This window comes from Crassostrea angulata, chromosome 5 (genome assembly GCF_025612915.1).
Source record: "Crassostrea angulata isolate pt1a10 chromosome 5, ASM2561291v2, whole genome shotgun sequence".
NCBI lineage: Eukaryota > Metazoa > Mollusca > Bivalvia > Ostreida > Ostreidae > Magallana > Magallana angulata.
In genome coordinates this window covers 8,775,673-8,918,553 of record NC_069115.1, presented here as the reverse complement: position 1 = coordinate 8,918,553, position 142,881 = coordinate 8,775,673, and the positions used below count along the sequence as shown (strand labels likewise).

Below are 142,881 nucleotides of genomic sequence, written 5' to 3'. Positions count from 1 at the left end.
GTGTCTTTCAACCCCTTCCAACGTTCAAACTGGACGCCGATATTTACTCGCGCCTTATTATAAGACGCCTGAATGTTTTGCCGATTTCGTTTTCTGACTGAATCTGTGAGAACACGTTTTCGTCCGCGAGTTGACATACCCGTGTCGGCCATGTCTTCTGCTATATAAAGCAATCTACGCATGCGTTATTGAGGCTGTCGAATGAGTTCACAAAAGGTCATATGAATACGAACGGACTTTATTTCAATTTTTGTCTACCAGACAAAAATTCAAGTCACTTGCCTATACTGACCAAGTTCGTCAAAACTATCGATTGGGACATAACAGAAATTGTATTTTGTTACAAAATTTATCATTCTAAAGTATTATTTCGCTGAATAAAAACTTTTAAAAATATTCCAAAATCGTAGCTACTACCCGTTTAAGTTATGATGAATATAATTGTTTCTCTAACGTAATACAAAATATTTCAAAGTTAAAAGTTATCATTTACAGACTTTACAGTCCCCTCAGCCCCTAATTCGAAGGGCTAGCTCCTTTTTCTTCAGTTCAAACACATGTTGTTCAACAAGTGTTTAGAAATTCTGTACCGTTCTCAAGATATCTAGAGAAGGTCTTTTTAGGTACCGACCCTGTAACTCCTTGTTTTTCATAATTTTCCTCCATTTTAAGATAATGAGGATCAAAGTTTCGGAATTCTGGTCCCTTAAACTCCCTTAATACGTGAGACAGTAGTAAAATATTGCCGTGTTTAAGTAAACAATGTTATAATGCATATTATTGACTCTATAACGTATAACAAAATATTTCACAGTTAAAAGTTATCATCAAAGGACTTTAGAGCTCTCTCGGCCCCTAATTTGAAGGGTCAGTCCCTTATTCTTGATGTAAAATGAAAGTTCTTGACTTTATAAAGTTTATTTGTTTTTGATCATGTTATAACAAAATACTACCAAGAAAAGAGATATTGAAATGAAACCACTAAAATTCACGACGCTTTTTTTACCTTAATTTTCAAGCTCCAGTGAGCTTCAGCGCTTTTGTGCACAGGACAGTATAAATAGAACATGTCAGATCTACCACCTTTCGTCTACAATCCCAAAAATTTACAACTCAATATCTTAAATCGTTTAGTTTATCCCTGGACAAGCTGACCCTCTCAAAATCGCTTAATTGTGAATGTCTCCAAACCGGAAGTGACGCCTCCTTTTAAAATAAGGTTCAGATCATTTTCTATCAGATCTAAAAGTTTCATATAAATCGGTCCACTAGTTTTAGAGAAATCGCCCACAAAAATTTGGTTGGAAAATAAAAATAAGAACATTCTTTACGCGATCGCTGTGCGCTTCTTTGGGGGAAGAAGGGTCCCTGATCAGACAATTAGAAAATATCTGGAATCTACTAGTAGTATTTTTAAACATCAGTCCTCTACTCGCCCTTCAACTATCCGAATCTAAACAAAACTTTTGCTCACCGAGTGTTAATAAACCTTTTTTCGACTCAAATATTCTTTTACATTCAATAACAAAACAAAATGTAATTTAATTAAATGAAAGAATGAAATCAGCAATGAGTATGCATTTTAATGAATTGGAAGAGGTTAAACTAATAGTGTTATTTTTTACGGCCTGGATGTAAATAAAACTTGTTCAAAAATTTTAAATTCGAAATGATCGCCGATTTCTTCCATTCCTTTCGTGCTATCGGGCATCGGTTAATTTTATCGTGCCTGCACCTACCGCAAGCATGTAGCATTGTAATACTTAAACTGCCATATCTCGAACGCTTTCTAAATATTTTTTTCAACTCAATTTACTTACTACTCCTTGCTTAGTTCATGCCCCCCTCCCCCTCTCTCTCACAGCTTAAAAAAAAGACGTATAATATTTGTTAAACCTAGATTAATTTTAACAGATTACAGATACATAAGATGTGTGTGTTGGTATAATCATGTTGTTAATATCGCCTAGAAGTGGGTAGTGCAATGCATTAAATTCTCAGTAACAAAATGTAAGAATGTACAGATGTATTTATCTTTCAACTCGTACGGCTGTAAAACGTTTTATTACATTTATTGATGACATTTATATTTATTTTGATACGCGCTATGATTGAAATCAATGCTTAATTAAAGGTTTGATGTACAGTACCTATAACCGATATAATTAAAAAAAAAACAATTTAACAAAGAATAAATGTATATTCAAATGGGTGGTAACGTAGAAACACGAGAAGCCTGTGTCTTAGACTACAGCGAATCGCTTGTCCATTAGCGCGGTATTTCCTCGACCTTGTGCGAGTGATGATGTACACCCAACGTGGTGGGTTTCAAATGTTTGCAGTTTGATAACATAACTGAATTCTATTTCCAAACAATAAATTATGTTCTAACATGGACAAGAAAACATTCATACTAACTATCCTTCATAAAATACGAGACTAAAACACCATAACTCCTTCAATTAAGGTATAATCTTTTTTACTTACTTCTTAATATTGTTAAAATCGGAATTATTTGTGCTTGCAGCTAAATAAGTTAACCAATGTGTGCATTAAAGTAAGACGCAAACCTTGTGTATTAGATAACAGCAGCCTGCTCGCCAGTCCAGTCGCAACCTATTTTTTCGGGCAAGGAATAGGATACGTATTTGTTCACATACAAAGCTCGGAATCCAGTTAGGTTTTAAATGCGTCTCAAATGCATTGCATAGCTGCAGTTCATTTATCCATTGTGTGTTTCACAATAGAAGAGAATGAAAATGCTTATACATTTTCCATATATGTACATTGTAAGCTGGTGCACTGTCTACGGTAGCTTAATGTCAGTTATACGCATAGAGACCTCGTTTAGTTGCCAAATGAAAACAGATATCGCTCATATTGCGCAATACCCGCACAAAATATTATTGTAACGACATTCAAAAGATCAAAATGAATAATTTTTCCGGCGACTGCCATATCGAAATCTAAACCGTTTTCGAGTTATAAAGTAAAAACTTTCAAGTCCTCTGGATCCCTAATTTAAGGAGCCAGCACCTTTTTTCTTTAGTCAAACAAAACAAATTTTAAATTTAAGTTTTTCGTCTTCTACATGTCACAACAAAATATTTGCGAGAAATATATAAACTTAGAAAACCGTTCAAAATTACAACGCTTTTTTATCTCAATTTTCGATACCTACATACCGGTAATTCTTGTGCTAGGCAAATATGAATACTTTTGTACAAATTAACACTCTTTTGTTTATCATCCTTGAAATTTTTAAATTGATATCGTAAGTAGTTTATGAAAACACTCTTGGACAAACCAATCCCCTAAAAATCTTTAAAATGTCATATCTCAAACACGGAAATGATGTCATCAACCCCCCAAAAAATTGGTTTAGGTTCAGAACATCGTTAGTGAGATCTGAAAATGTCATAAAAATCGGTAAAAAAAAACTTTCGGTACTCGGGGCTTGAACATGGGTCGCCTAGGCACATGTCCACGACTCTAATGATTGAGCTATTCCAAGTCTCCTTCAAAATTTTGATGCTAGGTATCTCGGGAATGCGTCGACTGATTTTAAAACAAATTATATATTCTGAATCAGTGAAATGGTCACTATCAACCCCACAGAAAAATATCAAAAAAGAAAAAAGTTAAAAAAAAATGAGTTTTTGTCTTTCTTTCCGGTGACAACTGGAAGTGACGGACGTTAATCATTTGACCTAAGGGCATCCGTCCAAAGGTAGATCTATCATTGCTGAAAATTTGAAATTTCTAGCTTCAACCATTATTTAAATATTTGCTAGACAAATTGGATTTTTGAAAAGTAAATTGAGCGACGCAGACAAACGGAAGTGTCGTCATATTTGAAAAGATGCCTATGCATAGTTTTTAATATTGACTTTTATCTGTGAAATTTTCGTGAAAATCCGTCGAATTTTTTTAAAATATTTGGTTTTGAAATAGTTGGTGCAGGAAAAAACAAGAAAAAAAATAGGTCAAAAGAATAATAATAAATAAGTATAATTCATCGAAAACTGGTTTAAGTTTTTGTTAGACTTCATTTGTATGAAAGTAAGTATAGCTCCCGGTATTTTAATTCTGAAGATATTACATCATCATTATAAATTGTTGGCCTATCTTTCTTTTTGAATGGGTATAAGATTATGAACGAATATGATATCCTTCTAGAAATCACATGACGTCATACAAACCAGATGCAAAATCTAGGAGCGTATTATGCAATTAAAGATCATATTAGAAGAGAACTACAGGAACTGTATAAATATTTAGTTACAAGGTTAGTTAACAAATACTATGTTAATTTATTTTCGTTTGTTATTAAAAAACAGTCATTTGGGACTTTTTAAATAACACGGTGTTTCGAGTTTTCAGAAGTTTAAAGTTTTGCTTTGTAATATTAATTAATATACAAAACATCTACAAATAATTACCTGATCAGTTTTCATTAACAATATATGGTTTCTATATATAACGTGTACAGAAAGTTGTATTTAATGTCATAAGCGTGGATTATAGTAATGATTGCTTGGAGTTTTTAAACTATGGAGATGTGTTATGGTCTTATTCGGTAATAATATTATTTATGTCAGATTGATTTTGCCAGTATAGTTTCTGGTTTAAAATACCAGGAAGTGACTGGCAATAATGTGACGGTATCACAAGTACTCCTGTTAGAGTCACTAATTATGTCATTAAAATATTTTGTGACACATATCTGTTTCAGAAACATTTTTTATTGATACCAAACAACCATTTATAAACTTGCTATTTACATAATTTGATAAGTTGCAAAAGGTAATTCGAAATACCCATAATGATTTTATCAAAACGTGTTATCTATGAACATTATATGGTTGTATGTATTTGTATAAATGGTTAGGACATGTTTTGATGTCCAATGTGCCAAATGTATGAAGAGTAAATTAGTGTTATGTTATTGCATTCAACTGTAAAGAAATGTATCATTAGAAGTATTTTTGTATAAATAATAACATGCAAAAACAATGTTTACGTTAAGGAAACACGTAGTATTGCAATTAACACATGACTCTTTTAAAAGTATAACTACACGTACTTTAAAACATCAGGTATAATAATACACATTAGACAATATTTCTTCTCATACTCAAGTACCTTCTTTTATTTCAAAGAGTTCTGAGTTATGAAAATAACAAAAATCTATAGTCAAACCATCATCAGTAAAATTGGCTACACATAGAATACACATAGAATAAATTTTTACAGCTCAAATTCAAGGGTTAAACCAGTTCAGAGTTCACGATTAACACACATCAAATTTAAGTTCAACATGTAGAAAGGATTGACCCTGGGAGGTGCAGAGGTCAACGCTGTCTAATTTGCTACATCAGCGTGTTAAGCATTACAGCCAAATCTTCTGAGAACGTTGATACCCAGAACAACAGCTGAACTAGAAGAACCCCCCCCCCCCCAAAAAAAAAAAGAATCAATGCTTAAGGGTTGGGGTTGATTTTGTGAGTTTAGATATTTTAAGAATCAAACATTCAAATTGTTCAAAAACCTCATTCAACGAGTCGCTTAGTGAAAAGAAGGCTGAAGTATCAACTCAGGGGGATTAACTACGATTGTTAATTTAGATGCATAAGCAGATTTAACTATTGACATGGAATAAAACTGGGATGACGCTGCACACTTTCTTAGATAAAAACTTCCTATTCAAAGGAAATTGGTTGTAACATTATATTTATATATACTTAGTACCAAGGATATATTACAATGTCAATGTACTTAATAAATTTTCTTTTAAGAAAATGAATAATTGACTTTATTTTGCTGTTGAATTAAATGGACAGTACCGTGGTTTATTGTGTGTTTTTTCACTTATGTCTGTTTTCTCATATTATCTCTACGTTTTAAAATATATATTATCTAAACATTAGGAGTTAAAATATATGATTTAGACTCCAAACAAATCCCAACACCGAGAAATCAAATGACTAGGCATCGGAAGGGAAATAGCAAACAAAAGTATGCGTTGGCTATAATGAATAAATAATCAAACATTGTAAACCAATTGTGTTTGTGGCAAAAAGTCCTGATATATTGGAAATCGAATAAGTGGAACCAAAGATTGTGTCTCTCAGGGAGGTTCACGACAAAGTCATACTTAAAAAATAATAATGACACAGACTTTAAATATTATAATACCCATGAACTTAATAAGGTCAATGGGATACTTTAGAAAGTAGTTGAATTATGAGAACTGAGGCTGAATTGACGAGGATCATCTGTAACTGCCTTAATTCTAAAAATATGTAGGATTTGCTTTCTCAATGCAATAGGACCGATTTCTTTCAGAATGCCCTTGATGAAATAAATATGTGCACCCTTTCGGTTTCTCTCAACACAAACTACCCAAAAATAAGACACATTAAGATTCCTTACAAATTAAAAGATGTAAAAGTCCCTTGCCTGAACGTGAACATACGTTTTTAGTCCTGTTCAGATAAAAATTTCGAGAACTATTTTTTGTGTTTTTTTTAATCGAATGTATTATTCGTTCTTGAGTAATGTATACTTGTATGACACATTGTACATATAAAAAATGAAGCAGACGTTATTACTAACGTGCAGAATCAATCTATTTGAATCCAAAGTCCAAAGTACCATGTTGCAATTTACACAGCAAGAACAATATCGATATAAAACTCTAGATCTCTTCTGATCAATGTCAGCGATGAACAAACTTTTATTCAGAATTATTAAAAAGAAATGATTGTTCTTAAATTGTTTACCATAAAAAATTCATTGAAAAAGTAAATTGAATTGTCCTAACCTCTTTCTTATGGTTGCTTGATTCATTGTACAAGCTAGTTATGCTAAATTTTGTTGTATTCTTAATCCTATAATTTTTCTCTTAATGATAAAGTTACAGATTAAACACTTGTAAATTTTGAAAAAAGTTTAGTTGACATTCGGACGGTTGAAGAATATTGAAAACACGATCGAACATCTTCATATATTTATCGCAGTAGTGTTTGTTTGAAATCCATGCGATGGGTGTGTGGAGATGTTCAATCATCAATTGCATCTTACCTGGCCTTTTAGTCAGACCTTGGAAAAACTCCTGAAATATACATATTACCAAATGAAATCTTTGCTAGGCAACGTTGGTTTTTGTTGTTGTTGTATATGTTATGTAATATAACAAAAAGGGTTATCAAGGAGGCTTTACATTTGAGGTTTTTCTGTTTGTCGAAAAGCAGATAAGTTGCGAGTGTTATATTTTTTTGTACATTTTCTCAAATTTAAAATGCCCCACGGGAAATTTAAGATGCCCCACGGGTGTTACCAAAATGTGCGCCGAAAAATAGAACGTAACGGTAAAACGAAAATTATAATGTATATTATTTTTAATAAATAGATTGACGATCAAGGAGCTACTGCTCCGTACGCGTCAAAAAGTTGCAAGTTACAGTCACAAATATCTGTGCTAGTGTTGGATTTAATAATCTTATTTTCTAACAATTTATATGAAAATATTAATATCATATTTATTTAACTGGAAATGGACATTGGTTGTAACTTAACAACAACAAAACTTTATGATAAACACGATGACTAAAATTTTTCTATAGTCAACTTTTCTTACTTTCTGTAGTCAACTTTTCTTACTTTTTTAGCAAAATAACTTCATCACCTGCATCTAGTATTTTTGTCTCTTAGTTAAGTCGATACACAAAAGCATGTTGATAAAACAGGACTGTCAACGGTCTCGTTTGAAGTCATTTGTTCGTATGTTCTATGGGCGATATAACGACCTTGTCAGCAAATACAATCTTTCACTGGGTCGCATGCTGACTGACGTTTTTCATACTAATTGTTAGACCATAATTAATTGCCTAATTGACTACGGATTTTCCGGTTTTTTTCCAATTCCGACAAAGAGCACAAAGCCTGTGTGACCGGTCAGCAGAGGATGCTTACTCCTCCTAGGAACCTGATCATACCTTTATCTTTTTAGAGGTTCGTGTTGCTATGCTATGGATTTTTGAGATGGTTGAGAGTTTGTTATTGTCATTTTTAATCATTATCATTAAATTTTTCAGACATTTAACTACTGATATCGTCCATGTACTTGCCTCAGACTTTCTCTTAGTCATTCGCTAATCGCAAAATGAAATATGTTGACTTTACGTACGAGATTGAGAGTTTCCATTTTCACATGTAAACAAACTGCACCACTTCATTTTCCAGGGCTTTATGACGGTGTTGAAAAAATAAGATACTATGTAAGAAAAAGCAGAATACCTGCGTTGTTAAGTACATTTGTATTTGCGGATATCTTGCAGCCAATTCATAAAGACATATTTGTAAGAATTTCGTCATCTTTATTTTTTTTTATCTGATCATAAAGTAAGTTTGTTTTCAGAAACGCATTACATGTATTTTTTTTTATCATATCATATGGAGGTATTTGTAACAATTTTGTAATCTTGTATTTTGTATCTGATAGTTACGTCAGTCGGTTTTCAAAAAATCATAAATTGACCCTTCTGTAGTTTAAAGTTCCATGACCATTCAAAATAAAAAAAACTCAAAAGCGCCTTAGTTTTAGATGGTGCTATACGTGACATAGTCTCTTTTAATAGACCTGTAAAGTAGTGTCACATTAGCATTTTGAGCTTCCTTTTGCAGTCAAAATCCTAATGAAAGTCCTATTTTACAGGTACTCCGCTTTCATTATTTGGCGAAACACTCAATTTATGGGGGTGAGGAAAGAGTCGAACGAATATCCTAGCTCCAAGGACCAGGCTTGATGCAGCTGAAATTGATTCTCTTTATTGACCTTTACCACATGTATTACATAAAGAAGATATTTTCTTATGTGATACATGCAGTAAAGGTCAATATAGACATTCAATATCAGCTGTATCAAGTATTATGGCGAGTTTTCTTCCAAATTAAGTTTGGTGAAAGAAAAATATCACGTTTGAAACTAATCAGAAGCAGACTGACTTGAAGTTGTTTTAGCATTTTCCTATAAATGCAACAGTAAGTTCAGAAAGAATTTTAATTGTAAATATCTTGCACTACCTTACAGTAAAACAAAATTACAAGTGATGTGTTTAAATAACACAAAATAAGTAATTCAGGTTAAATACAAACGTCTAGAACTAGATTAGAAATTAGTTTGTTTAAATTTTCAGTTAAATATAGTTTCTTTTTTTAGTTTCTGAGGAAGTAATGTGCATACGCATACATATTTCAGCATAAACGGGTCATTTTTGTTTTATTCGTATAGCATCTTCTTTTATAATATGAGACATCTTAGTAGAAAAGATATTATGAACTAAAGTCTTCATTTGATCTATCTAAATATTTCATTCCTTCATATTATTAAAACATCTTAGCATTCAAGATACTGTGCAGTAAACTTTCCTTTTAATTTAACATAATAACAACCGTAGGCTTGCATTTATTGTTTACCACAAGGAACAATACATTTGTTCAAAGAAGTAATATACCGATGACTTTTGGAAAATACCATTTAAACGAAAAGTAAAGCTGTATTTAAATACATTTATGCTTACACAAGTAATTCTCTTTTTTCAAACATATTGTCTACCATTTAAACGAAAAGTAAAGCTGTATTTAAATACATTTATGCTTACACAAGTAATTCTCTTTTTTCAAACATATTGTCTATCTCTCTTTCATCTTTACGAAAAGAAAGAAACAGCTGTAAAATTAAAATCAATATTAACAATATAAATAGAATCAACACTGTGATCAAACGAGTGGGAGAGAGAGAGAGAGAGAGAGAGAGAGAGAGAGAGAGAGAAAGGATTCAAATATATTAACGGAAATTTCCTAGATAGATTATTTGAAAAAAATGTTGTGACATATTTTTTCAATCTTGGCACTTTATCTTGTGAGCCAAAATTGAAGATCTTTGCTAATGTGGTTCCAAAAGAGAAAAACAACCAAATGTCGGCAATTACATTTTAAAAAGCCTGTTCATTGTCTGTAAGAAACACATGATACAGTCCAGTCAAACGTCTGACATTGCTTTCATAAATATGTTTCTTTCCAGAGATGAAAATCCCGTAATTTGAACGTGGTGTAAAATTGGTTCGTCAGACATTCAGATTATATCTTATATGAGTTTTTGGAGACATACACCAATAACCAGGTTTGGAAATACAGTGAAGAGCTATCTTTTGGACAGATAGCACGAAGTGATAAGCAAATTGCAGGCTGTAGTATTTGGTCGTGAGATCTGTGCGGACCTGCTTTTGTTGCTTCCGAACCTGATTGATATTCCAACGTCGGTCAAGTGTCCTCTGTCTATTTAAAAACTAGCCAAAAAACTACGCGAAATATACCGTTTTATTTACTTAATTGCATGATGTTCTTGAAATTACACATTTTATCTGTGTCTTACAGATGTCTTACTTTGATTCTCGCAAGCAGGTGAAAACGCCATTTTTTGAATTGCATTGTGGGTAGAAATGTACTGACGCCAAGTAACTAATCATGTCATTTATCAAAATTATCAATTTATAAGAAATCCATTGTGACGTAACTCGAAAGGACGGTAACTCCGTTAGTCTTTTATAATGGAATTACGTTGTGTCAGCAAAATATTTACAATGCATGTATATAGTCTTTAATTATGTTTATCTTGTTCTCGTGAGAGTGTGAAATTGGAAACCTATATTAATATCATATTGGTTGACATACGACAACAACTAGGATTGTCCATCAGAGCAGACTACAGATCGCTTGATCCTCAGCTTCGTTACATAATGTATACGGGTCGTTTATGTATACTTATATAAAAATTAATGTCACTAAATAAATCTAAATTATTAAACTTTAAAGCATATGTGTTGAGTTTCTGCTAGGAATAGGAAAACTGTGTAACCACGTAAATGTAACTTCCCCTACTCCTATGTATACACCACAGAGCTTGGGGATTGGGATTAAATAGACATTAGGTATAAAATTCAAAGTGGTTTGAAGAAATACTTGTGTCTTATTTATTTTGGTCTAATAAATTTACATGTATTTTCATAAATAATGCATTTCACCCTACAACAAATCATGTCGCGAGGGGATGCTTCGCTTAGTGGTACCCTTGGGTTTTTTTTATTTATTTTTTCGAAAAAAAATATACTTTATAAAACATTGATTGTTTAACGGTAAATACAATGAACCAAACTTTAAAGTATTAATCAAGCTTTGTTTATAAACTAAATGAAATAAATGATGCAAATCTTTGATTAAAAATTATGATACATATCTTTGTTAGATATTGTATAAAATGCAAATTATTGCCTCATATTACATCTAAGACTTATACACATTCCTTGACCGAACTTTTTTTAATTTCTCCGACCTCTTGTTTGTCTAATCAGAAAATGCATATTAAAGGCCTTGTCACACCAAGTTGCTTTCCCAAAGCGTGTTCAAAGTGTTAACGTTGTAAATTGATAGAATCGCAAGAAAAATTCAGAAAAAATGTACAGTTTTATTTGACAATTTATCAAGTGAAGATGTGACGGCGTCTAGATGGCAAACGAGGCGTTCTTACGGAGCTCCTACAACGTGTAATTGCGTTTCAACAGAGTTCTACTTGGCGATTGACTTCGCTCTTGCTGATTATACACCGAGCGCTAATGACGTGCTACATGTATGAAAGCTATGCGTGGTAACTGCGTGCACGAGACGTTCATTATTTCTTGTTAGGTTAATGTTAATTTGTAAAACTGCATAACAAACAAACAAGCATTTACAATTAGCAAATAAATATTTTAAAAATTGGTATGTTTGGTTGAATAAGGTACATTGTAATTGAAACGTAACTAATTCTAATTAATTTGGGAAAAAATGTTAGTTGTAACGTCTACAAAAAGAACCGTTATTAGTTGTTCGAAAACATAGAAAAAAATGTGAAAATATCAGAAAAAAATGAAAATCCGTCTACGTCCTTGGTCCTGAAATATTCGCAAACGCTACTTTTTACATATTGAACCACATCATGTTTGATAATAACACATCGCTTGCTATTGTACAACAGCCATTGTTCGCGTTTTCGTGGTCTGGGTGACAACGCACTACAAACGCCGTGAAAACGCGGTACAAACGCATAAAAAATGCAGGAGAAATGTCAAGAGAGCGCGATGATCGCAGCAACGACTGTTTGGGGTCGCTGAAACGCAGCCAAAGACAAACGACTTGCAAACGCTGAGGATGAGCAGTTAGAACGCGACAGAGACGGAGTGAATCTCAGAGTACTCCGTGCAAGCGCTAGTGAGTTATCACTGCGTCTACACTGGGATTAGCTGCATTCCTTGTGCGCGCCAACGGAGCTCTGGTGGCGCTGTTGGAGACGTTACGGCGCTGTCAAGGCGATCTTACTCTGCTTCTTCGGCGTATTTATCAGAACACAGAGCCATGTTGCGTACCTTGTACATGTTCAAAGTGCACACCGTCGCATGACGTTCTGAAATGTTCTAGGCGACCCCACCGCGACAAATAGAGATGCCGTTGCGTTGTTACGGCGCTGTAGGAGACTCTACAGCTTTACCTTGGCGTTTTACATTATTTAGGAACGCAGCGGTTTAGCCATGTGGATGCAGCTTTAGTATGACAGAGATTTGAGAGCAGCTATTGATCAATTGGGTGTCAATTAAAATCAATCCTGAAATAACGTTTCTTATTATGACATGCAGACTTTATATTTTTGCCTTGCATCTTAATCATAAAATATGCTGGAATGCAAATTTTACTTATCGACAGTTGAAACTAAGGGATAATAAACCCTTTACCTGTTTTTAAAGTAAAAGTCTTTACATGTACAGTGTATATGCAAAGAATACTTGTTCGAAACTCAGTTTGTAATTAAAGACCTTGTTTTTCTTTTCTATTTCCAAATGCTCTGATTTAAAGTTTTCATTTATAAGTATACGCTTTTTATTCTATCATCAGTTTCCTCCACCACAAATTAAATCCGCTTACATACTAATAAAATTAGTAAGCAGCTTAATGGTGCATTTCATTTATAAAAAAAACATAATATCGCAAACTGGTATATTACTCATGAATAGTAAAATGGTTTGTAATTAAACGTGTGAAAGTGGGGGAGGGGGGTGACGCTGCGAAAGACCTTGTATAGGAGACTGAGATTCCATCAAAAAAGTAAATTACTTGTATTCGTAAATAATTCATTTATTAATCCTTAGATGACTCTATCTAAAATCAACACTTACAAAAACAGCTATAATAATAACCGATGTAGAACGGAGCGTGGGACTGGCATATCTACAACGTATGAACTCGATGCAAATTATCGTATCTAAACCTAGACAGTATTACACATAAACAAGAATACCAGGAAATTATATCTCTTGAGTTAAAAGGAATCGCAGCTTTAGTTTCAGGTCACCTGGCAATCCAGATGACCTATTGCTATACGTAATTGTCCGTTGTCGTGCGTAGTGCGTCGAGTGTTATCATGTAAGCATTCAATTTTGCATTATAAGTAATAGTTATACCTACATATTTAGCTACATGAGATGATTGTAAATTTTGATAGCTGTTCGTAGTATTAGATTTTATGATGCAATGAATTTTCAAGAACCCAAATATTTACAATTAAATCAAACCAAAAATTATTTAAAATTTGATAGCTTACGACTATGATAAATATTCTCGAGTATCATACGTCAGTGAACAAAAAATAGATTTCTTACAATTTGAACAACAGAATTGTTCATAATATTCATGTGAAGCCTGGTTATCAGCATAAATGTAAAAACTTGGGAACTTGCAAATGCAGATTTGTGGTTATGACGATTGCGAGAATAATATGTACGTAATGAATAGCAGAATTAGTGCAATTTTTACTTTCGATATGTTTATCGAAAATTGTATTTAAATGTCGGTTAAGCATGTTTTTGGCAGATGATCAAAAAATACAAAAGAGAAATGCACAAATATTTATGCTAACATTATGAAAGCAATATTACATTTCAGCAAAGATAAACCCGGAAGGTATATGTATTTCACTAGTCATGCAACTAGTTACATAAAATAAATGTATATTTGTTCTTGTTTACCTTTCAGCCTTGTTTATTTTCTTCAAACGGGTGAAAGATGGAAGGGCAAGGAGTTGCTGGTTCCTCTACGGTAAGGCAACCTACATTTTAATCAGTGTAAACATAAATGTTATCACGAGGTTCCATAAAACAGATTTGTTATTTGTAGGATGGCATACGGTATATCGCGTTTATTTTGATATTAAGTTAATCTGACTTTAAACAAATGCGTATGTGACTTTCCAGAGCTACGACAGGATCAATCAACATATTGATTAATATCATCATATTAATGTAGCACTTTAAAATCAAACGTTGGAGATGTATTTAGAATAAATGTCAATTAACACATCACATGTTAATAACTTTTAATGTGTGATAAACTAATGACCAATATATAGTCATTTAAAACCTTAAAAAAATTAATATGCCTTACTCATTTTTCACCTCCGACGACTGCCACAGTTGTTCACGATTTTTCGATTCCTCTCATTGCAACACAACTACTACATAAGGGTAACTGTACATTTATTTCTCCATTCACATAAATGCTTAAAATGGGTCCCTACTTTAGTAGTGGGTTATCACTGACAGTACTGTATACACTGTAATTAAAATATGTATATAAACTGATTAAGCACAGGGTTATTTTATAGACTTCGACTAAAACAATATTGCATTCGAAGCAGAATAATGTTTATTTTTTCTGTATGTTTAGAACGTTGTGAATTTTTACTTAACATACTGTAATTGCACGTTCATGGTAGTATACACCTTTTAATTTTAAGTTTTTACACAAAAATCTATTCTAATTAGAACACTATCACTTAAATGAAATAAATGAGCAGATAAACTCCTCCATGAATAGCGATCAAAACAAAGGGGATAGTGCCCTCCTCTGTATTCAAACAGGTCAGTAGACAGACGGGACTATGGCTGGTGTCTCAGCGATAACCATGGCTTCCTCTGTTTGCTGTTCAGCTGCTGCATTTTGCGATTTCTTCCTAATCGGTGATGACATTCCAGACCTAAAGAGTGATTCCCTCCTGAACTTGCTCTACACTTAGCAATTCATAAATGTGACGAGTAAAGCGTTTTCAAAATCTGGCTTCTCATGGATCTTGGTGCAATCAACTTATTATTCTTGTACAGAAAGCCATCGATGCAGGAAATTGCATCTCTAAAATTCCAGTATTTTTCCGACGTCTTGTGGGACGTTTACTTTGTTTTCTGGCCATCTATTCTGAGTAATGCTTCTACGTTTTTGCAGTTCCGGATCCTCAGATGCATGCTTTTTGAACTGATCATATTATTCAGTAGTTAATGCTTCTGATCTACTGAGATTTCAAGTTCCAAGTCTTCTTTTGTTTCTAGTAAGAAAGCTCTGCTATGTGTGTCTGCCGAAAACATTGTTTTTCCTGCCTTGAAAGTAACATTTAAATCACACTTTTTGAGTGAAAGCAGTTGTCTTTGTAGTCTTGCTAGAGCCTGATGTAAACGAATTTTTTAATATTGAATGTAACGGTTTATGGTCCGTTACTAATCTTCCGAAGATAAATTGATGGAATATTTCACCCCGAATGATCGATTTCTCTATTTATGCATAATATTGTTGACTTTAAGTGTTATGATGTTGTTCATCATGGGCTTAGGCTGCTCCAAGTCCCTTGAAACTTGCATCAACTGTTGAGGTAAAAGGTTTCTTTACATCAAAGTACATAAGGAGGTGTTTGAGTAACTATTTGTTTTAGTTTTGAGAAGCTCTGCTCTTTGTTGTCGTCCGAGTGCCAACAGATATTTTCCTCCAGAAGTTGTCGAAGCGGGGCGCTTACATCAGACACATCCTTTGAGAGATATTGTATGAAACCAAGAAAGGTCTATTGTTTGGTCTATTCATCTCTGTTACTGTTCTTATCGTCTCCTTGTCTGGTTTAACTCTCTATTCAGTCACCCGTGTCCAACGTAGGCTGCTTTTCCTAAATTCGCATTTTCAAGGTTTAAGCTTCAGGTTGTATTTTCCGATTTTCTCCATCACAGTATAATCGTGTTCCTGCATGTAGTTGCCGGAACTTGCCCCAAATCAAAACTGTCACTAATAGACGGTTCACATCCATCAATTCCCTGTACTTTTTGTTAGATTTTTCGTTGATAAACTTCTAATGCTGATTTATTACCAAGTGGAAGGCGGGTAAAGCTGTATCTCCCCTCCTAATGGTGTGTTACTGTAAATGTACACAGCTTGCTACTGACAGCATCTAGACGAGTCGGCCAGAGCCCCGAAGGGGCTATTTCTGCAATTACGTCCTCTATGGATTTGAATGAAAAATCTTCACTTAGGATTGCTGTATTCAAATCCCTTAGATTAATGCAAATGACTACACAATCACGCTCTATACGGTCCAATTCACGTTTGACCTTTTCTGTCAGAGCACTTTTCGTGGCGATGTATGACCGGTTTGATATTTGGATCAACTTTGATAGTGTGTTCTCCTGGCATGCATTCAATACCCTTGAATACATCATTATTTTTTAAAGATATATTCCGTGATGGTTCTGGTGTCTTTCCTTTTGACGGTCATCCTCTTTCAAGGTTCTTCCTGTATATTGTGGACTGGTATTCTCTGTACTAGATTAAGCATGTCACATGCCTTGGCACTGATGATTGGTTTCGTATCCAAATCAACAATAAGGAACTCAATGTTCTGCTTTCTGTTGTTCACTTGACACGTGAGTTTGGTCACACCCTTTGGTATGATTTGATGCCCTGGCTGCGATATGCGTGTATTTCCTGTACTTATGAGTTCGTTTGTTGAGATTTAAGGGCGTGATATTGCACATTGCAAGCGTGTCAAGTTGGCACTGAACGGTTTATCATTTACAAAAATAGTTTCTCTCCATTCCATTGTTCGTGGTCTAGGATGTTCACGTGTAATTCCATCTGAATACTCTTCGCCTTTATCACTGTAATACCTGTTGTCGACAGCATACATAGTGAGTGGTCTTTGTTTTACTACATACCTTTTTGTAAGTTGCAGAGTCCACATATTCTCCCTACTGCTGGACATGAGTCGTTTCCATCTCCATGTTTGTATCATTTTGTAATTTTATTGGAACAAGAGATGTTAGTGAGGCACTTATGCCCCCCCCCCCTCCCATGGAAACATCCACAAAGAAAATGAACGTAAACTGCAAATATTTGGATTATTTCTAAGTCCACGAGGCATAACTCTGCCGAAAATTGCTGTATCATACCTAAAATTAAACTTGACCTAGATAATATCATGATAGACCTCACAGGTATACTAAATTTCATATTAATTATCATATATTTTATATTTCATATTTCAAATCTCATATATGTGGGGTCGGTAAAGTCCATAGAAGGCTCGGCTTCGCCTCGCCTTCTATGGACTTTACCGACCCCACAAATTTCTTTAAACAGTCAGTAACAAACCTAATAAGTAATATTGTTTAGCTATTTCTTTCCATGCAGGCGAAGAGTTCATAACTGGTCTTTCTAGTAAACTGAAAAGTGCTTCAGCATATGATTTTATAAGCCCACTTGTTAGCGGCTGACTTTTAATCGCTTTCCTTTTTGTATCATTATAACCTGTATACTGATCAAATGGCGGTGGGACTGATGTAACATGGTTGTAGCGAAGTGCTGCATCATTTACAGTTTTCTGTTTGTCTGTTATATACCATAAGGCATTACTTATGACCTGAAATAAAAAAAACAATTGTGAGTCTTCTGAGGGAGACTAATACTAATGCAACTGGCATTTACATGTATACTCTGCTTTTGTTTCTATTGAATGAAATATATATATATATATATATATATATATATATATATATATATATATATATATATATATATATATATATATATATATATATATATATATATATTGATGATAATTTTGAAACAGAACAGAAACAGAACATTTTGCGAAGATTCGGTAGCTACATTTTGCTTGATTGGTGTTTCTTTGTGCGAAAAACTGGATTATAATACTATTGGTAATCAAATACCTTACTTTAAATAATAGGATTTATTTTTCCTACATGTTCAGTAATAGTCAACGTTTGCAATTCTAAGTCTGCAAAATAGATCCAAATGAATGACAAACTTGTTTATATTAATCAATTTATAAAGATATTTGTAAGGTTAAAAAAGTAACATTAGATAAACTTGTTAACAATTAGAAAACAGAGCTATATAATATTTCCTGTATTTCTTAAACTTCAGGTAACAGTAATGTTCCTCAGGTATGTTAAGGAAGGTCTAAGAATTCTACCACGTGTGATTTAGAAAAATTTGCATAAGCCCCGCCCCTTATTCATGAGATTTTACGAGATATGGGTATTTCGGTAATTAACAAACATCTACCAAAATGAATATGATTAATTATTGGGTTTGAATGGTTCAAGAAAGGTGTACTGAAATAAAATCATAAACTATTCTTTATATCTCGCGAAATCATGAAATTCCTAAGTCGTCTGATGACGTGTCGAGGTTGACTACGTCACACCGGCGCTTGCAGCTGTGATCAGAATAAACATGTGGACTTCAGTGATATATCTCGGAATTTAACTCGTTTACAACCAGCGTGGACAGAAATCGGCATAGGATTCAACTGAACAAGGTAGGATTTATCTGTACTTCGGCTAGATATTGTTTTATATTACCTAATATTGTTGGATGGAACGGAAACGAAGTGAAATTCCTCGGCTTCGATTTTGTTTACTTGTTTACATTTGTTTTTCATGTGTAATGGGATGAGAGAAATAATGACGGACCAGACCGGGTTTCGAACCCGGGCCCCCTAAATCTCTAGTCAGGTGCTCTACCAACTGAGCTATCTGGCGCCGGTATTCGCAGCGGTCTGACCGTCACATTCCTCCCCCCTTAAATGATCTTCGTCCCCGAAGATCACCCCAGGCTCTTCTCCTGGCAGGAGTTCACCTGTCAGTTCCAGGGGTTGGTCACTGCACCAAATGTAACGGGATGAGAGAAATAATGACGGACCTGACCAGGTTTCGAACCCGGGCCCCCTGAATCTCTAGTCAGGTGCTCTACCAACTGAGCTATCTGGCGCCGGTGTTCGCACCGGTCTGACCGTCACACATGTAATATTGTGTTCAAACATCAGTTTGGTGACTCAGTCAGGCAACGTAATTGTTCTGCGTTTCGCTAGTTTTGTTGATAGAGAGCGTTGAGGCTCATTGTAGCTTTTTACTGGTCTCATATCGCGATAATATTAGATCGCATTTCCTCCATGTTCAAAGTACGCAATAAAAAGTCCATGGCCAAACACTGTTTGTGCTAGCACTACAAAGATTACTGTGAGGATCTGGTCAGCCTTCTTTTATGAAGATCTAATTAATTTTATTTAAGACAAAATCAAAGTGTGTTCAAACTGAATTTCCCCACATTTTAAAAAATAAACATTTGATTATGTAATATCACTGAAATTGAAACCGACATTAATATGCCCAATAATAGGGTAATGTTTCATTTTCATTACGGGCCGCCGGAAGGCGGTCCGTTATTTGATACACATTTAAATATTGTTACTGCGTTTCTGCGGGATAGTTCATTTTTAGTAGAATTAATACTATGCTTATTTTTATGAATTAAAAGTAAATTTGTATGTAGAAATATGTTTTATGCCTTTTAGAAAATATCACATATTTTTTGTCTTACTCGTAAATGAAAAGTAGGTCATACTTAGTAGATTGTCGTATTTGACGCGTTTTTATCGAGACTATAATCTATTCGGAAAATTTCGGAGTTCTTCATTCTTTTCTAAACGGTATGCGGGACATACTAAAGACCTGTAATACTAAAGACCTGAATGTCATTGAATTTTATATAAATGATATATTTTAATTTCTATGTGTCGTGTCAAATAAAATGACTTTTGTATTTATTATATTTCCATGTAAAATGTGGTAGACAATATCATGAAATGACATTATATTAATTATTTACGCAAGAATATGACAGAAATGAAAATTTGAATTCACTGGAAAATTTGAACTAATCCATTTTTATTTTATTATAAGGTCCCTTGAAAACATATATTTAGCTAATGCATTAAGTTTTCATTCAATACAATGCAACAACAAAAAAAACCCAAAATGGTTTGAAATACATAATCTCCAAGAGAAATTTTAAATGATGAGTTGAACTTTGTATTAGAGTAATATACAAATCATTGTGTTCTCCACTACTTCATACTATGGCAATGGTCATACAATTTCCGTTAGAAATGCTTACAGTAACGAAATCGATTCTTTGTGATAATAGTAAAATGTTAAACTTCAAAACAAGTTGCTGAAAGTATATTAAAATTTACCATAAAAATTAGTACAACCAATTCTTATTTTCCTCTATGTGGTGTGTTTTTCTGTAAAGAACCAATGATTCATACAACAATTATATATTTTGCGGCCCATTTGACGCTTGCGTCAATATGATTTCTTGTGTTATCTTTAACACAATAGCTTAATGCTAATTATGACATATTATTCATTTTCAGGGTTACTTAGGCAGTAGATGGTACACTGAAAACATTTCTTGGGATGTTGATAAAAAGTAGGTACTACAAATGTATATAAATATTTCTTTTACTCACTAACTTCAACTTTATGCATAGTTTGTTGTTTTTTAATATCATATTGATAATCATACTAATGTAACCTATTATAATAATTTGCATTGATATCTATTGAAATGAAATTTGAAATTGATATATATTCATCATTTCAGGTATTGGTTTTCTTATCAACTGGACTACCTCCTAATATCAAAAAGACAGAAGAGAAGAACATGTAGTGTGCAAGAAGAATTGTCAATTTACATAAATTACACATTATGACTGAAAAATACTAAAAATCAGAAAAGCAATCTCTATAGTATTTGTAAAGTTGATTATCAAAATAAATTCTTGATAATATTGATAAATTGTTTCTTCTTGCTTTCTTTAATTAGTACTAAAATATCAATTATGATTACAAGTAAACCTGAGTATACATTAAAAGAACTTATTCACCAGCATAGTAACATAAATTATTATGAAACATAAATGTGTAAATTACAAACTCAACACTCAACTCAACTCAACCCCCCCCCCCCCCCCCCATAAAGGCAACTGATGAAGTTATGTTTTTCCAATTTCAACAATTTTATAATGATGATTGGTGTGAACAGAAACAACATTTTAACATGATTTTAGTGAAATTCACAGCGTTAAATTATTTTGAAAATTAAAATCATAATCTTAGTCAGTGTTGCGTTTGAATTTCACGCAAATGACGCTGAAAGTGAAGTGGGTCAGATAAAATGCAGTAGTGCAAGGGCATACACTTGATCAAGTATATTGAAAATTTCCATGTCTTATCATTGTATCCCTATTATATCAAAAAGTGCTGGGAGCTGTATGAAGTCGCTACGCATTTCATATAAATAAGCGTTAATTGCGGGAAATCCCAGTAAATTGCTGTTCATACACTGTTTACATTGAATTTAATTATTGTTCTTACTTGAATATTTTAAGCTCCCAGCACTTTTCAAAATTTTGAAGGTTCATTTTACAAGTTAGAAACAGAAATAACTATATTTGTTTATGTTAAGCCCTTGCACTTTGCATTTTTTAGTATTATTCCTGGTTCATCTATTTTTAGCAGTATCACGTGACAGGGTATTCCCAAGAGACTCAAAAATTGTCCATCCGATAACAAATTATTTAATTTGTATAATCGATAAAATATCACTTTGTTTAACAAATGTTTGGAGTAGAATACCAAGATTGTTCAAAGGCTAACATTTTATGTGATAAATATCGCTATTTTTGTATGGACGCCCTTAACATAGCTGAGTCGGTGTGCCTTGCATCGATTAGGCATTAAGCAAATATGTCGATATATATATATAACACCGAGATAACAACATCTACCATTCTCTTTGTGTCAAGGTGCATTTCTTTATAGCAATACATTTGTTCACGAAATCAAGGTATATCGTAAAGAATGATAAGAACCAATTTTGGATTTGTGACTGTAAGCCCTTACACTGAAAAAAATTTCGTCCGTCTACTGTGCGATACTGGGGTTTTTTTCACACAGCGTTTTCAGGTAAATATCTTTATAATTAAAGTGATATAATCAAATTGATAATAATAATTTAAAAAAATAGTATAAAAGATTACTTTGAATGAAAGACTTGAATAAATATTAAATGTTGATAACACTATTTACATTATAAAATGTAATCCAATATTTTCTGATATACCATAATCCGCTATCAAGTTCCAAGCTGGTAGTGACGTGTACAGAACATATTCCATTTGCCACAAGCTGAATAATTAATGATATTAATATATAGGCGTTTTCAATAAAATCAATTTTACTAAGTGGTTTGAGAGCTTTCTTCGCACACCCATTTTAGTTAAAGGCTTAATTTTAATTTCAAGCGTCTTAGAGAGAGCTTAGAAAGAACTTCGAATATATTTGCATCGTCAGATTTAGCAACTTTTTTGTCACAATAAATCTCGATCTTCACTTCAACAGCTCTTGTAAAGTTGACCACTCAAATGTATGCGAAACTTATCTAATTGAAAACGTTGAATAAACCGTATTTTCTCTGTTGTTCAGTATCAATCCCTTAATTTTTTCAGATTATCTAAGAAGAGGTTGTGTAACAGGATGGAAACGAAGGTATAGTTTAACCAGTAATTAGAAGACATTGTATTGAAAATGTAGATATAGATTAAGAAAATTAATTAAAAGTATGGCATATTATTGGCTTACATGTAGAGAAGTGTGATTGGAGTAGAATTAAATATATTTTTTTTTAATCTTAGACAGTTCCATTAAATTACACAGGCAATTGTGTCTCACGTGAAATTCACGTTAATTTCATGTTAAACATGTGAAAGAGCACTCGCAAGAATTTCACGTAAAAGTTTTCATGTGAATTTTACGTTAAGTTATTTCACGTGAAATTCACATTACAAATTTCACGTAAAAATCACTTCACACGAATTTCACGTGAATTTTGAATAAAAATTCACGTGAATTTCACGTGGAACTCTTTTTACGTGAATTTCACATGAAGCACAATTGGTAGTGTATTTCATTCAACATTTACCACGCCTTTTCCCCTCAATATTCTGGGTTTATTTTTCTAATCAAAAATTAAAGAAAATAGTCTTGGATAAGCCTTTATAATTTATCAATTGGTTCTCTTCGACCTTTATTCAAAATGTTAAGATGGCTCAATATCAATGGTGGTGGCCATTTTAGACTATTTAAATTTTCTAAGAAAAAAAGTTCTCTATTAAGATATCGGAAACTTATAAATTTAAGTTTAAGGCAGATCTGATGATTAATTTGTTGACAATCTAGCTTAAGAACTTTGTGTAAAAAATACACTAAACCTCAGTCCGTTCCTACATGGTGATCACAGATGCACTGTATTTATTGAAACATAAGATTGCTATTGAAGCTTTGCTTACGTAAAGAATAAAATCTTTAATGTGAACTACATGTAAATGCTTTACTTTACCTCATCAACGCTTTTAGAAACATTTTTTTCGTTTATTATCTATTTAAGATATATTGCTACACATTATATTACTTTTCACACAATTGCACAGAAAAAAAGTTTTCTGCCTGATTAGCAATTACACATTACAAAAAATATTAAGAATATCGATATGTATGTAATACGTAGACGAAAACAAAATTTACGTAAAATGATTCTAAAAAACAATTTCCAGAAATGTGAAAAGAAGAATTTATATTCCTAGGCTACCTGCCTTTTTAGTCTTTTTCCCGAAAATATTTTTCATTTTTCGATTGGCATTTTTTTTTTATCAATGAATATTGCTTTTATTGTTACAACAATTATATTACTTTTAATGATTATTGTTTGTTAAGTATGACACAATTTCTTTTGAGAAAGAATGTCAATTATTCATTGTGTATGGATGTGTTTTGTTGTCTTCTCTGTTCTTTTTTTTTTAATTACAAAACGGTTATGCAACACCCGAATAGATTTCTGATTACACCCGTGTAGACTTAGGAGCTTTGTTGCGGATGCAAATGTGAAGGCCCCATAAAATATAGTTCAGAAAGCTGTAAAAATTTTGTAAATCAAAAATCGGTTGTAAAATATAAAGCTCTTGGACATGCTTTAGAGTATTATTTATGGTAAAGTAACAAGTTTCTACGCTAGTGCAGCGTCATTTTACCTGTCATATGTCGACAAGAGAAGAGATCTGTTAACAATCATTTTTGTCAAATAATGTAAGCTAGTGTGTTAGCTACGGATAAGAAAAACTATGCGCAACGATTTCTTGCCAAATGTTAGGTATTTATAAATTAATATTCAACTAAGCAGAGTGAACATTCAAGTATATTCAAATATTTACAGGTCTGCATAATTGTATAGATTTTTTAACCCTATTACCCACCATAGTTAACTTCCTTCAAAGTTGTTTTGAACGTCAACTGCCCATGAATCAAGATAACGGCTCTTTCTTGAACGGAGAGTATGCGTTATACATATCAAAGTTCAATGGTTATCGCAATGACCTTGTGTTGTGGTGTATGTATATGAAACGAAGCGTACGAGTGTTATATTTACGCAGTCCAAGTACCTCTGTGTAGAAGTTTGCCTCTTGTTTTATTGTCAATAATAAATCTGTGTTCACAAATTTTATAAAGCTTGGATCACACTCCTTTCTATAAATCTAATGAAGAAGTCTTAATTTTCTTTCCTGAAGCTGCCTTCACTAATGATATGGGTTAAAAGCATAATGTTACCTTTTACATCATTTATTATTAACAGCGAAGCTTTTCCATTTACCTAAACATTTTATTTTGGTTCATTTCATTTTGATGGCTAAGTTGATTTGCAACTAATTCTTTGAATTTGAAACAAATCTAAACACGTTAGTCAAATTATCAAGGGAAAGTGTTGCAACATAAGCATGATTAATATTCAAATAGGTAGCAGAAGCGGTTATTTCTTCTTTTTGAACATAAGATAGACTTCCTGACAACTTGCATTGATAATATCCAAGGTACCCATGTTTAATTTCTATTATTTATAGCCTTTAGGTAAGTGCGTTGTAAATGCATGCCAATAAAGCGTTGTTGGAACTGACACTATATATATCAATAAAGGGGATACGCCTTAAGCTGATTTGTTTTTTTCAAATGTCATTATTTGCAAAACATTCGTCGTGTCTTAAGCTGATATACAACTGATTTGCTATCAATTGATTACATGGAGTTTAACAGTATTGTTATTTGTTCCCTTTCATATTGCATCAAACCCTTGTCTATACGTAACAGATTATCAATGACCCAATTTGGGGACCTATAGAACTGCATCCGTTGTGCATCAGGATCATCGACACTCCACAGTTTCAACGACTTCGATCCATTAAACAGCTTGGTGGATGCTCCTTTGTCTACCCAGGCGCTTGCCATACTAGATTTGAACACTCTATCGGGTAAACGTAATTAAAAAATGTGTCGTATATTTTGACACTATAAAGATATGCTTCTCAGAAGCAGTTCATTAAATATATTATTCGATTTTTATTAAATCTACAGAACATCATATTTGGCGAGAAGATTAGGCCAAGAACTACAAAAGAAAATAGCTGCAGAACAGTTAAATGAGCTTGAAATAACAGATGAAGAAATTCTTTGTTTGGAAGTAGCAGGGCTTTGCCATGACTTAGGTAGGTATATCATTTTATAATACCGAGTTTACCTGTGATTCTAGATACTAAGTCAAAAATGTGTTGTTTTCGTTAATGTGTAGGCCATGGTCCATTTTCCCACTTGTTTGATCTACAATTCTTTAAGAAGGCAAAACCTGGTGAAACATGGGAAGTAAGTAAAAGCACGTGTGTAGCTTTTATAATGCTTAATTTAAATGTAATGTAATCAAACTCCAATTTCAAATGCAATGTAATTTCTAGCAAAGAAAAAAAAGAGAGTATACAAATATGTATTTTGTGCCATTAATGCCTAATGTTCCGTTGTGTCTACATTAAACTCTTACATCATTAGCACGAGGACGCATCAATTAAAATGATCCAAGGAATTTTTGAAATCATTCAGCAAGATTATGTTAACGATGAGGAAATTAAATTCATCAAAGATCTAGTTAAGGTACTTTTTCTTACGTTTGATACATTTATTGTTTTGAATAAATTTGACTTATTGATTTATTTTACACTGCCAATAACAAAAGAGTTAAATCTCAATATTTATACATTATCTGTAACTATTCACACATGTCGGTGGTCATTCATTTCAAACAGCAAACGGACGAAACTTGCACAGAAAAGCGTGAAACCAAACCTTTCCTTTACGAGGTATAAGTACTCATTCGTTTGCTACATTAAAAAAAATAATGGCCTACTGCATTTTAAACTGTTAAAAGGATTTATTCTAACAATTCAGGGAAGTTTTTTTTTCTTTAAAAAAGATATTTCACGAAATCAATATCTTTGAAAAATAAGTAGATTATTTTTTTTTTTACAAAATATCATGTGAATTTCTACAGATAATTGCCAACGATTTAAACAAGATTGACGTGGACAAATGGGATTATTTTTCAAGAGACTGTCACATGCTGGGACTCCATCACAATTTCCAATGCGAGAGAAGCATCAAAGTTGCCAGATTAGTGAAACATAACGGGAAATACCACATCAGCTTTCCAAAATCGGCACGTCTTGTAATAGTTTTAACAGGTCGAGACCACTATATTTTGTGACGTCGACATAAATTTGCATACTAAATTAGCCATCTGTTTACTTTTATCGACAAACCAATCAGGTGAATGAGTTGCAAGGCATTGTGGGCTACTACAAATTTCAGTGTATACATAGCGTATTGAAAATATATACCATTTTGAATTGTCGTTTGGAAACTCATTTTGAACGATTTTTCAGAATTTATGAACTTCAAGGTAATATGGACAATTATGTCTGAACTTCAATATCTATGCTCACATTTAAATAATATTGCATATGAGGACTTATATCAACCTATTTAAATACCTCATTGTCAATGTTTAAAAGAGAGGTACGTCCTATTGAATTAGAAGCAGTGAGTACCGTTTTTCACGTGATTCCCCATATTTGGGACAACATCAGTAGAATGCGCGTTGATATTTTCTTCAGGGACATTCATCAGAATGCTTAACAGACAAAATACTATATGCTGCGTAGCTTGCGCTTCTGCGTTTGTATATTAGTGCATTTCTACTACCGTGGCTATTCACGTATGTTAAAAATGTACAGTTACCTGTATTTATTTCTAGTGCACAATGATAAAGTCATCAATACACAATTGTGCATTTTTCTCTTATCAAAATCTGATTGTACTTGTATGCGTATGTTTTTCAGTCGTTTGATACTGATCATTTTTTGAAGCAACAATTGATCAACTAAAACAACAGTATTTTTCATTGTGAGCATGGAACAAAGTTAATGGTACGTAATCTTTCCTTTTTTACCTTCTGAAGTAAAAATCAAGAAGTACAAACATTCCGGCAAGCAATAAAACATTGTGAATAAAACAGACAAAAACCATGTGCGTTTGTTGAACCGTAAACACGTTGTAGACCGTCATGCCTTGCAACCCATTCACTGGATTGGAGAATCTGTTTGAAGTAAATACTGTCACGTGTTAAATAATGCTATCCATATAAGGTAGTGTACCCGACCTGTTTAATCTTACAAATACTTTACTTGTAAACGGTATAGATTTCATAATATGGCCTTGTTTGATAAAAAAGGAGGCTGTAAAGATGATTGTATGGTGGGAGTTGTGGCTACATAAAGACTATTTTAATAATCAGTACTTAAAAAGCTCATTATAATGCCTAAGAAAAATATTCCAATTCATATCCTAAAATCATGGTATTTTTCTTATCTGAAAAACATTTCATTGCCAAAGTTATTATATTTAAATTTTAAGGCAGATTTGATAGTTCATATGTTGACCACCTAGTCTCCATAAATACGTACTATTTAGTAAATAAATCAGTAAAGGAATGCAGTAGAACCTTCTTATCTGTGTGGAAGTATAACTTATTTTGTCGTGTTTTTAGGTCACGATAATATTACCAAACATTGCGCACTTTCTTCAAATCCAGAAGATACTTGCATCAATTACATAGGTTAATGCATCATTTACATATGTACACACATAAAATCCACTTATAAAAGTTCATGCACAAAATCTTATAGCACATGTACCTGTGTGCCGAAGCCTATTAATAAGTAGTATTCCGTTTTACATTATATTATCCATATGTATTAACACCAGGACCGCAGTCTCTAGACTTTCTGGATATGCGTCTGCTAAAGTATAACCTGTTTGTTTTTGTAGGAGTATTTTAATCTGTTTGACATGTTTTACACCCGGTTTACTTTGCACCGTCGAGCTTACCAACATTCTGTGACCAAAGCTGTAGAAATGATGTAAGTTTTTTGCAAAGATTTAAATTTAACTTTAACTTTAAATTTAGATGATGTCTGAATAGAAGATAACAGATCAGGAGTGCGTTTTACAAAGGAACCTACGACAAAGTTGTTAACATTTTCAGCATCATGGAATGCTCTTTGACATACAAATTTATATAAAACCATTAGATTTACTCTGATTTTAATTTTTGTAATTGTATTTAATAGCCAATAAATTCAAACATTTATTAGTTTTTGATGATAAGCATTCATTATTTGGTCTTAAATCTTAATATCGTTGTAAAATGCAGCCCTGGGCTAAAATGTCACATTCATTAGGCAAAACGTCTTGTAGCGAAATAAAAACATTTTCTTTTTAATTTAAAGGATAGCAGATGCGTTTTTAAACGCAGACGAAAGCCTGATGTTTCCACCTAATCAAACGGAGTAAGTATTTTGATCAATTCGCATTGACGTTCCTGAATTTGATAATTTTTTTCCCTAAAGCTTAATAAAAAACAGTTGAAATGATTTTTTAGCTACATGTCAATATTATGGAAACACATGATTAATTGAACAAACACCAGTCTTACCATAAACCGATGAAATTATGTCATTATTAACGTAAGTAGGTACGGGCGGTTTTTTTATATATATGTAGATTTCTTCACAAATTGGTTTTTAACTAAGATGTTTACTTTGTACGTCAAAATGTCAATAGCTTAAAGTTTGTCTCAATGTCTTGAACATGTTGTGTTAACACAAACAAAATATATTCGCTTTCAATCTAGTGTTGATTTTTAATTAGGATAAGCCATGGGTAAACGTAATCGTATTTCCCCCCGATTATCAGAGTTGGGCTTTTTTTATAATATAGCCAGTGGTGTTTGTCTGAGACGGTGAAAGATATGAGAGCATATCTATGGGTAACTGATGACATCCTAAATCAGATAAGAACCCTTAACCCGGATGGCAATGACAAAATCAAAAAAGCCCAAGAGATTGTGGACAGAATCTATCGTCGAGACTTCTACAAAGTTATCGGCGAAAAGCGAGTAAAATGGAGGGACGAGTCCAAATCGCTGCCGGTACAGTGTTCTTATTGCAATTAAGGGTATAATGTGGTTAAACTTGGTATTGCTTTTGTTGTTATAAATGCTGTTCTGATTAATTTTGGGTATTAAATCCCAGTAGTATGACCGCTCGCGGTGCAATATTATATAATAGTAATAAATAATATGTCTCTTAATTAAAAGAAAAACTGTCTTAAAAAGTGGATGGAAGAAAAATTAACCACAGATAAGGATTTGTTTGAGATACAGGTAAGTTAAAATATATATATATATATATATATATATATATATATATATATATATATATATATATATATATATATATATATATATATATATATATATCTTTGAATACATTTTTGAGTGAAAACAAGTACGTTTTAAGCAGTGTTATAATTTGCAAGTAATAAAATACAGAAAAAGCTCAAAATAAAAATCAGTTCTGTATCCGCTTCGATGGCTTCATGACACAGCCTTCTATTCTTCATAGATAATTATGCACAATATTTTTTCTATACGAATTGTTTTTCATTTTATTAAATGTAGCTAGAAACAATCTAATGAAAACCAACCCCTTCTCCTAACACTCGTCATAGTCTAACAGGTATCGATGAGAGGTCATCTTTGCACTACCTCTACATTTGCATAAAATCTTAAATACCCCCAATGTACCTCATCAATGTTTTTGACTCTTTTTTGAGAGGCACTTGGGGTTACCCAGAAAACAAGCATAAATTAATTTTTTTATCTACTTTTGAAGAGTCCCAATATATTACTTAAGACAGTGAAAGCTTTACCCTGATTGGTCAGACGCACATGAATAGGTCGTGTGAAGATGACCTCTTATCGATGCAAGGAGAAGGAGGTAGTTTAAACCAAACTGAGCAAAAAAACTATGTATAAGAATTAATACTAGCATCCTGACACAGTTATGTTTTTGTTGATATGAACAGGAAGTAGTGTTTCATTATGGAAGCGGAAAGACAAACCCAATGAATAATGTAAAACTGCATCGAAACATTAAAGAGGTATCTGAGAAAGAAAAGGAGGTAAATATTTGTTTCAACAATACAGATAAAGAACAACAACAAAACATTTTTTTTAAATTGATACCTTAAATGAATTTAAAATATATATTTTTTTTATCAATAGTCAGAACATTGCAATGGGGACAAAGGAAAAAAATCTAAGACATGCAAGCGTGTTCAACGTGCAGTTATGACTAATGACGAGGTAAATGTCGTCAATATACTTTTTAAATCCACACTAAACAATTTCAAAATAAATCCTCAACGTTCACAAATTATTGTTAGCTAAAAGCCATTAAATTGTAGCATAGTAGTGACCCTAATGATACAATATCCACTGTTGATATAAAAAAATTATTTGTGTTCAAAGTTCTAACTATAAATGATATATCACTATAAGTATCGAACCACGTAACCGTCTTTAGATTTTTTTTTTATAGAAAGTACTTTTTATTATTGACAATAAATGATATATTTTATATTGCAACATTTATTTAGTACAATGTCTTCTTAAATTAGTTATACTTAAACGCCTCCATTTACATTTCACTGTTGACTAAATGAATTCAATCTTCATTTACCAAAGATTAATATTTTTTTTTACTCTTTGCCCCTTTCGATCATTTTGACGTTAAAGCAACTTTACATCAACCTTTCTTGAATGACGTTATCCTTTTCCCACTCGCGATAACGTGTAGAAAAAAACGCAATTTTTTAAGTAAAGTGTGGCGTGCTCATTTAACAAATTCCATCGAAATATAGGTGGTCTTTTTAGCTCGTAATTTTTGAGATCATGTAGAACTTAAATTTGAGTTAATAATGTGTTTATTTGATAACATTTGTATTTGTTAAATAGGTTGTTCATTTGTTTTTCTTTTATACGGCACAAGTCATTCCAGTTAAATTTACTTGGGAAAATTGAGTAATGTGTTTTGTAAAAACTCAGTACAGTTTAAATGTTTCTAAAAAAATAATTCTTTCATTCCCTCATCTATATTCCTCGTAGCGTTTCAGACCGTTCGTAACTAATAAAATTAAAGTGATTATTTTAGTAACTGTTGTATTTATAAACCATATTACTATGTGCATTTAACATCTCATAGTAAATGTGCATATTATATTATAGCTTTATATTTTATCAACAGATGATAATAAAAAAGGAATACATATAAATAAATTCGTCAACAATTAAGTGTGTCTTTGGCTGTCGATGACATGCACGAACAAACTCATGCTGTGCTTTAAAAACTTGTTTTTCTTCTTAAACAGGAAGAAAGTTGTAAAAATTAAAATACATTTTACACTAGAAACGAATCAAAGTGCAAGTATCTGATTAAGAATGGTAAAACTTCCAAAAGAGAATTTTTTTTCTCATAATTAAATGTAACACATAAACTGAGTAAAAACGATTTATATATATTCTCCTAACCTTTTACGCGAATTCTCTACGGCATATGATTTATTTTAAGACATTAAATAATTATAAAGTCCTTGTCGAATAGAATTGTGTCAAATTAATGCATGGATAAAATATCTCTGTAAATACTAGTATTGTTCCCGTATATAAATCTGTTATCATTGTCTTAAACCACGGCCAATATGTACGATCCTCTTGCTTTGTATGCGCACCATGGCTTAAGACAGTTCAACAAAAAGACTGTAGCATTTCTTGTGCGTTAAAATGTTCAATACATAGAATTCATATATTATGAATTGATTATTTTGTTTTTATATATTTCCGGTGAGCCTGGTGTGACCCGCCATTTGCGGCCTTACTCTATTATATGCGAACATTTTACTAAGAGTGAAAAAAAAATATTTACAGCTGTACACATTTTGAGTATCTCAAATAATAAATCTTCAATCAACCAATAAATGAGGTAATTATAAGCTGTCAAATAAATTCAATCTATATTAGTACTTTTTGAAATATCAACCTATAGTACTGCACTACAATAATAATTTCAATGTATAGCATTAAAGCCGTTAATTAAAATAAACGTCCTAAACGTTCTGATCAGTTACTGAAAAACTGTAAAGCAAAATGCCGTCAGCATTTACATTATCTTTGTCAAACTTGTAATTTTTTTTAAAGAAAAGTAATACCAATAAATGTATTCAAAACGAATTTTAAGGACATATCGGCCATTGTTTATTTGTCCTTCCTAGACATTACAACCAAATTATTACCAAAATAGAGGTAGTGTAAGATTAAGGTTAAGGTAAGGTTACCAAAAAATTGAAGTTTCTGATTAAAACACAGATGTATTTTTACTTCTCATCAGGTCACATTAATATATAAAGTCATATAATTATATTAAGAAAGTAAATATGAATTTCATGAATAGGTAGACTATTTTTTACAATTATATTAATATCTGTTACAAAGAGAGCAATCCATATAAAAAGTCGGATTCAATTTATCAATATAAAACTAATAAGCAGGTAACGTAACATGCAAAAAAGAATATGTAAAACAGTATTACAGTATTGTAGACTTAACTATTTAGAGCGCCGGGGAGGGTGGGGGGGGTGTGAATAATGTCGATCGATTTTAGGTGCAGGTCTGTGACTCCCGGTCTGAACAATAATCGGATGGACGACCCAGGCATTTTTCAAATCAAGAGGTACATACTGCGGCAACGTCGTTTTAGGAATAATATTGTGCACGCTTAAAAGTTTCCACAATCGACAAGAAAAGCAAGACCATTCTTAGTGCTACAAAAATATTGTTTTTCATAATATTATTGAATAATTCTTACCTCTCTGATTAACTGAATTCCAATAATCCAGAAGTAATAAAACGTTATAATTGTACATTGTTGTTTACTGCTGCTAAGTAACTCTTAACTTGTTAATATTTGTCAATTTCTTTCTCATCTGAAAGTTATCCTTTATTTAATGTTTTGAAATAACCCAAAACATCAATAATGATTATATACAGGTTGAACATGTTCCAGATATTATACTTTCCGGAAATTGAAAAGTAATGATTTAAAAATTAAAAAAAATGTTAAGAATATTGATTCTTCGCAGTTCGATTTTATAGACTAATTTATCAGTTCTTTTTGTTTTCATCAATTATTAACATGTACTTTAAAGTACATACTGCTTTCATTCTGCAATGCGTATTAACTATACCCGCTAGTATTATTAGTTCCGTCTTAGAATAAACAAAACAATCCGTTTCCCTTCATTTTTACTTTACTAGAAGCCAATTTGAATCGAAAATAAAAATGTAAAACCTTCTAAAACTATACATTTCCTCTACTGTATTTCAGTAGCATGGTAATATTTATTCAATTCAGTAGCATGGTAATATTTATTCCATTCAATGGTTTATTGACATCACCATGTTGGCATACAGTCAAAATGGAATCAAATAAAAGACAAAAGAATATTATAACATAAAGGCTATAGCATTCAAGACAAATTTATAAAATTCTTTATAGTCCCTGGAACTGTTTTCTCTGCATAGAGCATTTATCTTTGTAAACACACAGACATTTTGTAGTATTATTATCACATGGATTAACAATTTCTTTAACGGGATCAATACCACAATATAATATAACATTAAAATATCACAATGTAATCAAAGATCTCAACATTGTATTGAAGATTTGTTTATATTGTCTGTATTCATATATTCTTGAACAATCTTTATCGAGAAGCAACTCAAGGATTTTTTCTCAGTTGCCTTACGTTGTAAATTGAGGGGGTTGTCAAATTTAATGAAAGAAAGGCCTAAAGTGACTAAAGCAGACGTCATTTGAGAAACCAGTTGTTTCAAGGGAGATGTATGAATACTCCTTTACCATCAGTAATGTTAAAATAATCAACTTCAATCGCCGCCATCAAAACTTTTGTCTCGCGAAGTTTGCGAACTAATCCGGTAACTATGACATTTCAAGAATTAAAAAAAATATTATTTGCAAAAGATTACGAAATTTAATGACATAACTTTATCACATTTATCTTTTATTATAATACCATCGATATATTTTGATAAATAAAACAATAAATTACGAGTTATCAGAGCCGTAACAGTCAACAACGAAAAGTGCGTGATTGCGGGGAAAAGGTACGTTGTATATGCGTCAGAATGCGTGATTGTTGGGCAATGGTATATGCGTTAAAGTGCGTCACTGCGTAGAAGGGGTTAAGCACATGTGTTTAAGAACCATGATTTTTGTTATCTACATAACGATCACTGAACAATAAATAATGACATTTTCATCAAATTAAACAATTTTTTTACGATTTCACTAAGGGATTTGTCGGACTTTTTAGAAGATTTGATCACATACTAGTACCAACTACTGACAAACTAATATCAACCTGAACTTTTTAACAAAATTGCTATAAATTTATTCATTTATTTTCTGTTCTTGAAATAACCACATTCAATAATCTTTTTTATGCTTTAAATACTCACTACATAAGTTTACACATATATATAAATAAATAAATATTTTCAATTTTCATAGATTTCTGACATGTTGCCTGCCAAGTTTGAGCAAATTTACTTGCGACTTGTTTGGAAGGGCGATACAAGTCCACAGTCGTATCAAGAGATACTGATGGAATTTTCTAAGTTAAAAGGTAAAGGGATTTGTTTTCACCTAATATATAAAATATATATACATAAGATGGATTCATCTTATGAATGTACATCGTTAAACTTGTATAATCAATGCGTGTACATGTCGGTAAGGTAAAAAAAAATGTGATATTTAAACAGATATTTCATTAAAATGTATTGATACACATTTCCTTTTTTAACAATAAGTATCAATCGTGTTTTAATTTATTGTAAATTCTAAGTAATTTGATTTTACTTACTCTGATTTTTAGGATATGATGACGAGAACATCAAAGTTGACTTTATAGATACAATGCAAGTCGGTGATAGTGAAAAAAGTGATTAACAAAGTTCGTACCTTAATTAGGAACAAAACAAGTGCCGGTCGCCTGCAGTCAAGTTTTACATATATATTTTCCACAAGTAAAACATATGGTTTGAAACAGTCGTCTGTGCATATGTTGGATAATTTATCGTTTGTATAACTGTTTATTACATACTTAGTTATACATGTAAATACATGTACATCATTTTGCATACATTAATATACGATACAGCATGTTTCCCGTATCAAACCCCGTGGCAGAGCAGAGCAGGGCTGACACGGATTCGTATCGCACCATTTTCAGAACTCATTTGATTGTTTTGGATTAATTATTTATATAGAACTCAGATTAGTAAACAACTTTATACATTCACACTGTATCCATTATCAATGTCAATTAACATCGTATACAATGTACTATTCGTTAATCTGGTTACATTATTCTTAGGAGGGGGTGTTTCTTTAAAAATTGCAAAGTTATTAGCATAATTTTTCCTAATATAATGTTATCAATATCTAATTACATGTCCTAAAAATGGTATAGAAACTATAGATATAATAGTTCATACCTTTTTCCCACATCATATTTAGATATTCATCTGGAAATGGACATTGATGGTAACCTAACAACAAAACTTTATGATAAACGCGATGACCTCAATTTTTCTATAGTCAACCTTCCTTACTTATGTAGCAATACACCTTCATCACCTGCATATGCTGTTTTTGTATCTCAGTTAATTAGATTCGCAAGGGCATGTTCTTTGTATGAATAGTTCTTAAAGCAAGACAAGCTACTGACAAACAAGTTGATAAAACGGGACTAGCAACAGTTTCGTTTGAAGTCATCTTTTCGTACGTTCTATGGTCTATTCAACGACCTTGTCAGCAAATACAATCTTCCACTGGGTCGCATGCTGACTGACGTTTGTCATACTAATTGTTAGACCATAACTAATCCACTAATTGTCTACGGACTTTTCCAGGGGGGGGGGGGGGGGTTCGCGATTATAACAAAGAGCACACAGCGGGTGTGACGGGTCAGCAGAGGATGCTCACTCGTCCTTGGCACCTGATCCTACGTCTCTCTTTTAGGGGGTCCGTGTTGCTCTGCTTGAATTTGTATTTCGTTTTATGGATTTTTGAGATGGTTGACGGTTTGTTTATTGTCTTTTTTTCATTTGTGTACGTGTATTATTGCAGCTAGACGTATAATACAATAATAATGTTGGTGCACGAACAACTCATGCTTTTTTAAACCACGATATGACTAATATCAATACTTTATATATCTTATGTTATCAATGTAAATTTGTGATAAAGTATTTTGCATACTTTGAACATGAATTCTAACAAGCATTTCTTAGGGCTTAAATTACGATACTTGTACGCTTCTGGTCAGTTACCATCTTATATAAAATCTTTCATTTATCAATTGTGTGTCTTTAGTGTTTTTCATCTGATTTTATTTAATTTATTCTAAAAAAGAATGTAAAAAAAAATTCAAATTGGACTCCTATTTTGAAATCAAAATAAATTAAGCTCAAGGCTTGTATTATGTTGGTTTATCACAAATGACAATGTGATAAGGCAAATATCAAAACAGCAGAACAATATACTAGAATAGAAAACAATGCTGTATTTTTTGTACAGGTTAATAATTAACACAATGTTTCAATGACATGTTGAAGTGATAGATGGTGTCACATTTCTTTTCAAAATTTGATTTGATATAAAAAAATGTAACATTTATATTTTAAACATTGTTGTATTATATTTTATAAATTTAATAAACAATGTAACAGTTTTTCAATTGATTCTATTTACAAGAAAAAAAACTTCTTTTTTTATCTTTATAGGCAAATGCAATCGAGCCTTGTTTACATATTCTAAAAAATTGGACATCTGTATCTCTTTAAATGAAGATGAAAGTTCGTCTAACAGTTGAAAATACCCTAATTAACCATTGTAACATTAATTTGGAAAAGTTACCTTTCGGAACAAAATCTGCATAGTCATGCCCCTTAAAAACAATGGACAGTGTTACATATAAACACTTATTAAACATACCGAGGTAAGCTTCATTATTTTCAGGGAAAAAATCATTTCGGAAATTTAATCATTGTCATTTGTTCATCTTTCAATATTGTAGATGGGTCGTTTTTCTCGCCATACATTTCGTTGTTGCATGCTGTTGCGTTTTTAACTTCCTCTGTGGTGTGCTTTATTTCTAAAATACGAGAAAATATTTAAGTTCTAGCGTTATGAAATAAGAAACACAAACTTCTTAATGTAATCTCAAATAAAATTTTTGTAAAATATCAAATTCACTCCTTGCTGGGTTACTTGAATTATAAAGCTATATTTATACTTATCAATTTACAGGTAGAAACCGTGGATAAATTTCTTAAATGTGTCACTAAGACGTATCGTAATTCGACGTGTCTTATCACGATATTAGTGCTAAGTAATTTGATATAATTTTGTGTGCTTGTTCTCAATTCACGTATTTAATAACTTTTTACTGCCCTTTACATTTCTCTAACATTTCCTACCCGGCACTCAATATGTAAACAAAAACATGACAGAACACGAAATAGAAAACTACTTTTTTATCTGGCATTCTATTTAAAATCGTTTGGTTGTGCTTATTATCTATGGAAAATGGAGTTTGTAAAGCTCAAATCATGATCCTGCCTCTTTTTTTAGTATTTATCGTTTCATTTCCTATGATTTTGGATGTTTAAAACTATTCGCCATTATGATAATATCTTTACCTTTAAGTTTGTTTTTCTTTCTTTTCAAATAAAAATAGAGGAGGGAGATGATCAGTATGGCAAGAAAGACAAGTATTGTAATTGTAATAATTGGAAGACTGAAAATAAAAATGAAAATAAACATAAGCATTCCCCCCATGTGTAACTGACACATACAAAGATTTTATTCTGCAAATATATATATATGGAGCATTTGCAGAGGATTTTTTAAAATCAAAATGACTGAACCTAAATCGTTTCAGGTTGAAATGAAATATTTTTAATTTACGGGTAATAATTTCTCCAATAAATGTAAATTATGAATTTTTTAATAACTGTTGTACACATATTATTGACTAAAATGTAATTAAGAATTTTTGTGTTTAATTATAAGATGTAATAAAGTCAATAAAGGTGCTTCTGACATTTACACGTTACATTGATATAAATATTTTCAATTTAGAATAATAAATATTAAACGTGTTACAAATTCTACCCATCAGTTTCACCAGTGTCCTTTTTTAAATCGACATCATCGTCATTATCATCACCAATCGGAATTGTCAATTGTAGACAAGAAGGATCTGTAATTGTAAACAAAATAAGCTTTTAGATAGAATAACTAACAAGTGTATTGTTTAATCCACAACAGCCGTAAAGACGGAACAAAGTACTCGTTAAAATAGTGCTTATTTTTTTCTTAGAGTAGTTCAATTTCTTTAACATTCCTTCCTTCCCGCTTAAAAAAATAAAAGAGTGAATATATATATATATATATATATATATATATATATATATATATATATATATATATATATATATATATATATATATATATATATATATATATATATATCTTAATTTTAAAGAGCATTATGATAAAATATATCTGCCCATTTGATTCAAAATTGGTATTTTTCTCTAATAGCAGTCATTTTACCGGTACTACATTGTATGAGTTCGAATATATAATTATTTTAAAATCATAAAGAAAAAATAGTAAACACTTGTATGTAACAATAGGCCATTGGGCAACATTGCTCACCCGAACAATAGTTCCTTGTATCATTTGATTGTTTTTAGATATATTTTCTCTATATATTTTTAATTCAAATTTTAACACCCACTGCGGCCCAAGTAATGTCCTGGGGTCACAATTTTGTTAAACTTTAAACCCCTCTTTGGGCCCCAGTAATTGCTCGGAGGTCATGATTTGCACAATTCAAATTATACATTATTTTAGAATGTTTGCATAGTAATCTCACACATTGTACAATTTAGCAGAAGATTTTATAACATCTCCCCCATATATTTCTGTTAACGTTTGAACTTCTATTGGGGCTCCAGTATTAACCCTAGAGTCAGGATTTTAAACAAGAGGCCAGTTGACCTAAACGGTCACCTGAATAGCATTTAACCCATACATAAACTTATCGAGGAGTCTTATATATGCATTTAATTAGTTTTCATTCTGGAGTAGAAAAATTACAATTCTGTAATGACGACCACTTCCCTGCCTGAAATCTTTCAAAAAGAATTATAAAACCTATAATTTTGGTGGAAAACTTAAAGATCTGGTCTAAAAAATCATTAATTCAGTTTTTAAACATTAAATGCATTAAGACCTATACATCCATTTTGGCCTTGCCCTAGAGCCCGAAACCCTGAAACAAGGGTCACGAATTTCACAATTTTGGTAAAGGGTTTTATGGACATTATAATCATGCATTTAGTTTTTATCAAATATATATGGGAGTAGAGAAGAAGATTTTTAAGATTTAATACATTTTAACTATATGGCCTTATTGGCCCCTTCCTAGAGCCTGAACCCGACCCAGGGGCCATGAATTTCACAATTTTGGTTGAGGGCTTCATTGACATTATAATCATGCATTTAGTTTTTAAAATATATATAGAAGTAGAGAGGAGAATTTTCTAAGATTTAATACATTTTAACTATATGGCCATATTGACTCCACCCCAGAGCCAGAACCCCTGACACAGATGTCATGAATTTCACAATTATTGTAGAGGGCTTGCAACCAGTTTTTTCCTGTGTTTTTTTTTTACATGTGTGGGAGTAGAGAAGAAGATTTTTGAAAATTTGGTTTTCCCCCCGATATTTGGCCCCACCTGTGGTGCCCCGGGGATGGTAGAGCCATGAATTTCACAATTTAGATTCCTCTTACCATAGAGATGCATCACATCAAAAATGGTAACAATTGGATAGTTTTTAAGAAGAAGTTGAAAATGTAAAATTGTTAAGGCGTTTACTCAGGTGACCTAAAATTAGAATATTTACAGTATACCCATGTACAAGCACTGGTAAAATATTAGCATTTTATGATCAATTCTCTGTAAATACCAAAAATACGTGGCCACGAACATTCATAGAATTGAATTTTATCTCCCTGATTTGAAAGAGTGTTCCATATGAAGACTCTCTGTGGGTATATTTTTGACAGTTCATACTCAGTTTTCATAGCAACGACATTGAAACATTTTGCCTCTGGTCAAAATGACATATAGAGTACCATTAGATTAATAACTCGTATGCTCCCTAAATGCATGTAGGTTTGACCATGACATTGGTTTAATTTTATAAGCAAGTAATCAATGTACTTGTACACATGAATTGATTTCAGTGAAATGTACAGATAACAATACCATCGGTTTGTGTTTCATAGATTTAACTTATAAAATATTGAAGAACAGGCACATTAAATAATATCAATTTAATTTTAAGCAGGCAATTGAAAGCGAGAATAAACATTTTTTTAATAAGATAAGACCTTCGTCTAATAAATACAACCAAAATTGGCTTGGATATATTCACTGGCTTAAACATACAACTATTTGAAGTTACCGCTTTTCCACAAAATCCATCTTAAATTTTCTTCCCTTTGTTGACTCTTCTGTATTGAAGTACAAAAAAAAAACGTCACAACAACATGGCAAAAGCAGACGCTGGAAAAACATAGATGAAATGGGGTGGAGAAAGCATGTGATTTAAGTTTTAGTGTATTTAGAGTTAGTCTCTAATGAATATGAAATGAACCATGCTCTATTGGGATTTAGCTTAATTACCGATCTGTGCTGTATTCAAACCTTTTGTAAACACGTGACTGTCTTGTACAAAATGATCAAGTGAAACGGACAGAGATTTCCTCTACATAAGTTTCGATAATCTGACATACGAATCCAGCACTCAACCAAGGAAGCAATGATGAGCATAGTTATGAGGTACCCACAGCGATTACAGAAATCTGTCATTGCCAGCATTTTATGTGAAAGTCAGATCTGGTGTCAGTGATGTTGTTTGATTAAATTAACCCAAAATCTCTGGAATATATATGTTTAAAACCTCATGAACAAGCGAAAAAATAGGATCATAAAAAGGCAGTTTATGGAGATAAGATGCAGTCCTTATTCCAATTGGTCAAGGTATGTATATTCACATCCAAATCAAATAATTTTCAACCAATCTTATAGTCTGTTCAAGCTTCCATCGCTTGTTGAATTTCTTGTTGAATTTCTCAATGAATACACCTCAGGTCAAAATGTACAGAGTTAATTTTAAAAATCAGGCATGAGATTCCCCTGGCAAACAAAATTAACCCCTCCAATTATTAACAGTATCACCTAGGTTCTTCATGTTATTCGCAATGTGAAATTTCAGTGGTTATTATTTTTTTTAAATTGATAATTTTAGGTTGTCTGTATATTGATGATACTTAAAGTAATAGAAAATACAAATACTCCCCCCCCCCCTCCAAAAAAAAATGTTTTTCACCTTTTTGATTTGTATTATTCTTTTGCATCATGTTATATTTCATACCTAAGTTGTTTTTGGCTTTTTTTTTTTTGCTGATTTGAGCCATCTTACATGTAATTAAGCAAACAGTGATGGAAATACAATTTGGAACAGACTACTTAATTTAGATTATATAATATACATGTAAAGTTAACAGCATTAAAGGAAATGTAAAGGTATTTTGGGAATTTGTTTAAAATGATTCATTTTGTTATAAATTTGCTGTAAATATATTAAAATACAATTGTAGGATTATGTGTATGCTGCAGAAATAAATGAATTTGGCTCTTATCATCACAACAGATCTGTCAAAAGGGAGACATAGAACAGAAAATGTGAGTTGATGATTTTAAACAAAATTAATCAAAAAGTGATGTCACATGTAGATATTCAATCAGCTGAAAGTGTATTATCTATCATGCAGGGATCAACAGTTTCACTTGTCCAGTTTCTGTGTCCAGCTGATTTTTGTATTTGGACAAGTCAATCTACACAACACTTGACTGGTTAACAGTTCATTTTTCTCAAACAATTATGATATGATGATAGATCTCATAAAGTGTCATGAAAGATTAAAACATTTTTTTTCCTGTAATGGAACAGATCAAACTTTAAGTATAAAAAAAAAGAAATATGAAATTTTAGTGAAGGTTGAAAACCTATATCCAATCTATATAGTAGCTTAGTTACTGAAATAAATGTGCTAAAGCTGCTTGTCAGTGTCATATCACTAGAACACACCAGCAGATTGAGTAGAATATTCTTCTTTTGAGTGATAAGATATGTTTTAAACCTGAATAATTTATTTTAAATATTAAGATTTTTTTTATACTGACCCAGTACTGACAACAATAAGGATAATTTTTAATGATATATTTTGTGACAGTAAATAATGTGGAGAGCAACCATACCACACCTCTTATCAATTTCTATCATTTATTTTATATGCCATTCATAATTTTCCATACTTTTCAATGACAATTTATAATTCAAAATAGCATTTACACAAGTAAGCAACTTGCCCGAAGTACAGGTTAATAGTTTAGTTAATTGTGAGCCTTGTTATGCTATATCTAATTCAGTTGCAGCTATTAATTAGTGCATGCAGCTATAGACTAATATTCCAAGTGAAAATAACATTAATCAATATAACATGAGATAATGATTAAAAGCCATTTCCTCTTTTTCACTTTTGTACATTTAAACATAAACACATCAGGATTTTGCTTCTTATTTGAAGAAAAAACAACAACCATTCAGTCAAATTTGAACATGTCTGTTGTGGTATTTTATGCAAAATAAATATATGTAAATGATTTTATTAAATGATCCATACATGTAATATTTTACTTTTTCAACATTGCAGAGTGTTGAGGAGATGATCAGAATAACCCAGTGAATACCCAGACCATCAAGACAGTCAGACATACAATGCTAGATGAACAAATAATAAACAAACTGAACTCGCTAAAATATTGAGCAATTCAACATTAATTTATTGTCACTGTGTTGTGAATTTTATATTATTTTTATAATTTGGAATATATTTTGAAAATAAATTTGAAGAATTATTTATTATTTATAAGTAAGTGTTGATTTTTTATTTCTGGAGTTGCATTGAAAAGATATATCATTTTCCCCCTGTGCTGATATTTGGAGTTATCTGCCTTTTATCACACAAAAAAACCAATTTCATTAATAGAAAATATCTAAAAACAGAATTTCATTCTATTATAACGTGTTAAGACTCATTTAATAAGGTTTTCTTGCTTGGAGTTATCTGCACTTAGCAAAAAATATATAGAAAGAATTCTAATAAAGCCAAAATAAATTATCCTCATACGTTGAATTTAAAATAGTTTGATATATTTATTCAGTTTCTCATTTATTTAAGCAGAAAAAGTATTTTAAAGGAGTCTTATGATCAACTTATTGTTTAAAAAAATATTTGATACAATTTTTAGGGGGCTGGGAAGGTGTCAAATTAACAAATTTTGGAAGTAAAATAAACAAAAACGAAATAGATACCTGCTCTAGTTTTTATAAATAATATTTTATATAAATATGATGTTTTAAAATTTTCAATTGATTTATTTTTTCTTTGTCTGCAATTTTTGAGAGACTTTCAAAAAAACAGGGAGAAAATTGAAATATCAAAATTTAGAAATTTGGGCCATCTTTGAGCCACCAGCTTTAAAATGAACAAGGACACTGAGATTTTTTTCTCTTGCATTATGTATATCTATATTTGTACTATGTATATTATGTGTGAGATATCTTGAACATTTATAAATAAGCCTGTCCTGTGACTTTGAGTTTACCTTATTTTCCAACTCAAAAACTGTGTATTTGGGCCCTAAATGAATGAAATTGGTTACCATGGCAACCAAGGTAAAAGGCATTATTTTGATGGTGGATAATGTCATACCTTATGAGTATCAATCACCTGAGAAAATTTCATGACAATCTTAGATCAGGTGTGCCATGACCCTATAGTAGAACTTTGGTTTTTATAGAGAATTGATGTTAAGCAGTGGTTCTTAAAAAGAACATTTTTAAAGACATACGCCCCGTATTTTCACATCCGTTTAAAAAGGATTTTGCCCCTAATTTTAAAAAAAAAATTGAATCCCCTAAATATAGCCCAAGGACTATAGATAGAGAAGTCAAAAATGTGAAAAGTTTACAGACGGACAAACTGACAATGAGTGATCAGAAAGGGTCACTTGAACATTCGGTTTAGGTGAGCTAAAACCTATTTCTTTGAGAAGTTATACCTGATTTAGTAATATCCCGTGCTAGGTCCACTCTAAGCGACATTTAAATTAATAAATATATAATTGTTACCATCAGATATAAACCTAAATAAGCTAGTCTCTATACTACAGTTTGGTGGCTTTATCGTTTAAAAACTATAAATGCTGTCGTCTATCTAGTGTCAGGTGAAAGTGTCTCTCATTAAAATTGCATATCATATCTGTAAGATCTACTATGTTTGTGAATCAAGCAAACAAAAACAATATAAACTTCAAAACATGCATTTCACCTTGACTTTGTTTATAAAACGAGACGCCATGATGATTTAGGTGTATTAGCAGTACCGGTCAGACCCAACCTAACAGAGCAATGTAATTAGAAATTATTGCATGGGGCATTTGGCTTAGATGAGCTAACACATTTCTGTTATTTTTAGTGATTTGCTATGGGGCCATAGTAGAGCTAAGGAAAGATCAACTTTAACAAAAGATCTGCATTTTTGACTTACATTTGAACACTTCAGATGCGTAAAACTTAAAAGGACAGGGAGGATCAGAATGGTTACATTTGTGTTTGTATTTTTCCTGAATCCTGTTCCCTCCTTGATTGAATTCCGGACAGCTATGGCCTAAAAATAAATTATGTGTGGCAAACAAACATACAAAACACAGGGTTATGTTTTAAATAATTTGAATTTTGTGAAAAAATGTAAGTAATATTTATAAAATATATCAAAAAAATATATTTACCAATTATTTCGCTTTCTTCTCCACACAATTCTACCGATTCATTCCCCCAGTGGTTTACAAGACAATGATATTTCAAGGTAACGTTCACTGTGGATAACATTGATTTGCAATTTCCTTTTTTGCTCGTGCGTTCCATTTCTCCGCAGTTGATGGACAAGATGACGTGCTATTGACGACAATCACTAACCCTGGTAGTGTATCGCCTGTGACATCAAGCTAGTAGTAAATAATACATGTAATAATTTATTATATTTCTTAATATTAATTCAGTCTTTTCTATTTTCACGGGCTTTTCTATAAACATTTGCTTAGTTTTTTTTTTGTTTTTTGTTTTTTGTTTTTTTGGGGGGGGGGGGGGAGGGGGTTAGAGTTGATTTTAAGCATATCTTCTATGTAGTTACTCTGAGAAACTAGAAGTAAAAACAGTGTTTGGACCTAAACACAAATCATCTCCGCTGACGAAACGTAGTACTTGAGATAAATCGATATATTCGATGTAATGCATTTTTTAGCATTGTTTTCAAGAAAATGTACTTACAAAATATATTAAAAATTGTCAGACATTTAATAAAATGAACAATTAGATATTTTTGTAGTCGTGTGTATTTCTATGCCAGAGTTCGATAACAGCGGTAACTACAGACTATCCAGTCGAAAAATAGAACCAGTACAGGCTTATACTAGCCTCGTATTCATTTGTTTGCTAAAATAACTTTGATTCACTTTTCCAGAAATATTTTGATTAATGATTTATAATACATCATAGAGTTTGCTGGCGTTAAAGCTATCTTTGAATATTGCACAACCTTTTCCTTATGGGGTTTTACGCCTATAGTGCGGCGTTCTTTAAAAAAAGCCTGATAATTCATGTTAGAAAACAATGTTCGTATTTATTCAAAATACAGCTACAAAACTACTTGCTGTGCAAATAACATATGCTGATTTATAAATAAAAAAAATAATTAATCAACTCCTGTTAGGACTGCAGTACTTTGATTATATATAAAAAATAATGGTATATGAACTTTACTCTTTGAAACAAGTTCAAAAGTAATAGGCATATAAGTGAAAGAGAAAAAAGTATTTCGCCTGGTAATCTGAAAATGCATGACTGTGTTAAATAAGGAATAAATAAACAAGCTTAATAATAATTTTATTGATGCATTAAGTCTCATACCTGGCGAACACTTAAGGATAAAATCACCACGTAGACACAAAGAATCCTCCAACATATCCTAAATGCAAACAAAATTATAATTAATTATAATCATTAATTTGTCGTCATGAGACTCAGATCAAATTATATATTTTTATTTTTGTTTGCAAATATTTAAAGCACAATATTTTTTTTTTATGAACGATATATTGATTTAGTTGACGTACAGTTTGCAGAAGGCAAAAAACATTTTAAAAATGTGAAAAAACATTGTTGAAAATAATGTTTGTCAGTACCTGTGCATAAAAATGTTTATATGCACTTTTAAATCAACAAGGGCACCGCTAAGCGGAGCATCCCCTCGCGACATGGGTTATTGTGTGTATCGATGCATTATTTAGCAATATATAGTTATGTTAATGAGAAGACCACATTCTACTAACCCTCCATTACTGCAAAAACTACATTCTCTTTACCTGTACTAGATCTAAATCCAAAAAATATCAAGTTGTTGATTTGAACTGCTTACTTTCACTTTGGTTTCAAAGAAGTGAAGCGGAAGATTGGTGAGGACTAATCGCCGGAATGGCGACGGAATAGACGTAATGACATGTATAAAAAGGTCGATAACTTGTGTTGTGTATAAGCTATCGCCATTCAGTTTTCAGTGTTTTCATCTATGGATATAGGGCTATCGGTATATATAAAAATATGTTAGATAATTAAATGTTTAATATGCAAAACCTTTGCCGGAATGAGCTATGGTCGTAAAAACTTGGTGCCGGAATAAGGTAGTCGTCTTCATAAAACAGTTAATATCTCAAAAAGTTTTTAACATTTTTTCATTCGGACACGATTTTTTTTAATTATTACGACCATATCTTTGAAATATGTAAAAACTGAATCCATGTGTTTTGATTTGATATATAAAACCTTTGCCGGAATGAAATTTTTTCGTTGAAAAAGAATGCCGTTATCGTGCAGTCATTCCGACATAATCACCTGTATCGTTAATACAATTGAATATTTTTTTATTCGGTAAAGATTTTTTTCATCCTGAGATATATACCTTTCAGAAAATATATAGTTTTGTATGATAAAGTAACTTTAAATGCTCCAAACCTGATGCTATAGATGGTCTATGTTGAAGAATTCATTTTGTACATGTGTTTTAATTACAGGCGTTGTTCACACCTCTTTGTATTATGGCTTCTTTACCTGAGCGATACCTGAGTGAATCGATTAAGATTTGTAAATTTTGTGTGTAAAATTTTCATTCCGGCAAAGGTTGCAAAAACAGTTCACGCCACATGCGAGGCCATTGTATTCCAAACGATAATTTGTCTGTTAATTGGTGTTTTGGGGGTTCTAGGTACGTAGTTTGGCTGAACCGCCCAACCTATTATTGATCCGCTCAAATGCCATAGTTTGACGATAAGAACCAAAAAAATTCGTGTCTGTTTTTAAAAAATTATCGTTTTGAATGATGTTTAAAACTGAGTAGAAAATGTTGATCAGACGAACGAACACCTGTCAACCAGGGAAGAACTATAAAAATTCCGGGACTTTTAGATGCTTTTTTTTCTCTTTTTAACATGCGTAAACAAATAGCTGGTTAGAAAAAATAAATCGACGATAATTATTGAATTTAACTCAGTGTGAAAGTGAGTTCTTTAACAACTTAACGAATTACAGAATGAAACACTGCCGTTTACTTATCTCAAGTGAAAAAAATTACTAAATGGCGCATTTCTATTAAATAGTTACATGTTTACTGTAATTCTTTAATACATTATTGAATATAATTTCTTTTTGTTCAAGTACTTACTTGCATAAATCGAATTTAAGTATAGTTGGCATTTTTAGAATTAAAAAGTATGTAGACCGGTTAGAGTAGAGAACGGGAAATGCCCCTTCTTAAAGACACATCCAGGCATCGTAGCCGCATAGGTTATATCAGTGCAGCCACTGAGAGTTTTCACACTCCTTTCCTCGAGCATGGAATGTGTTAACTTCCTTCTCCGGAAAAAAAAACATTATTATCTAATATAAAAATATGACTTTTATATAAGATATATCATACAATTAATTTTAATATTTTTTGTTAAAAAAAAAAACAAACAAATAAAAATCATAAATTTGAAACCTAAATATTTACACTTAAAAATAGAAAATATGAAAACATATTACATGTACCTATTTTTAGGATCTATGAGCTGTACCTTTAAACACCCGACATAGGTGTTAACCGGGATTAATTTTAACCACAAAGTGTATAATTGGAATTCAAACTATATTTTATCCCTATTTGTCTTTTTTTTCTTTAAGCACTGCATACATTAAGGGCTGTGAATTTTTTTTTAATATCGAGATTGGAAGAAAAAAACCTTTTAGTAAACAAAACTTTTTTGAATTCACACACAAAGCAAATATAAAATCGTTCTGTTTAATGAAATACAAGTCCCTAGTTTTTTTCTAACTGTATATTAAACAAATCTTTCGATAGTTTTAAATCGCGTATTCTTGATATAAAAAATAAGTGTGTTTGTAAATGACAAAAAGGAAATCAGTTCATACCCGGACAAGATGCTGTTTCATAAAAAAATAATCACACAATATTAATGAATTTAAAACGAACTTATTTAAAGCAAGGTTTATATTAGCAATATGAATCTTTAACGACAAATATTAACTAGGATATATCAAATAAGTAATATATGATTAAAACATTAAATCAATACAGAAGTGGACAAAAGCAACTTACGAACTCTACATTGGGTGTCGTAAAGTGAAAATTAATTTATATTGGAAAACCAACAGCTATTTTTAAGATAATCTTTAAATACCCAATGTTGGAACGTCATACCAAATAAAGCTGTAATTCAAATTACGGGAACTAGTCTACACTTAATGGAGACCAGACTATGAACATTGATATAATCATGTTTTAATCCACACTATTAGAAAAAAGAGCACTAATTAAGGTACAATTCTCAAAAAGCAACCTCAAAACATGTGTCCTGTTTTAAATCAATCCGCTTATTCCTTTATAGCTTAAAACTAAGGTGGCACCCGACACCTGTCGATATCAATGTGGATAAAATTACATTATAATTAAAATACTTTTACCATTTTAGAATTTTCAAATTTTACAATAGTTTACCACAAACAAAGTTTTAAAACTTTTCGGAAAATTGAAAATTAAAATCCCCTTTTGCATTCAAATTTATGACTCACAAATTTGCTGTCAACCCTCTCACCCACTGCGCTATGCTGTAGGATGGCAATTTTAGGAAAAAAACTATCTGTAGAATTTTAACTTTTTTTTACTGTTTATTTCGATAAATAACAACACATGGAGGTGTCCCAAACCACCTTAATAGATCCATACAGTTTTATACACAAAGCGAAACTAACAGTTTTGGATGGCGGACGTCGGGGAAAACATTCTTAGCAAGCGCGGAAAATTCAAATTCAGATTTTTTGCTGTTATATAGATGGTGGGGCAGAGGAATCTCTCTGTGACGCATGACAGTTGAAAGGTTTTAAATTTAAATAACCGAAACACAATAATATGGCAAAATGTATTATCTATAGTTACCTGGCTTTAAGGTCAAAGCGTGTCCAGAGTGTTCATTTTCGTAACTTTTTTCAAGTTTTTTTTTTATTAAGCTTTCTTTTCTCATATATATAAATATACATATTAAGTCGTACCCGAATGTCTAAAGCACAGTTTTCAATTATGCCGAGTTATATGTCTTCAAACAAATTTTGTAACGACAAACGTTATACATTAACGATGTGTTCACATTTACAAATGTAAATTTTGTTCAACGCGAAATACATTGATCATAAATATATTTGTTTTGTTGATATTTTTATACTAGAAAAAATACAGAATTCTTAAGTTTATCAATGGAAATGACAATAACAAACTGTCAATCCTCTCACAAAATCCATATAACCAAATACAAATTCAAAGCAGAGCAACACAGACCTCTATAAAGATAGAAGTAGGATCAGGTGCGTAGGAGGAGTAAGCATCCTCTGCTGACCTGCTGTTTGTCGTAGTCGGATAAACACGGAAAGTCCGTAGACAATTATGTGATTAATTATGGTCTAACAATGACTATGAATTTGTCAGTCAGCCTGCAACCCAGTGGAAGATTTTATTTGTTGACAAGGTCGTTGTATCGACCATAGAACTTACAAAAAGAGACTGTTAATAGTCCTGTTTTATCAATTTGTTTGCCACAATCGCAATCAGATGCAATTCTTAATTCTTTTAATTTTCATTTTTATTTTTAATTATAAGAAGTCAGAAATTCTAAAATGATTTTATATTAATTAGATATTAAAAAATACTTATTATTCAAAGAGCCTAGCACTTAAAGGTACCAACTGTTGTTGCTATTTTGTTTCCGTTATATATTCCTGGAAGGGATGGGGTATTTTAGGTTTTTTTAATTAAATTATTTATTTATTTTTGTAGATTACTTCTGACATGCTGTCTAACAGATTTGAGCAAATGTATAATTATTTGACTAATATGGAAGGGCATTGAAAAGAACGAATAAACAAATACTGGCTGGGTTTTCCAAAAAAAAAAAGTCAATGGGTTTGCTTGAAATGTATTTAAATAACTCATATTTGAAAGAAAAAATAATTGTTATTCATTTTTTTTTTATTTTCATTTTAGAAACAGAACTTGATAGTACGTGGGAATACAGTGCTTATTCGTTTTTGTTTTTTTAAATATCCATTGTTTAGGAAGTAACTGTTATTCTAAAAATCGGGAATAAGTTCACTCATTCTTTCTATTCTAAAGGTATATGTACGCCATATTAGATCTTAGAATGCAGTTGTTTACATAAAGTCTGTACAATCCTTCTGTTTTTGATTTTTATGATCCACCAATGAATTAAAACACAAACAAAAGTAGGATCGAATATAATCTTTAATAACAAAATGAAGATAAATGCTTTCATTTACAAACATATACAACTGTACATTTAAAAATAATATTTACACAAATATACAGCATTAAAATGATAATATGTAAAACGAAAAGATGAGGTCTAAAGAGGAATGCTTTACATAATCCAAAATCATTTACACCACCTACCAACAGAAAATGTTTATAAAAATGAATTTTGCATCATTTTTCTTTTTAAAATATTTGCATAACCTACTCTTTACAACACTACATAGACTACCCCCCCCCCCCCTTTAAAAAAAACAAAACAAAACAAAACAAAACGAAAACAAACAAACAAACAAAAACAAAACAAAACAAACATACGTATGCGTCATATTTTTAAAGTTATCGAATAAAATTATAGGCAGCATAGTTCGTCATATTCATTGCCATTTGACTGGGATACTTATATATCTATGTAAACGATATAACTGATAACAAAGGAGGAGAGTATTCATAAATTAGCATTGAAAGGCTTAATATATCTGATACACAGGTAATAGGGTCTGTAAGTCTCGTTTACTTTCACTTTCGTTTTCCAACTTCCGGGTACATCAGCGTTCGTAGCAACATTCCTGTGCAATGGTGTATTGTTTCGCAATCGGTTGTACGCATCGCACTGGCGGAAAGCAGACATGCAGTTTGTTTAGATTCCCAACTGATGTTAGGGAAAGGAAGAAATGGATAGATAGGTGCAGGTAAGTCATAAAAACTACAAATAAAACGCATCATTGTCTTTATATTCAGTGCTATTTAGAGGTCACGAAAAAAAGATGCATTAAAACAATTTTTCGTCAAATCGTGAGTGTATTTAAAGAAATTTAAGACGGATATGTTCAGGCCAAACGTTTCTATAAACCTAGCATTTGATTTGCATACTTTTATCTGGCAATGTTGCGATTAAAAACCCCTTCCCACAATTTCCCACCAATGCAGTAATGCCATGTTATTCTGGACCTTTTACTTTCCCCTCAAAATAAAACCAGTTCTAATTTTCAATATCACATGCCTTCAGTATTGTATTGAATTCAAAATATAGTTTTATTGATATTTAAAACAAATAAATAATACTGAGCTCGTTTTTCAGACGAGCAGACAGAGAGTACAGCAATAATGACAGGTTGTGCAGCTGTCATTTCAAAGATGGGAAGAAAGAATTTGGACCTACCATTTTTGCATATAGCAAAAATGTTGGGTATTTTCCAGAGGTGTACACACCTAAAAGGTAATAAAGTGAAGAAGAAGGACTGCATGATAAACATTGATTTATTATTGCATTCAAGATAATTACAGTTTACACCAGTTTTTAATAATAAAATGTACTATATGATTCAAACAAAGTTATATATATGAAAGTAAAATGTTAAATATTTCTCTGATTTATTAAATTTTCTAGAAAGAAAGTGGACAGTGTATCCTCCATTTCCCACCAGATGCCAAGTGATTCAGCTTCAGGGTCAGATGTTGGACATAATCCTGCTCTGGATCACAATTACTGTGACAATCATGATGACACACAAGATCATTCACATGAGGGTAATTAAAAATAGTTATAAACATAATTATGATCTTATATTAAAAAACATCATTAAAAAATATACTGATGGTTTAATTCACAAACAACTGAATTTTTATTGACAACACTCTGCAACAGAAAATAGACTGATCAGAAAAACTTCACTTTTTTAAACTAAACCAATGAATACTAAAATGTTTCTAATTACAATCAATTATAAATGAAAAATTAAAATGTATGAGAGGATCAACTAAAAAATATTTTTGTATCAAAATGAGTGAATCTTATGAATTGCACATTACAGTGTCCATCTTAAAGAATCAGATCGCGAGTCTCCAAGAAGAAATTGAAAATATGAAAATACAAACACCCAAAATGTCAATCAAAGATATAATAAATGACACTGAGAAGGTAAGTTACATAAATGGAGTCATGGACATTTAAAATTTTAAATGCTTCATTTTGTAGAATTATAATTGTTAAATTTAAATGCTTGTGCATAATGAAATACTTGTTATACTAGAAAAAGAAAATAAATAAAAAATGACAGTGCATACTAAATTGTGTTTGTTGTATATGTAAGTACATTTTAATGTGGCTTTGACACTGAGAAGAAAAATGTAACAATAATGAAATGTATAAGCTTTAACAAATAAAGAAGTGGCCTTTAACAAATAATATGAAATGTACACAACATAATAAATTGGATACAGGTGGTCAGGACATACAGTTATCAACACTGACAATGGCCCGTAAAATAAAAGACTTAATTTGTTTGTAGATGTTGCTCTACACCTCATTCCCAGCTGATGTGTTTCAAGTTATTGTCAGTATGCTCTACAGAATGGCACCGTTTAACTATTACTCTGGTTGGGCTGTGACCTGTTTTTCCATTGAGGACCAATTGTTAATAACATTAATGAAGCTACGGCTTAATTATCGTGACTTGGACTTGTCGGTACGATTTGCAACAAGCAGGGCAACTGTGTCAAATATCATTAACACTTATGTTTCAGTCTTGCATGAAATCTTCTTTGACAGCATTCTTAAGGAAAAAGGTATTCCGAGTCAGATTAAGTGCAAAGGATCAATGCCCAAGTCCTTTGAAGATGTCGCATCAGCTCGAATAGCTATGGATGCTACCGAGATTATTCAAGATGTGCCATCTGACATGAACTCACAGTCCTTGTCTTACAGTAGTTATAAGAGCAGACATACTGTCAAGGCAGTTACATGTGTTTCACCCAATGGTGCACTTGTGTTCTCATCTGACTTGTACCCTGGTTCAACTTCAGATGCAGCCATCGTTGATCATTGTGGAGTGTTGCAGCAGCTAAAAGCCGGAGATCTCATATTAGCCGATAAAGGTTTCAACATCTACGACAAACTTCCTTCTGGTGTCTCCTTGAATATTCCACCATTTCTTTCACAAAAAGCACACTTCACCAAGGAGGAGGCAGCATTATGCTACAAGATAGGAAAAGCCAGGATTCATGTCGAGAGAGCAAATGAGCGCATCAAAAACTATGAGATTCTTAATCACATTCCAGCTCAGTATCGACACATGTCTACTAAAATATTTCAGTTATGCTGTTGTCTCGTAAACATTCAGGCACCACTTCTCAAGGAAATTTCAGATAAATACGAAATTTAAATAATTATGCTATTAAAGATATTAGAAATGTTTCAACTTGACAAGTAGTATTGTTCTTTTATTTACAGATGTAAAGAAAAACCAAATTCTTTATTAATAACTTAGAATGTTCATCATATGATCTTATCGCATCAGTGATATAACTAACCTAATTTACTTCAATGATTCCAAAAACACCATGAAACAAAAGTCTATCATGGCAGAAATGTTTGGGGCCCACATCTTGTCTTTTACAATTCTTACAATCTGCATGTCTTTGGTTGTCCATATCACTAAATCGCAACACTCTGTACCAGTCAGGTAAAGCTGGCCCTGGATTTGATGCCAGTAATCATGTGTTGTCTTTAACGACAAACTTCCATTGTTATCAACTGAAAATACACACATATAGATGTGTATATATATATATATATATATATATATATATATATATATATATATATATATATATATATATATATAAGTACGGTAAATTAAATTTTGGTCAAAGATAAAGAAGTTTATCAAATTAAGAATTTTAATATTTGTCTTGCATGTACTACTTTCATACTGATTTTGGTGTAGTTGATGCAATTCATTACAACTAAATTCAATAAGCAACATATGCCATTACATAAACATTTTCATGCATTCTCTCCTTACTTTATAATATTATGTGATGCAAAAAAGATAACAAAGTGTGCATACGATAAGATTTGTATAAATCATCTAACTACCCAAGAAAAAATCTTTGACGGAGGAGCACGCCTCCATTATGGTCTTGTCCTTAGCTGTAAATGGGCACTTGACCTCTATGATAGTCGGTAGAGTTGCTAGTTGGTCGTTCTGCTGAAGGTGGACAATGTCAGTTTTATGAAAATCTCCTTGGACAAAGCCATCAGGTGATGCACCCAAAACACCTGATTCGTGAAGCCAAATTCCTGAAGTACACAAGTAGTAGTATGTACACAAATGAAAAAAAAGTTAAACAGCCTAAACAAAGTAAAATTATAAATATCTGTAATTTGACTTCGAATAGTGATAATATTGACGTTAAAGCTGTGCTAATTGCAGAAATAAAACATTCTCATTTCATGTTTAGTCTCTTAAGATAATCACAATCATCACATCACATATAAAACAAAAGTGGTTCCCATCTTGTGATAGAGCATAATAACACAAAACTTGCCTGTCTGCAAAACGGTGACTGCACCAGCTTTACAATATTCCTCAACACCCACTTTCTCATGCGTGATACCCCACTGAATAGGAGCTCTTCTTTCCAAATTATAGGCACTTAAGATTCGTTTCTTAAGGGACTCTGTCAATCTACAAAAGAACAATCAGATCTTACAATTCACTGTTTCAAAATCAGTCATACATTTACCTTTCAAAGTCAAATTATATAATGCTACAATGCTATAGAAATAAAATAACATACATGGCACCTGATCATACTTGTGTACAGTATAAATGTTATAAAATCACACTGTATTTAAAAAATATATTTTGTTGACATTTTAAAATATTTTTTGGGAGTGTTGGGGTGTTAAATACCTCTTTCGTCTAATCGCTCCAATAATTTGTCCAAAGTTAGACGCAGTAAATCGAAGCTTCCTTACAGCTGCCCACAAAGAGTTTTCTCTCTGACCAGTTGATGCGAATGCTGCCTCCATTATCTTCTCTGGAGAGAGAATAAGATGTTTTCGAAGCCATGTTCTACTGTCTTCAGCATTAGTGTACCCCTTACTCATCAGTAAGTCCTCAATCAAAGGTACTGGACTTTCCTCAGACTTTGGCTCCTCAGAAAGAATCCAATGTAAAGCTACAATGCATTTTGTTTTATATATATTAGTATTGATAAAAGCAGTGGTGAATACTATTTTACATATGGATTTTTTTTTTCAATTTCTTAATTTGGACACCTGGATTTTTGAATAATAATCAGGTACATGACAATAGATACCAAGTTACTTCAAAGTTAGACATTATCAAGATAAACAATATTCAAAACAAAACCAGCAAACTGCAACATCAACAATAACATAGAATTGGAAACTGAAACAAATAAATAAAAGTAATCTCCAATGCACAGAATGGCAACCTGTGAAGCGCCCCAATTGTCCCAGCTGATGATACAAAAATGATCTGTCTTCGTCTGTTACTTTTTTTTTCAATGCTCTAAACAATTTAGCATTAAAAATATATATTCTTATATAATATATATATGGTTATTAACTTTGTTAACTCTCTCTCTCTCTCTCTCTCTCTCTCTCTCTCTCTCTCTCTCTCTCTCTCTCGTTAGCTAGCAGTTTATTTATAAATACATACTTGTACTCCTGTTGCTTTGGTGGATACAGGTCAGACATAGTAACAGTAGATTTCGGTGGCGCTGACTTTGGATGCTTCAGCCAACTACATTTAACGTCGGTTTTGCTCGCTCTTTTATAACTGTAAATGAATATAAACTTTTCTCTATCAAGATAAATATGATTAATATGAACGGAACACATCATTTTTATGTATACTGAATGGTTTGTAAAATACTTTCAATTCTTTTTAAAAATGACAAGTTTTAATATTAAAACATATTTTTAGCTTTCACTGTACATACCTTAAATCCATTTTCATAATTAAATAAAACATGTTTACTAAAATAATGGGTTGATTTTTTTAAAAGTAAACATACCCAAACAAAAGTGCTGCAGCAATATGATGGCACTTGTATTGTCCCATCGGGCACTGGCAGGTTGCATCTTTTACCACTCCTGTATCTTCATTATCCAAAAATATCTACAAATTCCAAATTAAAATTAATGCTTGTAATGTGTCTCTGGATATTCTTTGCAACATTTTTTCATTCATTATTTGTTAAAATGATTATAGTTTTTAAAGCATATGCAACTCAAGGGCCTTTGTGAATAAACACATTTAACATGCGCAGATCCAGATTTGTTTTCCAGGGGGGGGGGGGGGGATCCGACAATTTACATGTAGCTTGACAGAAGGGTCTGAGGCATATTTATTATGTAAATTTTAATTTGCAGGTGGAGTCTAGGCACCCCCTCTCCCCATCTGGATCCGCGCATGATCATTCACGAGAAACCTGTATTACATGTACCTCACCCCCCCCCCCCCTTCCCGTCGCTTTTTCGAGAGCACACCTACGCAAACCCACTCGCCTTTATAAAATGCCTTGGTTTGTTTATTTTTCAATAGGTACAACACTCTCGCTAAACACAAGTGTGCTCTTTGGATTATCTTCGCCATCAGAAAAGTTCTAGAAAAGTGAAGAATGTTGACATGACATTACCTGTACTTTGTACGACGTGTCCCTCATAGAGGCCTGCACACATGCAGTAATAACGCGCAGTTCGTCGACAACAAATCGTAGAACTCTCCCGCTCTCCACCGCAGCCTCGCTCTTCCTTGTCAACTTAGTATGCCCCTCAACGTAATTCACCCAATACAAAACTGAAAGCGCCATTCTCAACCATGTACCCGGAAGTTGTCTTTCACGCGAATTCTCGCTAGTCATGTGACGAGACTTACAGACCCTATGTCCTCGCATACAGAAAATACATATACATCCTCGCTCTGACTTCCAGACTTAATCTTCCTCTCTCCTATTTCTTCCCTTGTTAAGACCAATTATCTCTTACTCTTCAGACTCTCCCATAACCCAATCAACTACTCACTTTCATATTTCAGAACTTTATCATGCACAATAAACAGATATTATTTGCAAGTGATACGTACTGATACTCTTGTGAAATAGGACTATATCGCATGCGTCTGTCACCTGCATCCTGATCAAATCTGTTATGTTTTTACTTTCACTAAACCTTCATCAATAATAAATACCCCAAGGGGTGGCTACGTAATACTTTTTAAAAAATAAATTCTCTAGTTTAGCTTAAAACTTAGGACTTCATAAATTACATGTAAAGATGCTGGATTCTCAACAAAATAACCTTTATATCTGCCTTAAATTTTAAATATATTTTCGCCATAAAAAGTTTTCAGCAAAGTATAACAACTATTCAAACTTTAAATTCCGACATTTTTCCTATATGTTTATACAAAGCTCTTCTGTTAAAGGAGTTACATATAGACTAAAATGGCCACGACCACCCAGCCCTCGTTAATGATAAACATCTGAAACCCTTAAACCCTTGATTGTTTGATGAAGGCTTATTTTTAGTATTGCTCCTAAAATTGTGTGTTCAAAAGATCATTTAATATTTATTCGTTTGATGAGATATCGGCGCTTCTGATTGGTCGAAAAATTTCTTTGATATCTGCATCAATAATATTTTGCCTGATCTACTTTTCTCAACTGTTCTGATCTGACTCTATCTAAAGAACAGGAATTTCCAAAATAAACACTGCCAACAAACTGTAAAGTTGTGTCTGTTTTAATTTATTGTCAGCAAACAAAATATAACTTTAAAAAAATAAAAACCTGAAAGTTTAACCTTCAAAAATAAACAATACACATTATTTTATTCACAATATAGAAAACTAAGCGTCTTCTCACAGGATTTCGTTTGCTTGAGATCAATCAACATTACTGCGAGGCTGGCTGTTCCTTTTTCAGAATAATTATAACGAACATATAGGCCCATAAACTTTCACGGTAACACTGCTGTTCAAATTTGGTAACGACGATTTTTAAATTTTCACAAGTAAATGATCGGTCATCAGAATAAGCATCGGAAAGCAAAGCTATGAGTAATGCATCAACTCCTTCAGCGCATTCCAAGCGGCAGATTAATATCACAAGCTATCGCATGTATTTTCCATTTGTTTTCAATTTAGCCGGTTCAGATTTTAACTCACAATTAGTGTTTAATCCATCAAGTTTAGCTCAATAGCTCTGCATCAGCTGAAAGCCCATCCATTTTGAATATTGTTGCTGTTCTTGTTTTGTATTCATACCCGTTGCTTCATTTACATTATTTACATTTTTGATCAATCACATGGCACTTCACATTTTTTTATTTGAAAATGTTTAATTAAATGATAAGAAATGAAGATAATAATTTTTCTATTGAAAGACGTATCAAAGATAAAATTATCCGGAAAAATTCATCAATGTGCGATTTGTTTTGATTTTAGAGATTTGTTTTAAGAAATGAAGATAATCATTGTTCTATTGATCGACGTATCAAAGAAAAAAATGACCGGAAAACTTTTCATCAATGCGCGTAAAATCAAACTAAATTTTAAAAAGGGCCAACGTAATCTTTCATCGTGCTTAATTTTTTTTCAAAATCATTGATCTTTTTCAAAAAAATATAACCCATATTTTATAATATATAGGGGGAATGTAGATGTTTTTCATTAGTATGAAAAGGCTATATCCTAAAGACAGGTCGTCGATCTTGCTCAAATTCTTTCTATGTTCTCATCTTTTGCGTTATAAAAGAGAATTCTCTACCTCTGTGGTCGACCTTGATTCTAAAACATAAAAAAAAATCAATCATAGCATGTTAAGCATTTTCATATGTAGAACATTGAGAACCTAAAAATTGAAACCATTAATGAAAACAAATCATTCGGTGACTTACCTCACACCATTATTATCAATGCCCTTTTGCATGAATTTTGAATCTAGATTATTCTTCATGAACGTAAGTAATTGAATATGAATATGAAACAAATCAAAATATAAGTTTAGATGTAAAAGCCTTTAGTAAAATCCTGCTAGATTTTGATGGAATGGTTTAAAAAAGGGTTTAAGTCAAATGTTGCCAATAATTACATATTAACTGTATAATTAACAAATACAATCAATATCGAAGAATGCATGTACTACAGTAAACAGTTATTCCGAAACCTATATTAAATCTTATTTGAAAATTATATTAAGCATCTCCTTTATGTGTAGAATGAACAAAAGTAATTAATCAATCTGATAGTATGATATTTTGTATTTTGAGGCCATCTCTAACTACAATAGGTCCACAGAAAACAAAAATTTTTATACAAAATAGGCATGAAATTTTGATTTTACAATGACGCAAATTCAATTTCACGTAAACAAAACTTTCAAATACGTTCATAACATTTGATAGAATTACTAGCACGTGAACGTTCCCATTCTAATACGTATATGCATGACATTCAGCGATTTACTCAATTTAGCAGAAGTGGCATTCTGCTTAAAAAGAATGTGCAGTCAAATGTGTTACGCTTTAAGTATATTGTGAATCTACCGGACGTCACCTGTTACTGTAGGTTTCGGAACAATTCATCAGGCTTTCTATTTGGTTTTTACGACTTTTTATCACAAACAAAAGCGTCACTTTCATATGCCAAGTCGTCAACCCAAAACAATTGTTAAACATTGTATTTAATGAAATTACATCTTTATTATGAAGGAAATATAGATGAGTTGTTTTTTTTTTCTTTTGCTTTTAAATAAATAAGTTTATTGCCTTTGTGTTGGCATTAAGCATTTGAAATATAAATAATCATCGTAATAATTATATTTACCTTCATTGTTGTTTCGTTTTTGTTTATAACAAAAACAGACTAATGCACATATAATAAGGATGACAAGAAAGACAATAATTGGAACTGCAATTTTCAGATTCCTGAAAAAGTAAAGGCAGAGGTTGACAGACACAGTCGTAATGATACTTATGTCAAACAAGTGTGGGTGTTTTAATATTAAATAATGTACAGTACATGCACTAAGTAACTATTTATTGGCAGTTTGCTAATCTTACAATCAAAGAAAATTGTAAATATATATTATAATATATATAATATATATATAAAACCTTGTCATTAGTAATTGGGTTTTATATACGTTGTAAAGACAATAAAATGTACAAGATATCTCAAAATAACGATCCCTGCTTTGAAAGTAGATGTTATACAATTTTTATGAACGTTATTTTACCTATAGATGTCACCTGAGTCCATATTAACATCGTTATTATCAATCATTACTTGTAGTTTAAGGCAATCGGGATTTGCAAGGTATGAAATATTTCTTTATAGTTTTAGAATTAAAATAAGATAGGAACATTTAAAAACATACCAAGTCTTTTAAATGAAGATAATGTAGATTTCGTTTAAACTACTGAATACAGGGAAATATTCGCCCCTTTCGCCCTCATCGTCAGCTGGCGAATTTAAGACTGGGCGAATTCCAATGTTCCAAGTCTTCTCCTCTGTGGGCAAAATTAAGATGGGGCGTAACCGTTTGCAGGTGTTGAAGGGTGAAAATAACACGAGGCAAAAATAACCCTGTATACAGTATATTGTCAAAGCAAAAGATAAGATCCATTCAAAATAGGTAAATATACTGTATAAAAAAATCATATAGACCAACATTTTGCGATACAATCAACGAAAAATGTAATTACGTAAGATATAACTTTTAGGATTTATTACAATGTGCGCTGTTATTTCATTGTGTGCTGCCATATATAACTTAAATGATTTTTTTTTCTATTAGGGATTTTTAAAGTTTTACTTTAGGTCGTTGTTTACTCAGGGTTTAAGTTCTTAAATTCGGATTGTTATAAAGTTCAATGTCATGAATAAAATTTGTTCTAAACACCAGAAGTATTTATGAAATGAATTATTTTTGACAAACCATTCGATATTTTTCCTATATTATGGAATTAGGCTCAAGCAAAGTTGGACTCTTAGCAAAACAGTGGAAATTCGGACTAAAATTTTCAGATTTTGTTTTTCACTGAAATACTTTTGGTAGTACTGTAATATTCAAAGTTAAAATTTCATTTGTTACTTAACATAATTTTGCATATCTTCTTTTGGTTTTATCAGATATTCGAATGGCACACACTACAACAATATTGAAAAAAGCTTAAAAGCGATAGAAGACACCATATCTCAAAATTTTGATCATTGACTTCATATAACTTTTATGCCTGCAGAGTAAGGTCAATATACAAAGTTTAATGCTATTAATGTCAAATTATTATTAAATTATGTCAAAGTCCATTACATGGTGTGAATATATCTTTACATTTTGTCAAATTGTTATTACGTGATGTCAAACGCACGTTAGGTGAAGTAAACATGTCTTTATATGATGTCAACTTTTTACGTTGTGATAAAGAATCATCATTACGTTATGCCAACATTGTACAACCAAAGGTCAATACATCATGACATTATTTCGACACTGTATTACATGGGGCAAATGTATCCTTACATTATGTCAACATTTTATTACATGCTATCAATATATCCTTACATCATATCTACACTGCACTTCATATCGCGATTCCATCCTTACATTACTGTGGAGTTATTTAATTTCGTAGGGGCCAATTTTCGTGGATTGTGGGATTTTTGCTTATTTGTGGGGACGTAATTTCGTGGATGCGTCGGTTTTCAGTTTAAGAAGGAAAACAAAATCTTTTATAATTAGTTTTCGTGGAGGATGTATATTCGTGTGTGAGAGGTCCCACGAATACCACGAAAATTGAGCCACCTCGAATTCTAATGATTCCACAGTATGTCAACATTTTATTACACGATATCAATGTGTTTTTACATTTTATCAACACTTTATTACATGGTGTAAAGATATCGATTTATAATGTCAACACTTTATAACTTGATGTTATAAGTTTCTGACGTTATGTCTAAACTTAATAACGTGATGTGAATAAGTCTTTGCTGTAGGTCAGTTCTCTATTCGATGATGTACACGCTCCATTACTTTAAGGTGAAACATCATTTCGTTATGAGAACACGGATACCCTCGGCCTTTCTATATACATAGAAACAGTCAGCTGTTTACCCAAATGTACCCAGGGGTTATTGAAACTTTCTAAATAGTCATCCAATGGAAAAATAGAAATTTTAAAAAAAATTAGTAATTTTGTTTTTATTCATTACATTTCAAAATAAGATTGATCTTTAATTTCAATGTTTAAATTCGTTGTTTAAAGAAATTCTGGTTCCGTTTCGCAAAATACCATTACCCGTGTAGATATTGGTATTCAACGGAACAGAACGGAATGAGCGTTACTTTCATTCATAGCCTATTTTCACGCTAATTCTATGCTTACGACGAAAATATATGTAAAATGATCATAATTGTTTACAAAAAATCAACACCCATGCTGTCAAGTTATTTCATTTAATTTCATTTAATTAAAAATTAGTTAGCTACATGTATGAGGCAAACGCTGAAAACAGTGCCGATTCTACCAACAGTGTTTGCCTTTCCTTATAATAAATTCTAAAATCGGCAAATACAGTTCCCTTTCTTATTTGTGTGCGTTTATTATGACACATTTCTTATTTATTCCCTCTGTCCGAAAAATTACATAAAACAAACATTTCATCAAGACCAAAACCATCTATTTTAATTTACTTGTAGATTTTATATTAAGATACCAAGTGCCCTTTTGGATGAAAGGGAGAAAATTCACTCGTAGGAATGGAGCGTACCCCCTCCACAAACACCATTCCCACCTCCTGTGCAATAAGAAAAAAATCATGTTCATTGCGTGGACCGTGAGGTCCACGCAGAAAATATATAAGCGAGGTTAACCGGATGCTATGGGGAAAATTCAGCTAGCGCATTAGCTAGCCTGGTTCCTGTGCGTAATAGGTAGATCACGGAACTACGCTAGCACAGGGTTATATGAATCGGGATCGGGATTCCTTGCCATATGAACACTAAAGTTCAAAGGCGCTGTAATTGTAAAGTTGTCGGTAAACAGTATAGAAACAAAGTATTCCATTTAAAGAAATGATTGGTATGTGATATGAACTATCAGTATTATGAAATAAGTTTATGTTATGCCGAAACTACAACATTCATCAAATAGCATAATTTGCAATGTTTTGTTGTTTTCCGAATACACATGTAGCTTAACTTTACTTTTATAGTAGGCGAGGCTAGAGAACTTCCCGATTAAATTTTTTTAAGCATTTAAGTATGATTGAATAATTAATGTCACTGTTTAAAAGTTTAAATCTCAAGAAAAAAGCATCAAAATATGAAGTTTTTAATTTACACAAAACTGTCACTGCATAGTTAACAAAGTAGTGTGAATCGTAATGTGTGCGCAAATAGTAGAATTCACCGAATGCCTGATACTATAAATGCTTTTATTCATAAAAAGATCATAATTATTTGAGAAGTATGAACCCTTTAAATTCTTTGATAATAAGTCAGGGCACATGTATACGTAATAAAACGTACAAATTTAGTGGTTAAAAGCAGAGGGCTTGAGTCGGTGGAATCTCTGATAATCTTATTATAATAATGCTTTCACGTTTTCGTTGGAAACACATGTAAATGGTCCACGCATTGTAGTCTTTTTTTAAAGGACAGCAACTTGTAGCATAATAATTTTGTAGCAGAACGGCCATGCCCAGTTAGGGTCAATGTCTTTAATTTAAGAGAAGCAATAGCAACGTTTATTTTAACTACTAAATACTTTATTTTAACAACTAAATACTTTGGGACTAAATTTTAGAAAATTAAATATGCACTGGGTGTCTGCGTCAAGACATACAGGCTTTGTAACGATAAAGAGCCCTCACTAAATGACTGAGTGTGAAGTAACGAACGGAATGTTTTACTTTAACTTTTAATTGAAGTAAAAAAAAATTATAAATCAAAAATAAAATTTTAAATTAAAAAAAAATAAAGGAGTTAATTTTAGATTTTACATCTATTTTATTAAAAGTATTCAAGGGCCGATGACCACGAAAAGATGTTTAAATATGTAGACCGTCATGCACTCTCGGGAAATTACATTACAAGCAACTAAGTCCCTTACAGCTTTCGGACGAGCATACGTAGGCCTATACATTTTCATTCTAGTATGATTAAATCATTGCTTCTTACTAGTATCTACTGTTGGGGAAATGATGTTTCGACTTAAAGTAATGGAGCGTATACATCACAGCATAGAGAATTTGCCTAATGTAAAGATTTATTCACATCACGTTATAAGTTTAGGCATAACGTCATAAACTTATGACATCAAGTTATAAAATGTTGACATAATAAATCGATAATATTACACCAAGTAATAAAATGTTGATAACATGTAAAAAATACTTTGATATCATGTAATAAAATGTTGACAAAATGTAAGGATAGAAATGCGATATGTACTGTAGTGTTGATATAATGTAAGGATATATTGATAGCATGTAATAAAATGTTGACATAATGTAAGGATACATTTGCCCCATGTAATACAGTGTCGAAATAATGTCATGATGTATTGACCTTTGGTTGTACAATGTTGGCATAACGTAATGATGATTTTACATCACAACGTAAAAAGTTGACTTCATGTAAAGACATGTTTACTTCACCTAACGTGCGTTTGACATAACGTAATAACGATTTGACTAATTATAACGATATATTCAGACCACACAATGGACTTTGACATAATGTAATGATAATTTGAGACATAATGTACTTATAGTTTTATGCTATAAGGCAGCGATGGCGTTCAATACACAATAGATGGTTTTTCATTATTATCAGTGGATTGTTTTTCATTCTGAGGAAACGTATACCTTAAGCTTATTTAATCGTATTTAACAGTAATTCTTTTATGAGATTTCCAAATGTTACTTACAGTTTAACACATCAGAGGAAATAAATTTAAAAGGACAGGAAGGCTTAGAGTCGATGCATTTTTTTTCCAAGCTTTCTTGAATCCTGTTACCTCTTTGATTGAATTCCGGGCAGTAGTGACCTAACCAAATCATATATTTCTTTTTAGGAAATGACACATATTAAATTATGGCACATGATCATGAAATTTTACATGTTTAAAGGTAAGCATTGTACAGCTGTTTATAAAATGAATATTATTTATTTTTACCGATGATGGGTTTTTCCTCTCCACAAAATTCTAATGTTTCGTTCCTCCAATGGTTTAGGAGACAATGATACTTCAATGTAATATTCACTGTGGTTATAATGGACTCGCAATTCCATATCTTTGCTTGTTTTTTCCATTCTTCCGCTGTTGCTGGGCAGGATGCCACATTTTTAAGACTAATGATATGTGATGCATCGCCTGTGACGTCGAGCTAGCGGTAAATAATAAACTATATTATTGACTACTAACAGTACTTTCAAAGTTTAATGCAAAGGTATGTTACAGTTATAACGTGTAATACATGTTATAAAAGACAATTATTTTGCGGCAAATCTACATATAACTTTTACATTTTTTTATTGATAAAAAATACAGTTCATTTATACATATAGTATTAGGTATTTAGCGAAAACTTCAAATATTTTTAATATCATACATCATTTTTGGATTTTTTTCAAAGTATGTACCAATCAACCTAACGATGAAGATAACGTCCATTCAGTATACATAGTTTTATACCTGACGTACAGTGGTGCATAGCAGAATCAGAAAGACGCATAAAAATTTCTGAAGAATTCTAAAAAAAAAATAATTAAAATAATTAAAATTAAAACAAAGTAAACATGCATATAATAATTCATTTTTTATCTTGCGGAAAATGTATAATAATCGATCAAGATAACACGGAAAGAGCCTTGTGTGAAACATTAATAATCATTATATACAATATTAAAACAAATGAGTCTAACTGCATCAAGTAAAATATAAAAGTTTGGAAGTTTCCTTTTTATTATTTAAAGTAAGTCTTAAGCCATTTAGAATAATAATGAAACTAAATACATTCTGCTGGAGTAAATATCAATGTAAAATCTTATTTTGAACTTATTGTGTACAATTTTCCATATCAATTTGATACAATTAGCTACAAGAACAATCCGATTTTTTTTAAATGATATAGTTTTAAAATTGATTACAGGAATTTTAGTCCCTTATTCTCATGATATTTTTAACAGCATAGTTTTCTATGTTAGTACGTTTTTAATATAAAGATATCACTCGCCAAGAGATATCAACATATTTGTTTGGCGGGGCGGGAAGGGGAAGGGTTCGAGGACTATTTGCAGGTTATTTTCCTATGTAGATTTATTTTTTTTTTTCGGGAAGTCTCGACGCCCCTCGAGATCCGCGCAAGACCAAAAACATTCAGCCTACGTGACAAATACAAAAACTTAAATATGCGAAACGTTTATGCAGCTAAACACAACCTTAACATTGTAATATGTTCAGCTATGCAAGAAATGAGGTTATGCGATAAACAAGTTGAATGGATAAGATTCGAAATCCTTTTAACAGTGTAAAGGTTTGCATGTCGGATGATGTGTGATAATTGATTAGAAACGAGAAGTAGATAATCTAAGCTGACGAACAATGTACAACCGGAAGATAGGAGTCGGACATTATGGAGATTCATTGAGTTACATGTATGTGGGACAAATCGATTGTGCCTATTTCAATACGCAGCCTTTAATTTTTATTGTTTCGTTTTGATTTTGCTATTTTTACCTTAAAAAACTATAAAAAAAAAAAAAAAAAGCTTGTGTTGTTTAATTAATACTATTTACACGTATAAATGATATTGCAGATTATAGGTTTAACATTCATTGTGCTGTGTGTATGTTTGATTGTCCAGCAACACAGCTGTGTGCAACAACCGAATGCTGTTTTGCACGGGTGCACAGGCAGTGTCTAGACAAAATTAACGCAGACACGCCGTGTGCATTCTGTGGGACGGTACCCTTCTGGCACCTTATTTATCATGTGCCAAGGGCAATGCTCAGGACAACGATTGTTTTACACAAATCAGAGTTTTTAAAATATCATCCGGACAATGTTCAATTTCCTGACCTTGATCATTTTTATTTGGAAAATTTATTTACGGAATCTTGAGGACAATATTTCTTGTTAGTAGGGGGGTTTATCATAACGGAAATTCTACAGAAATTGGTTAAAGGACATGCGGTAAATAGATAACGTATGTTTATTTAGGTTGATGGAGAAATGTGTTATTAAGTCCAGTGATGAGCCTGTCGATGCCGGGTCAGGAATCTAAAAAAAACGCTTCTACTGACCACGTTGCGTCAGATCATTAGTATGCACTTAATCTTAATCGCATTTACTTATAAGGTCCGGAGATCGGAGGTAGTGTCCGTGCGTATAAAAAGGAGATGCGGGGAAAGCGGCTCTCCAGTAATCAACTGGAAGCTGTCTTTTGCCTCCTCTTTTTATACAGGTAAGATCATATTAAGATACTTGCGCGGTTTTAATAAAAGTTAACAAAAATGATTCAGAAGGTTCAAGTAAATATAATATCTTATTTTCAGAGTTTTTGTAATCAATGTTTATTGTTATTAATTATACATTATATTATATTGTGGAATTTGATTGGAATGTTTTATTAGTAAAAGTGAATAAAAGAATTAGTCAACTGGAAGCTGTCTTTTGCCTCCTCTTTTTATACAGGGAAAAGGCTACTTCCCAGGTTGAGGAGGAGAGAATTCTGGGTTATATAACGTGGCACAGACAACGCCAGGTGTCTGGTCAAGGACGAACAAAGTCCTGAGGTTCTAATTAACTGAAATATCGTATTGAGCTAAATCCTAGTACGATACCGTTATAGAACAATTGCCTTATCTACAGAGCAGAAAAGCGTAGGTTGCACCAGGGTAATGGGTATTATTTTAATTGTACATATTCGGCACAGCTTTCAACTTCAACCTGTAGCCGTTTGAAAAATTAATTAAATTACCGATCTCATAATAAAATGGATTTAAAAAATAATAATTTTACATTATACATGTAACGCTCATATATTAAATTGTTGTTCAACATAACACCGTGACTAAGAACTCCTATAGAAGTTGGGAACAGGAAATGTCTCATCTCAACGTCAATTGTTATATTTCAGATATGGGTCACTTTATCGAAACATATATTGTTATAAGTGTGTATAAGAACTATCAAATTTTACAATGCTTGTCTTGTATAGAAACTGCAGTCGTAAGTGTGTCATTAACCGAAATCAACCGTATACACATGTTTTGCTGAGCTAGACAATTTTCATTGAGAATGTGCAATAACAGCCAAGGTTTTAAAAATTGTCACCCCAGACTCCATCTCATGTCTCTAAAAAAGAAAGCAGTATCTATTAACAAAAGCCGGTTCTTGAGTGTTGTCCGAAATTTTTGTAGACAAGCGGAGTTGATAGAAGACAGAAAGATAAACTTGTCCCTTGAATAAATATCGACAATAAATTTGTCATGCGGGGCAGTATCTAAACCGTTAAATTCAACATAAATACAATTTTTGTAAACCTCATGAGAAACAGAAATAAAAAAAAACACATTTTATTTTGTTCATTGTTATTTCCATATCCAATTAATATTTCTGCTTTAACGAATATTTCAATGATTTATACAGTGTAGCACAATTTGCGACCAGTTGAAGTTTGAATCCGTACGTCGGTATTTGAGGCCATACACCGGTAATAAATAAAATTTGTGAAGATCTTCAATTAAATCCCCAAACAATTTAAAGTAAAAAAAAATTACAGAATCGGTGTGAATAAGTTGTCACCCAACAAAGAAAAAAACCGATCATGATGGTGTCAAGTTTAAAATAGAATCTCCAACAATTGAAATAAAGAAAAACAGTCAAAGACGAACCTCAGTCATTAATTTTTAAAGGGCATGTTTGGGATCGGCAGATCGTTTGTATTATAATTTTTATAAAACTAAGATAATAAATGTATGGTGAATGTATCTTGTTAATGATATTTCGGGGGGCGGGGGCGTTAACGTTATCGAACATGATTGTTACGATTCAACAAAGACGTAATTACGGAAAACTTGCTGTTCTTAATTATTTTTTTCCCAAGAAATGAATAAAGCTTTGCATTGGACTTTCTGGTAATTCTTGTCAAGGGGTCAGGACATAGAAATCAAATGGCATTGCAGTGAACTGAGTTTACGTTATGTGTTCTGACGAAAACACTCATTCAAATTGTACCTTGCAAATGAGTTAGAATCTCTATTTGATTGAAAAAGAAACGTTTCACAGTGACTGTTACAGGTAGCCACTGTATTATTTTCACTATCCTTTAACAAATCACGGCCAGTATGTACGATACTCTTCTAGCTGGTATCAATAACTATGTCAAATACGAGGATCGGCTTGAGTTGGTAATTAAGCATATGTATGATTAGGTGTTTATAATATGGTCGTAAAGTATTTTGATTTCTAAGTCCATCATGACACTTTTTTACAAGTGTTTATGTCTTGTAATAATTTATCTTAGTCATTTACTAATGCATTAACAAACAACGGGTCTAATACAGGTTTTTTTAAACCAACTGTAGAAGAAATATTATTAAACAGTAGAAATTTCTTAAATAGTTAGAGGATGACACTGTTATTTTAATGAAATTTGACAGAAGTGAAGTGTTGCTGGAATGCTCTTTTGAATGTCATGTTCATTGGATGAGATATAGTTGAATGAAAGACACATAATCATCTAGTAACTCTAGTATAGACACCGGGAACAATTTTCAGTGTGATTATGAATGATTATGAGTATGTTATGTATGGTTCATACTTGCAAAAATCGAATTCCAGAACACTTGGCATTTTTACACGGCTATATACTGGTTACAATATAGAACTGGGGATGTTCCAATCTAAGCCGTCTTCAAGCACCATTGCTGCAAGGCACTGCAGCTAAGGCGGGTTCTAACACCTGGGTGATAAATTTTATGAAATCGTAATATTTTTTATCTATAAAAGAATTGAAATCCAGTCTAAGAACACAACGGCTAAATGAAGAGAATATATTTGTTTCCATTATATATATGAATACTTACAATATTGTTATATAAAATAATAACTAACCCAATACTTGATATAAGCCACCATTTTTTTAAATATGGGAACTCCTGTATAATTCGTTATCTATGACTTGTAACTAAAATTAACCATTGGATTTTCCAGTTTTATTTTTAGTTCTTGTTAAAAAAAACCAATATATATAAATAGAAATTCATCGAGTCCGATATCCTACATGGGCATATTTTAACGAATGCATATAAACTGAATTAAGACCTTTTTTAACACAGCAACGGTAGACGTACCCTTTTTGCCATCAACATTTAATTATTTGCCTCAACTGGTAACTTATTATTTTTTTTTTATTTTCTGTATAACTGAATTTATCTAAAATGGTATAGCATATGTTAGGAATGAAATAAATAATTTTAATGACTGTGTTATTATAATAGACAATGGGGAACACATATTCTTGAAAATTAAAAATAGTTAAAATTCGTTTTTATAGATTTAATATTTTTAAAATTCAAATGGTATGCAAACACAACAAGAAGGTTTGATCACCTTTTATTAGGTTTTTTTCGATAAATATTATCAGTAAAAATTAAAAACAAAAACAAAATTTACACATATATAAGGTGTAAAAACTTACGACCGCTACATTGAGCATCAAACAAAAAGAAAGAAAAATTAACAAATAATGGAAAAACCATTATTTATTTAATATAGCTTCTTTCGTTTCTAAAATTACTTTTCATGGTATTGTTCAAGGCTTTAAGTTATACTTAGAAAAGGGAAATCCTAAACACAGTTAACGTAATTGGACTTTAACGAAAACCACCACTGCCATGAATTTAAAATACTCAATATCAGACTGTGTTATAATCAGTAAGGTAGAGAATCATAACCATTTTCAAGTTGCAATTTATACAAGCAGTCGCTTACATAATATTAGTTGCTAAGAGTTTTTTTCTGCATGTTTGACATATCACACGTGATGAGAATGATGTCGTTTTGATTTATTTAATCGGACTTTTCTTTACCTGATCAATAAAATGAAACTAAAATATATAATTATATTTTGCAGATCTATGGAGAGAAATCAGTGCCAAAATCTTAATTAGGTCCCAATAATGTGTGAAGAGGACCTTAAGCTTCTTCTGCAGTTCCAATGCCATTTTAATAGCTGCTATTGTCACCTCTTGATTAAGAGCTGGCGATAGTTATTGCTTTTGAGGAAAATTCTCTATTTTTCTGACTAACTTTTACCAGGCAAACGCATTACAGTATATAAGTGTGATGTATTTCTTCCAAAAATATCTCAAGTCTGCTTTTTTAAATAACAAAAGTCTTCTACATTTAGAGAATAGACATGTCGCTTAAAATCACTGGGTACAGGTATAATAGTTCTACATGCCACGATTGTTGGTTTTTTGGGGGGGTTTTCTACATTTTTTTTTTTTTTTTACATTTTTGCAGTAAACCTCTCAAAGTTACCTCCCGTTGTACGTATTCGGGCACACCCGTAAAATTAAAAAAATACTTAAGTTAACATATTAAACATAAAGAGTTGTAAAATAACTTTCTTCAAAAAAGCATTACAGTAATTCGAGAAGACCAGCTGTCTACTATTACTTTACTATTATTTACTCTTGCCTCTAAAAATCTATGTTTTTAGGTCAGTTTCTCTTGTTAAAAAAATGTGCGCACAAGTGACAGACGGTTTGACATGAAAATAAAATGTTATCCTCTCTTTTTTTAAAATATAAACTTTAAATATAACACTGTTGTTTTGATCATGTCCCTGATAACAGCTCGAGCGGTTGGTATCTGTCAAAACTCAATAAGCTTTCTGTTAAAACACATGCTTTTTTATTTGTTCACTGCAACCGATTCCAAAGGAAGACTGCTTATGAAAATTCTAGGGTTATTGTTACAAAGATTAAGCAACGGGTTTAAAACGTCTAGTTTCATCTACATTCTTGGTTTTTTGAATTAAGTTTGCATATTGTTATATTTCTGCTCTAACTTTAAATGACATTTAAAAACTGCGACAAAATAAACTTTAAAAATTGGCTTAATTTTTTTTTATATTTGTAAGTAACTGCAACCTTAAGATAATTTATACCAACTAAATTGATTTTTCATATTTGTATCACACAGTTTCAATGTTGTTTTGTATTTATATATTCTTGCTTTTGTTTGTTTGAGTTTTTGTTGCAGGAGGGGGGGGGTGTAAAATTTTAGATGTGTTAATCAAACAAGGATCAACAGATGATATATTTATACAATGCATGTATAGATAAACAGACACAAAGAAACATATTCGATAAGTTTTAATTTCTGCCTTAATTTCTTGAAATTAAAATATCATCCTGTCATATAGGTATTTAATGAAATATAAAACTGAATATGTTACATATAGCTACAAAATCTAGAAGTTTTACAACATTCCTCGTGCTTCTCTGACCTTGTGTAAATGGGTTATTTACCGCAATTTCCCAAAGGCATTAAAAATCATCAGTTTTTTCTTCATACTCAAATAATAAGAAGTATAGAGCGCAATGTTGCTCGAATACTATTTTTTACACATATTATTGTTCATATCATTTTGCATATTACATTAAAGCTGCATGGTTCAATTTTTTTTTACTAATAGTATATTACAGTGTTATATATTTTTAAGTACAAACCGATTATCTTAGAAAGTTAATATATACTTTCGCCTATCTATACCATCAGAAGTTAAAAATATGAAATTTAAATAAAAATAATTACTTAATGGCCATACAAGAAAACAAATCAAAGGCATCTTGGAAATGTTATGAAAAGGAAAGAATTTGGTCCCCCCCCCTCTCTTCCCGAATGTCTGTGTTTATTTAACCAACATGTCGAGCATGATTGTAAACAAAGCAAAACTAAGAAATAATAGTAAACAATATAGCATCAGGTTAATGTTTGATTTACGAAAACATAATGACTTATATTAAAAGCGATGTCAAAGTCGTAATACGGTCGTCCCGCCTCGACGTTAGGGGCAACTTTTCAATCTAAACATCTTTTTTGTAATATTGTAAATTGACCGGAAAACTACGGCAATGTCTATTATTATACACATACTTAACATAACCACCGTTTGAAAGCGTACATAAATAAAAAAGGTGTTAGAAGTTTTCTTTTTAACAAACTAATTGAAAATACCCAATTTTCGGCTTAAGTACTTATTTTTGGGTAATTAATTTATTATTCATATATCACGTTTCTATTTTGACACTGATCGGACACTTTTTATAAATTTAAATTTGATATCTTTTAATGTCTATTCATACATTAAATTTCGAGTTTTGTGGAAGAAAACATTTTATTCTTATCCTGCACACAGTTCTTTTATACAAACCAGTTTATGTATTTCTTGAAAATATATACACAATGTAAATTACAAAAATTTATAAACGCACCATATTTTTTTTTTAATTAAACATTTTGCGAATCGATAACGTTAAACTTACTATATACAGATTATGCAAACAATGATGCTCAAGGACACCAACAGACCCGGATGTATTTATCAATGTGGAGATCTAGTCAGATGTGAAAAACAGGGACGCTTGGAAAACACAATACTGCCACGACAGTGTTAGAACAGCTTATATTGTTTTTATTGGTGAACGAAGTCACAACACCTATCAAAACAGGAATTTCCCAGACTCTTTGTTTTTGGAGAGAGAGAGAGAGAGAGAGAGAGAGAGAGAGAGAGAGAGAGAGAGAGAGAGAGAGCAAAACAGCAATATAAACAACTAATTCCGAACGTCATGAGATGATACACTGAAACAAATATGTACAAAATACTTCAATCAAATAAATTTCAATCCAACTTCTTTGGTCCTGTTTAAATTAACTCTGTATATACAACACTGCTATTGCTAATTGTTTCTGCATCCTCCATGGGAACACTAAGGTATGTATTATCTGACGATTTAAAGCTTATTCCAGGTCCAGCAGCTGTAGGGGTCAGAGGTACAACATACTGACACTCGGCGCCGGATGTAGTCGTGTTTACTGAGGTTTGGCTATCCAGCGATTCTGTTGTTTCGTTTTGTCTTGTCATGTTACCTTTAACTTCTGTGCGGGAAAAGTTTTTCTTGACTTTGGTATAGTGATCCCTTTCGTTATTCCTTTCATCGTTCTCTTTAGGCTTCCTCTCGCGGACAGGAACATAACTGTTTGCTCGGGTCTTTCGCTGAACATCGTCTAGAAAATCTAGACACAAACGGTCATCTCCGAAATCTTCCGAATCAACCGGTAAAGCATCGTACTCGCAGGCCTTGGTCACAGTGCGGATCTCATTCAGATCGTTGTAGCAGGTGTCTGGATTAGCGTGATAGTAAATTTCTTCCACAGTGTCTTGTTTAGTTTTCCTGCTTTTTCTTTTTCGACAGATGTATAATATAACAGCCACTGTGATTGGTAAGGTAAGTAGCGTGTTGGTACTGACAATCACGTACAATCCATGATGAAGTGTTGGGGCTTCTGGTTCTTCTTTGTTCTTTTTTTCTGTAGAATTCAGCTGACTTTTTGAGACCCTATGCATTTTAGTTGTGGAAGATGTTTGGTAAGAACTGATCATTTTCTTAAAATGTGTCACCATTTCCTTTCTGTATTCAGCACGGGGGGTATCTGTTACTATCTCTATTCAATAAACAAAATGCTTAACATGAAATCACAAATATTTGAAAAGATTTCTTTCTTCAAATGAACAAAAAATCAAATATTTTGTTCAATTTACGATTATGTCAGTAACAATGTTTTTTATTAAAATTAATTTCAATTTATCAACAATATATGCTTGGTCCTGCCAACATATAACCTTCTGTACATCCGTCGGCGTGGTGACATGGGTAGCACCTGCATACAGACTGGCAGTCCTTGCCAAATGTACCATTAGGACACGTCTTCGAGCAGTTCACGTCATAAAATCCTATTTTACACGCTGATAAAAAGAAGAAAACCAAATCGTATAAAATTTGGAACATAAATTAATAAACAATTCCATTTTATTAGGTATGTTTAAATGCCTCCTCTCTCTCTCTCTCTCTCTCTCTCTCTCTCTCTCTCTCTCTCTCTCTCTCTCTCTCTCTCTCTCTCTCTCTCTCTCTCTTCATGGACAATTTAAACTTACCAATGCATTTGTTCGTCTGGAAATCGAACATAAAACCATCACAGCAGTTCTTAAACTTTCTGTTGGAAAATATGATAAAGCAAAAATAATACATGATACAAGAATAAACCTACACTTTAAAAAAAAAAAACGTCTATCATATATATGTCACTATGTAGCACGAGCCTGTATTTAAATTGATATGCATATTACTTTGTAAACGAAGGAACGAAAACTTCTTAATAAATGTCGATTGATTTATTTTTTGTTTAAACGAATCAGACAATATTGAAACAGTCATATTTAGCAGAACAAAATCTGTGTTAAGTGCAAAACTGAAGGGAAAACCATATATCTAATTAACCCTTTAAAGAAAATCTTTACAAAAAATAGCTTTACTATGCATAACTAACAACAGTTGATATCATATAAAAAGTACATCGCTCTTATACGTTGATGAAAGTTTAATTAATTAACAGTAATCACTGAGTGTACTCTGCTCGATTGGAGAATACATAAACAGTCCAATTGATGCAGTGACTGTTTTACAGGTTGGATAGATAATTGTGAAATAAGATCAAATTATAATGAGGTCGTTGAAATTCTTGCAAATATGCGCCAGTCTGATATTTCCACACATAAGTCTGGTGAAATTGATGTTAACGTTCTTTGAAAACTGCTATTCCTCGTTTGTCTCGGGGGATTCAATTTAAAACACAAGTTTGAAACCATTAACTTTATTGTAAGTCAGCTTAACGAAATTCACTCGTATACTGACTGATAAAGATCAACAGGCAATCGACAAGTGGTCGATTTGATTCATCAGAGAACTATCTTAAATTTTAATTGTTGAAACATAAAAAAAAAAAACAGTATAAATCTACATGTATGTAAACACTTTTTTTTTTAAAGTAACGCATTTTACTCTTTATTAAGGTCTTCCGTTTCCAACGGAAGACCTTACTATTATTCTGAAAAATTTTCAAATTTCTTATTATTTTTTTTTTCTTCTAGACGCCAACTTTGATCCTTAATATCTCGCTCATTTGTTCACCGATTGTTTTGAAATTTTCAGGACTGATAGCATGCCGCGTGATGTTGTCGTTGCATATTTCAGTTGAGGAAAATCCCCATCCGGTTTTGAGTTATTCCCCTTTTAGTAAAATTTAACGACTTCTTTTGTCCAGGGGGGTTTAGCTATAACGATGACTGGCAGAGTCTCAAAGATGGGCTGGTTTGGAAGCTTATACATTGAATTTGTGCGAGATATATTTTATTTATTATTTAAATGCATATAAAAGGGGTGGTATAGATGTTGAAACTAAGGTAAGAAAAAAATTCAAAAAAATTCGCGTATTTTCCGTGTTAGTTTTTTACCTGATAAAAATTTGTTATAACATGTATTTTAAAAGATCTTGGTCTTACCAAGACCTTTCATTCGGTATACAGAAAAAGGGGCTGGCCCCTATAATTAGGGAGTTAGATGCGTCAAAAGTTTCTTGTCAATAACTTGTAAAGGAATAAAAATTTCTAATGCATTATTGAAGCAAAGTTGTAAAGAAATTAATTTTGAATCCTTCAGTGGTATTCAATTTAATGTTTTCGTAATTTATAGCCAGTATTTGCAGAAACAATTGTTGTCAGTTCGGTCCATTTTTGTGGGGGTGTGCACGTTTAGGAGGTTATGAAAGGGCTTTTTGTAATGCACTAACTGATACATGCAGCGCGCAAAAAATAATTCTACATAAAGTTCCCAAATGTTTTTATTCATATGTACATATTCATTTCATAAAGATGAACCTCTTTGACCTTATTTTTGTTGTTTGTTTCATAACTGTGCCCCTTTCTATATTTAGATGCATTATGAGACTCAGGTAACCGATCGATAGAAGAGTCGCTTGCTGTATTCAGGCCGTCGCCTTGACGACAGTGCATATGCTTGTAGAGCTGGACGTACACATGTTTAACGCCCCACTGTGTTACTGTAACAGAGACATTTTGACTGGGAGATGTGTTAATAAAATGGTTCGAATGCATGGTAATTAAACTCAACTTTTCTACAGTACGTATACACGGCCGTCATATAAAGCACAATGTGTATTACTGACATGACAAATGTACGCTGGCAATTTAAACGAACGCGGGATTGCTCCCGATAGAGCAAAACAAAATACTGATTTCCGATGGATATAATATTATCATCGTGGAGATGATTTTAAAAAGTGAACTTAATATTCGTATACGATAATATTTGAATCCAAACCCGCTATGTTTAAGTAAGGATTATTAGGGATATTAATTATGACTTGCCCCGCGTTTCACGTTTTTTACTTGCAATGCATCTACAAACGAAAATACCAAACAACCTTCGGCAGCAATTTATAAATTATTCATAACATACTAGTACACAATATTAAAGAGATAATTAACTAAATTGTGCTTTATAATTGTACTCGGTATATTCCGTGAAAATAATGGCATGGAAAAAATGTTGTTCAATGTTCATAAAAAACGATGTAGCCTTTGCAATCGAAAATAATTAACAATTTGTATATTGATAGATTGACACATTAACAAACATTCAGACCCGCAATGTATTTTTTGAAAATTCTATAAAATGTAGACTCAATAAGTGAATTTTTCCGTTTGGGGTATTTTGAATCACATGTGTACGCTATGTGTACATGTACCTATAGATTTATAGCCATATAGATAAACACTTTCAGTGTTGAATTTTTAAAAGATATTTTGTATTTGCAAAGCAATGCAATGCAAGGGCTATTACATTCGAACAATGTACATACGGTAGGGATCGAACTGATACTGGTTCTGCTTGTTCTACAAACAGCGAATGAAATGCGAAGTATTAGGGTGTTATTTTTTAAACAAATAAGTATTGCTCTCTTAAAACCTTGCATTACTAAACAAAGTATTTCATCGGAAGCATTATTAGTTACCTTAGCTGCATATATGTAGCTCAATTGAGTACCATCCGAAATTTTTCATACAAGGGCTATACAGACTTGCAGCTAACATTACCTTAGAATTTGCCGCTGTTCATAAATTTATTAAAAGACGCACAGATTCAAGTGGTTATATGTCGTTTGATATGGGATTTATGATGTCTATTTATATTATTTTAATTAAGGACAGACGAGACGTTCCTCAATTTTATATAATTTTCCTTGATATTTCATTCCTTATTTATTAACATTTAAACCTGTTAATTCCAAAAAATTTAGAGTACATTACCAGGCTCGTTTTGGAGCTAGAATATTTCGAACTTTCCTTAAAATAGCACGCAAAATGCATTTGAATGCTTATAAGTAAAGTCATACTATATATTTTAATTTGAACACTTTATATTCAAACCAAAAAAATCATATTACATAAAGATTTAATTATGAAATAACAAAGTGGAAATCTTCACATTGTGGAGATAAGAAAAAATGGAAGATAGGTCGCGTCTGACCTTAATATTATACAAGCAATAGCTTTCCAAAAAGCTTGCCTGACTACCCAAATTTATTCAATGGAAGCATGCATGTATCAATTAGGCTATCTTATAAGAAATGAAATTTAATTTTCGCTGCGGATCATAAATTATTAAACTGAACGTGCAGAGTTTAGAAGCAATTTCAATCTTTTTTCTTCGATCGAGTGCATGTACCTGTACATCACTGGAAATTAAATCATTTCATTATTTTAAATCATTTTAGGAATGTACATGTATCCAGAGGCGGATCCAGCAATTTGAAAAAAAGGGGGTTCCATTTGATAAAAACCAATATGTGCAAAATTCAATGCAAAAAAGGACTTTTTGAACGTTTTCCGTGCGTATACAAACTGTATTTAATAAACATTTATCTCATCACTATTTAATTCACATCTATTTCAACAGCAGAGTGCACTGCATTATTAAGCGTTTTGCCGTTTAGGTTTAGGTAAGGAAGATTTGCATAATATCTAACCTAAAAAAACTCAAGTCTCCAGCAATGAGAAAGTGCGTCTATGTTTGATAGAAAAGAAACACTAAGAAACAAAAAATAACTAAAAATAAATAAAAGAATAATTACGACAAACTATTATAAAAATTGATATTTTGGTATTTTTTTTATGTCTTTGATGTTTATAAATTCTGAACTGTTTATCGATTTTGATGTTTTAAATAAAGGTCTAAATGATAGGATATGACAAAAGAATGGGAATAATTTATCTGCTGAATAAATGATGCGTGTGTAATACAATGGTAAAAGCTATTGTCGTCCCAGGGAACTTGATGTGACCTCTGTAATGGGTGCGCTACATCATCTGGCACTAGTACAAATGCGATCATGTTTAGAAAAGTTTTGGAAAGGTGGGCATTTTAAATAAAAGTAAATATTCCAATTATATGAATTTATATTTGTTTTAATTAATCCAAACTGATGATTCTTTGTTAATGATGATAATCCAACACCAACTATTACTTACATTGTACTACTTAGACAATGTGTATCATCTTGTTGCGATGACACCTCCCTCTTTTTTTTTTTGACCTTTCAAATATGGCAATCTATTTTTAAATCAGGATTACACACGTGCAATGTGAAAAGCCCTATTAATTGAACACTCTTGCTCATTGTTGCTTATTACATCCCATATAACGTTTTCATCAATTATGAATATAAATGTTGACACATTAAAGATGCATCGTCAGGCAATTATTAATTCAAGCTTGTGGGTGCCCCCCCCCCCCACTTTTTCTCACAGCAACTAATTTTTTTTAAATTTACTTATAAAAAATTGAATTATCAAGGATGTAAAAAATTAATATAAAAATAAGGAAATTTGGATTGAAATTGAAGTTATATACATACTAACCCCCCCCCCCCCCCCCCGGATTAGGATTTTGAAGATTTTGGGAAAGTCTTTTTTGGTTTTTTTTGCTTGTCAAGATTTTTTGGATGAGTCTGCCCCCCCCCCCCCCCCCACTTTCAAAAAGGATGCTACGTGCCTGCATAAAGATAACAATATTCAAGGGCCTTCCGTCATTTTCAAGCCATGATAAACATGATAAAAAGGACTCTCAAAATAAGAAAATATACGCAAAGTAAACTGCATTCACGGCATATGTTCACATTGTAAGATGTGTCTCAAAATTCCTATTTTGGACTCGTCCACTATAACTACGAAAAAATTAATGAATGAGACATTCTGATTCTGGCGCGGAGTCTTGTAAATGAAATTTCCATTGATCTGAATGGATTTTTCCGTGAGGGTCGGGGTAGGTATAAAAACAAATTTAATCGTTCAAAGTTTTGAATTGTTAACAATGATATATCAGATCGAATGTTTTAGAACGATTTATAAATCCAAAATACAGTCATTTTTAATCGGTTGACGCGTGAGCATATGTATTAAGTAGGCGGGCATCCTTACACCCTATCAATTGAAGACAAATGAAATCGCGTCCAGCAGAACTCCCAGGCATTTTAGTGTATGTTATTATGAATTTATGATTTTGTTTGTTAATAACAATTCAACATCAATTATTAAATAACAATGTACACTCTAGTACGCTAATACACAATTTTGTTGCGATGACCCCCCCCCCCCCCCCGGCCATTATACCTATTTTTAAATCAGGATTACACACGTGCTTGCATGTGCAGAAGACAATCTGGAACTTAACTGATAACTATATCATCTCTTTGGAAATTTATTTCTCCGTAAGCAAATACGTGTAGTAACTGATACATGCAATTGTGAAAACCATAGAGGAATGCATGATCTGCGCATAATAACTAACTGCTTGATACAATATTTCTTTTTTCCAACATGTTTTAAGTCAATGATAATATGAAAATATATGCTTGACTTCATATCGGAAATTACTCATTTTCTTTATTCCCCTTTTCAATAAACAAAACAAACCAACAGACCAAATTGATCCAGATAAATATAATTATCAAAAAATAAGCCTAAAAAACAAACTACACTTTCATCCTTCACCCACAATATTGCCTTTTCAATATTTGTCATCGTGGTAGATCCGTGTAACAATCTATTAAGTAGGTGCTTGCACGACATAGAACCGGCCCTTGCTGATCAACGTTTTCATTAACGCATATAAAGGAAAAAAATATTTAGATTTTTTCTTGGATTTATTTTGATGTAAAAAAAAAAGAGAAGAAATTAGTTCTCAGTCTCACTTTATGCTTGTTTGTTAGCGGTTAATCTAAGTTCATTTTGTATATCCTTTTGTAATTTAAAAATATGCGATGTAAATCTTTTTTCCCTGCAATAATTCGTATAAAACAACGAAGAGTAGTATCTTGAAACTTCATTCAAAATTTTATTAGACCTTTAAATTGTAAAATGCTAACATTGAAAATTGTGCCCGATTTCTTTTTTTTTTAAGGTAAAAATTTATTGATTAAAAAAACCTGATTCTTTGAGACAATATAAATTGACATAATCAGTTTGACATTCTCTAAGTGCAGGTCTGTAGCTCTTAGTCTGAAAAAGAATCGGATGGACGACCTAGGACCCAGATCGTCCATCCAAATTTCTTGAATATTGCCATTTCTTTCGTACGCGGACGCATGTTGGCCGAATACTCACCGAGACTAAATGGTTCGTATTTTAAGTTTTAACTGCGTTTAAAGGTAATACTGGAATTCCGATAATTTTGAAAATGATTAATTAAATAAAAATGGTTAAAATTACTGTTAAATTACCGGCATCGGTCTTCCCCATGCGCGAATCTAGAAGAGTAGGGTGAGGGTTCCAGATTCCCACCCCAACCCCCGCAAAATTTCTTTCCATTACATGTACAATATAAAATTACAAAAATATGCCTCGGACATCCCCAGGCAAACTCAAATAACCGTCAGACACTCAACCCCCACCCCAGGAAAATTTTTCTTATCCGCGCATGCCCCCCCCCCCCCCTCAAAAAACAAAATTATTCTTCAGAACCCCCTGTAAAATTTCCAGGATCTCCGCATACATTCTAAAAGATTCATTGGCCCTTGCTTTTGATAAAAAATGCGAGTAAAATGTTTGGTCTTTTTACGTTCATACCGGGCATACCCAGTGTGTGATAATAATCGTCGTCCATATTCTGTGTATATTGAGTCAATTATGATGATTAGATAAAATGCACATGCAAAAAAACAACATGCGGCGAATCAAACTTCAGACAACTTTTAAAGATCTGTATTTGCTTATATACATATACATTTACTTTGTTTCTTTTACACAGTGTTTATACATCTAATATTGCACCATGGTCAGGTATCAATTTTTGTATTACGTCACAAGTATGACGCAGCTACGACGGAAGACCTAATCGTTGCTTGCAACGAGCTCGTCTCTAGTTTTTATATATATTTTTATTTTAAAAACGCAATCATTTTGAAAGCCATACAATTTAAAACCGTTTGTAACAGTGATAGGCCTAAATAGAAAAGAGGTACGTACCCCTCGCAAGTATCATCTGCCAGGCAGATATCAATGCGTCCATAATATGCTGTCCACATCGTTAAAATTATCCACAAGTATTTCATGGTGTGAACATGTCTGCGTTGTTGTTAAAATAATTGTTATAATATAAACAAGAGATCGGAACTTTAGATCTCTCACTTCCTATTTCCTAATAAACAACCACGCATAATTTTCATTCAAAAATGTGGAAAAGTAATTTCCTTGTCGTTGTTAGAATGGATTGAACTGCATATAGTATGGTTAGGTTGTCTAAAGTCTTATATGTTTAACATAGTCCGCGCGCGAATATTAAGGGGAAATTGTGTGTTAGAAAACCAAACACAACCAACTCCAATTTCAATTTGATCGTTGGCAGTTTGATTTTACTTAAAATACTGCAACCTCGAAATGTTTATAACATATTATGAAATATATGAATCAATGGCCCTATGGTATTATCAGAAAAGTGTTATTTATTATTTAAAATATTAGGTATTTTGAAGTGGTGTTAAGCGTATTATTAAGTTTAGGCGGCCCTAGAAACTTTTCAAAATAATTCTACTTGCTGACTGTCATTAATAAGAGAACAGTTCTAACAATCAAATTACTTTTTGTTTGAAGATTTTACTGCAAGTTAAATCCTAAATTGAATTTTAAAAGTTGAAACCATCTACATTCAGCCATGGATAAAAAGAAAATGCCAGAATAATAAATGAAGATGTACAATTTTGCTGTAATTGTTTTTTCTTTAAAAGATACTTTCCTAAAAAAAAAATCCTTGTGAAGTTCATCAATCAAAGTTAAATTTCAATATTTTTTTTAATTTTCAAGTTCTAAGAGAATACTTTAAACTTGATTTGCTTGCACATTGGTCTGATTGGTCACATTGCCAACATCAGTTAATTCAATGTTTTGCAAAACATTGAATTAACTGAAAACCCCTAACCAAAAAGAAAGACTATTGTTACGGTTTTTTGGAGCAAAAAATACTTAGTAAAACATTATTTTGGCTTTTAAACAGCATGTCATTCTAATGACCACAATAGAAAATAAGAAATCGCTGAGTAGAAACTCGCTTCGGCGCGTCGCATATGTCTTTTTACAACATTTTACAATTTTCACGTTAAAGAATGGACAAATGAGTTTTGCAAAAAAGTTGTTGCGTAATTGACATGTACGTAAAGTAATTAATAGCTTACAATATCGAAACATGCTATCAAGCGGAACATAAAATGTCATTAATTTTAAGTTTATGTGTGTGGTAAAAGTCCTAAACTAATGTAATCATAATGCCGGTTTCTTTTCAATTAAACGACAAACTGTTCTAAAACTCTTTGATACAAAGTAATGGGGACCGAACGAAACTTTATACATGGCGATGTATTTCCTAAAAGAAAACGTCCACTCGTTATTATTGGTATACTATTTCATATATCGGATAATTATTTCAAATGCCGAATACGGACCATGGCTTAACTCACTGAAATTTTCTCATTCTCAAAATAATTTATAGTCAATTTTGATTGGCCTTTTCACACTATCGTAGAAGAAATTATACCCATCCTGGAAATGTGTAGGATTGTATCTTTCAACAATGAACTGTTTTATAATATGATTTTCTAACCAAAAAACTAAAATGGTTCGCTTTCTTACTGGTGAACATTAAATAAAACATTTCCGAGAATGAAAAAAACTTTAAAAAGTTGGCCAAGGTCAATAAGCGTATGTGATTCTGTCGTGAGATCTTACGATATGTTGTATACAGACAGCATTTTGTTAAAGCTTATATACATCATTCAGTAAATAAATGTAAGAGTTGATTTTTAAACAAGGAAATTTTTTTTTGTGTATCGTTATCCCGTATCAGGTACCGAATTACACAGATGAGAGTTATTCAGTTTTTCCTGTTGGCCATATATTATACATCATCAAGTTGAACGGAACTTGGCAAAATACGTATTGCCTGGTATTGGTATCGATGCAGCTGTAATACAATTTAAAAGCGCGTCACCATGTTATTTGTGGTAAAAAAAATTGGGAAAAAGTCCAAAAATGTTTCTGAAAACACATTTATCAATAAAACGTAATACTTAACATATGCAACAACATATATATATATATATATATATATATATATATATATATATATATATATATATATATATATATATATATATATATATATATATATAATCAAAAAAGAAAAAGAAAATGAACAGTTCCAAAGTTTCTATTCACTAGCGCTTTCTGGATTTACATCCTTCTTCAGGTGAATGTACATAAATTATAACTTATGTACATTCACCTGAAGAAGGATGTAAATCCAGAAAGCGCTAGTGAATAGAAACTTTGGAACTGTTCATTTTCTTTTTCTTTTTTGATTATTTATACTGTGTGATATCACCTTTCACTCATTTTGGATTATATATATATATATATATATATATATATATATGTGTGTGTGTGTGTGTGTGTGTGTGTGTGTGTGTGTGTGTGTGTGTACCTCGTATATCTACATGTATAACATCTTTTTTGTTACTAAATTTGTTTTCAATTTGCTCCTCTGGGAGCGCAGACTGGACAAATGCATATAGTTATTATTGCTATTGAAAATTAATCCAAGGTGCATTGGTCTATATGGCTGCTCTAAACGTTTGCATTGTAAAGGTACATGCTACTATACATGTATATAAATAAAATGATTCATGTGTATTAGTCAAAAGGGATATAGTCACGATTTAACCTAAAAACCCGTCATTCAAATAGTGAAACACAAAACAAAAGTTTTTATTTTTAATGTCCCATGTAGCTGACAAGTTGCGATTAAAAAAAAGAACTGACATTTATTTTTATTATAAAAGCTTTGTATTTTAATTCACGTTGCTGCGTAAATAACGTACCATATTTCAAACGTAAAGAGATACAGAAGTCAGGCAAGCACGGCCAGCACATATTCTAAGTTTGGTAAGTAATTCAAAATAGTTTTCAAAGTAAGAACATTGTAAACCGTAAAAGAATTATTTGATTAAATAATATATAACTAAACGTTGTACACAAATTACTGCTCTGAAATTAGACAAGTATAAATCCCGCAGATGATTCAAACAGTATATCAGCACTGTATCCTCACAACTTTGATATGTCAACGTGAACACACTGAAGTGTAATAATTGAATTGTAAAATGTCATTAATCCACGAATGTCCATTAGATAATTTTAAAAAAAAATGTTTCTAATGCTATTTCAGTAACGAAAATCAAAACAAAATGCCTTTGTGTGTGTGTTATTTTTATATCACAATTAAATGTATTATTTTCCTTTGTAAGCAAGTGGGTTGCTTTGATTTTGAAGTATGATACAAATTTAAATTATATTAATAATATTATTAATCAATAGTTAGGCAACGCCGTATATTATACAATGATACAAATAGTTTCCCTTGGTGCAGGGAACAGCTCGGTATGATCTATTGCCCGATGCCAACGGCCGAAGCGAAGGAAATAGATCATACTGAGCTGCTCCCTGCACCAAGGGAAAAAAATCGAGTTTATTCACTGTTCAGGCATTAAACAATTGTTTTATTACCTAATCCCGTTTTTAAACCTTTGTGTTCAGTTAGAAATTACAGAAGGTTTTCATGCCATTATGCATTCAGGTCATTGTTAATCAATTCAAAAATGACCTACAAAATGAATTTTAAGAACAATGGTAAAATAAACATAATAAAGTTATCTTTTAATATTGTGGCATTTTAACTCTTTTTAAATACGTTGCCGGTCCAAAAGATCACAGCCTATTGACCGTCAGTCTGATAGATTGAAGTCTATTGACCAGAAGTTCAATAGATCACTTTTAAACCTGAATACAGGTACAAAATAAATAAAAATATTTAATCTGTAATAAAATAACAAAATCCATTTGATTAGGTAATAAAATTTATATTTAGCAAATGCTTGAATCGAAAAGGGGAATATTCTTTTGCATACATATACATATTAAGAACATGAAATTGTCAAACTTGTGACAACTCATGACCTGGGATGATTTTGTTTTTATTTCATTCATATAAGAGGACGGGGCTCTCTGACAGGAACACTTAGGACATCTGCTCGTTGTTAAGTACGTCTTACTAATTGTTTTATCAAAAAAGGCTTAATTAGTCTTGTATCGCTTACTAGTTTTATCTTTTAATAAGCTAGTAAACACATCGTCTCATACCTACATGTCGGTTTGTTTAAATTTTTGAAAAATTCTGAAATTAAAGCTTTTAAAAGATACAATTACCACACACACACACACACACACACACACACATTTGTAACGGACACAAATTCAGAAAGAGCTATCTTTCTTACCAAAACTTTAAATAGACGCATCCATGAAATTACATCCCCAGGAATAAGCCAAAAACCAGCATTCAACGTAAATCCCCCCCCCACCCCCCCGGAATTATATGATTCTACAGTATGCGGAAATTTATATTTTCCAAGGCAGAGAAGATAAAGATGAAGGTGATGACAAATGTAAGCCAATAACCTTCTGATGCATATCAAGTGCATATTACACTGTGTAACATAAACGGACATAACTTCTTACAAACCTCAATAAAGACTATAGAGCGTTTTCTCGTCGTGCTCGAGTTTTACCCCGGGATACAAAACTCGAGATGCGCACGCAGAGTTAGACGGGAATGACTTTCCTTGACTACTGAGACTCTCCAAAATGGAGGAAGTTATCAAAGCACAGTTGAACGAAGACTTATTTATTGAGGATGAAACAGACATTTTTATTTTCATTGCGATGGAGCAGACATGGATCATGCAAATTATCTTAAACCTAGAGCGGCGTCGTTATAATCCAAGACTCGAAGACTTTTCAGAAAACATTGTGCCACAGTTTGATAGCAAGCAATTTCTCAGACATTTCAGAGTGAGCCCAGAAATTTTTTATTTGATCATGAACTCGATTGTACATTCTCTCATAGATGATAATGCATGGCCCGGTGGTGTAGAGCCTATCCTGCCCGAGAAAAAACTTTTGGTATTTCTGTGGTACATGGCAAATCAGGAAACGTTACGAGAAGTTAGCAATACATTTGCAATCGGCACAACGACAGTTCATGAAATTATAATGGCTGTGTCAGAAACAGTAAACGAAAACTTGGTTAACGTAAGTTAATATTCGTGGTTAAGAATTTAAAAAAAAATAATTTTCAACCCTAATACTTATAATTGGTGAGTAAAGGTTTTCATTCATGCATGTTGTAAAATTATAGGTGATAAACTGGCCAGATGCAAACACACAACAAGCCATATCAAGACAATTTCAACTCCAGTCTGGATTACCTGGTATTATTGGCTGTTTAGATGGAACCCATATTCGGTTATCTTCAGCTCCTGGTGGTGACAAAGATTATTTTAACCGAAAAAACTTCCCTTCAATCCAGCTACAGGTACTGATACATGTAAAGCATATTTTTACTGTGTGTTTACATGATGTAAACTATTTTATCATCAATAAACCAGGTAACTTTAAACTGTACGAAACTCTTACTTTACTGATTACATATAAATGTAGAATGAAGACCTTAAAAATTGTTTTTTTTTCTCTAAAATATACAGGTTGTTGCAGACTGTGACATGTTGATAAGAGATGCTTACACAGGTTGGCCTGGGTGCACACACGATGCACGTGTTCTCAGAAATTCCTCTTTGTTTGACAAAGCCGAAAATGGACAATGTGTTATGCATGGAAAATTTATTATTGCAGACAGTGCCTATCCATTGAGGAATTGGTTGATGACACCTTTCCGAGATAATGGAAGACTTAATGCACAGCAACGAAGATTTAATCAAAGGCTGTCTGTGGCAAGACAAATTGTTGAACGGGTGTATGGACACTTAAAAGGAAGGTTTCGAAGGCTTCGAGAAATATCTGTTCGAAAGCTGTCTCGTATAGTTTCACTGATTATTTCAGGATGCATTTTGCACAATTTATGTGTTTTGCATCATGATGACGTCGAAGCGTTTATAGACAATGATGACGATAGACATCCTAATGCCTACCCTAACATTTTTGTTGATGGAAGGGATGGAGCATTATTCAGACAGCAGTTAATGAATACAATGCCATTGTAAATACTTTATTTGAAACAGTTTTTGAAATGATTATGGTTTTTAGCGTATGTTGCACACAAAAATTATATTAAAGATATTAAAAGATTTCAGAAGTGTTGTCAATCTTTTATTCACTTTTTGTGAAAGAACAAATAAAACAAAACAGAAAAATGTCAACAATACAATGTATATTTAAACAAAAACAAAAAAAGAGGCCCAGGACACAATTTGAATTAGGACAAGTCTTTCTAACATGTTTGACTTGTTGAACCTATTTAAATGTATTTTCATTTGAGAAATCAGTTAAGTGCTTATGTCCATAACATCAGTATTTTGAAAAATTGTCATATCTGAATTACAATAGTAATCACTACCACTGGAAGAATAAATGAATGGTTTGATGTTCATCAAAATTTTAGTACAGTTCAATTTGCACAAAACCATGAAGTGTTTACTTCAAGTAAAACCTAAAATTGTGTACATTGTGGAGTTAATTATTTGTCCAAAGACTTTTCCAACATTTCGAGCATTCGATCAATGCGTCGCATTTTGTCTTCATGTTGTGTTTTCATGGAGTTCATAAGTTCCCTGTTTTGTTCCTGGATATTCTCAATTAATTTGGTGCTTTCGGATATCTTGCGTTTTGTTGATTTTAATTTCGTAGTTTTAGCACGAGTTGTGGATTTGGAACCTGTGTCACTTGATGTAGACTGCTTATCTTCTTCTTCTTCTTCAGGAGCAGCTGATACATCTTCATCCTTGTCCAATTCTGTATTGATTTTAAGTTTATCCCTGGAGCGTCCTGTGTCAAAGGACACAGCTACCTTTGTGGAGGCCTTATTGCCATACACCTCACTGAACTGCTCTAAATACTTCCAGGAATATTTTTTATTGCCGGTTTTGTTATTTTCATCATTTATTTCTTTGTATTTTTTTTTCAATGCCTTCCATTTATTGATCAGTTGTGTTTTGGAAACATGTATGCCATTTTTTTTCATTTCATTTGCTATTTCTCTCCAAAGAACATCATGAGATTTTGTGCCTGAAAATTTGTCCTCCCTCTGAAGCCTTAAATCAATTAAAAATCGTTCTTCACTTTCCTTCCAAACATGCATTGTGTTCTGTAAGTAAAGTAAGTTTTTCAGTGAGTAGAATATGAAACTCATGAAGTGTTAATTTGATATCATTAGATACTCTGATTTCAGAACATGCGAGATCTTCTTCAGATCTAGAGTATGATTGTGACAAAAATGAGGAAAAGCACTTTGTACTCGCGCAAGTAGACATTAATAAAAAGTCAAGATTTTTGTCCGGTATAAGTTTCTCGGAATGATTTTCTACAAAATTCCAATCTACCTGCGAGTCAGAACTGGAGGGTGTAGAATGGCCAGATGATGCAGATTCTGATGACGCTGAGCAAGAAGGGATGGTCTCAAATACACGCGAAGTTGATGCTCCAGAAGAAGTTGATGTATCTAGGGAAGTGGAATTCTTGTGACTAGTTGAAAGTGCCTCCCTAATGGCCCTCTTTGTCTCCGGATCTGTTTAATATGAAAATGATGTTATTGATATGAAATAAAAATTATTTAAACAAAATCCAAATCAAAATATTGTTTGTTTGCCAATGACTCGAGAACTTTAGCCTTGGTAAAATGTTTTATTGATCTTTTATATTGATTTTTTAAATCATCCTATGTCTATTAGTCATAATGACTTAATGTTGCTATAATTATATATTTATGGAATGAAATTAAAATTGTATACATACCACCATCTTCTGAAAGAAAAACGGTAGCCATACTCTCATCTAGCAGACAGTATCGCCCATCTATCTCTATTTGTACCCTGAAAATGGATAAAAGATTTTGTACCCTGAAAATGGATATAAAAATTACAATGTCAGGCATGTAGCAACAGGGGGGGGGGGGGTTGTCCACTCCCACTTTTTTGTCGCAGCAAAGATTTTTAGGAAGTTGGGTTTTTTTTGGTTTTTTTTTGGTTTTTTTTGCTTGTCAAGATTTTTTGGATGGATCTAACCCCCCCCCCCCCCATTTCAAAAACGATGCTACGTGCTACCTGCCGGCATGTACATGTACGAGTACTTCTAAATCGGTAATAGAACTGACATGTTGTTTTTTTGCCCTGTTCTTCATGCATTTTATACAAGAAAATGTTTTCAACATATTCATTAACATTTTTTATTTTTTTATGCGATATCCCTATTCATTATAACTAAATATAAGGTCACGAGACGAACTTACGTTGCCGATCATTCTTGAATACATTATAAAATAGTAAAAATATTTTTTTAAGTTCTATATAACGATTAAAAACCTTTCAAAATCCTTTTGCCATTTTGAAATAAAAGAAACAAAGATACACTCACATGTTGTTATTACCGCGTGACGCCATCTTTACTCTATCAAACCCTGCATCGTGTGAGAGTTAAACTCGATTTAATCCCGGGCTCAAACTCTCGCTGTTTATGTCGCACTCTCGCGACCCGAGTCGAAACTAGAGTTCGACGAGAAAACGCTCATAGTCTCTTCTTATATCCCCCTGGTACAATCAATAAAGAAAAAAACAGCATAAATGTACATGTAGCAGCATTGGAACGCTTGGTTTACATATCGTTTATGATCATGTCAAGGACTCCGTTAAGTTTCTCCCAATATGCCATATAACCAGTGAACCATAATGTCAAGTTATTTTGTTGAATATCTGTATACACGAAAATATTTGCCCCAGGGTTTTTTTCGCTCCCTTTGTCCCTGTTGCTAGCAGACGAAACAAGGCGTGAAAATAACCATGTACTATACAGTAAATGACCAGAACATATGCATTTTGTTTAATACAAAATAAAAATCCACAATCGGTTTTGATTCTTAATTTAAAAAAAATCACGCTCATATGATAAGTGTTGGAACTGCTCCATCAAGCCATATAGAAAAGTCAAGTGTCCGTCCTTGATTACAATCTAAATACGACACACACACTCAGAAACCACATGGTCTCTGAAAATAGATACATAAGTTTAATGGTCTATCAAAGTTTTAGGAACAAAAGAAACAAAAGCAATACCCTACCCTGGCAAGTCAGGTTCATGTAAATTATATATGCATGTGACTTGCTAGCATTTAAATATCATGCTGGTTAAAAACAATAACATGATTATTCATACTTTTTCTAAATAAAAATGTTTTATAAACTTAAACGACGATATTGAATTGAATTATTGGCATTTGTATAATTTTGTTATATATATGCTGCAAATTAATTTGATAAGTGTCAATCTTTCAATAGACTTCAAAAAAGAAATCAATGTATTAATATTTATTTAAAACAATCTTTTATCGTTTTTACTTAAAATATTTCTATTTAATTGAAACATACGTCTTCATTAACGAACTTTTGATTGTTGTGGTCCAGAAATACGCCCAATGTCTTCCAAAGGATTGTTCTTGTGTCATACGGTAAAATATAGCAATGAAATATTTATGAATAAAACAGTGTCAAACGGTCATCATTGAGCTCTGTCAAAATCATTTCAAACTCTATAAACAATTCTAATATGCATATAATGGTAATGTAGAATCATTTATCTGAAGACCATTTCTAGGTGACTGTCTTATTTCTATTTAAATCACTAAGATTTTTATATGTGTTTTCAAGATTAAGTGGTCGAATGACATATAACTATGACGCGCGCAAATCTATAAAATTTAATGTATGATAATAAGAAAAGATACTTAAAATTACTATGTCAGTCTCTTTTGGCATACCTATATACTGACAACGAGTTTAAAAGTAAAAATTGCATATTTAATATATTTCAATGTGTTTGCAAAATTACTCAGAAAAGACAAAAATTCTTTAGAAATTTCCCCTGCATATTCCCTATTAAGAAAACGTTCTATATATGGTACAAGGAAATGACAAATACATTTTTTCCAAAATATAGTTATGGCAATATATGAATTCTGCATTTGATTTTATATTTCATTTCGTTAAAATTTATTTTATTAGTGTATGGTTGCTACGGGTCACTACACAAATGCAGGTTTTTACAACTTATAGGAATGATTCAATGATGTCATGTCATGTCATGTATCCAAACATAAAAAGTGAAGCATATTTCGAATTCTATGCATTTTTTATAATTAATTGAAGGTGTTGTCGATGACTCATAGGGTATTGTCCTTATAGTATTTCTTTAAGACACTCTGGTTTTTTTGGAATCATACCTGTAAATCTTGTGTTTTATTCAAGAGTCCCCTTCATAAGTGAGATCCGGTTTTATGTCTGCTTAGTAATATTTCTAAAATGAATATACCAAGGCGACGATTCTATATTTAAACTTACATTCGATTTTCATAGCATATTCATCTTTTTTTCTATGAGAATAGATTTGAGAGCAATTAGCTTTTGATTGGGGTCTCACGCATGACACACTAAATAGCAAGTCGTTGAAAAATTTGCATTTTCTGTCAAAAGAAATGAACAGGTTTGATCTGCAATATATACACTTAAGCTCAAAACTTCAACAAGAGGAATTCAAAACTCCTTAGAAACAAGAAGAATTTGACAGGGTAACCAGTGACCTGATAACTATAAAAAAAATAAATTCAGATAAATCATACGGATTCAAGTAAAATGGACCGTGAAGACTTAAAGTGGTCCATTAACCTACGTAAAGCGCTTCCTTGTCCACTACAGATCTATAGACCACACCGTTCACCTGCATGAGCAGAAATATAAAGCTGACCAGCTGGGCTCCTTCTGACAGAAGATGCGTGCATACGAGCCAACAGGTAGTTCGGGTAATGGAATTTTTTGTGTTTAAGAGCTTTTAAACAGCATTGCACCAAATAAATTCTCCTTTACAGAATCTGGCCTTTTTAATTTTATAAAGCTAATTTAACCAAAGTAAAATTTTAAATCATCTTAAAGAAGCCTTGACAAAATTACTAGATATTAATATAAGATGTAGATTGATTAGCTGTTCAAACATATTGCAACTCATTTATCCCATTTTATTTTGTAAATTGTTTTCTCTTTATCTGAACCAAAACCCTAATTGTGTTTCAAACTTTAAAATGGTTTGCATCAATGATAATGTTAATGATTACTGTTCTAACAATCATACTTGAGAATGGTAGTCTGTTGAAATTGAATTTAACCCTTTTAATGTACGCGTACAACCTTGTGTGAAAGTCGACCCATGTTTCTACTTATATATACAGCTTGAATTAACAAGATTTACATGGCTTTTTGATAAATTAATTTAGTATCATTTCTTGTTTAAAGACATTCAAGGTGGACAACGACGGGTGAATATACTTCACTTTAAAAACCAATAACTGTATTTTTGTTAAAGAAAATATAAAATACAAAAACGTTAATAAAGTCAACTAATATGTATTTTTAATTTTGGTTAACATTTATATTATCATAATATACAAATCCCATGAAATATTCAAACAGACATGAAAACGTGACGTCACATTTTTTTTACAAGAACAATAAGTTAGCTCAATAAATAATGTAATAAATATGAAATGTGCAAGACATTCGTATAACACAAATAACATAAAAATAAATAAGACCCGTTTTCTAATGGTTGGTTGTATTCAACTAACTCTATATTAATACGTGTACATTTATATTAATATCACGTCAGGTTTCCGTAAATAAATACAATGCTTTAAAACATAACCTTTATTATTAAAACGCTTTATTCATAATCAAGACGAGGATAAAAAAACGAGTATGTCTTAAATATGACTCTTTGTTTCATCACTAACTCGCCATTTGTGGATATGAGAGTGAATAAATCTCTGGTTATTTTCTAACGACAATAGCTTTTCATTCACACTGCTTACATTTTGATGTAAAAACTCCACGTCCTTATGTAGTTTTAAGTCTACAGGTGACATATCATCCGATTCACTCTGTTGAAGTTCTTCCCTTTGGCTGTGATTTCCACTCGTTTGAACGGGCTGGTGTGAATTAGCACCTGCTTGATCATTACTTACAGTTTCTTGATTGATGGGGGTCCTGTTCTCTGCTAACAATTGGATCAGTTTACTTTGCGCCATGTATTCAGCTGTCAATGTCTTAATGTCGCCGGTTTGTACTGTGTTCTCTCGTTCTATGTCGTCTATATCCTCATCCTGTTCATCGTTTTTCTCCTTCAAAGCTGTGAGCTGTCGAAATATAATACTATTCTCAGTCTCGAGAGCTTGCTCCTCTCTTCTATGGTTAATATTACTTTGAGATAATGATGCTACCTCTGTCTTAGTTGCACGGGTTTTGTCGTTCAGAGAATTAATGTCAGATACTCTTTGCGTATTTTCATCGAGTAGAAACTTAATGTTTCTGATCATCTTGTTGTTGTCGATCATGACAGAATTCATTTTTCTTTCCTGTGAAACAGATTTCTGATTAAGATCTTGGATTTGGCGGTTTTGGTGATTGTTGGTCTCGCTAAATGCACTCAACTTCCTGTTTTGTTCAATGTCTTCCTCCATCAATAGCTTTACATTTCTATCCAAGACTGATGTCGTGTCTGAAAGCGTGCTCAAATTCCTTCCATACGAAGCCATAGTGTCTTGTAAAATTTGTATGTTTTGTTTTTGACCTAATATATCACGAGAAAATACGTCAACGTTCCTCTGTACCCTATCAGACATTTCATGAAGGTCTCTGGAAGTAACGTTCTGAGACAACTGTGCATTTTGTATCACTCGAATTTGGAGGTTTTGTTCATCGTTAAAAAATTTTATATCCATTAGACTTGATTTAAGATCAATAACTTCCCTTTTAAGAGCATCAATCATCAGTGCCTGTTGCTCTTTCTCAGCCTTTAAAGCTTTCACATCACCAAGGACTGTTTTTAACGTTCGAAGTAAGGTCAGTTTAAGAGCTGATTCTTTTCTAAGGTGTTGAATCATTTGCAAAGCAGAATTAGATTGAGACGTCATAGCACTAGCACACAGCGTGTTCAAGCACAGAAATAAGTATCCTAATATAACAAAATATTGCCTCATTTTGGTCATCTTAAATCCATAGTGTAGATGTGTCCGAAAGTCATCTAAAAGAACATGTTCACAGCGATCGGTCCTTGATTATTCTCTCTATCAACTAAATACATTTGTTCTCTACCTCACAACTGAAGTCCTGTATTGAAATCCATCATTTATTTATCTCTGTCAAAAATGGAAATATGAACACGTATCAATCGTCAATCAGCATATTCATGGTGTAGAAAATTATTAACTGTTTAATATTAATTATATTCATTCGCACAAAAAGTGGTGAATCAATATGACACATCTAATTAATAAGCGTTTGAAATACGACAGAAATGAAAAATTTCAAGGAAAAGAGATGTATTGGGTACAGTAATGACATTTGCGCACACCAGTGTAGTTAGTAAGATGACAAAGTTGTTGTGACTTTGCGGTTGCAAAGCTACAGTTAGCTTAACCTGCAAAAGGTCAGAATTTGAAACACTATACATAAAAATGACACATGCAAAGACCCCATTAATTCATCCTAATCTGTTAACATATTAACCCGCTTGACGTAACTAAGGTCATTAATATCCGTCTGGTTTACATTCATAACTGCATGCGACCATTTCTTCGGCTTCTGGAATGCGTCTGATTTTAATACTGTAGATTCTAATTAAACGCCAGGAATTAATATCCGCGTAAGGTCTCGAGAAGCACAATCCGCGGAATTTAAAATCTCGCCATTATTTTCTGAGAGTTGAGAACCATAAGAAAAAGAGGAAAACAAGTCTATATTCCTGCGATTTGATTCAAACTAGCGGGATCGCGGAATTAAGTACTCCCGTAATATAAGAAATTTACAGTATATGAAGCCAACATTCATATTTCTTATTTGAAAAGTTGAAAACTAAAGAAAAATAACGGTGTAACATATAAAAAACTTTTTATTATAATATTCGGTTAATCAATTTTTATTGACTTCCAATATGTTAATTCAAATCGTGTTTATCAAATCAATAATCATATTGTTTCAAAGCACTACTGCCATTTGCCACAACAAAGGGCTGATTGGAATTTTAAAGTTTTATGTTGAAATATTCCGTATTTTGTTTAGACATCTTTTGCTGTCATAATTCAAAGGAAGTGCTAAATTTCAATCACTTTGTCAATAAATGTTGAATATTTCCTTATTTATATAAATTCTGATTGATTAATTATGATAACAAAATAAGTATAAACCAGACACACACGAGTAAACAGGATTGCTTGAGCAAGAAAAGAGAAGAGTTTTGATAAGGTTTTTTTTTTACAGAAATACTAGAAAGTTAAAAATTCGTATACACTTACTATGTAGTAAAAATATAATGATAATTTCATACCTTGTCACCCCGTTGTATATGTTGCATACATATGTACACAAGCTTCTTACAATTTGTTTGTAATAAATGTAATACTTAATCTAATTTTCGTATTCAAAGGACATTTGTTAATACAAACTTCCGTCTATGCTATTTTTAAGTTAATTATAATAAATGATGATAATGTAATCGTCTGGTAACCACAAAACAAAACCAAAAACAATGTTACCAACGTCAGTACGTTTATTGAATAAGTGTCAGGTAATTGAGCTTATTAATTAAATAACTAATTATATTCGTACTAACTTTGCATAACCTAAAGGTAAAGATAAACGAATTTTATTATTGCTTGTGTGTGTGGGTTTTTTTAAAGAGAAAGCGGCAACGTATTTTTTTTATTTTTTCATCTTTTTAGTTAACCTGAGCTGGAAGCTAAAGTGGGCTTTTATGATAACGTTTTGTCCGGAGTCAGTCTGTCGGTCGGTCCATAAACTTTTTACATCTTCGACTTCTTCTTAAAAAACCACTGGGCCGATTTCAAACAAACTTGACACAAAGCATTCTTGGGTGACGGGAATTTGTATTTACTGAAATAAAGGGCAACACTATTTCAACGGGAGACAACTAAAAATGATTAAAAAGCTGGTACATGTTGCTTTCAAAAATATTTTAAATAAGCAATTGAAATACATAGTTCAGAGAAAAATTTGTAAAATCTTCTCGAAATCCAATTGACCAAAATAGCTGTAAATATGTTTGAAAGCATCCAAATGTAGTGAAGATTTAAGTTTATTCCAATAATCCCCGGGGGCAAGGTGAGGCCACAATGCAGTTCCCTATTTTACATTTTAGGAATAATAGAGAAAAATATTTAAGAATCTTCTTCTCAGTAAACAATTCGCCAGAATAGCTGTAACTTGTATGAAGCAGCCCTGGATAGTGAAAAGGATGTTGTCACAATATGCACAATGGCTAAAAAATTACTTGGTATTGTCTTGATTTAATACGAACATTTTTCTATGCAGTATCTAATCTACTACTTTGTCAAGATGTTTTGTACACGACGCCGTATATAAAACCGATTTTATTATGACTATTGTTGATCAAGTGAGCAATGTAGCCCGTTGACCCCTTTTTATTCTCTCTTAATCATTCTTTTAATGCCGTTGTAACTCTTTAGTATGTATTGCAGCAGTATAAATTTAATTGCTACTGCTATGATTTTTTCAATAAGAAAACGAAAAAAAGAAAATCCTTGGCAAAGCCGATATGACGTAGTGGAGAACCGAACATTTTATTCAGGATATCCTAATTTTTGTGGTTTTTTAATTCAATAAATACTAAGGTGGTAAATGGTATATCTATTGTTAATATTTCCTATCTTATTTCTGGAGAAACTGTTAGTAAAATGGTGCATAATTTCTATATGCATAGTTATTCACATTTGTGTATTATGCCACATGTATTTAAACAGCAAAACGTGATTTGAAATTGAATCTCTTTATTTCAAAGTATAAATATGTCCCAGCCAGTGATTTATAGGTTTACACTGCTTAATACAACGTGCACGAATTCTTTTTTACCTTTACGCTCATTCAAGTATTTACATTTTTCTTTACCTGTCAAATAAAGGAACGCAGTTTCCATACACAATGATACTTCAGAAGGCCGTAGATCTAATACACTGTACATAAGGCAACAAAAAAAAAACCCAAATCAAAGCAAAAAAAGGTCATTGAACAAGTTTCATTGAATGCATGTGTGTTTTTCTCAGATTTATGTTGTAATTGGGATTAACTATTCATTTATTTATATATATAAAGATACTTTTATCATTAATCACAATGGTAGACCACTTTACTTTGATCGTTGGATTTGAGGATCATTATCTTGATACTTTCAATGGTCGTTGTTAATTAAAATTTCTTTGTCCTAGTATTATCGTGTCAACACGCAGGCATTTGTGTATGTAAATACATGTTTACTCTTTACAATTGTTTCATCGTTAAGTTTTTAAACCGCACTTATTACACTTATGAATCAGTGACGGAAAAAATATAATTTCCTTGTTGGTCGGTAACAAGGATACAACGGAAATTCTTTTGCAGGATGCTATAATGATCCAATATAAACGATAATTTCACCGTGTTAAACGTTGTACAAAAATAGAAAAAGCTCAAAGTAGTACCACCGAAAGTGTTAAAGTTTTCATAAGTATATGTTTATCATACTGAAAAACATTTCGAGCATACTTTAAGATCATTTATTTTAATTTGTATTTCGTATATATATTAGTAGTTCATACAGGTCATTTGCACATAATATACAGCAAATATATTGTTTAAAACACACGTATCAGCACCAGTGATGGACTCAATCTACTTCACTAAGAACATTATACCAATAAGTTGTGACTTTCATAATTATGATAGTAATTTTGAAATATTAGAAAAAGATATTTTTTGATTAAGATATGTTTAACTTACTTGGTTCACAAACTGTTCAGGAATTCTTTAATAAGTATAATTAAGGATTTTGATAATTTAAATAATTTAATATTGTGAAAAGAAGCTTTATTTTTTTCATTTCCGAAATTAGGTAGAGGAGAAGGCATTTGTTTTTCTGAATGTAAAGGTTTTATAAACATAAAACACTTTAATTTTATGAATTCATTACATAGTTTTAATCAGATGAAAGCTAATAGACATTTATTTATCCTTCGTCAATATAATTACGACACTTTCTATAATTATTGTAGATATACCGGGATAAACCTATACGTGTATTCACAACACACACACATGATAGTAAATATATAATTCCTTTGTTTAGCAGGATAGGTCAATACATATTTATATAGGAACTCCTTGATGTAATCAGGAAACATATTTTGAAGTTACATATGGAAATATAATTTCATATTATCAGAAAAAAAAGCTTTTGAGCGCTCAAAATATTCTGAAATACATTAAATAATCAATACTAAATATCGAGTGCTCTTTTAAATATTTTCACCATTCAGCAGACTACTTCCTCTCGTAAAAAGAATGTACTGCTTCAATGATTTTCTTTCTATCATTGCTAGCGCTTGACATATATAATTCCCGTCAGTTTTATGACCCATTTCATTTTTTAGTTATTTCTGGTTGATGTATAGCAAACATCGGTAAAATAAGTATTCGAAATGTGTAAATATCACCTTTTTAAAAGTCCTATCACAGTAAACTAATTATAGCAGACCGGCGAAAAGATACATATGGTTTGATTTGAACATATTTTATTGCATAAGCATTTACAATTGGTTCGAACACAAGTTCTAACTACTTACGAGGTTTTCACCAAGATAAATATATCCCCATGATGTTTTCTAATCAAGACATATATTTTATATCAACATTGTAGAATATCGAATAATATCAACCGTGCCCGACCTTTTACAAAGATTCATAACTATGTAACATTTAAGAATACCTTAAATATCTTTTCAATAAGCTATGTTGAAAAAAATATAAAGATTTGTTTAGATATGTTCTTCACAGACCGGAGCATGGTAAATATTAACACACTTACCACTCATTTAAACATACTTAAATCAATTAGATAAAAAAGCGATAGCATTTCATAATTGGGGTTACATTTTCTTTTAATATACAGTTGTACATGCGTAAATTGATGAAGGATGGTATTTATGACTTAAACATACAAGAAAAGGCACCATCAGTAGAAAAACATTTTAAATCTTTTTGATGAGTCAGTTAAAATAATGAGAATTCATGAAGATCAAAACTTAAGATGTTCAACTAGATCAAACTGCTTAAAATGTATTTTTCAAACTGAAATAAAAGTAACATTTTTTTTTATATTTAAAACATTTGTGATTATCCTATTTATCCAATGTTAGATAATTTGACAGATCGTGTAACAGTATTTTATTAGCGTGAGCTGTACCTTTGTGTTGAAGGTTTAAATAGGTAAAATATATTTCATTCAATTAAATTGTAAAGTACACTCCAATCAAACATAATTATCTTATCACAATTTACAATCTTCCGCTAATAATTCTGTCTGTCATTTCTGCCGATGTATAGTTTCATAGTAACAAGGAAATGATTTCATTTATTGGCGCATGGGGTCGCGCTGCATCGCAACAAAACATTTAAAAAAATCAATACACATCACCTCAGGGACGATTCTCTATTATGTCCCTAGCTAAAAAAAGTTTTCTCTTTCTTAATGGCTTTAGATATTAAAAAGCAAACTGCCAGCATTTATGAACAGAACTGTTTCCACCCAATTTGGGGGATATATTGAACACCAGGTACATGAATCGATACTAGTCATCACAAATTGGATCTTTATGAATATAACTACATAGATGTACTTATCATGAAATAAGTAAATTACTTCGCATTTTTAGAATCTCAAAAACAAACTAAAATACAATCCAGAACTTTAAGATATGTCAATTTATCTGTTCTATTTCAGGAAAAAATATCACAAACTACACAAATTCAAGGGTTATAAGTATGATATTTTTAGCATTATTAGTGAACAATTTCCACACTGAAATTCCTTCCCTTCATACATATAGATTTTGCGTGTTACAATTTTTAATCCAATCAGTAACATTACATCTGCAAGCGAGACACAATTAGCATCAACTGTATCAGGGAAGGCGTCTTATTATTAATCTGACACCGAGATCAAAGATCAAAGATCCAACAAGTTCCCACGTCTACATTAATAGATGTCGACGATATGTGATCTATATATTATAACAGAGCGTAAATATACATGCAATGTGCATATCATAGAAAGATGGGGAAAACAGGACTTTACCATCAACTCAATCAAAAATTATTTCAAGTATTAAGAAAGCATAATGACTGCATAAAGCATATTTAAACTGGTGAGCTCTATCCCTTTGGGATGAAATTAACAATATAAAATTGTTTGTTTTTTTTCATTTTAATATTTCAATGGCTATTAATAGTGTATGATAAATTCAAGCTAATACAATTTAAAACTATATAAAACTGTGTTTTGCGGGTGAAAAAAAGAATAACTGCATATGCATCTGGAAATCAAAGCAATAATTGTACATACATATGTAAATCTCCAAACTTTAAATGCAATCCTTTTATGTTGGGTGTAGAAATAACAGATGAGTGTGACGCCAGCGATTCAGTCTGGAGTTTTGAACCAAGAAGCTTGATTAAGAAAGCAATCATATAGCAGAGCATCATGTTTTAGGTTATGAAAAGGCTGATTTTTGGTAAAACAAAAAAAAATGTAGAATGAAGACTAGTTATATATAATTACAAGAATCATTATGATAAAAGTTGGAGTAGAAGTTCATATTTCCAAACGTTTCACTGGCAAAATTATTTTTTTTTCAGAAATGTCTCACTAATTTAAGATATATAATAATAGATACATTAAGGTTGTAGTAATTTACAATACCTTGCCAGAATGAAATATTAACGAACTAAGAGGATATATATTAACGAAAGAAAACTCTTCAGACTAACACTTCAGTTTTAAAATCACCATAGTTATCTATCTTTATATAAAGTAAACTGTTAGATTAAGGTATACATGGCGTAAACCAACCCCTCTTAAACAAGCAAGACTAGATTTCTTTTTAATATCAAATACCCTACTGTGTTTGTCACAAGAAAGCGAAATCATAGCAAGTTATAAGTCAGATCATTCACCAGTACTCCTTAATCTAAAACTCAATGAATTAACACATGGAAAAGGTTTATGGAAGTTCAATAATGCACTTTTATAGGATAAGGAATTCCTAGATATTGTTAATAAAAAAAATACAAGAAATAAAACAAAATTATGCAGTATCTGTATATAATAATGCATCTATTGACAAAATTCCAAATGATGAAATTCAATTCACTGTCAATGACCAGCTCTTTCTTGAAACACTATTAATGGAAATCAGAGGCAAATGTATATCATATTCTAGCTATGCCAAAAAGTCACTTATCCAACTTTTTTAAATTAGAGCGTGGTTGTCGTCAAGGTGATCCAATTTCATCATATTTCTTTTTACTATGTGCTGAAGTACTAGCTATTAAATTAAAAAATAATAAAAGTATAAATGGTATTAACATAGATAATTCAGAATTTTTGCTATCACAATATGCAGACAATACCCTTATTATATTAGTTGGCAGTGAGAGGTCTCTCAGAGAAGCAATTAAAAGAGTTAAATAACTTTATCAAATTTCTGGTCTCAAAATAAATATATCAAAAACTCAACTTGTCTGGATTGGTAGTAAAAAATACTCTTCTAATATAATATGTGAGGAAATGAACTTTCAATGGATAAGCACCTTAAAACTGTTAGGAATATATTTTGATGTGGACTTAACAAATATACCTAAACTTAACTATGACAAGAAATTAGTAAAAATCAAGCATATCATTAATCAATGGAGTAAACGACGACTTACTCCACTTGGCAGAATAACTCTTATAAAATCATTGCTTATTGCACGATCAAATCACCTCTTCATATCTCTACCCTCCCCATCAAATACTTTCATGAAAAATCTAAATGAAACTCTTTTTAATTTTTTATTGCATACCAAAGTAGATAAACTTAAAAGAAAGCAAGTAGTGCAAGACTATATTAATGGATGTTTAAAAATGCTTGATATTAACAATTACAATCTGGGATTAAAATCATCATGGATAAAAAGAATTCTTTATTCCCAAGAAACAAAATGGAAAGTGCTGCTTGGCAAAACTGTATCTATAGAAAAGATATTAAAAATTGGATCAGACTATATTAATGTTAAAAAGGAAATAAAAAATCCTTTCTGGAAAGATACATTTACTGTCTTTCAAATAATTCAAGAAAAATTAGAAGTTCAATCATGGGATGAATTTATTACTCAGCCTATTTGGAACAACCCGAAAATCAAAATTGAAAATGAAACAGTTTTCTATACAAACTGGTTTGATAAGAACATAGTCTACATAGCAGATTTGCTTGATGAAAATGGAAAGATTTACAAAAAAAAAAAAATTAAGATAAAAACAAATTTTCTGAATTATGCATCACTTAGAAATTCAATTAAAGCAAGTCTCTAAAGCTCAAAAATTCAAATTGGTACAAATAGCCCTAGACCATTTCTTCCTCATAGTATTAAAACATTTTGTAACAACAAAAAAGGAACAAAACATATCTACAATATTCTTACTACAGAAAAAATTACTCCTCTTGGAAAAGTAAAATGGGGAAAGTTTTTTGAAATTTCAGACCTTCAGTAGGAAAATATCTTCACATTTCCTTTTTTATACACCAAAGATTCTAAATTGCAATGGTTGCAATTTAGAATAAATCAGTATATTTTGACAACAAACTCATTTTTATTTAAATTAGGTAAAACTGACACAAAGTTATGTTCTTTATGTCAAAGTAACGAAGAAACTATAGTGCATCTGTTTTGGGACTGTTTACATGTCCAAAATCTTTTAAGCCACTTTATATCAATATGTGACAGAAAAGGTTTACATATTACATTAGAAGAAAAATCATTTATATTAGGAATCCCTAATTCAACTTATTTGGGTATAATTTTTCTTATAATCAAATCTTACATATACAGGAAAAGATGTCTACAGGAAAACTTATCAATCCATGAACTTCTGATTGATCTCAAAACCCATATAACTACACATAAATACACTGCAACAAAACAAGGCAAATATAATAATTTCTTAAACCAATGGACTGACTGGCTTTTTCTCATGTACATGTAGATCCTGACCATTGACATATTTACATAAGGCACGAATTATATATACCTTGTCTGAATACAACAACTCGGCAGTAAATATTTTGATTATGCCTCATTTTTAATAAAAAATTTCTGACATGATACATGTCCTCATAATTCCCCAACTCTCTCCCCCCACTCTCCATTTCCTACTGTCCCTCATTTTCTCTCCCTTAAATTTGTTGAAATTGATCCTGTCGACAGACTTTTTAATTGTGCTAAATATACTTACATGTATATATATATATATATATATATATATATATATATATATATATATATATATATATATATATATATATATATAAATTGTATGATATATTGTATGTGCAAATGAAATTAATATCATAATAAAAAAAAAACTGTTAGATTAAATAATTACTGTACACCTGAACTTGTACTTTAAATATGGGAGAAAAAACTTTATTCTCATTAAACAGGGGTTACCCACATTACTTTTTGAACCCACCATATATTTAAAGTCAAAGGGACATGTTACTTCTCTATACAAAAAAGTCAATAGCATATCATATCACGTTAAAAGTAGTTTTGTACACTTGCTGTGAAAACAAAGCGTAAAGAAACTTTTCTAAACATAGTTATGAATGTGTAATATAATTTCATTGCGTTTAAGTCAGAGACGTCAATTTTATATAATTTGTAAATTATATTGTCTATCTACGAGGACGCTCTTTTGTGATAAAAAGTTATCAATATAAAATATTATTAAACGACTTACTGCTGTTTACGTGGATCACACAGACTGCATTCATGTCATAGAGCATAAAATCGTAGATTTATTATTTTCTATATGTTATAAAAAAAAGCAAACAACTTTAGGATGCATTTCCCAAACCCCTAACCCCCCCTAAAAAAAATCAACGGTTGGGGGCGGAGGTGGAGGGGACAGAGGGTGTCCGAGAGAACATTTTATTTGCAGACGGTTGGTGAGGTGATGCCTATTTACTGTAACTAATCTATGTTTCAAATAATGAGTATCAACATGTCAGTCAGAGTTTGCTACGAATAAATAACAGTTTTTTTAACGGATTAATCATTGAAATATTAACATTGCAAAGATAAACAGTATTTGTTCTTCCTGTTTCATTACAGTGACAATTAAATTATAGTCGTCTCTCTTCACCTTGCGTCAGATCGGCTTGAATCAAAACTGTTTACATATTGATATGGGTCTTCCCATGATATCTGGATTGATGTATACTAGTAAGTTCATTTTTTAAAATAATATGAATGTGGTGTTAACCTATTTTCAGAAACTAATTGTTGTACAATCCCTTAATCCATGAAATTAAATGCTTATCAAAGTGCAATATATAGTACATGTACCTTGTTGTGTTGAGGGTATTAGAGTATCCTTAAAACTTACAATTTTAGTTCATTCCCAAATACTTTTATCCACAAATGTTACATGTAAAAAAATCTCTAGTTAAACATATAATCTCATCATTTTGCTGTCATTTAATTATTTTCAAGACGTATTCCCCGTTTTTAATCATATAATCCGAATGTTTGTCATTTTTAGAGATTTATCATAAATTAAAAAAAAACTTTCACAAACTTTTTAGTACATCTTGATACACACATTTTTATGCAGAGGAAATCTCTGGATAGAATGCATCGTTTTAAGAACAGAATAAGCAATATTTAAAAATAGGTAAAATGTGTTTCTCGCAATTTCAGGCGAACATTAATTCCTTGAATAGAAATAGAAATCTCAAGTTTTCACACATTTCTTTTTATAAATTTTTACAAACCTAAAAATTTGTTTGATAGAAAATACAATTTTAAGGGATTTATATCCAAACATATTTTTTGCTTTTTGCATGTTCAATTTAATTAAATTACATTAGTAATTTTAAAACAGTAATGTTTCACAAGATAATGTGTCTGATTGTTTCATTCAATAATTTATTAAAATGCTTTAGAGAAGAAAAGTCTCTATAATAAAAAGCGCGACACAAATCAGTCCCACTACTACAGAGTCATGACTGAACAGTGACTTCAATAGCATCTCCTCTCGCTGCTGCATTTTCTGCCTGTAAATGAAAAAAAAATGTGACAATTAATACAATGTCATGAGATATAAAACACAACTTACAAGTTATAGCTTTTTTTTTTGGCCGACTAGTGTTTTAAAAGAAGATTTCTCTTTATAAACCTATGAAAAAAGTGTCCCCTTCTTGTTGCCACACCATGAGGATTATGGTTAGAGCAAACTTGAATTTAAACTACCCGAGGATGTTTCCACACAGGTTACTGTAATGCAGGCCAATTGGATTTAGAGACGAAGATTTAGAAACATACAATCAGATTTTCATTATTTTTTAACCATTTCCTCTTGAAAGGGGACACGGCCTTTTATTTTACTAGACATTAATCCTTTTCTCCAAAAATTGTTTGTTCCAAGTCTATTTCTAATTTGCCCAGTGTTTCTGAGGAAGAAGTCGAAAATGCGAAAAATTTAGAGACAGATGGACTACAGACAAAATGTCATTTGATATGCCTACTTGAGCTTTCATATCAGGATAGCTATAGCACGTAAAATTTCGAAGTTTATAATCATCATCTGAATATCAGAAGTTTTTAAAAAAGTATTAAATATACGTTACTTGGCCTCGTGCCAACGTCAACATTCAGTAGTACAAGAGATACTAAGATCCTCTTAAAAATTTATTGCACTTCGTTCGATATCGTTTAAAAAAAACACAATAACAATAAATCACCTTGCATGCAGCCACTATGTCAAATATTCCCGGCGGCCAGAAGCAGCACAAGCAGGACATGATTGCCGCACAAACCATATTTTTGTGTGAAGAGACCGTGGGGACTGCCTCAGGTTGTGTGACCTGATTAATTAGTGTAAAACAAAACAACTTATATTCACTTTATCAAAACAAAAGGATTGTATGCTAGTTTAGCATAACTTTCATAAATATATATAAATAAAAAATGAAAATAAGCTTGAACGACCACTGAAAGTCTGTATTTATCTAAGCTTCATTTTAGAGTCATGTGGTCAGAATCATTCCCTTTTTTACCTAAAGTCTATGAAACCTTAATTTTTTGATGAATAACTTTAAAACAATAAATTAATATATATTACAGGATGTGTGAACTGTGTTGATAACTCTAATTAAAGTAAATAATGTCCAAGGGAAGACGAATGCACAACAACGCATTTAGCCCTTTAAGAACAACCCACCCCCTCCGGAAACTGATTAAAAAAGGAAGAGCAGTCATGATATCTTTGATATTCAGCTGCATTTCCCTATCTTAATGTTTATTCATTCTCATTCATATTGAAAAGAAAGACATAGGAATTCAATTTTTAATAATTATATGGCCATGTCATGAACTGACAACCCCTTTCACTGGAACGAGTTCTCCAGCCTGAGGTGACATGATATTACACGAATTCCACGTTATCTATATATCATATGATGGATGAAATATGGAAAAATTGTGGTGAAAAGTAAATAAATCCAATTAAAGACTTAAGATGAAAATATTTATGCGTTGGGCCAAAACAAAAAAAAAAACTACTGAGTTTAACAAAAAATGTTTTGTGATTTCACTTTTAGTTATATACTGCACAGTACCACTGTTGTCATGAGTGGTTGGCCTTGGGTGCCTTGGTTCTCGTTGCCCGGATATTTAGCAACATACGTGTCTTTACTATTAGGTTCATCATTTGGATTTGAGGATTTGCTATATTCAGGTGGTGCTTATAAAATAGACACAACCATTATTTATGAGACAATTGACGAACCATTGTTTAACAAAAGACGATAAAGAGATATGATTAAAATGCATTGATGATAAATATTTAAAACAGTCAATGATCTATACTGCATTTACATTGTTATAAAAGAAAAATATTTCAAAGAAGTAAATTAAGTTTCAAAATCGGCAATGAGACTATAAGTGAAATGAAGTCCCACATTTTATCATAATATTAAAGCTGCTTGGTCCGAATTTTTTGTTATTACAGTATTAAATAATTTTCCATACAAACCATTTATCGTAGAAAGTTATGGAATTTCTCATATTTACGCCAGCAGAATTAGTCTCCTTTTAAAGTTATTTTTCAAAGTATTATAAAAGGGAACCATTTGGTTTCGTTCCTCGAATGATTGGGTTATTAAACCTGCATGTTGTGCATTGATTGTAAACAAAGCAGACTTCAGAGATGTTGGCGAAAAAAATCGTACACATGTTTATTTGTAATTTGCCTGAACATTACGACCTTTATTAATAGCGATGTCAAAGTCGTAATAGAACCATATCAGTCTTGACTCCAGAGGTGATTTTTAGCATGAGGCAAAATAACGCGATACCCTTTTATGTCGTTTGTTTTGTTGACACATTTTGTACATATTTTTTTTTTTAATTGAAATTTGGCTTAAATGATTAGGAAAATTTCTGCAATATTTTTATTATACATATACTTTGCATAACCATCGTTTAAAAACGTGCCGAAATTTGATATAAAATCGGACTAGGCAGCCTTCAATCCGTGTGTGTTTTTTATCCGCGACAAATCATGCAGATAGATTTTTTAATAAGCCAAGCGGCATCAGTTTTTGCAAGAAATGGTAAATAGAATGAACATTACATTATGTCAATTTGCAACTGTTTTATTATGAATAAACTCCAAAGAAAGAACATATCCACAGAGAATCAGAAGAGACGCTACTGCAATTAGGAATGTAATTTTTAGTTATTTAAAGTGGCCATGTAGTGAATCATTTTAAAGAGCATGCCCCGACCTAAAAAAAAAAATCAACCAATCACAAAAGTGGAAGAAGTATATTTTCATTACATGAAAGAAAAGCGAGATTTTAACATTTAACAAGAATAATACGACGTTGTAGAAATAAAAGGTTGTAACTAAAATGTTCATTGTTTCAATATAATGGAGAATCTGTTTCTTTCATATTGTGTTAAATTGATACCTTTTCTAGATCTATAGGCATTCAAATTAGATGCAGCGTGGATTTTACTTGAAAAAGGTAAGAATAGAAAGTGAATTAAAATCAAAGTTCTGAAGTACTGACGGGAGTTGATTTTATCAATTATCATTTATTTTAAAATCAACTTATCTTGCATGGCAATTGGTTTCTAGTCTGTATTTGAATTACGCGCTTTTTTATTATATGAATTTTTAGACTTTTCCAACATGAACTTCGAGAAAACCAATATGAATCATGTTGTGTAATCTTTAAAGATAGATTTCAAGCTATGTATTAGTAATTGAAACAATTCTAAAAATCGTATGGATCCAAGTACTATTGATATCAAACTCTACTCTCGTTCAACCAGACGCTCGGCTGTCTCCGCTAATCCCAGACAAGCAAGAGAGCCTCTTTGCTTCTCGGAGATTTACGGAGACAGCCGAGCGTCTGGTTGAACGAGACTTTATTAAACTCTGGCGTAGGAACACATGACACTACAAAAATATCTAAATTGTTCGTATTATATAAAATCTGACTATTTTCAAAGTGTTAATAGATAAGTTTCCTTGAAAAACAATGCTTTAGCATACATTACATCGATTTTTTCAATCATTTTCAAGAACTAAGTCTTGTCAGCGGTGATGATTTGTGCTTAGGTCCAAACACTGTTTCACTTTCAGTTTGCCAGAGTAACTGCATAGGAGAGTTGATTAAATCAACTCCCAAAAAATCAGATACGTATTTTGTTTACTTGGTCAGAAAGATATAAAAATGCTGTAGCTGACACTGACGACTTTATTAAAATTTGGTTTTGAGAAAATTGCAATCACATACAACCATTCAGTTTTCTCCTTAATTATTTGAAGAGTTTTCATTTTATCTCTTCATAATTTATTACGGTTAAAATCCAATGCATTTTAATAATATATATTTTAAATGTCTTTGTAGATTATCACTTTTTCTTCTTGAGGTCCTATTTTTATAGGCATCGTAAAACGTGCAAACGTCTGTCTTGGGACAATAAAAACCAATTTTGTATTAAGTGCAAAAGACATTGTCGTAAAGCCAATATTTAAGGGTTTTTTTTTTCTTTTTCTTCCAACAAACATTTCCTTGTAAAAGTCATAAATCTTACTGATTGAGCTAAGATGTTTGCATTTCTAGATATTTTTTGCTTGTCGTTTTCTTACAATAATCAGACTGAACTGTAAGGAAGGATTCAATGTGCTTTCTACCAACATTAATGTCTTCCTTTGAGGTTCTTTGATTGCCAGAATTATTTTGCCTCTATTGTCAAGGAATTGCATTCTATTTCTTCTGCTTAACATATATGACACCATTGCCCCTTATACTGAGGGTGTTCATGAAAAATGCTTTACATAACCTTTTCCTTTCATCATTATTTTAAGAAAAATGTTAGGTGTATTTCCTTCTTGATTCGTTTAACTTACTGTTGTGCTATTAGCCTTTGTTTCCTTTTTTATTTTGCAGATTGAAATTGCTTTGCCCTCCATAGCCAATACTGTAGGAATAGTTTCTGCTAATAAATACATTTTTGAAAGCATTTGCAAGCTCCATCGGAAATATTTTCTGTTTAAGCTACCTCGCTTTACTTTCTCTCTCTTGCAGGAAGTGTATTTATCCACTGTATTTTTTTTTTGTTTCCTGAATTCATCATATGGAAAAATGGTGTACATTTTACTACCTTGCTTAGCGGTCATATTGTTATCACAATGACGATTTTCAGTACAGTAATATATATGGAAAAGAGTGAGAAAATCACAAATTTTAGAAAATAAGTATTTCGGAAATATTTTCTCCTCATTTGTTTCTGTCATTTACTACATCCGGGATCGGAATGTGCTTGTTTTGTTTACATTAGATATTGAGATGGCGGTTCCTTTTGAATCTAAAAAATCGAAGCGGGGCGTTGTAGAAATAGAGTGTGTTTTTGTGATAAGAGAGTCATGAAGGGATCTTGGAATTATTTTTAAAATACTTGTCATTCATTGGTAAAGTTGTTCCTCATATATTTACAAAGTTTACATTGTAAATATATTACATTACATTATATTAAATTACATCTTGACTCAAATTTAAAAAAGTCTAGTCGGTTCCTTTTCACTTTTAATTTAGCGTTTAAGCTTTATATTAGATCATTAGGCATATTGCTATTTAAGAATTATCATAATAAATTGCATGATTATAATTCTATTCTGTTTCAAGGTGATATTTTTCAACTGTTTATTTATTTACTCATCTAAGCTGGTATGGTCCTAATTTTAGATTATCTAATGGTTAGATAGAGAGGCATTTAAAGTGAACTGGAAGTGGGAATCACTGATTGTGGTGACAAACCATACACAGATAATCCATGCATTGCCCCAACACATGTTCTCATTAAAAAAATGAAAGTTTCAAGATAGGTAGAGGTAGGATCAGGGGCCCGTTTCTCAAAAAGGCCTACGTCCAGGCGTAAGCTTAGTCCGGACTAAATCAGGGACTACACCTCAAAACCAGACTAAGTTGCGTTTCACAAATAGGCGGAAACTTAGTCGGGACTAAATTTGGGTTTAAATCTACGCCTGCTAATGGGTAGGCGTAAGTCCTTAGTCTGTGCACAAAAATGGCGAGTGTTTTGTTTCTAAATGAAAATATGCAGAGAATTTTATTTTTTGGTTTGTTTTATGTGTTATTAAAGAAAACAATCACATTTGTTTAAATATTTGTACATGTACGTATAACTTTAAAAAATACCTATTGTTCGATAACTGTTTCTATTTCTAAATAAACTAAGATTAAATCAATTTGATAAATAATGGCCTCACCTTATTAAACGTATGTAATATGCATTACTACTCGTAATGAAATTTACCTTCAGTGTGAAGAATGGGTAAATCCCGATAAATGATATAAACACAATAATTAAAAAAATGCTTTATGTCTAAATTAAACATGTATTCCCCAACAAAATAGATGTTTGTAAGTACGAATAGATTATATTGATTTTTTTTTAATCAAATTGAATATTCAGTAAGCATGAACTAGAATTTAATGTTCCTAATCAAATTTGAACATATGAAACGAAACTGATTTCAAAATTATGAATACGACCAACTCAAAACGTTTACATTTGTAATTTGTCCTTTAGTGTGGTTGTTTGTTCTTTACCTATACATGTATTACTGAAAACTTTACAACCCGTATGCATTCTCGTTTTCTTTTTTTTTCTCCAAGTATCTTTACAAATCTGTATGAAAGCTACATGATTTGGAATGTTTATGAACTCGCATATAGATACAACAAGTTGCTGTCCTTTAAAAAAGGACTACAATACGTGGACCATTTGCATGTGTTTCCAACGAAAACGTGAAAGCCTTAAGGTGTCATAACAGTATTTCAAAACATGGCTGAGCCAAAATAATTCCCGAATTTTCCTTTGAATTCGGGGCGTTTCCGCACGCGACAGGAGCTGAATTTTTTATGAGATGAAAAACAATGTGTAAGAGGTCTAACTATCACATTTTTGTAATAATGCGAGGTCATTTGAATTTTTGATGCGTGTTGTTTCCTTAGGGGGTGAAAAGGCCCGGGCTTGATTTTCAAGCATATGTGTAACTTCGAGGTAAACAAAGTCTCACGCCTTGCTGGATGCACGTGTGTATTTTGCTAGAAAATTGTAAATGAATCGTTGTTAAAAAAGATGTCAAGAGGATTTTTTCCAGAAGTTCGTTTTGAATTTTTAATCTGTATGTTAAGTTGTGCAATTTTGGTAAGAATATATAATAAAATTTAATACTGTAGTGACACCTTAAGATTATCAGAGATTCCACCGATTCTAGCCCTCTGCTTTTAACCACTAAATGTGTACGTTGTATTACGTATACATGTATGTATATATAGCCCTAACTTTTTATCTCAGAACTTAAAGGATTCATACTTCTAAAATAATTATGATCTATCTAAGTATGAATGAAGTTTGCATGTATATGATCAGGCATTCGGTGAATTCTACTATTTGCGCACACATTACGATTCGCACTACTTTTTGCTAACTATGCAGTGAAAGCTTTGTGTAAATTAAAAATTTCATTTTTTGATGCATTTTTCTTGAGATTTTAACTTTTATACAGTGACATAATTATTGAATCATACTTAAATGCTTAAAATATTTAATCGGGAAGTTCTCTAGCCTCGCCTACTATAAAAGTAAAGTTAAGTTACATGTGTATTCGGAAAAGAACAAAACATTGCAAATCATGCTAGTTGATGCATGTTGTAGTTTCAACTTAACATTAACTTATTTCATAATACTGATAGTTCATATCACATGCCAATCATTTACCGACAACTTTACAATTACAGCGCCTTTGTACTTATGTATGCATATGGCAGGGAATCCCGATCCCAATTCAGATAAACGTGTGCTAGCCTGGTTCCCTGAGCTACCCATTACGCACAGGAACCAGGCTAGCTCATGCGCAGACTGAATTTTCCCCATAGCATCCGGTTTAACCTCACTTATATATTTTCTGCGTGGACCTCAGGGTCCACGCAATCAATTTTTGTTTGTTAAAACATTACTTAAAAATATGTTTCAGAAGCGTGCAGAGTGTGAATCAATTTTATATCTGTTGACAAGCGTTTGTCAAGGTTATCGAATATTATAAAATTTCACATGCACACATTGAATTTTTGGAAATCAAATTCATTAATCTTATTAATTCTCGTATGAAGTGATCAATTGCGTTCATCATCGATCGTAATTCTTTTAAAATAGGTATGGGTCACATGTACTACCAATGATCTTCATGCATATTAATATGCATTGATTATTTGTACTCATTTAATTGAATTGATCTTTAATTACTTGAATTCATGATAGTTTTGTTTCATCATATTTAATATGAACTTATATCAAGAGATTTTTTTTAATTTCGAAGTTGTCGACTTGTTTTAGCAGTTTTACAACAGTGTGCATTATTTACAAATTGAACTAGCTTGCATTTGTCATACTTATTATATAAACAATTGTATACACCCCCACCCCAATAACCCAAAGCAGATAGGGAAAAAAAGTAAAACTCACATGCACTTGTTAAAACCGCAAAGATGCAAAATGTCTTATCCGGAAGGAGATAGGGGATTTTTTTAGATACCATTTCCATTAAACTTGTGAAAACCTTTTATTTATAAAACTTTCTTTAAATAGGAAGGGTGTTCTTAGATAACTGCTTTTATATCTTTATTTTAATCAAGATACTGTATACAGGGTTTTTTTGGTCCCGTGTAATTTCCTTCCTTCTACACTTGCAGACAGTTTCACTCAGATTTGACTTCGCCCAGTCACAGCTGTTACTTAATTTACTTAATATAGATTAATATTAATATATAAGATTGGGCCTCAATATCATCTACAATGCATTTAATTGTCACATATTTGGTTTTTGAAACCTCTTATATATGCCGCTTTCATATCAACTGTTTTTCTCTAAAATTTCATTATGTTAAGAAGTGTATAGTCATTTGTTATACTTTTATTAATATAAAATGTCATGAACAGCTTAAACTATGCACATTCAGTGGGAAAGTATAACATACGTACTTTCAGGTACTACATGTTCTATGAATTGGAAAATTGATCCACCACATATAATCATAGCCTCAAAGCAAAACAAAATACGATATGCGCATGCTTAGTACTCAGCGGAGATATCTAATTTTTTCGACATTTAAACCCTAACTTACGCCTCTTTCTGAAACGCAACTTAGACCCGACTAAATATTGGCGTAACTTTGTTAGTCGGACTAACTTAGGCCCAGATTTACGTCTTTTTGAGAAACGGGCCCCAAGTGCCTAGGAGGAGTAAGTATCCTCTGCTGACCGGTCACACCGTGTTAAAGAGCCGTGTGCTCTTTAATTTGTCGCAATCGGGGAAAAAAATCGGAGAAGTCCGTTGATAATTTGGTGATTAATTATGGTCTAACAATTAGTATGAAAAACGTCAGTCAACATGCGACCCAGTGGAAGATTGCATTTGCTGACAAGGTCGTTGTGTCGACCATAGAACTTAAGAAAAGATGACTTCAAGCGAGACCGTTAATATTCCTGTTTTATCAACTCTTTTGTCAGTAGCTTGCTTCCTCTTAGAAACTGTTCATACGAAGAGCATGCCCTGGCGTATCTAATTAACTAAGAGACAAAAACACCATATACAGGTGATGAAGGTATATTGCTACATAAGTAAGGAAAGTTGACTACAGAAAAATTGAAGTCATCGCGTTTATCATTAAGTTTTGTTGTTAGGTTATCATCAATGTCCATTTCCAGTAAAATATCTAAATATGAAACAGATGACGCAGTCTCTGGTATCTTTTAGTTCAAGTTCACTGGGGTATATCGAATCGACGTAAGTATGGAAATAACAATTGATAATTGATAATACGTCGTCAATATACCTGAATGTTGAGTTGAAGACCACAGCGAGTAGTTTATGTTTTTCACGTACAAGTTTTTTAATAAATTCTGCTTCATGAAAATACAAAAATAAATCTGCTAACAATGATGCACAATTGGCACCCATGGAAGTTCCAACAGATTGTTGGAAGACTTGATTTAAAAAAAAACAACATAGATGTTTATAACCATTCCAAACTGCTTTTCAAATATATGCACGGTGTTTAATTATTAAGTGTTACAGCAATTTATATAAACAAACAGTCCACGGGCCACGACAGTCACCTTACTAAGTCAAAACAATTGCCATACCAGAGAGTCTAATGTTTGCATAATAACCTTAACCGTTGTGGATCACCCGAAGATGCCATTTTTTCTTCAAATGCAAAATTTATACTATAGCTAGAAATAATTTTTTTCTTAATCTGTTACAACTAGACCATTTTCATATAATTAATACTCATCTTTTATTATGGGGTGATGATTCATTATCCCTTGATATTAACAAGCAATTATTCTCATTAGTTCAAATGTATATCAACGAAACTGGAAGATTTGTTTAATATAGTTTATGTACATGTTTCTTTTTTTCGTATATATCACTGATAATATATTTTCATTTATCGTAAAAACAATTCTATATCATTTAAAAACAGTTGTAAGTTTTGGATAATTTTTCTAGTTCATGGTAAAGACCTAGTAAGTTGTCAGAACTTGTGTCCGAACCTTTGGGGAAGTATCTTTATATATATGTATACAATAAAATATGTTCAAATCAACCGTTGTCTGAGATTCATCTGGTCATAACCCCGCTTTTATTATTTAATGTTAAAAATAAAAATAGATTCATAGAAATGGTGCGTTTGTTTGTGCCGGTGTTGTATAGCAGTTTTTCCCCCATAGTAGCTTCCCCCCCCCCCCCGGAAAACCTACTATATAGTAGCCTTTCCCCCCGGGGGAAAAATCTACTATATAGTAGCTTTTCCCCCATAGTAGGGTTTCTCCCTCACGTTTTTGGTTCAGATTTTATAACAAATATTTATGGAAATCCACTATGGATTAAAATCAATGTATCTAGACTCCCAGGTTGCATACATGTATATCTGCATTCATATGTACAGGTTAACTTTCGTTTTACCGATTTATTATTTTTATAGACAATGCTGAAAGTTTAACATGTTTGTAATGGAACTACACATAGAACTTAATTTAGGTAATTTATTGAAAAAAAGTTTTACAAGTTATACTCTTATATGCATAATTCTGTGTTCTGAAATTGTATTAAACGAGAATGTTTTAAGAATTTCTTGATAAATTATCGGACTGTTTGTTTGTGAAAAGTTCATCCAGGCTAAACCTCTGTTTTAGAGAAATTTTGTTGACAGCTGACAGTTAAACAACTTATTGTTGTGACTTTCATTATTATGATAGTAATTTTGAAATATTAGAGAAAGATTTTTTGATTAAGATATGTGTAACTTACTTGGTTCACAAACTGTTCAGGAATTCTTTTATAGGTATATTTAAGGTTTTTGATAATTCAAATAATTTAATATTGTGAAAAAAGCTTTACTTTTTTCAATTCCGAAATTATTTTTTTTTAAATTTCTCTTTTATGTATATGAGTTAATCAGAATTTTTTTTTTTTAAATCAAGATTCACATATACAATAAAAAAGATTTACATATACGATATATATCAAGTTTTTATGAAATAAAGATGCTTTATTTCCGAAATTAGGAAGAGGAGTAGGCATTTGTTTTCTGAATGTGAAGGTTTTACAAACCCAAAACACTTTTATTTCATGAATTCATTACATAGTTTTAATCAGATGAAAGTTAATAGACATTTATTTATCCTTCGTCAATATAATTACGACACTTTCTATAATTATTGAAGATATACCGGGATAAACCAATACGTCTATTCACAACACACAAATGCTAGTATATAAATAATTGCTTTGTTTAGCAGGATAGGTCAATAAATATTTATATAGGAACTCCTTGATGTAATTAGAAAACATATTTTTGAAGTTACATATGGAAATAAAATTTCATATTATCAGGAAATAAAAGATTTCAAGCGCTCAAAATACCTTAAAATATATGAAGTAATCAATACGAAATGTTGAGTGCTCTTTTAAATGTTTTCACCATTCAGCAGACTACTTCTTCTCGTAATAAAGAATGTACTGCTTCAATGACTTTCTTTTTATCATTGCTAGCGCTTGAGATATATAATTCACGTCAATTTTATGACCCATTTCTTTTTTTAGTTATTTTTGTTTGATGTATCGCATACATCGGTAACGAAGTATTCGAAATGTGTAAATATCACCTTTTTTAAAGTCCTATCGCAATAAACTAGTTACAGCAGACAGGAAAAAAAGATACATATGGTTTAGTTTGAGCATATTTTATTCATAAACATTTACAAATGGTTCGAACAAAAGTTCTAACAACTTACCAGGTTCTTACCAAGATACATATATTCCAATGATGTTTTCTAACCAAGACATATATTTTAAATCAACATTGTAGAATATCGAATATTGTTATACTTTCATGTTAAATACTGAAATCTGATTGGTTAAGACGCAGTTAATAATATTTACTATTACCCTCAGCGTTAGCAACGCACTTGGCAACGGGTAACATTAAAAAATGTTACATGCGCGAAAATTATGCGCATACGGTTCGCTGTAGAATTCACGTTATTCCTATATAAAAGCAGTAAAATTTTCTTAAAAATTTTAAAAAAGAAATTCAGTATAACAAAATAAATAGTGCCTGTTTGGGAGGATAACAGTTGAAATTGACACCCCTCGAAAACCATTGTCAACCTCCGCTTCGCGTCGGTTGACAATGGTTTTCTCGGGGTGTCAATTTCAACTGTTACCCTCCCAAACAGGAACTATTTATATAATATCACCTGTGAACGACCTTTTACAAAGATTCATAACTATGTAACATTCAAGAATACCTTGAATATCTTTTCAATAAGCTATGTTGAAAAAAAAAAATAAAGTTTTGTTCAGATATGTTCTTTACAGACTGGAGAATCGTAAATACATGTATTAACATTTGTACCATCATCTAAACATATTTGAATCAATAAGAAAAAAAACGATAGCATTTCATAACTGGAGTTGAATTTTCTTTAATGTACAGCTGTACATGCGTAAATTGATGGAAGATTGTATTTATGACTTGAACATACAAGAAAAGGCACCATCAGTAGACAAACATTTTAAATCTTTTTGACGAATCAGTTAACATAATGACAATTCATAAAGTTTAAAACTTAAGATGTTCATCTAGATCAAACTTTTAAATTGAAATAGAAATAACATTTTTTATATTTAAAACATTTATGATTATCCTTTTTATCCAATGTTAAATAATTTGACAGATCATGTAACAGTATTCTATTAGCTTGATCTGTACCTTTGTGTTGAAGGTTTAAATAGGTAAAATATATTTCATTCAATTAAATTGTAAAGTACACTCCGATTAAACTTAAGTATCGAATCACAATTTACAATCTTCCGTTAATAATTCTGTCTCTTATTTCTGCCGATGTATAGTTTCATAGTAACAAGGAAGTGATTTCATTTATCGGCGCATAGGGTCGCGCTGCATCGCAACAAAACATTTAAAAAAATCAATACACATCACTCAGGGACGATTCTCTCTTCTGGTACTAGCTACAAAAAGTTTTCTCTTTCTTAATGGCTTTAGATATTTAAAGCAAACTGCCAGCATTTATGAACAGAACTGTTTCCACCCAATTTGGGGGATATATTGAACACCAGGTACATGAATCGATACTAGTCATCACAAATTGGATCTTTATGAATATAACTATATAGATGTACTTATCATGAAAGAAGTAAATTACTTCTCATTTTTAGAATCTCAAAAACAAACTAAAAAATACAATCCAGAACTTTAAGATATGTCACTTTATCTGTTCTAAATTATTTCAAGAAACTCATCAACTACACAAATTAAAGGTTTATGAGTAAGATATTTTCAACATAATTAGTGAACAATAATCACACTAAAATTTCTTCCGCGCATACATATAGATTTTGCGTGTTACAATTTTTAAACCAATCAGTACAATTGCGTCTGCAAGCGGGACACATTTAGCATCAACTGTATCAGGGAAGGCGTCTTACTATTAATCAGACACCGAGATCAAAGATCAAAGATCCAACAATTTCCCACGTCTACAAAAATAAATGTCGACGATATCTGATCTATATATGATAACATAGCGTATGTTGCATACGTAAATATACATGCAACGTACATAACGTAAAAAGATGGGGGAAAACAGGACTTTAACATGTAATCACAATGAAAATCTACTCAATCAAAAGTTTGGTCAAGTATTAAGAAAACATTATGACTGCGTAAAACATATTTAAACTGGTGAGCTCTATCCCTTTGTGATGAAAATAACAATATAAATTTTTTTTTTTCATTTTAATATTTCATATGGCTATTAATAGTGTATGACAAATTCAAGCTATAAATTACTATTTAAAATTATTTGTAATTGTGTTTTGCGGGTGAAAAAAAGAATAACTGCATATGCATCTGAAAATCATAGCAATAATTGTGCATACATTTGTAAATCACCAAACTTTCAACGCTATACTTTTTCTGTTGAGTTTAGAAAATAGCAGATGAGTGCGACACCTGCGATTCAGTCCGGAGGTTTGAACCAAAAAGCTTGATTAAGAAAGCAAGCATATAGCAGAACATCATGTTTTAGGTTATAAAAAGGCTGATTTTTGGTAAAACAAAAAAAAATCCGTAGAAAGAAGACTAGTTATAAATAATTACAAAAATTATTATGATAAAAGTTGGAGAAGAGGTTCATATTTCCAAATGTTTCACTGGCGAAATGAATTTATTCAGAAATTCCTCACTAATTGAAGATATATAATTTATAATAGATGCATTAAGGTTGTAGTACTTTACAATACATTGACAGAATGAAATATATCAACGAACCAAGAGCCTCAGGGTAAATATTAACGAAAGAAAACTCTTCAGACTAACACTTCGGTTTTAAAATTACCAGAGTTATCTATCTTTATATAAAGTAAAGTGTTAGATTAAATAATGATGGGAGAAAAAACTTTATTTTCATTAAACAGGGGTTAGCCACATTACTTTTCGAACCCACCATATATTTTAAGGCCATTACTCCATAACCAAAGTCAAAGGGACATGTTACTTCAATCTCTAAACAAAAAAGTCAGTAGCATATCATATTATATTAAAGGAGTTTGGTATACTTGCTGTGAAAATGCAAAGCGTAAAGAAACTTTTCTCAACGTTTAAGTCAGAGACGTCATTTTATATAATTTTTAAATTATAATGTCTATCTACGAAGAAGCTCTTTTGTGATAACAAGTTATCAATAGAAATCATTTTAATATTTTTTCAATATTTAAGACAAAAAAACATAGTTTAATATATTGAAGTGATATATGTTGCATGAACCATTAAATCGTTTTAAACTGTTAGCAATATGACAACTTATGTACGAAACGGCAACTGTTATATGATCTAACACCAAGAATAAAGGGCCCTAAAAATTATGACATTCTCTATCCCCAAGAACGCATTAATTGCAGTGAAGAAAAGCTTTACTATGCATACGTTGTTCCGTGATTTTACGCAATAGATATGAAAAAAAACTAAAATCATTTAAATATTTAAAAGTTGTATATTGAATAAACACAAAACTAGTTTTTATAGTTGATAACTTTATACTTATTTCAATTCCCTTCGTTAGACTAAAAACCCGCCTCAAACATATTTAAAACACCACAACAATGACCCAGCAAATCATCTCCAAAAAAAAAGGAAGACGAAATTAAATATCTGAAATCTGGGTTTTCCTAGGACCCGGAAGAAGACATCAGAATTTTAATGAATAATCCTTCTATACAATGCATCTTCTATGTGTTGTGAACATTTAGTTCACACACACTTAACGCTTAGTTCACACGGTGTTCAAGATAGTTAAAAGCCATTTTAATAAGAGCTAGGTTTTTGAGTAGTTGTGTTAAAACAGCAATGTGACGAAGGCCTGTCTATTTCATTGCTAGCCACTCAGCGAAAGCTCAGGGAAATTAACACGATTTGTATGGCTTTTGAGCTAAGACTACGCAATCGGTGCAAATGATATTTCACTTGAATCTAGCGTCATTTTTAACATGTCAAAAAATAGATAGCTACTTCCCATTGGATGTTCAAGGCCTTGTTAAAATGGTTCTAATAAATTGTTTTATTCTAAATAAGAAAAGGTCGATAACATTTGCCTTTAAATACTTTTCCTGCCATTATTCACAAACAATTTTTTTTCTTCAATATAGTTAATATTGGCATGGGTATGATTAAATTTAACGCTTTAACAGTTATAAAACATTCCGTTCCATGTATTAACATTAACTATTTACAGTGTTTAACTATATACAGTTTTACGTAAAGATTTATGTCAATATACTTAAAATTTAAACGACGTACTACTGTATACGTGGATCATATACACAGACGGCATGTATGTCATAGAGTATAAAATCATAGATTTATTATTTTTTTTATATGTTATAAAAAAGCAAACAACTTTAGGATGTATTTCCCAGACCCCTATCCCCCCCCCAAAAAAAAATCAACGGTTGGGGGTGGAGGTGGGGGGGGGGGGCAGGGGATGTCCGAGCGAACATTTTGTTTGCAGACGGTTGGTGAGTTGATGCCTATTTTCTGTAACTGTACTATGTTTCAAATAATGAGTAATGAGTATCAACAAGTTATACAGAGTTTACTACGAATAAAAACACCTTTTTTACGGATTAATGATTGAAATATTAACATTGCAAAGAAAAACAGTTTTTGATTTTCTTGTTTCATTACAGTGGCAATTAATTCATAGTCGTCTCTGTTCAGCCTGCGTCAAATCGGTTTGAATCAAAACTGTTTACACATTGATATGGGTCTTCCCGTGATATCTTGATTGATGTATACCAGAAAGTTCTATAGTGTTCATTTTTTAAATATAATATATATGTTGTGTTAGCCTATTTTTAGATTCCGATTTTTGTACAATCAGTTAATCTATGAAAATAAATGTTTATCAAAGTGCAATGTATAGTGGCTTTTTGTGTTGATGGAGTTAGAGTATCCATAAAACTGCAAGTTTTAGTTCATTCCAAAATATTTATATCCACAAATGTTACACGTAATGAATATCTATTTGGACATATAGTATCATTACTTTGCTGACATTGCAGTGTCATTTAAATATTTTCTAGATGTATTCCCCTTTCTAATCGTAATATCCGAATGTAAGTCATTTTAAGAAATTTATCATAAATTAAAAAAACTTTCAAAAAGTTAGCCATCTTTTTAGTACATCTTGATACACAAATTTTTATGCAGAAGAAATCTTTAGATAGAATGAATCATTTTAAGAACAGAACTAGCAATATTTAAGAATAGGTAAAATGTGCTTCTCGCAATTTCAGGCGGACATTAATTCCTTGCGTAGAAATAGAAATTTCAGGTATTCACATATTTCTTTTTTATTAATTTTTACAGATCTATAATTTTGTTTGATTGAAAATACAATTTTGAGGGATTTATATCCAAAAATATGTTTTGCTTTTTGCATGTTCAAATTAATCAAATTAAATGAATAGTTTTAAAGCAGTAATGTTTAACTAGGCGATGTGTCTGATGGTTTCATTCAATAATTTATTAGAAAGTTTTAGAGAAGAAAAATCTCTATAATAGCAAGCGCGACACAAATCAGTCCCACTAGTACAGAAATAATCACTAATCTGCGCGCGAGTCTTGACTGAACAGTGACTTCAATAGCATCACCTCTCGCTGCTGCGTTTTCTGCCTGTAAATAAAAAAATTGAGACAATTAATACATGAGATTTAAAACACAGCTTACAAGTTACAGCTTGTATTGGCCGACTAGGGATTTAAAAGAAGATTTCTCTTTATAAACCTATGAAAAAAGTGCCCCCTTCTTGTTGCCACACCCTATGCCTGAGGATTATGATTTGAACAAACTTGAATTAAAACTACCTGTCAGTGAGGATGCTTCCACACAGGTTACTGTTCTGCAGGCCAATTAGATTTAGAGACAAGATTTTTTGAAAAATACAATCAGATTTTCATTATTTTTCAACCATTATCTCTTGAAAGGGGACACGGCCTTCCATTTTACAAGACAAATCCTTTTTCTCCAAAAATTGGTTGTTCCAAGTTTATTTCTAATTTGCCCAGTGGTTCTGGGGAAGAAGTCGAAAATGCGAAAATTTAGAGACAGATGAACTACAGACTAAATGTGATAAGATATTCCTACTTGAGCTTTCAAATCAGGAGAGCTATAGCACGTATAATTTCGAAGTTTATGATCACCATCTGAATATCAGATGTTTTAAAAAAAGTATTAAAGATATACACTTTACTTGGCCTTGTGCCAACGTCAATATTCAGTAGTACGAGAGATACTAAGATCCTCTTAAAAATTTATTGCACTTCGTTCCATATCGTTTAAAAAACACAATAACAATAAATCACCTTGCATGCAGCGACTATGGCAAATATTCCCGTCGGCCAGAAGCAGCACAAGCACGAGAGGATTGCCGCACCGACCATACTTTTGTGTGAAGAGACCGAGGGGACTGCCTCAGGTTGTGTGACCTGTTTAATTAGTGTTAAACAAAACAACTTAAATTCAATTTATCAAAACAAAAGGATTTTAAGCTAGTTTAGCATAACTTAAATAAATATATATAAATAAAAAAAAAATGAAAAATAAGCTTGAACGAGAGACAGGTGACTAACGGTCACCGAAGTACCACTGAAAGTCTGTATTTGCTTAAGCTTCATTTTAGAGTCCTGTGGTAAGAATCATTCCCCCTTTTACCTGAAGCCTATGAAACCTTAATTTTGATAAATAACTTTAAAACAATAAATTAAAATATATTACAGGGTATGTGAATTGTGTTAATAACTATAATTAAAGTAAATGATGTCCAAGGGAAGACGAATGCACAATAACGCATTTAGCCCTTTAAGAACAACCCACCCCCTCCGGAAACTGATTGAAAAAAAAAACAGTCATGATATCTTTGATATTCAGCTGCATTTTCTTCTCTAAATGTTTATTCATCTCTCATTCATATTGAAAAAAAAGACACAGGAATTCAATGTTAAAAAAATTATATGGTCATGTCATGATCTGACAACCCCTTTCACAGGAACGGGTTCTCCAGCCTGAGGTGTCATGATATTACACGAGTTCCACGTTATTTATATATCATATGATGGATGAAATTTGAAAAAAATTGTGGTGATCAAGAGTAAATAAATTTTATTAAAAACTTAAGATGAAAATAGATTTAAGCGTGGGCCAAAACCAAACAAAACTACTGAGTTTACCAAATAATGTTTTGTGATTATACTTTTTAGTTTTATACTGCACAGTACCCCTGTTGTCATGAGTGGTTGGCCTTGGGTGCCTTGGTTCTCGTTTCCCGGATATTTTGCAACATCCGGGTAGAGGTACTGCTTTCCCGGATAGGGACCATCTAGATTACAATTAGTTTTGTTCTTGTCTTTACCATTAGGTTCATCATTTGGATTTGAGTAATTGCTATATTCAGGTGGCGCTAATAAAAAAAAATACAACCATTATTCATGAGACGACTTTAACCCAAGGCGGTAAATAACTAATAAAATGCATCGATGATAAATATTTCTTTTAAAACAGTCAATTCATGATCTAGATAGTATTTACATTGTTAAAAAAGGAAAATATTTCATAGAAGTAAATTCACGAAGTTTCAAAATCAGCCATGAGACTATGAGTGAAATGAAATCCCGCATTTTATCATAATATTAAACACAGGGCGAAAAACCATCTTTAAGCAAGTCCTTAAAGGTGGCTTAAAGGTGACTTAAAGGAGCTTAAAGGCTATACAACCTTTAAGCCACCTTTAAGTCACCTTTAAGCAAGTGCTTATAGGTCCTTAATGTCAAAACTTCTTTAAGCTACCTTTAAGCCACCTTTAAGCCACCTTTAAGCATCTTTAAGTGGCATTTACGCTCTCTTTACACTGCCTTTACACTGTCTTTAAGTGGCCTTTAAGTCAATATTGATCAAGCTGCACAAAAAAAACATATATTAAATGCAAAAGCTCTTTTATAGAGATGGAAGGGGGTCATCCGAGTGATAATATAATTTCCAAGGAATGGGGGGGGGGGGAGGTGTTCCAGGCGGTTTTAATCGTCGCTCCATTAAACACAGATCGCTATCATCAGCACCGCTCTGATGGACACAGATTGCCGTTATAAAATTCTTTATGATTTTTGGGGGTTTCAAAATTATTGTAGGTATGAGCGCAGTCTCTGTATCTTAATATGTGCATAAAACTAATTAAAGTATGTTTGTTTCCTATTATAAATTAATCGGTGAAAAAAATCTCTCTCTCTCTCTCTCTCTCTCTCTCTCTCTCTCTCTCAGTTCATCCGGTTATTAAACAAAATAAAGATAATGAACCAAAAATGCATGATTTAATTTGTTAATCGGTTTAAGGTTTGTATTTTTTTTTCATTTTTCATTATTTCTAACTCTAGATCTGCTAGATACATGTTAAAGATGAAAAGACTCTCAACTGCCTTTGTTATATCGGGCAGGATATTACTGCTTTGTTTGTCTAGACAAAGTTTTGTTCGGTTGTGTATATCTAATTAGAGTCTATTGTTTGTCCAACTTAAGAAAACCCCTGGAACTAACACAGAATATACAAGATATACACAGCAGTTGTGTCGTGTGCCCAGGTGCATGTTTGTGTATATCTAATTAAAGTCTATTGTTTTTCCAACTTAAGAAAACCCCTGGAACTAACACAGAATATACAAGATATACACAACAGGTGTGTCGTGTGCCCAGGTGCACGTCAGGGTTTCTAAAGGCGTTGAATCTTAGTATGTACGAGTATACGATAAGTCTAGTGAATAAAAGTTAATTTACATTTGTAATTCATTTTCAAAGTATTATTTCCTAGCTCTGGGTTTCAAAGATGTTACGTCTACAAATTAACGATACATGTATGTAAGAGTAAAATCTTGAGGCTAATTAATTAATGTACCGGTGATCATAAATAGGGGTTGATTATTTAAATATATGTATAAGGGTAAATATGTCAAATATACCCGGCCTGGCACATCATTTCAATTGTATGTACAAGTCATTTGCAATTGTCACATGCAGTAAATACGTCACCGGTAATTGGTAATTTTGTTTGTTATAGAATTGATAGTTTAAAAATCATGTACATGTACATACAATTACATGTAAATATTTAAACATATTGGAACGGCGCCGCGATCATGTAAACCGGGAAATTGCGGGAAATTGAACAAATACCCTAATAGTATCAATGCATTTAATAAAAGAAATGATTTCATTTTCTTTCTTACATTTTTATAGTTATAAATTAGATGAACGTATATCTACTCGGTTTAAATTTATTAACTAAGAAAGCCTACTATAGTGAACCTAACGGTTTCCATTTAGGTATAATATATTTTTGTTCACTGAAGACCAAGTTCCGTATTTCATTCTAAATACATGCATGCATGTAATTTATAAATTAGATATAATTGATTGTTACAAACTGAATGGTTTGTCAAAATCTTTTTAAAGTAAACACATTCAATACAGTGATTCAATATCCACTGACATATAGGATATAAAAACGCTTATTTATATGTAAGTTGCCGTGGCGCAGAGGATGTGTGGAGATGCTAGTAAACTAAGGGTCCCGGGTTCAATTCTCGCCGTGGCCGGTTTTTTTTGTGGTTTTTTTTTCATTTTTCTTTCTAGAACAAAAACCGTTTTAATACCTTTTCTTTCATAAAGTTAATACATTTTGTTGGAAATTAAGCACAATATTGAATTAAATTTTTTTTAATGGCTTAAAGGTGGCTTAAAGGTAGCTTAAAGGTGGCTTAAAGGTGGCTTAAAGAAGTTTGGACATTAAGGACCTATAAGTTGTCCTTAAAGGTGGCTTAAAGGTGGCTTAAAGATAGTCTTTAAGCTGCCTTTAAGCCATCTTTACGCTTTCTTTAAGCCACCTTTAAGCAATACTTATAGCTTAAAGGTAGCTTAAAGGTGGCTTAAAGATCGTCTTTAAGCTACCTTTAAACACCTTTAAGCTATCTTTAAGGAGGACTTAAAGATGGTCATTCATCCTGTGAAAGCTGCTTGGTCCGATTTTTTGCTATTACAGTATCAATTAATTGTCCATACAAACCATTTATCTCAGAAAGTTATGGACTTTCTCCTAGTCACACCAATTAAATTGGTCTCCTTTCAAAGTTAATATTATTCAATGTAAAAAAAAAAATCTTTTTGAGCAAACGAAAAAACAAACCTAAATGCTTCATGGGATTTTTAGAAAAGGGAACCATTTCATTCCGTTCCACGAATGATTTAACCCGCATATCATGCATCGATTGTAAACAAAGCAGACTTCAGAAATGTTAGCAAAAAAAAAATCGTACACGTGTTTATTTGTAATTTGCCGGAACAGTACGACCTTTATTTATAATGATGTCAAAGTCGTAATACAATCATACCCGTCTTGACGTCAGGGGTGATTGTAACATAAGGCGAAATAAAGCGATACCCTTCTATGTCGTTTGTTTTGTTAAGAAATTTTGAACAAATTTTTTTTTCATTGAAATATGGCTTAATTGACTTGGAAAATTACTGCAATGTCTTTATTATACATATACTTTGCATATCCATCGTTTTTTTAAAACGTGCACAAAATTTGATATCAAATCGGACTAACCAGCTTTTAATCCGTTGCATTTTTTTCCGCGACAAATCATGCAGATAGATGTTTTATTGAACCAAACCGGCATAGGTCACCAGTTTTTGCAATAAATGGTAAATGGAATGCACATTACATTATGTCAATTTGCGACCGCTTTAATATGCATGAATTCCAAAGAAAGAACATGTTAACGTTTGTAAAATTTTGTTTTTACTGATACACCCAATGCCAAATGTTTCTGATTTCATATAGTCTTCATCTAGTTCAAAGACTGTTTACAATGTGTACGAGAGCTAACTTTAATATTTCTGAGGCTTTTGAAACCAACAATTATGAATAAATGAAATTTAGGGGAAATGAATGTTTAAGGAAATCGAAAATGGGACAAACAAAAACAAACCTTACATTGTACTGATATTGCAAACTCTAATATATATTGTCAATTTAAATATGATAGCAGCGTTTTTGAATGAACCTTTTTGAGATACAATGCAATAAATAAAGCTTTACTTACGCCCCATTTCTATTTTCGAGGATTTTCCTGTTCTTTCGTTCTGCATGTTTAAATTTGGATATTGGTGTTGGTTCCAATTCTGTTGATACAAAGGTATTGGTGATCAGATAATCATAAAATTATGCAAAGTTTTTGAACTTGGATATTGTTTGCCGAGCAAACAATTGTGAGCAATGATTAAACAAAATATACAGACTACAGGAAACTGTTCACAGAGAATCAGAAGAGACGCTACTGCAAATGGGAATGTAAATTTTAGTTATTTAAAGTGCCCATGTAGTAAATCATATTAAAAAGCATGCCCCGAGCTAAAAAAATTAACCAATCACAAAAAAGGAAGAAGTATCTTTTCATTACATGAAGGAATAGCGAGATTTTAACATTTAACAAGAATAATACGACGTTGTAGAAATAAAAGGTTGTAACTAAAATGTTCATTGTTTCAATATAATGGAAAATCTGTTTCTTGTTATTGTATTAAATTGATAGCTTTTCTAGATCTATAGGAATTCAAATTAGATGAAGCGTGGATTTTACTTGATAAAGGTAAGATTAGAAAGTGAATTTAAAAAATCAGATACGTCATTTTATAACTTGGTCAGAGAGATATAAGAATGTTGTAGCTGACACTGACAACTTTATTAAAGTTTGGTTTTGAGAAAGTTGCTATCACATACAGCCATTCAGTTTTCTCTTTGAATTATTTATTCATTTTATATCTTCATATTTTATTACGGTTAAAATCCAATGCATTTGAATAATATATATTTGAAATGTCTTTGTACATTATCACTTTTTCTTCTTGAGGTCCTATTTTCATTGGTATCGCAAAAACGTGCAAACATCCGTCTTGGGACAATAAAAACCAATTTTTTTATTCAGTGCAAAAGACATTGTCGTAAAGCCAATATTTTAGGGGTTCTTTTTCGTTTTCTTTCAGCAAACATTTTCCTTGTTAAGGTCATAAATCTTACTGGTTGAGCTGAGATGTTTGCATTTCTAGATATTTTTTGCTTGTCGTTTTCTTAAAATTATCAGACTGAACTGCAAGGTAGGATTCAATGTGCTTTCTACCTCTGAGATTTTTTGATTGCCATAATTATTTCGCCTCTATTATCAAGGAATTGCATTATATTTCTTCTGCTTAACATATATGACACCATTGCCCCCTATACTTAGGGTGTTCATGAAAAATGAATACCCTTTTCCTTTCATCATTATTTTAAGAAAAATGTTAGGCGTATATCCTTATTGATTCGTTTAACTTATTGTTGTGCTATTAGCCTTTATATCCTTTTTTATATTGCAGATTGAAATTTCTTTGCCCTCCATAGCCTAGACTCCTATACTGTAGGAATTGTTTCTGCTAATAATTGAATTTTTGAAAGCATTTGCAATCTCCATCGGAAATCTTTTCTGTTTAAGCTACCTCGCTTAACTTTCTCTCTCTTGCAGGAAAAGTATTCATCCCCTGCATTTTTTTGTTTGTTTCCACAATTCATCATATGGAGAAATGGTGTACATTTTACTAATTTGCATAGCGGCCATATTGTTATCACAATGGCGATTTTCAGTACAGTAGAATCTATAGAAAAGAATAAGAAAAATCACAAATTTTAGAAAATAAGTATTTCAGAAATATTTTCTCCTCATATGTTTCTGTCATTTACTACATCCGGGATCGGAATGTGCTTGTTTTGTTCACATTAGATATTGAGATGGCGGTTCCTTTTGAATCTGAAAAATTGAAGCGGGGCATTGTAGAAATAGAGTGTGTTTTTGTGATAAAAGAGTCACGAAGGGATTTTGGAATTATTTTTAAAATACTTGTCATTCATTGGTAAAGTTGTTCCTCATATATTTTCACAGTTTGTGTCAGAAATCTTGACTCAAATTAAAAAAAGTCTAGTCGGTTCCTTTTTACTTTCAATTTAGCATTTTCAAGACTTTTTAGGTCACCTGAGCCAAAGGCTCAAGTCAGCTTTTCTGATCACAATTTTTCCGTTGTCTGTCGTTGTCGTCGCTTGCGTCGTTGTCGTCGTTGTAATCTTTTCACATTTTCATCTTCTCAAGAACCGCTAGGCAGATTTCAACCAAAGTTGGCACAAAGCACCACTAGGTGAAGGGGAGTCCAGTTTGTTCAAATGAAGGGCCATGCTTTCTTTAAAGGGGAGATAATTGAGAATTATTGAAAATTTGATGGTATTTTTCAAAAATCTTATTCATAAAAACTATTCGGCGTGAAAAGCTTAAACGTGTATGGATGCATCCTCAGGTAGTGTTGATTCAAGTTTGTTCAAATCATGGTCCCCGGGGGTAGGATAGGGGCACAAGAGGATGATCAAGTTTTACATAAGAAAATATAGAGACAATCTCTAAAAATCTTCTTCTCAAAAACTTTTAGGCCAGAAAACCTAAAATTAAAAAGGGAGCATCCTCAGATAGTGTAGATTCAAGTTTGTTCAAATCATGGTCCCCAGGGGGTAGGGTGGGGCCACAATTGGGGGATCAAGTTTTACATAGGAATATATAGAGAAAATCTTTAAAAATCTTCTGAAAAAAACTATTAGGCCAGAAAAGCTCAAATTAAAGTGGAAGCATCCTCAGATAATGTAGATTTAAGTTTGTTCAAATCATAGTCCCTGGTGGTATGGTGGGGCCACAATGAGGGAATGGATTTTTACATAGGAATATATAGAGAAAATCTTTGATAATCTTCTAAAAAACTATTAGGCCAGGAAAGCTCAAATTAAAATGGAAGCATCTTCAGGTAGTGTAGATTCAAGTTTGTTCAAATCATGGTCTCTGTGGGTAGGGTGGGGCCACAATAGGGGGGATCAAGTTTAACATAGGAATATATAGAGAAAATCTTTAAAGATCTTCTTCTCAAAAATTATTAGGCCAGAAAAGCTCAAATTAAAATGGAAGCATCCTCAGGTAGTGTAGATTCAATAGATTCAAGTTTGTTCAAATCATGGTCCCCGGGGGTAGGGTGGTGCAACAATTGGGGGATCAAGTTTTACATAGGAAAATATAGAGAAAATCTTTAAAAATCTTCATCTCAAAAACTATTAGGCCAGCAAAGCTCAAATTTGAGTGGAAGCATCTTCAGATAGTGTAGATTCAAGTTTGTTCAAATCATATTCCCCGGGGGTAGCGTGGGGCTACAATTGGGGAATCAAGTTTTACATAGGAATATATTGAGAAAATCTTTAAAAATCTTCTTCTCAAAAACTTTTAGGCCAAGAAAGCTCAAATTGGCGTGTAACCATCCTCAGATAATGTAGATTTAAGTTTGTTCAAATCATGGTCCCTGGGATAGGGCGGGGCCACAATAGGGGATAAATTTTTACATATAGAGAAAATCTTTAAAAATCTTCTTCTCAAAACTTGAGGCCAGGAAAGCCCAAATTTGAGTGGAAGCACCCCCAGATTGTATAGATTCAAGTTTGTTTAAATAATAGTCCAGGGGTAGGGTGAGGCCACAATGGAGGATGAATTTTTACATAGATATATAGAGAAAATATTTAAAAATCTTTTTTTTAAGACTATTCGGCCAGAAAAGCTTTAAATTGTGTAGAGGCATCCTCGGGTAGCGTAATTTCAAGTTTTCAAAATCGCAGTCCCTAGTGGTAGGGCGGGGCCATGATGGCGGTTTGAATTTTAACATAGGAATTTATAGAGAAAATCTTTAAAAATATTATGGAAAAGTTTTCGGTCCAAAACTCAGTACTTAGTGTGAAAGCACAGGTTATGCAGATTTAAGTTTGATTAAAACATGCATGATTCCCTAAAGAAATGTGGGGCCACGAAATGGGGGGGGGTTACATAGGAATAGAGAAAAAATTTCTTACAGTTAAAACAACAAAGAGGGCTTGGTATTTACCAAAAAAAAAGAGGTGGAAAAAATTGGCAGATTTTCATTTTTTTTTCAGCAAGACCTACTGTACTTAGTTGTCAAGATATTTTGATACTGTAATGCTAATTTGATCAGAATTTAGGCAATTGTTGCTCAGGTGAGCGATGTGGCCCCTGGGCCTCTTGTTTTAGTATGCTATTGGACTTGCAAATAAGCATTTAAGCTTTATAGTGAATCATTAGGCATATTGCATATTTCTATTTAAGAATTATCATAATAAATTAAATGATTATAATTCTATTCTGTTTCAAACTGATATTTTCAACTGTTTATTTATTCATTTACTCATTTAAGCTGGTATGGTCCTATTTTTAAATTATCTAATGGTTAGATAGAGAGGCATTTAAAGTGAATTGGAAGTGGGAATCACTGATTGTGGTGACAAAACATACACAGATAATCCATGCATTGCCCCAAAACATGTTCTCATTCAAAAAAATGAAAGTTTCAAGATAGGTAGAGGTAGGATCAGGTACCGAGGAGGAGTGAGCATCCTCTGCTGACCGGTCACACCATGTGAAAGAGCCGTGTGCTCTTTAATTTGTCGCAATCGGGAAAAAAAATTTGGTGATTAATTATGGTCTAACAATTAGTATGAAAAACGTCAGTCAGCATGCGACCCAGTGGAAGATTGCATTCGCTGACAAGGTTGTTGTATCGACCATAGAACTTACGAAAAGATGACTTCAAGCGAGACTTTTCATAGTCCTGTTCTATCAACTTGTTTGTCGGTAGCTTGCTTCGTCTTAGAAACTGTTCATACGAAGAGCATGCCCTTGCGTATCTAATCAACTTAGAGACAAAAACACCATATGCAGGTGATGAAGGTGTATTGCTACATAAGTAAGGAAAGTTGACTATAGAAAAAATTGAAGTCATCGCGTTTATCATAAAGTTTTGTTGTTAAGTTACATCAATTTCCATGTCCAGTAAAATATCAAAATATGAAGCAGATGACGCAGACTCTGTGGTATCTTTTATTTCAAGTTAACTGGGATATATCGAATCGACGTAAGTATGGAAATAACAATTTTTAATTGATAAAATGTCGTCAATATACCTGAATGTTGAGTTGAAGGCCACGGCGAGTGGTTTATTTTTTTCACGTACAAGTTTTTGAATAAATTCTGCTTCATAAGAATACGAAAATTAATCTGCTAACAATGATGCACAATTGGTACCCATGGGAATTCCAACAGATTGTTGGAAGACTTGATTTCAAAAAACGACATAGATGTTGTCTATCAGAAACTCAAGCATCTTTTTAATGTCAACTTCAGAGTACTGTGTGTGCAATCAGAATGGTTATTTACAAAATAATATTTTAGATTTCCAATGACAAGGTAAGCATGTTTATGACTTTCATTTTTACTGAGGAAACAACTGTCGATGATATCAAAAAGCCTAGATTTTAATTTGTCATGGGGAATGATTGTATAAAGCGTTGAAAAATCATACGTTTTGATGCTCTTGATTTTGGTAAGATTTTGTCACCTCAAAGTTTCTAATAATTCTTTAGAGTTTTTTAATATCCACATCTGATTCACACCACTTCTGCCTGGAGTATATTGTTGTGCAGTACAAAGCATAAACTTTGTTATATATTGTCGTTTCTGTAATGCTTGCTTATAAACATTTACATGTAGCATTTTGCCGAATAGCACAAATTGATTTTTCATTGTTAAAAAAGCTCCATTCTATGAACATGTGATTTAATAATTGAAGACAAGTATATGCTCACTCTATGATTTACAAAATCATATAATGGTGTTTTTGTAATTGTATCACACATCGAATAAAAAAAATCATCTTATACATCCTATGAACAGTTCTTAATATAGGGACGTTTGTGATTGTCATATGAATGGAGTTTGAGTTATTGTTTGACCTTTCATTAACGGTATCGCAAAGTATCACATGCATACATTAAATAAAACATCTGTCTGACATTAAATAAAGTTAGCATACCTTTGTGAGCAAGAATCAGAAATAGATATTATGAGGAAGAAAGCAGTTCAAAAGACTGCACAAGACGAAGCACGTGCATAATACGCAATTTTTTTTAAAAATAAGGAATTTCCAAGATCGCAAAGCTGTAAATTGGCTTTCATTATCTAATGAAACCATTTCCTGTGCATTGTTGATTTTTCAAGGTTAACTCAAAACACCCTGACGCATTCTTGATTAATTCACATCAGTACACATTATTCCGAATTCAAATTGAAGCTCTCAGAAATAAATCAGAAAAAGGTTGACGTTAACAAAATAGAATGCACATTGCGTATATTCATAGGTTATTAAAACTTGTCCACGTGTTGCCTGGTAATTGTGTGTGCATAGTTTGAATTTAACAAAAAAGTAAAATGGGGAGCAGATAAAAGGACGAAAGAAGGACGAAAGAAACGGAAATCTAGAAAAAGATAGCAGGATAGAAAATACAATATCGAGTTGATCACTTAGAAAGAAAACAATTAACGAGGCCGGGTCTAATTTTTTCTGCCCTAGATTTTTGGATGCAAATTTTTACATGAATTTCTACTGATATAATTATTAAAATAAAAATAATAAGACATTTACCACACCGTTTGTTTAAGGGGTCATCTCAAAGTTTGTTAATTTTTAACATAGGACCCTATGGGATTTCGCTTTAAATGTATCAATTTTGCACATTTTTTACAATTTTCTTACACTTCTGCCCTAGGGATTTCTTTTTCTAATCTACATATTAAAGTTATTGTTAAAAGGCATCAAATGGTCAAATAAAAAACACCTTTTACCTCCTGGTTTGTTCCACGGGTCATATCAAAGTTGTTTTTTGTATGCCCAATTTCCCAGTTTGTCAGATAATGGCTATTTTTTATTTAGGCGGGTTAAGAATACGTGACAGAAGGCTAGGCTTGCTGAACCCTCTTCACGTTTTCAATCCGAGCCCAAATATAGCTTATACTTCGAGACATTTATGTTTATTCCACAATATAATATCAATTTTACGCATCAAACGAGCTATTTTCAACAAATTTCGCTGAATATCTGCAGTTGAAACTATCTCGCCATGGCGTCAACAAAGCAAAAAAGATGACGTCACAATGCAAATGAAACGCTGCGCGAAAGCGTGCGTACTCGTTCTGTACTCGGCCTCGTTTAATCACAAACATTAAAATTTATCTCTTAATTTCTTGTTGTTAAATTTTAGACAGAATGCGTTTTAATTTTGGACGAAAGAAGTACAAATTAATTCGTTTATTACACCCTATGCTCTATAATTGAGTTGGAAATGTACGATGAAATACATACTAGGAAGTCTACACGACTAGGTTCCAAATTGAGAGTGAATATCAAATTTTGGAAATATTTCTTTACAAAAGTGTTTAAAGAACTACACGTGTTTCCCTGTATTGTCGGCTGCTTCTGTTATGCTAGGTTCCGACTGTCGTACAATCTGTTACGTACACTGAATCTGATCGTGGAACTTCAGCACAATAGACACATTTCAGGAGACGAGATCTAAAAACCCGTTATGATACAATAACATACGTTCTTATAAGAATGTTCAGATAAAATTTCCGATTGAATCTCGATCAGATCCGATGAGCTTGTCACAATAGGCATCGATTCAACTTCTCTGTGTTTTTTTTTCTTCTCTAAAACCTTCCGCTCTCTCTCTCTCTCTCTCTCTCTCTCTCTCTCTCTCTCTCTCTCTCTCTCTCTCTCTCTCTCTCTCTCTCTCTCTCTCTCTCTCTCTCTCTCTGAAATCGAAATGATAATAGAGATTTTCAAAACCTCCTTAATTTTGACATTGTTAGCGGTATAGATATTAATGCATTCAATTATATAAAGCAGTTTTTTTTTACAAATGCACACAAATCGCATGATTGTTATTCCTAAAGTTATACATAGTTTACATTTTCTTTTCAAATAATCAAAAATACGCTGAAGAAATTATCTTTCACTAATGAAAATTTTTTTATTTCTTTAAAATTGAAATTTTATAAAGAAAATCTTTTTGTTTGTAAGAAAAGACTAAATACCTCCACTCATTGGTTTCAGGTTACACAAATGACGAATGATATATACAGTAATTATATGTATTTGTATTATTGAGATTGATCGATTTTAAATATTTTAAAAAATTTAAAGTATTTTTTTTATAAATAAAATGCCTCTTTCTGCAGCTACAGCTGGAGTAAATCTAGACAAAACCAGTGCATGATTACACGCTTTTGTTATTAGCTATATGAGGTGTTAATAATCATTCCAATTTTTTTTTTAAATACATGAACGGTGTTTAATTATGTAGTGTTACAGCAATTTTTATAAACAAGAGGCCCGTGGGCTCTGACAGTCACCTTACTAAGTAAATTAGATTCATTGACATATCAGTTAACCATTATCTGAGATTCATCTGACCAATACCCCGCTTTTATTATTTAATGTTAAAAATAATAATTGGTTGATAGAAATGGTGGGGGGTGGGAGGATGGGTAGAAGAGTTGGATGAATCTCGGGTTATCTATACCTTAGCTCCAGGGGCCAACAATTGTAGTAAAAGACCTGCAGGTTTTTAATCGTAAATCTTTTAAAATATTCAGCTTCATTTACATGTATAATGCACACATATTGCATGAAGCTTGTTTATACAAGTATAGAGTTAATAATGTTTTAAAGTAGGTTTCCTAAATTAGAACACATATTTAATTCATGCACGCACAGCAATTACTCTAAGTAGAACACACTTTTAATTTATGGCTATATTTATCACCCCGCTCCCCCCCCCCCAACGAAAAGCTCCAATTTCAGCCACATAGCCAGGGTAGTAGATTTCACAATCAAATATCAGGACAATATGAAAATAATAACAATTCATGACTTTATCCCCCACGACTGTGACAGTACAATAGAAAATGTGATTAAATCAATACATTTTTACTATGTCACCATATTGGATCCACCCTAGGGCCAGAATCCCTGACCCAGGGACTATGAACTTCACAATTTCGGGAGAGGACTTCATTAGCACCCCAATCATGCATATAGTTCTTCTCAAATTTATAGAAGAATAGAGAAGAAGATTGTCTTATATTCAATACATTTTTACTATATGGCATTATTGGCCCCACCATAAAGTTTAAACCCCTGTCCCAGGGGTTTTGAATTTCACAAAAGGGCCTCATAGACATCACGACCCGGGACTCGAAGAGCTATGAATTTCACAATTTAAGTTCCTCTTACCATAGAGATGTTTTACACCAGAAATTTGTAACAATTGGCCTTAAAAAAGTTAAAAATGTGATATTGTTAAAGCACGACGGACGACGCACTACAACGAACGAAAACCAATTGCAGTTGGTCACCTGGGGCTCGTAACATAAAGCATGCTAAGATTTTGACTTAAGTAGGGTCATAAGTAGGACTTAGGCGGAATCTTATGACCTACATAAGTCCTGCTTAAGTATGTCTTATACCGTAACATAAAGCAAACTTAGCAATGTCTTAGCTAAGTCATGTTTATGTTAAAAAGTAAAAACGTATTTTTCATTTCTTTTGTCGAATTTGAATGTATTGGTTTTTTTAGATACACGTGCATGACATTTTTGATATTAGATGGGGTGGATGTAAATGTACAGACAAAACATTCTAGGTGGCATGAGTATATATACATATGTGACTAAAAAAATTTTAAAAGCTCAAAGCGATGGATCTCGGACAATATATTCAGTCATTGTTGTTGCTTGTTTGTTTTGACGAATATTCACTATTTTAGTCGTTCTCGAAGACAGCCTGTGGCGTAATATTGCGATGCCTTAAAACTTGATATAATTATATAGTGGATTTCCTTTTATCTTTTGTTCTACCTCTTACCTCACCAATAAAGCAATTCACATAATCTGGGTATAATTCCTTCATTAAGTCGATTATTGAAATGAGGCAATCGTCGTCTTTAAAATCGCGTAAGGTTTTTCTGTCTTTGAACGTCCTTTTTTTAAGTTTCTCAAGTTTCGCGAGTTTATATACATGTAATTATGCAGTTACGTCTTGTAAACCGACCATTACGTGTTTACAACCTATCTATAGCTAGAAGTCCACTTGAATACTACCGGTTTATGGAAAATGTGACAGATCATTACGACCACTAATAATATTTATATCAATCAAATCAAAAATTTTATATTGGTGAATATTAAGATATTCATTCTGTGTAAATATCATCATGTGATTAATACTCTGTAATCATATGCTGAATTTAAATAATTAATAACAATAAAACTTCTAAATGTGTGAAAACAGTACTTAAGACATACTTAAGTCACCTCTACCGACCGCCTAAGTTTTGGGTAAATTGTCTTAGCTAAGCACTCTTCTAGTTACGGACTAAAGTCTATGAATGTACATAAGTCCTACTTAAGCACTGTCTTAGACTTAAGTTCCCTTTATGTTACGAGTCCCAGATTCACACATGTGACATTAAAAAGAGCTTATAGCACCTGTTACATTTCAATAGTAAGCACACTGTTAGGTGTTTATACATAAATGTATGGGTTCCCAGTTGTGGTAAAGGGATTTTTTTCTTATATTCATAGAAAAGAATTCTGTTAATGATATATATAAGTACTTTCAAATTATTGAAAATAATCGTAACATTTGAACTTATTTGCCGATCGGTCATAAAGGATTTATTTTATTACTATGCGTTATGTACACTTCTCCATTTACAAAGTAATGGTTTTGAAGTAGCCATAGAACTAATTGGGTGTCTATACAGTGTACCTGAATCTGTTGTTGGTTTTTAAGATATTCTTAACACAGATGCGAGTTCTTTACATGAACCTCAGTTGAGATTTGCTCGCTTCTAAAGTCATCTTTGGAAAACCAATGTAAAACAAATCATTGAACTATAAAAGATTTAATTAATTGGTTATACTTAGTCTAGCTAGTGATTGGAATGACTCTTTTATGTTTATTATAATACAAGCTGGCAATATTATCTGTATTAAAACCTTTACATTGTCCCATTAAACATTTTTTTAAACTGATTTACTCCCATTCGTAATAAAGAAGGACATCTTCCTTAATATATTTTTGCTATTTCTGTAAGGCAGGGTGTTTCTATAAGATTACTACAGGTCTTAAATCTACAATCTTTTAGAATTCTTTAACAATTTTATTGCTTTTAGGTACGTGTAAAATAACAAAAACAAATATAACAAGAGTCACAATTTGAAAACTTAACTTATACCCTACAAAATTTCTATAGAACAGGAGTTTCCGAGGGTTTCGTTTCATGAACCCATAAAAATATAAGGAAATTTTTCTTATATTTCTGCACAGGAGAGGGTTTTAATAGGATTAATGCAGATCTTAAATCTACATTCCTTTATAAATTATAAATAGCTTTTTACATTAAAGTACTCACAAGAACAAAAATTAAAAAAGTCTAATTTTGAATGCTTCATTTTTACCGTACAAAATCTCTAGAATCCAGGATCTTCT

General features: G+C 32.0%; 10 protein-coding genes, 1 long non-coding RNA gene and 1 pseudogene across 14 annotated transcripts; 4 read left to right on the top strand and 8 right to left on the bottom strand.

The window, feature by feature from the left end:
* The first annotated feature begins 21,343 nt into the window (after nucleotides 1–21,343).
* LOC128184418 (deoxynucleoside triphosphate triphosphohydrolase SAMHD1-like) lies at nucleotides 21,344–35,875 on the top strand. 2 transcript variants are annotated; one of them, XM_052853870.1, is made up of 16 exons: nucleotides 21,344–22,238; nucleotides 22,781–22,820; nucleotides 25,467–25,627; nucleotides 25,731–25,861; nucleotides 25,945–26,015; nucleotides 26,196–26,297; nucleotides 26,450–26,503; nucleotides 26,695–26,859; nucleotides 28,530–28,621; nucleotides 28,991–29,050; nucleotides 29,481–29,691; nucleotides 29,860–29,929; nucleotides 30,634–30,725; nucleotides 30,829–30,909; nucleotides 35,195–35,309; nucleotides 35,562–35,875. In XM_052853870.1, the coding sequence occupies exons 2-16, from the start codon at nucleotides 22,809–22,811 to the stop codon at nucleotides 35,633–35,635; spliced, it is 1,491 nt and encodes a 496-aa protein (XP_052709830.1). In that variant the 5' UTR covers nucleotides 21,344–22,238; nucleotides 22,781–22,808; the 3' UTR covers nucleotides 35,636–35,875. The 2 variants fall into 2 exon arrangements, with proteins under 2 accessions (XP_052709830.1, XP_052709828.1); XM_052853868.1 differs by having other exon boundaries at nucleotides 21,348–22,238; nucleotides 29,860–29,925; nucleotides 30,630–30,725.
* A 1,358-nt stretch (nucleotides 35,876–37,233) lies between these two features.
* On the bottom strand, nucleotides 37,234–49,682 carry LOC128184417 (uncharacterized; annotated as a pseudogene).
* Nucleotides 49,683–52,328: 2,646 nt separating this feature from the next.
* LOC128185042 (uncharacterized) lies at nucleotides 52,329–53,915 on the top strand. The gene is made up of 3 exons (XM_052854713.1): nucleotides 52,329–52,522; nucleotides 52,912–53,049; nucleotides 53,221–53,915. The coding sequence occupies exons 1-3, from the start codon at nucleotides 52,407–52,409 to the stop codon at nucleotides 53,366–53,368; spliced, it is 402 nt and encodes a 133-aa protein (XP_052710673.1). The 5' UTR covers nucleotides 52,329–52,406; the 3' UTR covers nucleotides 53,369–53,915.
* Nucleotides 53,916–53,978: 63 nt separating this feature from the next.
* Nucleotides 53,979–55,079, top strand: LOC128185041 (uncharacterized). The gene has a single exon (XM_052854712.1). The coding sequence runs from the start codon at nucleotides 54,122–54,124 to the stop codon at nucleotides 54,992–54,994; it is 873 nt and encodes a 290-aa protein (XP_052710672.1). The 5' UTR covers nucleotides 53,979–54,121; the 3' UTR covers nucleotides 54,995–55,079.
* A 68-nt stretch (nucleotides 55,080–55,147) lies between these two features.
* On the bottom strand, nucleotides 55,148–58,498 carry LOC128183774 (uncharacterized). Its single transcript, XM_052852929.1, has 7 exons — nucleotides 58,287–58,498; nucleotides 57,663–57,766; nucleotides 57,282–57,424; nucleotides 56,531–56,846; nucleotides 56,163–56,302; nucleotides 55,711–55,914; nucleotides 55,148–55,365 (listed from the first exon to the last, which is right to left on the bottom strand). Exons 1-7 carry the CDS (start codon nucleotides 58,458–58,460, stop codon nucleotides 55,148–55,150), a joined length of 1,299 nt encoding a protein of 432 aa, XP_052708889.1. The 5' UTR covers nucleotides 58,461–58,498.
* Nucleotides 58,499–59,377: 879 nt separating this feature from the next.
* LOC128185062 (uncharacterized) lies at nucleotides 59,378–72,400 on the bottom strand. The gene is made up of 8 exons (XM_052854732.1): nucleotides 72,365–72,400; nucleotides 71,486–71,626; nucleotides 67,354–67,411; nucleotides 66,835–67,045; nucleotides 66,586–66,705; nucleotides 61,887–61,959; nucleotides 61,475–61,575; nucleotides 59,378–60,436 (listed from the first exon to the last, which is right to left on the bottom strand). Exons 2-8 carry the CDS (start codon nucleotides 71,515–71,517, stop codon nucleotides 60,396–60,398), a joined length of 636 nt encoding a protein of 211 aa, XP_052710692.1. The 5' UTR covers nucleotides 71,518–71,626; nucleotides 72,365–72,400; the 3' UTR covers nucleotides 59,378–60,395.
* A 3,054-nt stretch (nucleotides 72,401–75,454) lies between these two features.
* On the bottom strand, nucleotides 75,455–84,572 carry LOC128185060 (uncharacterized). The gene is made up of 4 exons (XM_052854731.1): nucleotides 84,338–84,572; nucleotides 76,892–76,950; nucleotides 76,580–76,702; nucleotides 75,455–76,401 (listed from the first exon to the last, which is right to left on the bottom strand). Exons 1-4 carry the CDS (start codon nucleotides 84,421–84,423, stop codon nucleotides 75,602–75,604), a joined length of 1,068 nt encoding a protein of 355 aa, XP_052710691.1. The 5' UTR covers nucleotides 84,424–84,572; the 3' UTR covers nucleotides 75,455–75,601.
* Nucleotides 84,573–88,959: 4,387 nt separating this feature from the next.
* On the top strand, nucleotides 88,960–90,495 carry LOC128185912 (uncharacterized). 2 transcript variants are annotated; one of them, XM_052855622.1, is made up of 4 exons: nucleotides 89,282–89,509; nucleotides 89,616–89,792; nucleotides 89,962–90,004; nucleotides 90,110–90,495. In XM_052855622.1, exons 1-4 carry the CDS (start codon nucleotides 89,297–89,299, stop codon nucleotides 90,475–90,477), a joined length of 801 nt encoding a protein of 266 aa, XP_052711582.1. In that variant the 5' UTR covers nucleotides 89,282–89,296; the 3' UTR covers nucleotides 90,478–90,495. The 2 variants fall into 2 exon arrangements, with proteins under 2 accessions (XP_052711581.1, XP_052711582.1); XM_052855621.1 differs by having other exon boundaries at nucleotides 88,960–89,509; nucleotides 89,962–90,495.
* Nucleotides 90,496–90,568: 73 nt separating this feature from the next.
* LOC128184686 (eukaryotic translation initiation factor 3 subunit C-like) lies at nucleotides 90,569–92,281 on the bottom strand. The gene is made up of 3 exons (XM_052854254.1): nucleotides 92,225–92,281; nucleotides 91,813–91,997; nucleotides 90,569–91,577 (listed from the first exon to the last, which is right to left on the bottom strand). Exons 1-3 carry the CDS (start codon nucleotides 92,253–92,255, stop codon nucleotides 90,951–90,953), a joined length of 843 nt encoding a protein of 280 aa, XP_052710214.1. The 5' UTR covers nucleotides 92,256–92,281; the 3' UTR covers nucleotides 90,569–90,950.
* Nucleotides 92,282–95,891: 3,610 nt separating this feature from the next.
* Nucleotides 95,892–99,076, bottom strand: LOC128185099 (uncharacterized). The gene is made up of 2 exons (XM_052854774.1): nucleotides 98,852–99,076; nucleotides 95,892–97,664 (listed from the first exon to the last, which is right to left on the bottom strand). The coding sequence occupies exon 2, from the start codon at nucleotides 97,512–97,514 to the stop codon at nucleotides 96,231–96,233; it is 1,284 nt and encodes a 427-aa protein (XP_052710734.1). The 5' UTR covers nucleotides 97,515–97,664; nucleotides 98,852–99,076; the 3' UTR covers nucleotides 95,892–96,230.
* Nucleotides 99,077–108,230: 9,154 nt separating this feature from the next.
* Nucleotides 108,231–116,765, bottom strand: LOC128186253 (uncharacterized). Its single transcript, XR_008243912.1, has 3 exons — nucleotides 116,701–116,765; nucleotides 109,380–109,502; nucleotides 108,231–108,692 (listed from the first exon to the last, which is right to left on the bottom strand). It is a non-coding gene; the product is annotated as an uncharacterized LOC128186253 (long non-coding RNA).
* Nucleotides 116,766–125,667: 8,902 nt separating this feature from the next.
* Nucleotides 125,668–131,698, bottom strand: LOC128182996 (proline-rich transmembrane protein 1-like). Of its 2 annotated transcripts, XM_052851780.1 has the most exons (5): nucleotides 131,671–131,698; nucleotides 131,475–131,553; nucleotides 127,602–127,783; nucleotides 126,690–126,812; nucleotides 125,668–126,000 (listed from the first exon to the last, which is right to left on the bottom strand). In XM_052851780.1, exons 2-5 carry the CDS (start codon nucleotides 131,518–131,520, stop codon nucleotides 125,863–125,865), a joined length of 489 nt encoding a protein of 162 aa, XP_052707740.1. In that variant the 5' UTR covers nucleotides 131,521–131,553; nucleotides 131,671–131,698; the 3' UTR covers nucleotides 125,668–125,862. The 2 variants fall into 2 exon arrangements, with proteins under 2 accessions (XP_052707740.1, XP_052707739.1); XM_052851779.1 differs by having other exon boundaries at nucleotides 131,475–131,693.
* Nucleotides 131,699–142,881: the final 11,183 nt, after the last annotated feature.

Excerpts from the sequence above, each read along its gene's own strand:
- LOC128184418 (XM_052853870.1), top strand. Across the intron at positions 26,298-26,449 it reads TCATCAAAGATCTAGTTAAG|CAAACGGACGAAACTTGCAC; the intron begins GTACTTTTTCTT and ends CATTTCAAACAG. Across the intron at positions 30,910-35,194 it reads CAGTTATGACTAATGACGAG|ATTTCTGACATGTTGCCTGC; the intron begins GTAAATGTCGTC and ends CAATTTTCATAG.
- LOC128185042 (XM_052854713.1), top strand. The coding sequence starts at position 52,407 with ATGGTGTATTGTTTCGCAATCGGTTGTACGCATCGCACTGGCGGAAAG. Across the intron at positions 52,523-52,911 it reads AAATGGATAGATAGGTGCAG|ACGAGCAGACAGAGAGTACA; the intron begins GTAAGTCATAAA and ends CTCGTTTTTCAG. Across the intron at positions 53,050-53,220 it reads GAGGTGTACACACCTAAAAG|AAAGAAAGTGGACAGTGTAT; the intron begins GTAATAAAGTGA and ends TAAATTTTCTAG.
- LOC128185041 (XM_052854712.1), top strand. The coding sequence starts at position 54,122 with ATGTTGCTCTACACCTCATTCCCAGCTGATGTGTTTCAAGTTATTGTC.
- LOC128183774 (XM_052852929.1), bottom strand. The coding sequence starts at position 58,460 with ATGGCGCTTTCAGTTTTGTATTGGGTGAATTACGTTGAGGGGCATACT. Across the intron at positions 56,847-57,281 it reads TGTATTTATAAATAAACTGC|CCACTGCTTTTATCAATACT; the intron begins TAGCTAACGAGA and ends AAATAGTATTCA. Across the intron at positions 55,915-56,162 it reads AGTCACCGTTTTGCAGACAG|GAATTTGGCTTCACGAATCA; the intron begins GCAAGTTTTGTG and ends TGTGTACTTCAG.
- LOC128185062 (XM_052854732.1), bottom strand. The coding sequence starts at position 71,517 with ATGCCAAGTGTTCTGGAATTCGATTTTTGCAA. Across the intron at positions 61,960-66,585 it reads TTCCTCTGATGTGTTAAACT|ATCCCGATTGCCTTAAACTA; the intron begins GTAAGTAACATT and ends CATACCTTGCAA. Across the intron at positions 60,437-61,474 it reads AAAACGAAACAACAATGAAG|AATCAAGGTCGACCACAGAG; the intron begins GTAAATATAATT and ends TTTATGTTTTAG.
- LOC128185060 (XM_052854731.1), bottom strand. The coding sequence starts at position 84,423 with ATGAAATACTTGTGGATAATTTTAACGATGTGGACAGCATATTATGGA. Across the intron at positions 76,703-76,891 it reads CCAGACGAACAAATGCATTG|CGTGTAAAATAGGATTTTAT; the intron begins GTAAGTTTAAAT and ends TCTTTTTATCAG. Across the intron at positions 76,402-76,579 it reads CGCCGACGGATGTACAGAAG|AGATAGTAACAGATACCCCC; the intron begins GTTATATGTTGG and ends TTTATTGAATAG.
- LOC128185912 (XM_052855621.1), top strand. The coding sequence starts at position 89,063 with ATGGAGGAAGTTATCAAAGCACAGTTGAACGAAGACTTATTTATTGAG. Across the intron at positions 89,510-89,615 it reads TAAACGAAAACTTGGTTAAC|GTGATAAACTGGCCAGATGC; the intron begins GTAAGTTAATAT and ends GTAAAATTATAG. Across the intron at positions 89,793-89,961 it reads TCCCTTCAATCCAGCTACAG|GTTGTTGCAGACTGTGACAT; the intron begins GTACTGATACAT and ends TAAAATATACAG.
- LOC128184686 (XM_052854254.1), bottom strand. The coding sequence starts at position 92,255 with ATGGCTACCGTTTTTCTTTCAGAAGATGGTG. Across the intron at positions 91,998-92,224 it reads TTTTCTTTCAGAAGATGGTG|ATCCGGAGACAAAGAGGGCC; the intron begins GTATGTATACAA and ends CATATTAAACAG. Across the intron at positions 91,578-91,812 it reads CCTCCAGTTCTGACTCGCAG|AACACAATGCATGTTTGGAA; the intron begins GTAGATTGGAAT and ends CTTTACTTACAG.
- LOC128185099 (XM_052854774.1), bottom strand. The coding sequence starts at position 97,514 with ATGACCAAAATGAGGCAATATTTTGTTATATTAGGATACTTATTTCTG.
- LOC128182996 (XM_052851780.1), bottom strand. The coding sequence starts at position 131,520 with ATGCAGAACGAAAGAACAGGAAAATCCTCGAAAATAGAAATGGGGC. Across the intron at positions 127,784-131,474 it reads CTCGAAAATAGAAATGGGGC|CGCCACCTGAATATAGCAAT; the intron begins GTAAGTAAAGCT and ends TTTTTTTATTAG. Across the intron at positions 126,813-127,601 it reads AACCACTCATGACAACAGGG|GTCACACAACCTGAGGCAGT; the intron begins GTACTGTGCAGT and ends CTAATTAAACAG.